This window comes from Pempheris klunzingeri, chromosome 6 (genome assembly GCF_042242105.1).
Source record: "Pempheris klunzingeri isolate RE-2024b chromosome 6, fPemKlu1.hap1, whole genome shotgun sequence".
Classification (NCBI taxonomy): Eukaryota; Metazoa; Chordata; class Actinopteri; order Acropomatiformes; family Pempheridae; genus Pempheris; species Pempheris klunzingeri.
In genome coordinates, this window is record NC_092017.1 from 10,963,717 (window position 1) to 11,091,584 (window position 127,868).

A 127,868-nucleotide genomic window follows, 5' to 3' on the forward strand; every position below is an offset into this window, starting at 1 on the left:
TTATATACTGTTGGTTAGTTTAATCTGCAGCGATGTATATGCTAATAAATCAGTCATTTTAATGAATGCTGATAAGCTCACTTGACTGCCAAGATAAGTACACTCATGGGCAGAAGCCATGGATGAATTATAAGAATTTGATACAGAATTTGAGGGCCAGGTTCATTCCTTTGTTGTAACTGAACTGTTTTTCTTGTACAAACAACAAGGCTTCAGCATCTTTGCATTGCATGAAAAGGATCAGGTACATACAGAAGACATTAAAAGGACAAATCAGAGCATACAAGAAACAATTCATAAAAATGAATACAGGAAATAAAAATAAAAAATAAAAAAAAGGCTATGGCTTTTTTGTGGATTATACTTTTTTATTGTGCCAAAATGCAAAATTTGCATTTTAAATTTCCATGACTTTTTGAAACTCATTATTAAACACACTGAACCTAGATTTCAACCTTTCCAAGAATAAGGATGTTATTAAACAGAAAGTTATCTTTGATATTGTCCATGATAAGTCCATAAACAGTGAGTAATTATTTTTTAATACATTTGTGAAATTGAGTGTCTGTAGGATATGAAGTGTTATCAAGTATATTTCTAACTGTTTCGTTTGGGAGTTTGAGTCTATTTTTATTATATCACCATTAAGCCACACAATTATCTTCACACAAAACATACTGTAGGTACAGTTTGAAAAGGAAAATGAGAAAATCAGGACAAGACAAATCAATATAGATAGGGCCATCATATAACAATCACCAAAGATATTAAAGAAAAATATTGAAAGCTTTACACGTTTTGTTCGGAGAAATAAACCCTATTATTTTTATGAGCTCTGTAACACATATTGTCGGGGGGGGGGGGGGGGTAAATGTATTAGATTTTGGTACTTCCAATATTACATCCTAGGTTTAAAAAACTGTCATCCAAAGAAAAGATGAACAATGGAACATTACTCCAGAGCTTATTTTTGGAAAAAGTCGTTAGTACTGAACACTCCTACACTGCAATTTCTTTATTAATAAGATCCCTAAGCGCTATTGTCCTTTCCATGAATGTTTAGTTTGGGATAATATAGTTATTTCATTAAAGGCAGAGCAGAAGCTGCGAGCTACGTGGTGGTGAACGTTGTATTGGTACGTGATGACGCACAGACATGACGCACGTCATATAAAGTCCACTTTTGTGTCGTCATCGGCCTCTTCCCTGCCTAAGCCCTCGAGAGGTGGGCAGTGTAATTTGCCTGTCTCGTTTCTCCACCAAGCGAATCCTTAACCATCCGCCAAAATGGTGAGCTGCTCATAATTCTCTTTATTGTTATTGGTTTATCAGGCTCACAAGGTGTCCTCGACGTTAATATTAAGCTACTCCAGTGGGCTTTTCACGGATGCTATGCCTGTTGTCAGTTCTCCGGATGGTGCTTTGATCAAAATGGCAGCCGTTCAGATATCTGTACCGTTAGGCCGAGGGAGCCTATGAGGCTCTAGACCGAAGCCACCGAGGCGTTATCAGTTTAAAACTGTTCAAAGTGGTTTGCTTCTTCACTTGAAGCATTTATGACGGAGGAAATGTGCCTGTCTTCAGGGGAGAATAAAATGGCTAACGTCAGCTGACGCCACTGATGTGTTGACGGCTAACTTTCCTCTAACGCTAGCTCGTGTTACAGGGAAGAAATTCTAGTATCGATTTAAAAAAGAAAATAAAGTAGCCGACTTTGAATATGTCTGTTAAATATGTTGTCTGTAGTAGAGTGAACATCATGGTTTAAAAGTTGTAAGAGCTGGAGGAATCTTCTGCCGGCGTTTCGCTTTGCCCGGCACAGCAGCTAGTTTAGCCATCAAGTTAAAGTTAGCATTTAGCACAGTGTCAAAGAGTGTACACGTGGCCTGTTCGTGCCGACATTATGCCGGCAGTTGCCTGGTTTGGTCTGTTTACAGGCGATTCATTAATTGGGTTCATGTGTCGATAACCTGTAATTTGTTGGGTGTGTTGTGAGACCTGTTTAAGAGAACGTAACAACTGCGACATTACGTTCTCTTAAGGGTGCGGATAAATCATCCAACGCCCTGGGGCGGTTTGTGTTGAGTCAGCACAGCAGCTATTGTCGACAGCCTGTGAGTGCTGAAAGTGTTAATCAATAAAAGTGCCCTGCCCCAGTGCAACGTGACAAGTATCCGAGTTATTCAGTAGATACGCAGCTTGTGTGTTTTCAGCAATGCCACTTTGCAGTGCGTTTTCATTCGTGTTTTTTATTTTTAATTTTTGGAGGTGACACTTCTAATCTGACCTTGCCTCTGCCCCATCACAGGTGAACTTTACTATAGACCAGATCCGTACCATCATGGACAAGAAGGCCAACATCCGTAACATGTCTGTGATTGCACACGTCGACCACGGAAAGTCAACTCTGACTGACTCGCTTGTGTCGAAGGCTGGCATCATTGCCTCCGCCCGTGCTGGAGAGACCCGCTTCACTGACACGCGTAAAGATGAACAAGAACGTTGCATCACCATCAAGTCTACGTAAGCATTTTATTTCCAACTGCACTTTTACACTGCCTAATTCTCCCTATTTGCATTAATAGTAGGTCTGCATTTGACATACAGAGGATATTTAAATTAAAGTGGCGTTCTTTCAGCAGTCACTTGTTAAATTGTCCATGGTCCAAAAATAGTTTGTTGGAATTTGCTGATAAAGTAAATTGCTCTTTTTCACTTGAATAACTTACTAGTGATGCTTTGCCAGACTTTTTCTTTATCGGGTGGTCTGTTTTTGTGTTGAGTTATGACATTTTACACCTGACTTCATCTATTAAAGTTCTCTTAACTTGTCTGATCTGCAGCGCCATCTCCCTGTTCTACGAGTTGGGTGAAAATGACCTGGCCTTCATCAAGCAGGCCAAGGATGGCCAGGGCTTCTTGATCAACCTGATCGACTCTCCTGGGCACGTTGACTTTTCCTCTGAAGTGACTGCTGCTCTCCGTGTGACTGATGGAGCCCTGGTTGTAGTGGACTGCGTGTCTGGTAAGGACAAGGATGAAAACTCTCATTGGCTGATGTGAGCTCCCCAACTGGATTCTCTTTTTCTTTTTTTCCAAGATTAAAACCAGCTGACACAGTGCAAATGAAATTTGAAAACGCTCACAGTGCAACTTCTTGCACACAGAATTAAATGAGGCCAAGTCAGATTCACAATGTTGTAAAAGCAGGTCAGTTAGTTTGAATGACATTGTTTTTTCCTTAGAAACAGACTCGGACTACTACAAAATATGTAGTCTTTAGCCACTAGATGGTGTGCTGTTAATTATTAAGAATTTCCTGTGCATTGTTTTTTTTCTCCCTGTTTTTTGCATTAAAATATACTACAGGAAAACTTGGGAGTGCTGATTTGCCAAGTTTAAAAAAAAAAAAAAAATGGTGGCATTTGTGATTGTGTTTACATTTAACTCGTGAGAAAATTTGACTTAATCTGCATATCCATGGTTTAAGTTGTCATTGTATATCCCTTTCAGGTGTTTGTGTGCAGACTGAGACAGTGCTTCGTCAGGCTATTGGTGAGCGCATCAAGCCAGTCCTGATGATGAACAAAATGGACCGTGCCTTGCTGGAGTTGCAGCTTGAACCTGAAGACCTTTACCAGACTTTCCAGCGTATTGTTGAGTCGGTCAATGTCATCATCTCCACTTATGGAGAAGATGAAAATGGACCTATGGGCAACCTCATGGTAAGTGGCAACTTCAGTTGACCTCAGTGTTAGAACACACTATACAGACAAAAATAGTCATGGTATGATGGCATGCGATTGATATTCTTGAGCATTGCTGTGCATCTTGACACATCTTTGTGTTTCCTTTTAGTAAAAGATATGACCTTTCAGGGCTCAGTGATTCACACTTGTGATTCCACTCCGGTTTCTCACTGACTTAATTGTTCCACTGAAACGACAAAATGAAGGGTTTTCGGTGAATTTAAGTGTCAGCCTTACTTATGTAACATTCATTGAAAAGTTCTCTTAAATGTACTCATTCTTGACTCGATGTCCTTAACTCTCCAAGGTTGATCCAGTCATTGGTACTGTTGGCTTTGGCTCTGGACTCCATGGATGGGCTTTCACCCTGAAGCAGTTTGCTGAGATGTACGCAGCCAAGTTTGCTGCCAAGGGAAACACCCAGTTGACACCAGCTGAACATTGCAAGAAGGTCGAGGACATGATGAAGAAGCTTTGGGGTGACAGGTGGGTCTCTAAAAACCTAGCTTGGTTAGCAAATAAGTTCATTGGGTAGCAGAGAAGGATGTTGCAAGTAAAACAAGTAGCTTTGTTTTTTCAAATTTCAAAGGGTATAGCTGTTTCTGACATGTATTTGTAAATCCTTACACATTTTTTATGAATTACTCCAGGTACTTTGATGGTGGAAAGTTCCTCAAGACTGACACGGGTGCTGATGGCACCAAGTACCCCCGTACCTTTGTTGCTCTTATCCTGGACCCCATCTTCAAGGTAACAAGACTCTATTCAATGTTATGTTGGTATAGTAAATTTGAAAAACAGGGCAGTGTTAATTTAAATTGTCATTGGATAAATGTGAGCAAAATAAATTAGTTCTGTGCCTGCAAGTGATGACGTAAACATTCTTCACTTTGACCTGAGTAACCAGTGATGATAACCTTCAGTCTGAATAAGGCACAGAAACAGTAGTTTGTTAACATCCATGGCTATGCTAAATTGCAGCCTACTAACTTAGGCGCACTTCCTTTTTAGGTGTTTGATGCCATCATGAACTTCAAGAAAGAGGAAACTGCCAAACTGGTGGAGAAGTTGGATATCAAGCTGGATACTGAGGACAAGGACAAGGAGGGCAAGCCTCTCCTGAAGGCTGTTATGCGTCGCTGGCTGCCTGCCGGAGAAGCCCTGCTGCAGATGATCACCATCCACCTGCCTTCCCCTGTCACTGCCCAGAAGTACCGCTGCGAGCTGCTCTATGAAGGACCTGGAGATGATGAGGCTGCAATGGGTATGAAGCTGATAGACTTTTGGTCATGCATACGAACAAAATGTTGAAACATAAATGGCACAAGTACAATTTCAGTAAATTGCTCATCTGAGGACTAAGCAGGTTAGAAAGCCAAGTGTGGCTTGGATCGGTTGTGGTTCTCAAACTTTTTCTTTCTTTTTTTAACCCAGGTATCAAGAACTGTGACCCTAAGGCTCCCTTGATGGTTTACATCTCAAAGATGGTCCCCACCTCTGACAAGGGTCGCTTCTATGCATTTGGTCGTGTGTTCTCTGGGTGTGTCTCCACTGGCCTGAAAGTGCGCATCATGGGACCAAACTTTGTCCCTGGAAAGAAGGAGGATCTCTACTTGAAGCCAATTCAGAGGTTTGTTTCTACATCTGGCCTGCTACGTTGCATATAAATTGGTTGGTAATCGGTTGTGTGAAGGCAGGTCATAGTCTGTCATCTAGTCTTTACCACTCACATGCTGCTCTTCACCAGGACCATTTTGATGATGGGGCGTTACGTTGAGGCCATTGAAGACGTGCCGTGTGGTAACATCGTGGGTCTGGTTGGAGTGGACCAGTATCTTGTCAAGACAGGAACCATCACCACCTATGAGCACGCACATAACATGAGAGTGATGAAATTCAGTGTCAGCCCTGTGGTGAGAGTTGCTGTGGAGGCAAAGGATCCTGCCAACCTGCCCAAGCTGGTGGAGGGTTTGAAGCGTCTGGCCAAGTCCGATCCCATGGTGCAGTGTATCATTGAGGAGTCTGGAGAACATATTGTCGCTGGAGCTGGAGAGCTTCATCTGGAGATCTGTCTGAAGGATCTGGAGGAGGATCATGCTTGCATTCCACTGAAGGTAATTTAAAGCAACATTTAAGTAAATATGAGTTCTTCAGTAAAATCCACTTGCACTGATGGGTTCAACTCTAGAAAAGTCAAAACATTGTGAAATTTCATCATTGAAAGTCAGTCTTATCCCCAGAGTGGAACAACTTGACATTGAAACCTGCTGTTTTCTTTCAGAAATCTGATCCAGTGGTGTCCTACAGAGAGACTGTCAGTGCGGCATCCACCATTGTGTGTCTGTCAAAGTCGCCCAACAAGCACAACCGTCTGTTCATGAAGGCCCGTCCCTTGGAAGATGGTCTGGCAGAGGACATTGAGAAGGGTGATGTCAGCGCCCGTCAAGAGCTCAAGGCCCGTGCCCGCTACCTTGCCGACAAGTATGAGTGGGATGTGGGTGAGGCCAGAAAGATCTGGTGCTTTGGACCTGATGGAAGCGGTCCCAACATGTTGGTGGACGTGACCAAGGGAGTGCAGTACCTTAATGAGATCAAGGATAGTGTTGTGGCTGGCTTCCAATGGGCAGTTAAGGAGGTAAGGAGCCCAAAGTATGAAAGTATTCACTGTTCATTATGCTCATTTTAAAACAGCCTTAGATTCTGATATAATCTACCAGATTATGTTTTTGTTCTTTTCTGGCCCATAATCAGTGACTGTACTAATCTGAAATTGGTGGGTTTTTTTTAGGGTGTCCTCTGTGAGGAGAACATGCGTGCCGTTCGCTTCGACATCCATGATGTGACCCTCCACACAGATGCTATTCATCGCGGTGGTGGCCAGATTATTCCCACAGCTCGCAGAGTTTTGTACGCATGTGAGCTCACAGCTGAGCCCAAAATGATGGAGCCCGTCTACCTGGTGGAGATCCAGGCAAGTGCCGCTGTAGAATTATTTTTTGAATAACCTGATTATATATCAGCCGTACAAATAACCTTTGAAAACTTGCTCAAGTTTGTCATAACTTTTTGGCAAGGCTGGTAAAGCTTGTTTGGTTACAAAGGTATTTGCTTATCACACGTTGAACTATTTACCAGAATTTTGATACCCCACAGCTGACTTGCCTGTTTTTTTCACAAATTGGAGTGTGACTGAATATCTCCTATCTACTTTGCAGTGTCCTGCAGCTGCAGTGGGTGGCATCTACGGTGTGCTAACCAGGAGGCGTGGTCATGTGTTTGAGGAAATCAGCGTCATGGGAACACCCATGCGTCTCACCAGGGCCTACCTGCCTGTCATGGAGTCATTTGGTAAGTCCCCTTTGAAAAATTGGCATGGCAACAATACTTTACCCCCTTTTAGCAGTTAGGTTTGTTTAGTTCGCTAGGTACTTGCGAAACTGTTGTTTTTATAGCCACCATGTGATCTTGAATGACCCCTTATCAGCTAGAGTGCGAAAACAAATTTCAGTCCTACATTCGTGATTACTGCACAATCACACTCGGTGACCCTTTTTTCACCCTTTTTAATGTTAACAGCCTGGCAGGATACATTCCTAACAGCTAACTCTTTGCTCTGTCCATTCCCAGGTTTCACAGCTGACCTTCGTTCCAACACTGGTGGCCAGGCCTTCCCACAGTGTGTGTTTGACCACTGGCAGATCCTCCCTGGAGACCCACTGGACCCCGTGTCCAAGCCAGGCATAGTTGTTGCAGCGACACGCAAACGTAAGGGTCTCAAAGAAGGTGTTCCAGCCTTGGATAACTACCTGGACAAATTGTAAACGCCTGAACCCAACTTGCCTCATTCCTTGTCACGCAACAAATTTCATGTCTACTTTGTGGGACCGGACTGTACAGAGCACAGTGAGCACTAATGTTTGCCAAAAGGAAAGACCATTATGAATAAACAACCACAAAAATTGTAAACGATAATAAAAGAAAATAAAAACTTACTGGTTCAGTGTTTTTAATGTGGAAGCTGTTTTACTTTATTTTTTTATATATCTCTATCTATATATATATATATATATATATATCAATCCCCCATGTGGCTGTTTGGTACTAGTTTTGGTGTCAATAAGCCAAATTTGAGGTGACATCTCAGCTGTGCTAATAAAACCATTGCAACATGCTGAAGTGTCTGCCAGGAAGAGGAAGTACATTATATAATAACTGCCTTGGTTATTATGGCACAATGTTGGAAGTTCAACTAAATTTTTGTTTCAACATTGGCACTGATGGTGCTATATACTGTCTTCAATGATGGGTCATTGAAATGTGGCTGTGTGTAAAGTGGTGTAATCCACTGTGTACCAAATGCTGAACATTACAAGAACAACATTAAATTGCACGACCCAACAAACATGTCATGGATCAAAGTCCATGACTTTGCCCCTCTTGTACTAGAAACGATGGTCTACTAGCAGGTCAGCAGCATTATTGGATTGTTTCTGGTTTTCTTCAACTGAATGCTTAACCTATGCATGTTCCAAATGGTCTTAGTTTTGGATCAATGTTGATGGAGTTTTTTTTTTTTTTTTTTTTTTTTTTTTTTACAATTTCGTGGTCGGATCAAACGTCCTATATACAGTAGACTTTAGAAATAGACGGGCTGTGTTTGTAATCACTCCCTTTGTTCTATAAAGGGCACTGCCTTTCCTATCCGCAGTGCTATTTGAGTGTCATATGAGTGTGAAGCTGTCCACTTTAGTGTCCTCAAAAGTACGCCAGGCGCCAAATATGGCTGGTTTGTTTATTTTAAGAACTTATAATACATCCATGGCGCCAAAGTACACGTAATGGTAAACTGCCACTTCCGGTGGAGATTTTCAAAATAAAGCTTATGACCACTGCCACAAGGCGCGCTGTTAGCGGTGGCCATGTGATTTTGGCGTTATCGAAGCGAGAAATATTACTTCGTGTCTTCATCCAAGTTTCATATACAAACAATTGAATGTCATTCATGTTATAAATGAATAGCATAAAACATTGACAATGGTAACAAAACTGTTTAAACAAACCATAAACCTGTGACCCTAAATATCAAAAATCTATCTAATCAGTTGAGAGCCTTTACAATTATAATTTTAGATTTTCGTGTCGGTGATTTCATAAATGTTAAACTCATTTGGGCCGGTCAGTGGTAAGTTACCACGTAACATTTACTTATACTATGCATTAGTATAATTTTGAGGTTGAGTGTTTCTACATTTTTCTACATAGGTTTCTATACGTATACATGTAAATAAATATCTCCAAGTTTCGTATACTGGTTTAAATGGTTTGAATGCGGCTCATACTGGTTTTGGGTGGAGGAGGGGTTTCCTGGGGGATATCCAGGCAACCAATCACGTCTCTCCGTACCGACCAATCAGACAACAGACTGGGGGTTCTCTTCCTGTTTGGCCGAAGGAATCAGCATTCGTTGAGGTAGAAGACGGCTATCCATAAAAAGTAGAAATATTTGGACAAAACTGCCATTATCCCGAGTGAGTAACTATCATTGTTTGCATGAATGCATATTTTCCCGTATTTCTTCGTTTTCTTTGCGATGAGAGAGCCGTTTAGATGACCTCTTTGTCTCCATATTGTCCGTTGTGTGTCAACTGCTAGCAGTCAGGTTAGCTTAAGGAGCAGGGAAATAATGCAGAACTGTACCTTTGCTAGCATCGGTTGTTTTTTTTGTTTTTTTTTACAACATATCCCGTGTTATTCTGCACAGACGTCTTCCCATGGTACAGTCTTAAAGGATTAAGACCAATTTTCACACTTTGTCACTTGCACGGACGGAGAACATGGGAGGTATCAAACAAGAGCAGAGTGATGCATCACATCAGCAAAAACCATCACACTCAGCAGACCAACCACAGGATGAGGTGGGTAACTTACTGCTACAGCTGACCACGATCAACAGGGCCTGTCAACTGCTCCTCAGTTGGAGGAATGAGACTGCCAAATTTTACAAACAAATATTGGACTGACTGACTATTTCTGTTTATAAAAACAGAAATAGTATACGTTTTTAGGATATTTTTCACATATTCAATATTGAAAGGTTCTCTAGTTTATATTTTTATATTTATGTTTTTTGATTGTGCACCTCTATACCAAATTCCATCTAATGTGAAAAGTTTTCACCATACACTCCGTTCCCTTTGTATTATGTAGCAAAAAGTAATACTAATAAACTGATACAGTAGCCATGCAATAATCCTACCCTCATAAAGGTTACAATGTTACAGGAGAGGACAAATGATTACAAATGTATTTAACTTTATATTTAGATGGGGTAGGATGGCTGAGCACATGAGCCCTTTTATGGCAGTGTCTGAATGTTTACCGTTCAGCAGAATAGTATAAACAAAATAACAAGGACACACGCTGTCAGTAAATAAAATACAAGATATGTATTACTTAACCTTAATACAGTTTAACAGCACTGCCAACTGCAAGCCTCCTAAATGAAAATAACACCCCTCCAAAACAAGTACCTGACGGAATAAGCTTAAGGCTTTTGCATTAGAGTGTATATAGTAGACCTGGAACTATTAGTCAATTGTAAAAGAATTTTTGATTAATTGTTTAAAAGATTTTTTAAACAGAAAAAAGTCAGATTCCAGCTTATAAGTCGTGAATGTTTCCTGATATTGGGTTTTAAACCTGTGTCCAAACAAAACAAGCAATTTCTCTCTTCACCTATTTGCTGCTATTTTACTGACCAAACCATTTCTAGTGAAATGATATTAATTGGAATTGAGAATAATTGTTTGTTGCAAACCTAGTATGCAGTTATGGTTGTTGTGTACTGAGCAGGTAACAGTAGCACAGATGAGCCAGCACCCCCTGCATTCATGAGAATGTTGCTCCCCCCTCTCTGCAGCCAAAGAAGAGAGGCTGGCCAAAGGGAAAGAAAAGAAAGAAGGTGCTGCCAAACGGTCCCAAGGCACCAGTAACAGGATATGTCCGCTTCCTGAATGAACGGCGAGAACACATGCGGGCCCGATACCCCGACTTACCTTTCCCAGAAATCACTAAGAGGCTTGGAGCAGAGTGGACACGATTGGCCCCGAATGACAAACAGGTTTGCATGTTACATGTATCACTAAACATGATTTATTCAGTACAACATATTACTTTGAGCACTTAATGATGTTTTATTACTGGGCTAGTTAAACTGGTATTCACAGCTGTACACAGAAACCACAGTCATGAATAGAATTGCAGGTGTCGTCGCTTTATTGCTGTATTTGAGTTTTGCTGCAAAGAGCGTCATCGTCCGTCGTGTTTACTTTCATAAAGGTGTTGCAGACCTCAAATTCTGTGCATTTGATTAGATTTTTCGTGATATTTCTCGTCTGTGGTGTGTTTTAGCTCGATGGTTATGAAATGTGCCTCCTGGCTAACTTTTTATGATTAGATGTACTACATGACCAATTTCCACAGAATAATGCTTTTGAAGATTATTCCAAATAATGAAGCGCCCGCCCATTAGCAAGACAGAATTTTACATTACATTCAAAATTATTTGGGTGCTGACAGCGCTACCTGGACGAGGCGGAGCGGGAGAAGATGCAGTATGCCCAGGAACTGAAGGAATATCAGCAGACCGAGGCCTATCAGATCACCAGTGCCAAGATACAGGACAAGAGGATCAAGAAAGGTGACAACTGAACTCTACTTTCATGCCATGGTGAAGAACCACTGTAGAAAAAACAATTTTTATTTGCTGTGATGTTTCAAGCACAAGGCTCTTCCTCATGCATCCATAGAATCGCCATCTTAACTGCCCCATATTACCTACCTCCCTACCACAATACTGTGGGTGTGCACTTAATACCTGATTCTTGCTCATCTTTAAATTTGAATTCTTGAATCGTTGAGTCTCTCTCTTACTTAAAGAGTTTGGTCTAGACCTGCTGTTTATGGAAAGGGTCTTGAGATAACATTCGTTATGAATTGGCGCTATATGAATAAAGATTGATTGATTCATTCATTCATTTCAACTACACATCACATACAAAGGGCATCATACGATGTCTGAGGAAGAGCCCTGTGCTTGAAATGTCAAGGCAAATCAAAATTTTGTTGTAGGGGAGCAGATTTTATTATCTCAATTCTGCTGAGTGTTTCTAGATCCAGCACCCATCATGTTGGACACGGGGACGTATATATTTTTTTTGTTTTTCATGTTGAATAACCACCACATCACCAGGGCAACTAAGAGGATACTGTATATTTGTAACTGCATGACCATCTGAGTTGTAATGTGCACGTACATTTTTCTCTTTCAGAAGACACTCCATCTGTCATCATCAGTACTAGTTCAGAATCCTCTTTATCAAAGGTACTTGACACATGCATGTCTTGTCACTGTCTGCAATGTCATTTTTTACACACATTTGACACCGTTAAGTTGTTCATTTGCTGATGATGTCTTCCAGGCTTCTGACCTCCCAAGCAGATTCGACATCCCCATCTTCACAGAGGAATTCCTTGATCAGAATAAAGGTAACAGAAAAACTAAGAACCAACCCAGTATGTTTAACTTGACTTGGTAGTGAGGCGAAGACAAAATTGTGAGATTACTTTGATATTAGCGAATAACAGTAAGTTACATCTAACATAAACATATCACACAAGTGTTAATCTCTTTGTGGTTTCAGCTCGAGAAGCTGAGTTACGGCGGCTTCGTAAGGCCAACATTGAGTTTGAAGAGCAGAATGCAGTACTTCAGCGGCACATTAAGGATATGTACAATGCCAAAGAGCGCCTGGAGGCTGAACTTGGGCTGGACGAGAAGCGTACCCAGGCCCTTCACCAACACTTGCTGGCCATTAAACACACACTGGTCAACAGTCTGTCATCAGTTGCCCTGCCAGGTCAGCAATCAGAGGAGAAATGCAAGGGGGAAGATGGACAGATATTAGATACATTTTTTGACGAAAATTCATTCATTACTCATAAGAAGCCCAATTCTTCAAAGAAGTCGATTGCCACGTCAGCGCTTAAATTCGATGATATTTCACCTCAAGAGAATGTGTGGATCTTATTGTTCTGTGACTTCTCTGAACAGGTACAGGGGAGACGGCGTCTCTTGGGAACCTGGACTCATACCTGAGTCGCCTCAGTGGAGTGCTGGAGGGAAACCCTCACAAGCATCGCGCCCTGCTCACCCAGCTTTGCGAAGTCCTCTCTCACCTGGACAGGTAACTTTTACATCTCAGACTCAATGTTGTAAACTTGTTTAACCAAGGTTGGGTACCGCTCACACTCAAACCAATACTGGTACCTGGAATTCGGCATTGTGTGGTACCCAGTTGTGCCTTTTTTTTTTTTTTGTGACTTTCAAGGCTTATTGCCTCTCTCTCTCTTACGTTTTATTTCTTTCAAGCATTTTGTTATTAGAACATTTTACACACCACATTAGATAAAACCCCTCCCTGCCTCCCTCTCCCCTTCGCACAACCGTCCCTACAACCTCCAACCCGCCAAAGTGTGTCTGTCACAGTCAGAGCGTATTAGACATGAACAAGCTGCAGGGGTGACGTAGTCTCTCTTTCTCTCTAACGCATACGCGAGCTCACTCTTTACCCAGATGTCCTCTCAGGCACCAAAAGTTTGCACCCAGTGATTCGACGTGAATTGGTACTCGGTAGTACAGACATAATTTGGTCCGTATCCTGAAAGGTACCAAGTTCATTACCCAAATCTATTAACTCCCTGATGAGGAACAAATTGTTTTCAAAAACATCCATAATTAGCCACATTATTATTAGACCTTAGTTCAACACGATTTTACATTTAATTTGTGCTACAATTGTCAAATTTCAACTCTCAAAGCTCTTATATAATATTCTCTGAATATTTTCTTCTTTTTTTTTTAACTGCATGCTTTAATCTGTCATCAGTGAGAAGTTATGAGGAGACTCCAGCTGGAGACCTTTTCATTCCTGTATCAGAGGGACACGTGACCGGCTCAGTGGTATTAGGTCATGTCAGTGCCATTCAACAGAGCACATGGATATCTCAAGGACAAGGATGGTAAAGGCAAGGGTACAAACACTTCACCACACACCCAGTCCACGTCCACATGCCTCTTCTCTATGAATATGTGTATTCTGTTGAATATGTATATTCATGCACACAAGTTTTTGTGAATGTACATCTGTTTCGCGTTATTCAGGGCTTTTACAGCTGAGGAATTTAATTAAATGTAATGTAATTGTATCCTCTGAACTGCCTTCATTACGTAAATTTGGATTGACCCGAACCCTATTTTGTAGTATATGTAGTTGACTACAGGCCCATGACCTGTCCAGTAAGATGAGCCAAACTGTTAGTTTACAATAAATGTCATTTGGCATTTTGTGGGTGGGGAATGTGTATATAGTATTATTTAGAATGCATAAAAAAAAAATGGAAAGGGTGAAAATGAAATGTTGGGTTGTACATGTTTGATTCTACATCGGTGATGGCAGGTTGCTGAATGGACAAGCAGTTTCACATGTCAGAATATTATATATTTGTGAAGTATATTTGTATTTTCTGAAATGTGCATTAAACAATAATGAAAATGTTTCCAACAAAAGGTGAATGTGTGCAATTTTGCTTTAAAAAGTACTAGAAGTAACTGATAAAGTGTTTCGATTGAAATTTTGTTGAACTGACCTTAATGGGGAGGCTGTTAAAGATGCAGGGGATGGTGTGATCCAGCAGGGGGAGGTGTTGGCCCACACAGGAAGCAAGTCATGAGTCTGGACCAGTGTTAAAGGGTGTGTGACCTGTGGTAAATATGAAACACAGTTTACCACGGCTGAGCCTGAATATACAAAGATTAGTTTTTATGACAAAATATTTATTTACCCTTTTCTGTGCTCTGTGAACTTGGGCACCAACAGTTCGTCTGCTTCCAGAGCCTCATACTCACAAGAAAGTCTCTGCTGAAGTCATACTCCTGAAGTCCTCTTGCGTGCTGCTCAGTAAGTAATGACAGTGATAGTGAGACAGTAAGTCACCAAGCTAAGCGGTTTAGGAGCATTTAGCTGAAACTGCCTGTCTTTACTTATATTATTTTATTCATTAGAACTAACACTAAAACTCAATATTTTTTGAGAGGTGTATTTAAAACATGGAGGGAGAGGCCATTGCCCCCACCCCCACCCCCCACTACACCCCATCCCCACCGCTCTGACGTCACTGCCAGGAGCTGTCCACGCAGCGGTGGTGCTGAAGCTGAACAAGATGGCTGTGTGTCGGGGAGCGGAGAGCTGAGAGAGAAGCGGCGGGGGGAAAAGACTCTCAAATTAAGACAGGCACGCCTAAAAGAAGACAGGGGGGACTGAGACGCTGGCGTTCACCTCTCCGGGTGTGAAGGTTTTTATTTTTGTCAAGCGAAACGAGCCCTGCCAGGTCCTCTCTCTCTCTCTCTCTCTGTCTCTCTCTCTCTGTGCTGGCGACGGCAGGCTCCTCCATCCATCCATCCATCCATCCCCAGCCCAGCTACTCATTCCCAGGCTGTGCAGCGCTCAGATTAGCTCAATTACGGAAGCTGGTGAAGAAGCTGGACCCCTGTGCAAAAGGCGCATATAAGAAATGTCATTGCTGTGTGTTGGAGGTAAGAGAAAAACTAACATCTCATGTCTTGGCACGACTTGCTGTGTTTCCTCGACCTGCTGTAGCCCGAGTAGCTTAAATAGCTCCAAGTGTTATCTTTACAGCTTTTTGGAGGGGGATTTACCTGTTTGGAATAGCCATCTTGCACGGGAATGTTGTTAAGATTTTCCACGCTGTTAAATAGCAGTTTAACGCAAACCACGTTAAAAAGGCAAATTATGAAGGCATCTCATCATCTACAGCAATTTTGCGGCTTTGTAATCTATTTTATTATTTTGACTATCATTTCCCCTGAAATGCATCATACTCCCACTGCATTTGACGACAGCCTGAGTTCATTTCTTTCATTTCTTCCTTCATTTTTCTTTTTTTTTTTTTTACAAAACCTGGCGTTGCTACAACCGGATCGATTCATGGAGTAGGTGTGTGCTCGCTGGCAGCTGCTGTCAAACATAGTAAAACAAGATGTAATCCACTCTCACTTTGTCCCTGTGTAACAGAGGCGTGCGGTGGTTTATGTCTCATGTCAAAATGCACATAGCATCTTGGTTACAAATCATCTCCAGCGCAGACATTTCATCTCAGTTTTCATGCGTAATTGCGCGGAGATAAAAAAAAAAAAAAAAAAAAAATGTTAGAATTATTTTTTTTCTCTCCGCGCAAAAAAAGGCGTGTGCAGTAGCCTACCGCGTTTCTCCACAGTTGAATATTTATTTAAGCCACGTGATTGGCTGCAGCATTCTGAAATTATATCTGTCCTATTGATTGAGCTCTGTGATGGCAACACACACAACCTGCTCTGTCTTTGAATCATTCACGATTGCCGAATGGTGTTCAAATTGGTTTCCTATTGCATAAACACGCACTGGCTCATAACAGTGAACTGTATTATGACAGCCACTGATAGTCTATATTGTATCATTTTTTTCTATGCACCTATGATGTTTCTATGTATGTATATCTATGATGTTAAGTCATTTTGGATATGATTTGGTGAACTTGGGGTTTTCCAAATGGGAGACAAACGACTGTAGACATACACTTATTAAGACTTTGTTTCTTCTTAATTAGAAGAAAATGCACTGTTCATAAATTCATAACTCTGATAACTTTGTAAGAACTCCTGAGTCTTCAATCAGGAACACATTTGCACCATGCAGTCTGAGAATTTTGGGCCAGTTTGGGCTCATTTCCTACTCAGATGCGTGATTTATTAAAGATGGAAGAGTGGTTCCCTCATGCTGCTTCTTCAGAGGTTGGAGCCGGCTTGTAGTGTGTTTGAATGGGCTGCTATATTGTTGACACTAGAGCTGGTTGCACAGATGCCAGGCTTGAGAGTCAGGCTATTTGGTGGTCCCTTTATATCCTGAAGCTTTGTTGGCATAGCAACCCCAATGGTATTTTAGGTCTCTGTTGGGATTTTCTCATTAGTTTCCCCACACAGACACAGTTATAGGCCTACAGCCAGGTTTATATTGATACTATATGTTTTTAATGGTGGCTGTGAGAGAAAAGAATGAAGAACAAAGAGGATGATGGCTGTGTACCTTGAGCTACATGGTACCCTGAGTCGGGCTGATAAACGTTGCAGCAGCAGTGATGTGGCATTGCCTGCTCACAGATGTTTGTACACTCTACCTCCATGTCTTGTGATGTTTGATGTACTCTTTTGAAATGACAGCCTGTGCCCCAGAAGCTGAATAAGCATATTCAGATCTGGCAAACATCCTCTTACTGTCACCCCCTGTAGCGAGATGCCAATTCACGCTTTATAACTTTATAACAGAGTGAGCTGTGCGAGACATCCTCATTAGAATCACTTTCTTTCATTCAGGCACTATCCAAACATCTATTTAAGACTATTTACATATGCATTCAGATCACTAGGGAAGAAGTTTTGCAAAAGAAAGTCCGACATTAGAAATGAATATAATTCAGCACCAAACCATCCTTCTAGTCCAGGCTAGTTCTGTGTCTTATTACCATTTCAAACACACTGCTGTCTCACTGTAATAATGACTGGGCTTACTGGGAGGCTGGAAATAGTTGGGAGCAAAGATCAACTGTGTTGTAATGGAAATATATACAGTAGATATAATTAGGCATTTTTATCTGGTGGTTAATGATTCCAAGGCCGCATATGCTACCATATGTAGCCTTAGAATAAATACAGTGTACACTGTACATATAGTGTAAATCTGCACTGTGTTTTTGCACCTGTGTTATCTAATGTTTCTCACTGGTTTTAATTCAGTAGTCAGTCATTCATTCCAATCACCACGATTGATATATTACCTGCCCTATATAAAGATATACTGTAGGTGTGTGACTGTTTCATCTGGCATAATACTACAGGATTTCCTTTGATAGCCTCTCGGTCTTTGTTACTATTTTTCACTCAATTGTGTAATTTATCTTTTTTGTCATAATCTTAGGATATCTTTTCACTGCATCCCCTTTCTGTGGGTTTATATTGTTGTTCCTGGTGTCGGTGTAATTGCTCTGAAGTGTGGGCTCTTTGACAGCTTTTGATTGGAAAACCTCCGGAAATAAAAGGCCCCTTTAGCTCCTCTACACCAGGACACGGGTGAATGTATTTCTCAAATTTTTCCGCAGCAAAGAAAGAGAAAATGAGATTCTGTAATTGCTGTGGCAGATACTCAACATTTTCTGTTGAGGGTTTGCAGAAAATATGTAACCCTCTTTTTTTTTTTTTTTCTCCCACTCCCCTTCCCTCCTTCCCCTGTGCTGTAACTGCAGCAATGGTGGTTTAGTCTTATGCCTGTGAGCACACATACACGCATACCCCTTTCCGGCACCCCCCACCCCTGTCACACTGAAGTGGTTATTTTTAGTGTTGGGGATGCAGCTCGCTCTGCCCGCATCCGGCTGCACAGAGAGATTAATGGAGCACGAGAGAAAGAGATAGAAAGGGAGCACACGTGCATACTCGCCACATGGCAGGGGGAACTTGTAAGAACGAGTGATTGACTGAGAGGCAGAGAGGACCGATGAGTGGCTGATGGTGACAGCAGGGTAGTGTATGAGAGAGGGAGAGTGTTGGCAAGGGTGCAGATATGGTGCATCTGCCATTCATTGTTTATTTGAAGCAAAGAAAAGAGTCATTTGAACACCTTTTTGTTTAATGTACATTAAGTGCTTCCATGCAAAAGAACCTTCTTTAGGCATGACTGCCTTGTCAGCAGCTAAAATACCAGGAAGAGGATTTTACTTTGAAGTTGGCTAAGAAGCACATGCTCCGCCAGACCACTCACTCTGGCACCTGCCTCATGAATCAGACCGATCTTTAAACGATAAGCGTTATCCCAAGGGTTTGGTGTGGTGATCCTATTTTTAGAAGCCAATTTGCCCACAATGATTATCATGCTTCCTCTGCTGTCACTGACTCAGAAAATGACTCAGAATGTGTTTCTTTGTCAGCATCACTTTTGCTACTCTAATTTTTCTCGACTGAACTACAGGGAGTGTTTATTTATTTAGTTCGCTCTATTAGCGAGAGTAGGACTCACTCTCCTTGCATCGAAGCGTACATGCTCAGGGAGTTTTTAACGCATCGTTGTTGAGGTCCAATTAGATTGATTTTAAATTATTCCCAGAATTTTTTTTTCTCTTGAAACTTAACATCAGTGAAAAGAAGCAATCAGCAGGGATTAAAAAACCAGAGCTCTGAATATTAATACCTCACTGCTGAACATGGAGATGTTGGGTGTCGGCAGGGTGCCGGATTGAATGAATAATGAATAGGTTCTTGACGTCACTGTGGTTTTAAAAGTCAGTCTGGTACCTCCATGGGTCCCTGTGTGGGGGAGCTGGCAGTGGCACCTCAGCAGAGCCTCGTCTATTGTGTTAGACGAAAAGCAGCACTGGTCTGCCTTTTATCCACCACTGTTGTCAGCCATGCAGGAAGACATGCACATGCATCATTCAGACAGGACGAGGCATGTGGCCACTCTCCTACTTGGTATCATCTTTTACTCTCACCCGCACAAACTGTCCTTCTATCCCTGTGACTCAGAGGTCCTGACATCTCCTGCTGAACGGATTCAGTCTTTCATATTAAGATTGTGGCATTCTGCCCAAAGAGGATGTATGAGTCTCAGGCTGAGAGGAGCAGGACCCCACCCCTCTGCCCCCCTCTCTAAAATGCCAGGGCACTGTCAATCACTAAAGAGGCAGAGGCCAGCATTGATGGACAGAAGAGAAGCCTTTGTGGATCTGCTGAATGGATGTTTGTAGCATAAAATGTGAAATCTTTGAAAATGTTCATGTTAGCATGTTTGGACATTCAGTGTTGTAGTTGGTCTAATTTCCTGTTTCTTTTCTCAATTTGTTTGCAGTGAAGAAAGCCAAGCTTGATGGACCCCAAGGTGAGTTGTGACCAGTGATCCGCAGATATCATCACTTTGTTGGTTATTTTTGCTGAATCAGGATGTTTCATATTAACACTCACACAGTAACATGACTAATGGTATTTTTATTTCACTTTTTACAGAGAAATTTAACACATACGTGACCCTGAAGGTGCAGAATGTTAAGAGCACAACCATCGCTGTGCGCGGCAGTCAGCCATGCTGGGAGCAGGATTTCATGTTGTGAGTGCTCCTTGTCCCCTTTTATCTCACCATGTCTTTCCCTCTTTTAGCGCTTTAAATCTGCATATCCAACGACACTTAACTGGTGGACTGTCTTTGCTGCCCTAGTTCAACTTATAATTTCTTACAACACTCCCCACTCTTCACAACTACTTGTCTACCTCCTTTCTCACTTTTTCCCCTCACAGCTTTCTCCTATAAAGAGCATATGTAGTGTAATGAGTCTACTCTCTTCATCTTCCACTGGACCCACAAAGTTATGGGTTGTCATTGGCAAAGCAGTTCTTACTTATGCATATGTCCCATTGAGGTCAGGCAGGTTTGAGAGATTGGATCAAGTGTGTCACGTGAGTCGGTGTTGGTGAAGACTACAAGTTTGAAAATAAAGAAAATCTGGGGATGTGGAGTTCAAACGAAGCTAGGTAACCAGATCTCTGTAGCCCGATGCTCATTTGAGCTCGAAGCTATCGGCTCGAGGCTACATTAGCCACGACTAGTATAACATAACCAAATCTTCTACAGAACTAGTGGTAGTCGAGTTGCATTGTGGGTAATGGAGATGCCAAATTTAGCTCTGGCTTCGCTGACACAGTGGCTTTTTAATTTGAACATATCTTTTAATTACACAGACTTTCATGCAAAAAATGTAAGTATTTAAACAAAAAGACATTTCATGAGCGTAACGTTTGTTGACGCAATTGGGGTCATAAATTTAGTTTGACATAGTTCGAAAAACTAAGAGTCTAAGAGTCATCTAGTGTCAGTATCCGAAGGCAGATTTAAGTCCATATTAACATATGCATAGCTTCACACTATAGGTGTTAAATAATGATATTGTTAATGCACGTGAATAGAGATGTCACCTCAAGGGCTCAATTCAGGACGCAGCTGTTGTGCAACACAGGGCAGCAGGGTCAGCTGTGACATTTATATTTCCTAAAAGGACTTATTTCTCTCCTCCTCCTCTTGCTTCTTCTCTCTCTATCCCCTCTCTCTTTGAATAGTGAGCGGATAACATGACACACACACACACACACACACATTGTAGTGGGTTTCCCCAGGCTTCATTACGCCTCATAAATCCAGAAAGTTGACCGAACAGAAGAAAAATGGCCAAACACAACAAAAATGACTTGTCCTGCCATCCCATTGTTTTTAAGTGTGACCTACTGCAGCCACATCTTTAAACAGAACTAAAAAGAGACAGCATAATCCGTCTTCCCCGTCTTTTTAGATCCCTCGCATTCCCCATCTCCTGTCCCTTTCCTCCTCTCCTTTTTTCCCTCTTGTGAGGCAACACACCGTTCAGCCATTAGCCACATTACTTCCTCGGTCCCAAGAAAACAGAAATATGCATTTTCATAGGGAAGCCTTTGCTATCATTAGGTTTTGATCAGACAGCCAGTGGCTTTGGGAAGATGCACTATCGGATAAACAGGGATGCTTAGTGAGCTGATAGTCTGTCAGTCAGATTTGCAATCACCTTGACCTGCATATGAGTGTTGGTTGAAAAAAAATGAGGCACGGTGTTCGCTTTTGTTTGTCTTACAGAAATATAGATAGTCTCTGGTGCTGTCCTATCTGTGCTCTCTCTTAGATTCTGCTGGCAGCTTGACAGTCACCTGCTCTTTCCATCTTCGTGCTGAATGACTCATTTCCCTCAGCAGATTGAATCACAGTGCATATCCATCACCAGATTTAAGTGCAGCTCCTGATGGCATTGACTGTATTTCTGTAGAAAACCCTCTGTGCTGTGAGGTGTCTGTATACAACCCTGTCTCCACCCAACTCTTTATAACATTCTGTATTTTTTTTCTTTACCCTGCTTTTTCCTAACTCATTTCTCTTTTTCTTAATCCGCTTCGTCCTCTTTCTGCTGAGCAGCGAAATAAACCGCCTGGATCTGGGCCTGACAGTGGAGGTGTGGAATAAAGGGCTGATCTGGGACACCATGGTGGGCACCTTATGGATCCCCCTGCGCAGCATACGGCAGGCCAATGAGGTACACACACCCTCTCTCTCTCTCTCTCTCTCCCCCTCCGGCTCTGACATCTCCCAGCATTAGGTTTTATTGGCTGCACTTACTGTACATGTACACTAGTACTCCAGAGTAAGCGATGAATGAATGCAATTATTAAAATCAGCTAATCGACATATGGGTAATGAAAGCACATGACTTCTATTATAATTAAGGCCATTATGTGAAACTTGGAGAGTGCTCAGAGCCTTTTGAATAATTTTAAACATGTGGCTGTTTACTAGCAGCTACAAATTGTATTTTGAATTTAATGCGTTTTCTGTGTATATGCCACATTTACATTTCTCAAATTCTAGCATCATCAAATATGTAGAAGTCTAATGTCGCTTGTAAGTATACTGTACTGATAGGAACATTCTATATTTAGAGTGGACAACATTTGCAACGTGCAGATCAATAGCTACCACATGTTCATATATGACAAATATACAAAAAACAAGTAAATAAAGAGTACATATTAAAACAGCAAGTGATAAATCACTGGTGTACTAATAGAGATTATAATAAAGTCACAGAAAAGTCATGTTTCCGCTGGTTTACCACTGCATAGGAAGAGTGTATTTTGTTTAGCACTGGCTACCAGTAAGTAAACTAGTGCTACAGATTTGTTTTTAATGCTTCAGTGTTCAGTATTTTAGTTCATAACATTTTACAGCTGCATACTGCTTTCATTTATAATGTAGTCCTGCTGCATTATATAACACATCCACTCATGCCTTTGTGAAATAAAATGTATTTGGCATAATCAATAATAAATTTCATATTCAGGCGCTGTTTGTTTGTACACAAGGTATTGCTCAGTACAAATCCTTCTCTTTGCAGTTCAAAAATGCCTCTACCAGCACCTCTAAAGTTTACTAATAGTGTCTCACTTCTTGAATCTACATACAAACAGAAATGTAAAAAACACAAGTTGTGGTTTTAGGGGGGGATAATGTGCTGTAACTGTTTCTTGGTGAACAGCGGCCAAGCACAGAGAGTCACAGGAGTCCAGTCATCTCTGTGAGGCAATTTGTGCCTTAGTGACTTCATTTCTTTATATTTTACTTTTTATACTGAGATGTATAGGAAAGAGACAGAGAAACAACTTCAGACTTCAAGCACACACAAAAAGACATATTTATTGTGCACTAAGTATTGTTGCAGTCACATGCAATTTCTCTGCCCCCTTCCTCCGTCTGTTGCAGGAGGGTCCAGGCCAGTGGCTGACCCTGGACTCCAATGCCATCATGGCAGAAAATGAGATCTGTGGAACCAAAGACCCGACGTTTCACCGGCTGCTGCTTGACACCCGCTTCGAACTCCCACTAGGTATGGCCTTTGACTGCAGTTTGTGCCTTAGTCTGTGTTTTCTCTGTTCTGTTTCATTTATGTAAGTTAGATTTAAAATGTATAGATATTGTTGGATATTCTTCATTAAAAGTAAAAAAAAAAAAAAAACATGAAAATACAGTCTCAGCTAGTATCAGTACAGTTATTACAACATACAACCACAGTCTTGGCCACCATCATTATTACTATTACTACCACTTCTAGTACTGCCGGTCAAACAATATAAAGCAGCGGCTCAGAGATGTTTCTCCCAGCTGGACATCTTCATCCTAAACTTTCCTGTGACAGACCAGCGTTTGTGGGTTTGTCCTCTGAGCGTCGTCCGCACTGTTCAGGGTGGAGAACTCCATCTACTACAGCCTCTGACACACATCGTGACCTCTGTCTTGTGTGTTCAACAGTTTAAACTGTTTAATCAGTATTGTCAGCTAAACGGTTAATTATTAACATCCCTAACTGCTACGACCACAGTACTAACACTGCCTTGAAGTACTGTTACTTGAGGTTGATAGTTCATTTTGACCTCGGAAACAGCAGTTAGCAAAATAATCTCACCACATATGTCCATTTAGCTGTTTTGGAGCTTTCAATCATTTCACGTAGATCTTCTTCAGCTTTTTGTTTGTCCACTTATCATAATGTTCAAATTTCATTTCTTGAGCACTTGAAGGACTTCTCATCCATGTTTACATAAAGGTTGACATTAAAAGTTCATTATCGACCTTGGAAATGGCAGTTTATTAAACAGCCTCGACACAAGTCCATTAGTGGCTGCTCTGGAGCTTTCGATTGTTAAGTAAGAAGTCCTTATTAATATTACTGGTACTACTCCTTCTTGCATTTCGTCCAATACTGACAAAATGGCATTTAAAGAAATAAATGTGATTGCTCTGTGGCAGTGCTCTGGGGCTTATAGAGAACTATACAGAGAGATGTGTGTTTATAATGCCCAGTATCTGACATGCTGAGTAGAGCTACATGTTAAGTGTTTGTGTGGTGTGCTGCAGACATTCCAGAGGAAGAAGCCAGATACTGGGCCAAGAAACTTGAACAACTAAACGCCATGAGAGATCAAGATGTAAGTCTTTTCCATATTGCTATCCCTCTCTCTGCACCATCTGTCATCTATATTCCCTCATTTATTTACTCCATCCACTTTTCTTCCTAGTATTATCTTTCATAACTAATTTTCTCCTCTGTGTTTCCTTTTCTGCCTCTTTCTTCATCTTCCTCTAATTACACTCTGACTGCCAATAACAGGAGATTTGCCAAAGTCAATATTTTTACCCATCAGTTTTCCTCAGAAGAAATGCTGGATCTTATTTTCTAAGATGTATGTTGTTGTTTTTACCTCCCTCAGTATGCCTATCAAGAAGAACAGGAGCGACCACTCCATGCACCATCCACACAGTGCTGTGAGTGTCAAAAGCCCTACCTCCGCCTACTCTGTCCCCTGCTGTGTCCTTTTTATATGCCTCTTTCTCCCTCACTCTCTGTCCTCCACCATACTAGCGCTGATGTGACGAATCGTGCATGCAGGCCTGCCTGAACACTAGAATGACTTATAGGTGCTAGATTTGTGATGAATGTGAACTGACATACGCTGGGTTGTCAGACACACACCACCCTGCCTGACTGTCTGTCTGTCTGTCTGTCTGTCTAGTGATGACGATACAGGGAGCAGGTGGATAAGTGTGTATAATATAAGTCTGCGGAGAGAGGAGTTGGCATGATGCTTGTGTGTGTGCAGGGATGATAACAGCATGTGTGGATTTTCTGTTCTTAGTTCCTTAGCAGCACCAAGGCCATTTGCATTTGAACAAAAGCTGATTCTGATCCAAGCTTCTCTGTAGAAATTGTGCTCTTCTTTACTCACACACATGTACATACACACAGATTTACCTCACTTGTGAACCATCAGCACACATGTTTTCATCTTAAAATAATTATTTAAAATAATTATTTCCGGGCTACAAATCTCCCTGTGTTTGTTTACCTGGCTGTGTGGACTTCTGATGTATTTAATTTGTGGCCCAAACCTAATTTGGTTTTCCAACCCTTTATCTCCGTGCAGGTAATTGGAGTCTGTGGGGAGATCAACAAAGTAAGTTTCTTTCGTGCACTTCTGCTAATGACTTGGAGTAATTCTGTATTTATTGTCCACGTCTCACTTAATGTAATGATCTCCTTTCCTCAGAGACCATTAGCTACCATGAAAATATATTTTTTCTGCACACATCCTCTCTGAACTCCCTTTCAACTCATATCTGTTATTCTCCCAATTTATATAAAGTCAAGCTGTTAGAATCAAATTGAGTGAAGTCACAGTAAAATTAACTCTGTGGTGTTTATTCATGAATGACATATGAGGTTTCTTCCAAGGGCATAATTCCCACTGGGGAACTTTCCAAAATCTTGTTTTTTTCGTTCCTTCACTTTTTTATTTTAAGATGGATTTTCTCACTGACGTCTTTGAACATTGTTCTTAATCTCCTGCCACCATAGTCCACATGTGGGTTGGTAAAAAGCCCTCACACAGATGTTTACATAGCATAACTTTTTTTTATTATTCGTGTTTTTTCCTTCTCTCGTCCTCCCATTTCTGTAACCAAACCTACGTTTTTTTTCCACCACAGCAAAATAGTTGAAAGTTAATTTAGCATTTACCGATTTATACCCTGACTATACAAATTATACAACTTGTCCTAAATCCAAACATTATAGGTTAAAACATGTAAAGCATGAATTATTTACCATACAAACACTGTATAATACAGTTCTGAGCCATTATCCTCTTTATGTGCTGCCCCCTCACTTTGTCCCGTCTCCCGCTGTGCTTCCACGAACAGACGAAGATCCAGACAGCGCCGTGGACGACAGGGATAGCGACTACCGTAGTGAGACCAGTAACAGCATCCCGCCTCCGTATTACACCACCTCCCAGCCCAATGCCTCCATGCACCAGTACCCCATGAGGCACCAAAACTACAGACACTCTTACAATGATGATATCCATGAGCTGGAATACGACCACCGAGCCATGAGGTAAGAAACATCCTACAGTCATTTCGTAGCCACAACTGAGACCAAGTGGTTTCCCTTTCATGATAGTACCATGGCGGGTTGTCAGAAGGTATCATCAAGACTTTGTCTTGGTGAGACAGGAAAAGAAAAACACCAAAAGAACAGAACTGTTGTAATGTTGTAAATGTAATATCACGCTTCCCATCTTAAATAAATATTCCCTAGTGAATAGCTCCATTGGAGTCTAGCCTAGTTTAGCCCAGGGACCGTTCAGCCCCTGCGGCCTTGTTTTGTTTCACTGCATTGTACATGGTAACATGTTGTCCCACTGTGCTCTCCTCCTCTAGAGAATAACCCTGGCCTCAGTGTATACAAGCATGCTGGGCCACCAGTTCTTGTATACAGGTCATGTATGAAGTGGGCCTTTGTGGTTATCTTTTCTGTGTGCGTGTGTGTGTGCATGTGTGAATGCGTGTGTGCATCTTTGCGTGCATGTTGAGTGTGTGAGCATCAGAAACCCCATGTGATCTCCTCTGCGCTCCCTTGTTGTGCAGAAAATAAATGCATTTCTGGACATGACGGTATCTCTGAAGATTTATGGACATGTTTTCAAAGGTGGCAGATGATCAAAACTCATACATTGCTGACAAAGGCTGAAACAGAAAGTTTGACCTTTTCATTTGGTTAGAATTAGATGGGTAAAATAAATCATCTTTATGCAGAAACTCACAGGATAGGTTCTCAGTTTCTCAAGTCTGTGTCTAAACAATAGTCAGATGTTTATATGAAGAGTTGAATAAGGTTTTGCCTGCTGTATTCATTCCTCCATAGTGGCCATTAAGAGACCCCTTCCTTTGCGCATCCAACTTACGTGAAAAGGGACACAATCAAGTTGATATATTCCAAAGTTACACATTTTTTAGTACAAAATGTTTCCACAGACAGTGTTTCCTTGTTGAGCTGCAGTGGAGGGAGAAAAATTATATTTCACAGTAAAAAGATAAACCCATTTGATTTGAGTAACTCAGTTTGCTGAAGCCTCGGGCTGTGGATCCTTTCCCCCGTCACTGTTAGCGTGATAGGGAGGGATCTTTTAATGGCCAGTATGATCAGAGGGAATGACTACAGCAAACAAAATTTTCATATGAACACCTGACCAGGCTTGCAAAACTGTGAGCTGTGATCCTTTAACCGGGCAGTGCATAGGCTCAGTTTGGTTGGAGCTTTCTTTGAAAGATTTGCACTGAGCTCTACTGATGCTCCTCTTCCACCTCTCCCCTCCTCCCTACCTCCCTCCTCCTTGCTCCTCTTACCAGACGCTATGATAGTTTAGACTCGGCCACCAACGGGCGCAGCGATATCGACTCAGGCTCAGGGTCGAGCCGGCGCACCAGTCATCAGTATTCTCTAGACAGTAGGCATTCACTGTCCGATAGGTGGGTCTCTGTACCTCCTCTCCAACTCTCCTCCTCTTCCTCTTCCTGCTCCGGCCTGTGACTCCGTCTCGCTGTGACGTCAGTGGTGGACTTGTCCCGTCCTCCTCGCTCGCTGTGCTTGCATGCATGCGCTCTTACCCTATCTCTGTATATGTATCTATACTTTTGGTCTATACTAAACTACTGGTCCTGCATCTATATTTACTGTGTTCCTGGTTAAGAATCACGAATCAGTATCACAACTGATGTATCATACTCATCATACCCATTGTTAAACTCTTCTAAGTTCTGCGCAGTTCTATGTTTATGTGTGTGGGTGAGTGATTGACAAGATGCGTGTATGAGTGTGTTGTTTCGCAACAGTCAGAGACGTAGAGGTTAATTGTTGGTTGGAGTTTGTGTGCGTGTGTGTGTGCGTGTGTGTGAATCTGTTGTCGTGACAGCCTGTTATTACAGCCTCATCCTGTATGTGAGACTTAAAGAAGAGCCCTGTCTTATTCTGGGTGTCCCATTCTTGGTAATTATACACATTTAATTTCCACTTGTAAGACAGCAGGAGGCTTTCAGCCCAATAATGGGGCCCTAGCAAGACAGATTAAGTTAATTTTCATCTTGATTTCACCGTGTTTTTTTAATTCTTTGCCAAGCAAAAGGGCAGACGTGTAGTCAGCCTCAAACATTGTGCAAGCATTTGTCACTGTCTGTGTCAGTCATTGTGTTGAGTGAGAGAGATTGTGAGATAGATGATGAATAGAAAAGAACAGGGGTGTCGTGATTGAGTTTTTATGTGTCCAATCACCCTTACTTCCCTCAGCCCGACGCAGTAATACAGTTCTCTCCTTTACTGCTCCTGCATCATGCATTATTGAACCAACATGACTGTAATCAATAGAAACAATAAAGTGAGAGTGTGTTTCTGTGCGTGTGTGTTTTTGCATGTGTCTCAAATCTCTCTCTGACTCATGGTCTGTCTCAGTGTCTAATAGCTTCATTCATCATCGTGAATAAATATTATTCACTTATTTACCTGCAAAAAGAGGCTGTTTTAGTTCTGCCAGGCTAATAAATTATCCTCAACCTGTCCAGGTTCACTCTCTTTCATATGAATAGGTCTATTTACTGTATATCTTTTTGTATGGTGTGTGTTTCTGTATTAGTTTGCTTGTGAACTAGTATCCATAGTAACCTTTCCCATTACTGAAAAGATGATTCGCCTTGCAGTTACATAGATGCATTGATAGCCTCAACCCCCTTTGCCCTGAGTTTTCTTACTGGTTGGCTTAAAGTCATTCCTCTTTTCCTATTGGTTAGCCGTCTCCCTTCCTGGCCCCAACACAAGTTCCTTAATTGTCAGTGTGGCAGCCAAACTCCTTATCATGCAAGTGTGGGAACTCCCCTACTTTACTTTTAACCCTGTGTGGTTGTCTTTATGTAACAGTTGTCTGTATCTCCCCCTCCTTTCAGTCCCACAGACAGTCGTTACGCCTCGTCAGGCGAGTTGAGTCGAGGCAGCTCTCAGCTCAGTGAGGAGTTTGTCCCTGAAGACGGTGAAAGTTTGCGAGGTTCTGAGTTCTACGATGAAAACGACTCCTACCACTCCTGCCACTCCTCCGTAAGCTACGGCAAAGAGGATTCCCCAGTCTGGGATGGTGAGGACCAACAGGGCGTCTACAGTGATGAGGGAGGCTACCTCAAAGATGGAGGTGAAGGGGGGGCGCTCTATGCCGAAGAGGAGGGTGACATGTACGGGGAGGAAGGAGAGTACAACTATGAAGATGAGGAGGAGATGCCTTATGAGGAAGATGAAGATCTGTATCCACTTGACGGCATGCTCAGTGAAGACCAGGAGCCTCCCTACACCCCCACACCAACCAGCACCGCCCCCAGCCTTATGCCCCCCTCTGATGGTCTGTCCTCCACCAGGCCACCGCTGGAGAAGCAGGCGTCGTTGCATCAGCAGCGGCCAGCCCTTGATCAGCTCCAGCCCCCCAGCACAGCTCCTGGTCTACCTCCAGTCACACAGGATGACAAGTTCCCTCCTTTCAGCACAGATTTCACCAAGCCTCCATTTGCGCCCACCCAGCCAGCTCTATCTACCACCACCACATCCACAGACACAACTACATCGCAGGCTCCAGCTCCAGATACCAAGCTACTGGAGCCTGAGCCCGAGCCTGATATCCCACTGGAGGAACCTCAACCCCCCGAGAAACCTCTAGCAGAAGAGAGTGTACCTCCAGCTCCGGAGGAGAAAATAGAGGAGCCACCGGTCCCAAGGTGAACACTGTTCATACACTGTCAACACTACATTTAGCTGCATTAGCTGCACAGGATCACAGGCTGTGTAGTACCCCTCTTGGCAAATAAATTATTGTCTATATTATTGACTAGTTTCCCTTTAATGTCCCTTCCCTTTACTGCTATTTGTCAATGATAGTTATCTCCATAATTACTGTACATTCACACTACATACAGCTAATAGAACACATACAGTATATGAGAATGAATGAAAATGTTCCATCTTCAATTTTTCAGCTTCCCGAAGAGGGAAATCATGGAACCTGGTCCTGCCAGAGCCAAAGCTAACTGGCTTAGACTTTTCAGCAGAGTACGACTACAGCTGCAAGAGGTACAGCCTCTGTGTGTGTGTGTGTGTGTGTGTGTGTGTGTGTGTGTGTGTGTGTGTGTGTGTGTGTGTGTGTGTGTGTGTGTGTGTGTGTGTGTGTGTGTGTGTGTGTGTGTGTGTGTGTGAGATTCATGCAACATGCATTAATGCCAGGTGATGGCCTGAGCTCATAAGAGCTAGCGTCATGTCTTCTCTGTTGTTGCTCTACTTTATTTCATAGGTGTGCTATTTGATTTCTCTGACTTGTTGCATCAGTCCCTGCATGCCCTACTGTTACTGTGTTTTTTTCTTGTTGTTGTGTTTTTTGTTGACTAGTCCATCATTTTTCCCAGTTTGCGGTTATTGCTGTTGATTGTATTGTCTTGTTTTTATTTGTTAGTTTCTGTTTACCCTGTGTACTGTTTTGCCAATTCATTATTTTCTTTTCAGTTGTTTGCCATCCTCATAGCGATTTGCATGTTGTCCGTTCTGATTAGCCATGGCTGGAGCAGACACTCAGGTGGGTGTGGCCTGCAGTGTGTTAATCAATCTAATTTATATTGTATGTTTTCTGTGTGGCTCATAGATATTTATGTGGGGCCAAGCAACAGACACAAAGCTGCTGTAAACCTGCTAAGTGTCATTTTCAAAGCGTGGCATTTATACCAATCGGGACTATTTTTGTGTGTCAGTGTGACGTGAGTATCAGTGCTGTGTGTCACTCTTTGAACAGGCAGGCAGACAAAGAACATGTCTTTCAATAATAGAGCAGATAGAATTAGAGGAATGATTACACGGATGGCCATCTGGCTTTAATCTACTTTTACTATTATTCTCAAACACAGAGAAGCCACTGCTGATGTCAATAATCACTCAGAAAGACACAACTCAGTTGTAGTCCGCAACAGCACTCTTCTCATCTTCGCCCTTTTCGTTCAATCTCCCACATGTATCGCTGTTGTATTATTCATTTGTGCAGTCTGGGAACATTTGCAGTCATTGTGGCTATAGCTGCTTGTGAAACGCACCATGAAATAGTGCTTTTTTGCTCAGGAACATCATACAATATGTCTTGATTTGGTTGTTCTCTGCATAAAGAACAATATAGAAGGAGTGTGTATGGTGCTATAATCTGCTGTGCCTCCCATTTTTACAGCCACAGCTCTAATGGCACTCTGCTTGCCCCTCTTTCTCTTCTCATCTCTCTTTCTCCTCAGGCCCGAGGAGAAAGTGTTGGCATTGCCTCTCTGCTTTTATCAGCGGGGTAAGTAACCATGACAGTTTTACCACCACGGTCATTGAAAATCTATAACTTACAAACCAAAAGGCTAACTCATGGCCTTAATGTCTGTATGCATTTGTTATCTAATTAATTTGTCACGTCCAGATTCTGGTTAAGAGCTGTTGTTGGAAAAAATAGCTGGTGTTGAATCCTGCTTTGTGCGTGTTTTCTCTCCAGGATGGGTGGTGCTCTGTATAGCATCGACAGCATGCCAGACCTCAGGAAGAGGAAAGCTATGCCTCTGGTCAGAGATCTGGTGAGTTTCTGCACTAATCTCTTTATATTCCCCTGACTAAGTGTCTCACATCTCTCCAGTCCATCTATTACTCAGCTCAGCAATCAGTGCTCTCGTCTATGAAACCTACTCCTCTTTATCTTCTGATTTTCTGCTGTCCTTTCTCATTTTACTCTCTTTACCTTGTTCTTTTCTTGTCATTCTCCTCCTCTCTGTCTTTTATCCCACTGCACTACATCCACTGTGTTACCAGACAATACATGTCCCTGCTGTTACAGCCTGACAGAGTGAGCTGCAGGGCTAAGGGGCCACTGGCAGGGCCAGAGGTTTCCACTACCTGACACTGATGCCTGCTAGATGCTGTCATATAAGAGACCTTTCATTACCCCTAACTGCCATTGTCCCCATCCTTGTCTGACACTGCCTCATTAGGGGTAAGACTGTGGGAAATATAAATCCTCTGGAGAAAGCTGCAACTCATTCTTAGAGCACCTTGCACTATTACATTATTTAGCGTTATCACTTTTCTATCTTTGTTAAAATGACAGGAGGCTCAGATTTTACAACCAAGTACAGATACATATTAAGGTCAGAATATGGATGTATACACATAGTATCATGTTTCATCTCTTCAGAAAGACAAAGGAAATAACCCGTTGTCCAGAGTTTGACATTTTGGGAAATATCTTTGGATACTTTCTCATCGGGAGTTAGAAGAGAAAATTGATTAATTGAGCAGCCGCTAGTCTGGAAGCAGAGATGTTAGGGAAACAACTTCTAATTTCTTGCAACTTGTTGTTAAGTGTTTGTGCACATTAAACAAAGAGAATACAACTTACTAGTTAGGGAGCTTTAGTTGTCCCAGTAGGTGGATTTTATCACCTCGAGACAGAGCCAGGCTATCTGTTTCCACAATTAGCTCTGATGACTGTATCAGTCACTAAGCATGACAGACAGTCACAGCTAGGTGCACCGATGTTTCTCCTCCTCTCTCTGTCTCTTTCACGAATGCACACGCTCACAATGTGTCAGAGTGTCACAGGTTATTGATCAGACAGGGTGGGGTCCCGGCTGAATGAGCAGTGATCAAAGGCCATTTCATTCAAATGGTTGCAGTGGTAACTTCCTCACCCTTACAGTCTCCACATCTGGCTGTAGATTCACTTTGTTTGATCTGCAATGATTACATAATCTCTCAATGGAAACTCCCCCTCTTTCTTGCCATTTTCTAATATTAAGTCTCTCCCTTGTTCCTCCCACCTTCTCTGCACTGCCACAGGCTATGGTGAGTAACACCAACACCATTTGCTATCAGAACACTTAGGTTATGAAAGTATACTAGTTTTCTCGTCTCTCTAGAAAATTGATCTTATGAGAGGGTGCACTTTGAATTCTGTAGCTGTTCCCTCTAGTTTGTTGTAACTATTTGGGGGAACATTTCCAGACAGACAGTAATAACACGTTACCTAATTGGCTGCTAAAATTATAGATAAAAAGAGATAAAAAAAAAAAAAGATATTGATGTGGATGCTGTGAGAAACTGACCCCTCCTCTCTCCTGCCACTCAGTCCTTGGTTCAGAACTCCAGGAAGGCAGGCATCACCTCGGCCCTGACGTCCAGCACCCTGCATAATGAAGAGCTGGTCAGTGCTCATTTACAACTTTAATTCAAAGTATCTCCAGTCATGCCAAACATCATTCTAGCACAATTCAACCCTCCGCTGAAACTGCACTTCTCTCCTCTGTACCCTTGTAGAAGAGTCATGTCTACAAGAAGACCCTGCAGGCCCTCATATATCCCATCTCCTGCACCACCCCACACAATTTTGAGGTGTGGACTGCCACCACACCCACTTACTGCTACGAATGCGAGGGACTGCTGTGGGGTATTGCTCGCCAGGGCATGCGCTGTACTGAGTGTGGAGTCAAGTGCCACGAGAAGTGCCAAGATCTACTTAATGCTGATTGTCTGCAAAGTAAGTAAAACGTTGGTAAACATTACCCCTGTTTTAGCCCTAAAGCATTGAGGCTCGATTAGATAAACGAGATACAACACGTTAATAAGTGAGCTTTTGTTACCTTTGGACAGAGCCCGACTAGCTTCATATTTACAGTACAGATACGAGAAGGCTATCATTATGATGTGATTCTACATTTACTGCTTGGCCTAAAATAGGCTTTTTTGCAAATGATATTCTGGGATAAATAAGAGCTAAAGCTTAAATGCCACATTGTATTCACATGGTGCTCAGTGACAAATTATGCTAAAATATGGAAAGAAATCTTTACAGGATCCGAACACCCATTTGCTGACTTTATGTTTTAGACTCCTTGCTGTGGCAGTGCTGCTTTTTTTTTTTTTATTAATAATAGTAAACTATCTAGTCCATCTATTTCCTCTTATCTCTATTTGTCAATGCCAAGCAGAGTCCTCCTCCTCCTTCTCACTGCGACTTTCTTATTTTCCTTGTTTTCTTGAGAGGATATTAAAAGCCATTTGTCTTTTGTTGTCAACCACCTCGCTTTTCCTCTTTCTCTCTTTTACTCAGCATTTTATAGCTCTGCAAATGTGTCCGCCTCTCATTCATGATAGCCAAGTTTTTCATCACCTACACAGTCTTCTTCTCTGTTCTCTATTTCAAATTGAAATCTCAGTTTCAAATTTCCCTATAGCTTAAAGAAATGTATCCTTTGTGAAACGTACTGCTCTGTTTTGTTTTCATTTATGACTGTATGGCCACCATAAGCTATCTAACATCTCTCACATGATACCACTTCAGTTTGCTTTTATAATCCTGTTTTTTCTTGTTTTAATTTTTACACCGACCAGGAGCAGCAGAGAAAAGCTCCAAACACGGTGCAGAGGACCGAACCCAGAACATTATCATGGTTCTTAAAGACCGCATGAAGATCCGCGAGCGGAACAAACCTGAGATCTTTGAGCTCATCCAGGAGGTGTTCGCCATCGTCAAGGCCACCCATGTCACCTACATGAAGCAGATCAAACAGAGCGTGCTCGATGGCACCTCTAAATGGTCGGCTAAGATCAGCATCACAGGTGAGAGCAGAGAGAAATCAGTACAGTGCAGTAGCTTTGAAGGGAGCTGGCCAACACAGTCAACATCAAAGTTAGGGGGGACAGCGCACGTCAGGTGTTTCAGTCTATAAAAAGAGACAAGCTGGCTTTGGTATGAGGAGAGCACAGGTGGCATTTGTGGGGCAGTAGAGTAGAGGGTCAGATGATTTAAGAGGCATCTGTTTGCCTCCAAACACACACACACAAACACACACACACAGACACACACACACACACACACACAGTGGCTGACCAGCTTGGCATTATTTTCCTTCTTCCTAGTGTTGTGCGCCCAGGGTCTGCAAGCCAAGGATAAGACGGGTTCCAGTGATCCTTATGTCACCGTCCAGGTGGGAAAGACCAAGAAGAGGACCAAGACCATCTACGGCAACCTCAACCCTGTCTGGGAGGAGACGTTTAATTTGTGAGTCAAGACCGAGAAATTTTGAGAAATTTATAGAATATGAGAAATTTGTCAGAGCCCACACATCTTTATGTTGTTTGTTTTGGCCAAACAACAGTCAACAATATTTTTTTTAGAGAACAGAGAAAACTAGAAAATTGCCCCTTTTTTGAGAAGCTGTACCCAGCAAATGTTTGGCAGTTTTGCTTGATGAATGACTTGAGAACTGATTGTCAGTGTTTTTATATAGTAGTATAAGTAGTATATAGTGGTGTGAAAAAGTATTTGCCCCCTTACAGATTTCTTCTGTTTTTGCTTTATTGTCACACTTACATGTTTCAGATCATCAAACCAATTTTAATATCAGACATAGATGACCTGAGTAAACACAAAAAGCAGTTTTTAAATGATGATTTCATTTATTAAGGGAAAAAAGCTATCCAAACCAACCTGGCCCTATGTGAAAAAGTAATTGCCCCCTCCTTGTTAAATCATGAATTAACTGTGATTAACCACATTTTTGAAAGCTGAGTTCAACTTCACTAGCCACACCCAGGCCTGATTACTGCCAGAGCTGTAGAATCAAGAAATCACTTAAATAGACAACATGAAGTAGGCTGAAAGATCTCAAAATGCAACACATCATGCCCCGATCTAAAGCAATTCAAGAGCAGACAAGAAACAAAGTTATTGACATCTATCAGTCTGGAAAGGGTTACAAAGCCATTTCTAAGGCTTTGGGACTCCAGCAAACAACAGTGAGAGCCATTATCCCTGAATGGAGACAACATGGAGCAGTGGTGAACCTTCCCAGGACTACCGGCCTACCAAAATTACTCCAAGAGTGCATCAACGTCTCATGCAGGAGGTCACAAAAGAACCCCAAACAACATCTAAAGCACCGCAGGCCTCACTTGCCTCAGTTAAGCTCAGTGTTCATGATTCAACAATAAGAAAGAGACGGGGCAAAAATGGCCTCCATGGGAGAGTTCCAAGGCGAAAACCACTGCTGACCAAAAAGAACACGAAGGCACATCTCACACTTGCTAAAAAACATCTTGATGATCCCCCACACTTTTGGGAAAATATTCTGTGGACTAACGAGACAAAAGTGGAACTTTTTGGAAGGTGTGTGTCCCGTTACATCTGGTGTAAAACTAACACAGCATTTCGGAGAAAGAACATCATACGGACAGTCAAACATGGTGGTGGTAGTGTGATGGTCTGGGGCTGCTTTGCTGCTTCAGCATTCATTCTGCTCTCTACCAGAAAATCCTGAAGGAGAATGTCCGGCCATCAGTTCATGACCTTAAGCACAAGCGCACTTGGGTTATGCAGCAGGACAATGATCCGAAGCACACCAGCAAGTCCACCTCCGAATAGCTCAAAAAAAACAAAGTGAAGGTTTTGGAGTGACCTAGTCCAAGTCCGGACTTAAATCCAATTGAGATGCTGTGGCATGACCTTAAACAGGCCGTTCATGCTCGAAAACCCTCCAATGTGGCTGAATTAAGACAATTCTGCAAAGAAGAGTGGGCCAAAATTCCCCCACAGCGATGTGAAAGACTCATCGCCAGTTATTGCAAACGCTTGGTTGCAGTTGTTGCCACCAAGGGTGGCACAATCAGTTATTAGGTTTAGGGGGCAATTACTTTTTCACATAGGGCCAGGTTGGTTTGGATAGCTTTTTTCCCTTAAATGAAATCATCATTTAAAAACAGCTTTTTGTGTTTACTCAGGTCATCTTTGTCTGATATTAAAATTGGTTTGATGATCTGAAACATGTAAGTGTGACAATAAAGCAAAAACAGAAGAAATCTGTAAGGGGGCAAATACTTTTTTACACCACTGTATATGTCAAATAAACGTGAACCTTTCAGCTCCAGTTGTCGCACTGATGCAATTAAACATCTCTATTTATGTTCTGTTGATTAAATACAATGTGGTTAGATTTGTTGAAGGTTTTTTTGTTTTGTTTACACCTCTGATGTTTAATGAGTCATGATAGTAATTCATCTGGTCTTTTTGGCCAACTGTCAATGTAACTACTATATTTAGTTGCTGTGGCTGACTCGGTGCCTCTGTGTCTGTTTAGTGAATGTCACAACTCCTCAGATCGCATCAAGGTGCGGGTGTGGGATGAGGACGATGACATCAAGTCTCGCGTAAAGCAAAAGTTCAAGCGGGAGTCAGATGACTTCCTTGGTCAGACTATCATCGAGGTCCGCACTCTGAGCGGAGAGATGGACGTCTGGTACAACCTGGGTCAGTTGAATCACATTGTGTCAGTTGAATTTTAACTATATTTGTCCACATCACTTGTACTGTATTGATGCCACAGCTTCTTGCTGACGTTCAACCTCACCTTGAAGTTTTATGACTAACTTCTCTGATTTAGACTCTCTTTCAGCAGCAAGTTTGGTAATGTGTTGCTGTATGTTTTGTGCTCTTCACAGACAAGCGTACAGACAAATCAGCTGTTTCCGGAGCTATCCGCATGCACATAAATGTAGAGATCAAAGGAGAGGAGACAGTTGCCCCCTATCACGTTCAGTACACCTGTTTGCATGAAGTAAGCTCTGTGTGTGTGTGTGTGTGTGTTTTTTATATGTTCATATTGTGAGACTTAATGCCTTTACTCCACTACTACATCTCTGATAATACTACAATCTATGCAGCTGTTTAAACTACCAAACCAACAGCATATATCCAGGTGGCCCAAAACATTAGAACACTAAAACAGGTCGATGCATTAATACCTTTCCCCTCTGAAAGGGACTATACTTTCACTTTAGATACCTAAAGTATCCATTTTATAGAGGATACTTGATCCTGTGCTTTTTCTGAAAGGCCCAATCGGCCTTCATTGTTGCTCTGCATAACAACATGCCCAACAGTGTGCAGACTTTCTAATTTCCGTAATGTATTTGGATGTGTACGCTGAACACCGATAGGTGATTGGGCATTTAAATAAAACATTTGAATACAAGAATCTATTTGGTCAGTGCATTGCTACTTTTACCTCAGGTGATTAGTACTTTTTCCATCACCGTGTGTGTCTCTGCATCTGTGTCTATCTCAGTACAAAGTCTTCCTAATGAACCATGCCAAACAGGTTAATTTACTTGACTGATGTTCACTTCCATAATGGATCCATTTCAAATTAAACCTAAGTTAATACTCTGTGAAGTTTACTTTGCTCTCATAAGATAAAGACCACTTCCAGACATCAGACCAATTTCTAGTCTGGTTGTGCTGATTGATTATAGACCAATCACAGCCTTGTATGGAATCATTACTCGGCTCATTACTCAACAGAGTATATTAGCTGAACCTTTACAGACAAATGACCATTGTTATTGCTGCGCATAAGTGGCCATAAACCACGTAGCCCACTCGGGATGTTTTACAGCAGCATATAACGCTTTATGGTCGAGTAGTCAAGACAGCACCTTGTGTTAGCCCCGAAATGTAGTTTACTGGCTATTGATGTAGCAGATACATTTAATGATAATCGGATCGTGGGTCGTAATCTGCTCTGTTGTTCTACAATTAAACACATGGAAACTTTGATTACAGTTGAAATATGTGGAAATGCTCGGCCCAGCTTTGTAACGATAGAATTAAGGAACATTCATATACCATATACATGACCGTTAACCACCTCACCATCGCTCTCTTTTGAACCTACAGTCTCTATTTTTGTTTATTGTTTCAATGCTTTTTCTGTTTTTCCACATTCTTTCTTTCTATACATTCCCTTCAAATCTCTTTGTAACTATTTTGTACTTTCTTCTCTGTAGAACCTTTTCCACTATGTGACAGATATCCAGAACAACGGTGTGGTGAAAATCCCTGATGCCAAAGGGGATGATGCCTGGAAGGTGTACTTTGAGGAGACTCCGCAGGAGATTGTAGATGAGTTTGCCATGCGTTACGGAGTGGAGTCCATCTACCAGGCCATGACGTACGTTACCGTCTGAAAATCTGACTTCAGAATATCACCATTTTATTAAAAGCTCTGTGTTTATTTTAATGCTTTGTTGGTTGTTTTTCTGCATCAATCTCTCTGTGTGCTATTTTGTGTTTGCTCACACGTCTGTCCCTCTTTTGCAGTCACTTTGCCTGCCTGTCATCTAAGTACATGTGCCCAGGTGTACCTGCAGTAATGAGCACCCTACTGGCTAACATCAATGCCTACTACGCTCACACCACCCAGGCAACAAACAACGTCTCTGCCTCTGACCGCTTTGCTGCTTCTAACTTTGGGGTGAGTCACTGCAGAGGCATTTAGCAGAATCAATGAGTGCAACAGGAGCTGAAGTTATATTTATTATATATTATATTTGTATATATATTACACTAATATGTGTAAGCCTTTATTTTATATTATATATATTATATTTATATATTCATTACATCCAACAATGTGGCTTGGTGAAAAACCACAATATCTTATAAAAGGGAAAAAATAGAAGTGTGTTTTTGTTTGCTTTGTAACCATAAAGTAGATTTTGCTTATTTTAATTCAATACCAATGTAGCATATTTGTTATCTTTTATAGCATATTAAGCAGTGTGGTCTGTCTGCTATATGTTTGGTCATATTCAAATCTGTTGTGTCTGTTGTAATGCCCACAGAAAGAGCGATTTGTCAAGCTTCTAGACCAACTTCACAACTCACTGAGGATTGACCTGTCCATGTACCGAGTAAGCATGGTCTCCATCGTACTGTTTGCACTCGTATTTTTATCTTTGAAAAGTTTAGAGGATGACTAATCTCTACAGTGCCTCTCCGTTCTTTCTGTCCTTTCCTTTCACCTGATCTTTCTCTTTGCGAGAAACAGTAAAACCAGGCAGATGTGTTAATTAGAGTGACAGGTCCACTCAAACATGCACAGACACATTCAGGAAACACTGCACACCCACACAGTAACAAGTGTTGGAAGCTGCCTTGGAAATTGTGTTGCAGTGCTGGATCGCACCCTCGGACACACAAACACACACTGGACAAGGATGGATGTGATGTCGTGTGTTGTGGCTCACTGCGTTATTTTCCATCTGACTGCAGAACAACTTCCCTGCCAGCAGTCCTGAGAGACTGCAGGACCTCAAGTCCACAGTGGACCTCCTCACCAGTATCACCTTTTTCAGAATGAAGGTACCGGTTACCTCCGTCATCTGTCAAAGACTTTTTGGTTTTATTCTGTATATTTTACACTCTACACACGTGTGACACATTTGACAATTTCAGAGGTTTAAACTCTGATATGAAAAGCAGATTTCTACATATTTGGTGTTCAAATGTTGATCTTAAAATGAACCTAGTACTGACTTTTAGGGAAGAATCCTATTTTTTCATCTTTGTAATCAAGATGAACATGACGACAATTCTGAAGTGTCGTAATTTGATGGTTTAATGGCGGCGTGTGCACAAGTTTAACTGTCTCTCTCTTTTGTGTGTGTTCAGGTCCAAGAGCTTCAGTCTCCACCCAGAGCCAGTCAAGTGGTGAAGGATTGTGTCAAAGCCTGTCTCAACTCCACCTACGAGTACATCTTTAATAACTGTCATGAGCTGTACAGCCGCGAGTATCAGACAGACCCGGTAAGAAGCAGCAATTCACTGAATTTCAATGTAGGCTTGACTGAATGTCTCTCTCTCTCTCTCTCTCTCTTTAATAAATTTCATATTTTAGTTTGCTTTTTTGGCTTGACCATAATTAAATACCGTATTGCCAAAGATCATGTGAGTATAATAGGCTGCCACTCTGCAGTGTGCTCAGTGCTGAAATCAATGTTTTTAAGTTTGTCGTCTAGTGATTGATGTACTTTTCTTTGGCTGTGATTTATTTCACACTCTCAGAGGTAACAAGCAGAATAAATCACTGCCTAACTCCGAACCTCTTGGAAGAGACGACTTACTAATTATTTAAAACTTGGCCAGCAGTTTCCTTCATGTTATTAATCATCATTACAAAGAGAAGTGTCCCTGACTAATCAGATCGTTCGTTTAGAAGTTTTCCTCACACAAAATGATTTTTGAATGTGATTAGTGCACCTTCTTTGCTTGATTTCTGTACTATCCTTGGTGTTGTGTAAAACGCATTGCAACACTTTATTGCGTGCTTGCATTTACTGTGCGTCCGTGTGTGGTGAGGCTCCATCATCCTCTCACTCTGGGAAGCCCAGGCTCTTCCATCCGTCACTCCTGCATGGGATTTCAACAGGGATTTCTAGAACTTGCTTTGAGTCCTTATTATCCTTATTAGAGTGCCAGCCCCATTCAGACTCCCTTGTGAATTTCAAATAAGCATTTTTTCCTTTGAATAAAACATTTCGTCCTGAGGGACGTTGCTATATTTTGTTGAAATATCCGCAAGATCATTCTTCACTCTTCAACCCCTGCAGTGCTTGGCTCAGTTTTTTTTTTTCCCTGTCTTCCTACACATCTTCAGCTATTTCAAAGAAGTCGTCCAGACAGTCATGCTGAGTCTGTTTAAAGCTGTTTGAGCAGCAAATGTTGAATATGTATGAGTTGCTGGATTAACAACATAGTGCGAGGATCAAAAATCTCATCATTTAAATTCATATTAAGAGAACTAACTGGTTACACAATTAAATAACTACACTACTTTTTGGCAGATTTGCCCATTGGTTATCTTATTGATATGTGAGGTGATGTTTTGTGTGTTCAGTGGCCTAGAATTTATATCACGATGGTGAGAAAAACATGGTTTGGCTTTCAAAACTCAAGGATTGAGCAGAATAAAATCACCTGCCAATCCTCCCATCATACACTAAACAAAATGACCGGCAGGTTAAACTCCCCTCAGAAAGTCTGTGTAGAGTTTGATTGCGTTGTGTTGCTGATTTTTCAGGCCAAACAGGGTGCCGTGCCTCCGGAGGAGCAGGGACCCAGCATCAAGAATCTGGATTTTTGGTCCAAGCTCATCACACTTATCGTCTCTATTATTGAGGAGGACAAGAACTCCTACACTCCCTGTCTAAACCAGTATGTCTCTCTGCTCATCCTATATGCATCTTTTATCTATATATTCTCTTCGAATTAGATCACATCTCCTTTTAATGACATTTCAGCTACTTACCCTATCACTTCTCCACACTGTCTCCCAGTATCTCTAAAAGTGCACTTTCAGACTCTTACCTGCTTGCTCAGTTTCATAGCTCTTCTCTCTCTAAGTGTGCTTACAGTAAGCCTTTCTCCTTTTCTCCTTCATCAAGATTTCCCCAGGAGCTCAACGTGGGCAAAATCAGTGCAGAAGTGATGTGGAACCTGTTTGCTCAGGATATGAAGTATGCAATGGAGGGTGAGTGCTGAACTGTCCGAGCCTTGTCAAAGCAGCGAAGACATGATTTTGGGGCTCAGGCACAACTGGCAGACAAACAAAACAGTATGAAGCAGTTTAGCTGCACCTCATAATGATATTTTAGGTTTTTTACCATTTTCCATCGGTTTTAGTTGCAACGATGGCAAGAGAACTAGGTTGATTTGATTACCGCTTGATTGTGCTTTCATCCATTCGGATGAAACTTAGTAGGAATGTTTTAAGTAGAGGATTTATAGATTAGATGCTAATATGTGTAAGCCTTTAATACTTTTATTATTAGGCATGCGTGTCAAATTTCGAAACAATTGATTAAATGGATTAAACTGTATATTGACAATAAACGCTCATTTTCAACTATTGAATAAGCACACCAACTGCAGTATTAAACTGATCATACACAGATCTAATCAATAGTTGATTTTGTTTCAGCCCAGGCACACAGTCAACAGATTAGATTCATTTAGTTCAAGAAAAGTTACCAAACAGAAAAATTCAGGCCAAGTTTGCTTAATAAAAGAAAAACTAAACAAGTGTTGTGGAAATTTTTTTTTCTAAATTATGCAAAGTCTGAAAAGTCATACTCAATTTTAGGTTTGATTAATTTTTGATTTCTTTAAGAAAACTGGTGAGACTGGTCGTCCTTCTCTTATGGCTTTGAGCTGCACTTTACAACTTTTTCATAGTCCAGCCCTAATTGGTGTTCGTCTAACCTAAGCATAGATATGGACAGCAAGTCCATGATGGTGTGTGTTTGACTCTGGGCCAATGCCTCTGTATGCACGATAGATCTGTGATAAATGCAGTAAGATGTAACACCCGGAGAGAATTTAGATTTTTCCCCAACATGCATTTGTCCACTTTATTCTTCTTCTTATCAGAACATGAAAAAAACCGCTTGTGCAAGAGTGCGGATTACATGAACCTGCACTTCAAGGTCAAGTGGCTGTACAACGAGTACTGCAAAGATCTGCCCTTCTTCAAGAGCAGAGTGCCTGAATATCCTGCGTGAGTAGCAACTTGCCCGTCGCTGTTTTGCAACATCAGAGTTATTCTGAAAACAGAAAAGCAGAGAAAATCATCATCTTGTGTAAATGTTATTAACTAGTTTATAAAGACATATAAATATTTTCTGCCCTCCGTAGGTGGTTTGAGCCATTTGTCATTCAGTGGCTGGACGAAAATGAGGAAGTGTCTCGGGACTTTCTGCACGGTGCTTTGGAGAGAGACAAAAAAGATGGGGTAAAAGTTCCCTGCTGTTCTTCTCCTTATCTCCCCTTCACTCCTCTGGAAATGCTGAGTCACTGCTGTTGTTCAGGCAGAATTACTGTAATCCATCCTTTGTACATCCTCTGTCACACTCAAAGTTATCAGCCAAAGTTTCATCCTCCCTCCTGCTCTGCCTCCCACACTTCTCGCTGCCTCTCCTGCACTCTTCAAAGGCAACAATAAAAGCATGGACAGAGCAGCACAGACGTGGACTCAAAGCAGAAAGTGTGTTTGGGCTAAGAGGATGTTTCAGTCAAAGTGCTTTGTCGCATAAAGCGTCTCTTTGGATGTTTAAAGGAGCGGGTTGAGACACCCGTGTACTTAAGAAGGGAGATTGCTCTGTGACAGCAGGATATTGTGAATTAATGGACTTATTCCAGAGTTTTGACTGCAGGAAAGCTGTCCTCACCTCATTACCCAGACTCACCAGAGGAGCCCCTCCGCACTGACCTCTAGCCAATTAGGGACCAGGCGCTAACCAGCAGCCAATTACTTGGAGCCAGACAGGAGCTCCCACCTGTTACCGGATGGCTGCCTAACTGGCTGTATGGCTGGTTGGCTCTAGGGGGTCTAAGGCTCTGTACACGTGGAGAAAGATATCAAAGGTCCAGTTTAATATAGCGTCTAATGGTCCGTCTATATGGTCTTTGGGGCTCAGATGTCATATCTTGCTAGACTCCCTTGAATCAGAGCCTCTCACCTGCTACCTCTGCTCATCCCTTATCACTTATGCATTTCCCCCATTATTTTCTTCCCAGTTTTTAATCTTGCTCTCTTTTTTCTGCCCTACAGTTCCAGGTCACATCAGAACATGCTCTGTTCTCCTGTTCGGTGGTGGACGTCTTTTCCCAGCTCAACCAAAGCTTCGAGATCATCAGGAAGCTAGAGTGTCCTGATCCGCAGATCGTTGGACACTACATGAAGCGATTTGCTAAGGTAGGCTCACTAAAATTGCAATTTGCAGTCAAATCATGTCTTATAAAAATCAATGTTTCTAAGGGCAGTTTTTATTATAAGAAACATTTTTTTAATTGTGAAAGTGATCTACAACTACCCTCTGATGATTGATGGTGTCTTGCTCTTTCATTTCTCTCTCCAGACCATCAGCAATGTGCTTCTGTCCTACGCTGACATCATCTCCAAGTTGTTTGCCAACTATGTCACCATGGAGAAAGTGGTGAGTGGTCGAAGATATGCCATAGTTTCGGTTGAACACTTGTGTTTTTCCTTGCTTGAAAACGTAATCATGTCTACACCATTGATAGAACTGTGCAGTAGATTAGCGAGTTGTTTCTTTGAATCACGTACCAAAGAGAACGTTGATGTGGATGTTTTAGTGAGTGCTGATTATTTCAGATAGATGTGCGTCATCTTTCTGTCCTCAGCCCTGCATCCTGATCAACAACATCCAACAGCTGAGAGTTCAGCTGGAGAAGATGTTTGAAGCCATGGGTGGAAAAGACGTGAGTGATTCTCTTTTCTCTGTCCCCTGTGGAGTTCCAGCTCCCAACCAGAGTCATCTTAATTCAAACATGTTTATTAGTGTTATACAATATAACTACCTGCATGTGTGTGTGTGTGTTACATGTATGCTTTAGCTATGTGTGGAGGCCAGCGATATCCTGAAAGATCTGCAGGTTAAGCTCAACAATGTCATGGACGATCTCAGCAGGGTCTTTGCTGTCAGGTAGAAACTCACTCACATTTTCATTCATTCATACCTCAGTCTGACATTAATGTGATGTAATGTGATTCAGACAGTGCAGACTTCACTGAAAGCTTCTCCTACTTTCCCTCTGTAGTTTCCAGCCTCACATAGAGGAGAATGTGAAGCAGATGGGAGACATCTTGGCTCAGGTGAAGGGAACCTCTAATGTGGGAAATGCCAGCAGCGTGGCCCAGGATGCTGACAACGTCCTCGCACCCATCATGGAGTTCCTGGACAGCAAGTGAGGCCGTCTGCCATTTCAGTGGAGTCCAAAACTGATAGCTCAGCTTTAGGGGGGGCGGGGTTATCATTTGACCCACTTACCCTGGGTTAGCCAAGCTCACGATTGTCTGTTTGTGTCCCTGAATGCTATTTGAAGGAGTGTTGAATTGTTATCATAGTTAAGATCAACGTATAGATGAGGCGTATTTAGGATGCAGCTCGGGAGGAGGTAGACCAGTAAGCCACACACAGAGGTTTGATATTTTACTTTTTTACTTTTGAAAGAAATTTCTACTTGATGCCATAGTCCTGTATGGATCATGTCAAGCTAATATTATAACAAAGACTAAGAAAGAGTTTTCCTGACTTAAGGTAAATAGAAGCAGTTGGGAAATCTGAGCTTTCATGCTTTCCTGACAAGCCTTTTTGACCATGTGGGGATTTCAAACAACCACCTCTTTTTTGTTCAATCTCATGCTCTCTCTATCATCTTTTTTTTTTACTTCAGGAAAACAGTGTCTGCCTCCTTCTGCTGTGTATTATTCACCTCTCCTTCCTTTCTTCTGTCTCCCACTCCTGCCAGCCTGACTTTGTTTGCTAAGATCTGTGAGAAGACTGTGCTGAAACGTGTGTTGAAGGAGCTTTGGAAGCTGGTGATGAATACAATGGAGAAGACCATCGTTCTACCGCCGCTCACGGACCAAACGGTGAGAGCAGTCAGACCTGCAAACACACATACGGAGGCATACAAGCGTACAAACACATACTATAATAATGCTAGGCTACACATGTTATTCTGGCAGTCATCGCTGACTGTGCCTGCTGTACATGCAAGGAGTGATACTTATTTTTAGTGTGGACAAACATGCACATGCAAACAGACACAAACACACATACACATCGCTAGGATCTGTTTTCCAGAAGGAAGAAGGAAAACAGATGGTTATTTTAAGTAAGCGTGAATTTGGTACGAAAAGATATGCACATGTGATATGTTCTGAGGATGACCAGAGCAATAATGTAGACAGCAGAAAAATGATGCACAGAGCATGTAACACACATGCACCCACACACCCACAAATACACACTGCCACACTCCTCCAACTGCCAAGGCAGCATTAAAAGAAATAGGAGGAGGAGGCGAAGAATGACGAAAGGGAATACAAAGGCAGACATTTTGTGCGTGTCGTGATTCAAGATGGCCCATTTATTAACTAAAGATCAAACCGCTTTTGCATCACATCCACATGGCATCACACCACCTCTTAACCTCTACACACATTATATTTAGCATTGCTCCCAGTACCGTCATTCACCCAAACAATCAAGAGGAAACCCTTTTTAAAAAAAAAAAGAAGTGAAGAAGGAGTGCACCATATCATTCTAACACCAGCTCATGGCTGCTCTCCAGCATGTCAGCCAACAATTATTTGGAGAGATTCCTGATTTATGAGTAACTCACAACAGAGTGGCAGAACATTTTTGCCCAAAGGATCTGGCCCACTTCCAAAAATAATCATACATTTTGGAAAGCAGCCTCTTGTTTTCTTTTGTTTTGGATATATGTGTTCTTATTTGTGTTTGGTTATTAACTAAAGAGCCTCATATCACTGTAAATAAGGTGATAATTAATCGCTGGTTACCACAGACAGTGCTAGCCAGTATCAACACTACTGGTTTAGCCTCAGTAGCCACAGTTTTTCCAATTAGACGTAAGCCCTGAATGTGTGCAATTGGCACATGATTATCTCTGAAACAGCTGTTGTGTCATTTGAAGTTGCTGTAAAAAGCTAAAACACTTATTCCTCATATTCTCGCTATATATCCGTTGGCCCCAATCACTTCTCTACCTGTTCTTAGGACTAAGACAGCTATCAATTGGTCCACGTCCCTCCAGCCCGGGGCCCAAACCTGTGTTTTTTGATTGATGTGGGGCTCTTTGCAGCTTGACTGACCCTTTTCTCTGGTTGTTGTTGTTGTTGTTGTGATTACTATTACATCCCGCTCCCACCGCTCTCCCTCCACAGATGATTGTAAGTACAGCACTCCTGCGTGTGTGTCTGTCTGTCCGTCCACGGTGGTTGGTTCTCTGCTATATGTGGCTGCGATCTTCCCCTGTTTTTATCCCACATCACGCCCTCTCCCTTCGCACAGCCTCACCTCTCAGATCTGTCCCATCTCTCTTTCATTTCTTCTTCTTCTTCCTCTCCTTCTTCTTCTACCTCTCCTTCCTCTCCTGCTCCTTCTTCTTCTCTTCCTCCTCTTCTCCAACACTGTCTCTCTTTTTGAGAAGACAGAAGCATGGTGCATTCCTGACTGGTTCTGATAGGTCCCACACCCCCTCAACAATCTCCACCAATCAGTGCCCCCCTCTTCTGCTGTGTCTTCTTCCTGATCACTCTCCTCAAACAGGAAGTGGTACTCCTCTCTTGCGCCTGGTGTTGCCTTGTTTCTTCTCATGCATTGTGTCCTTTTACTGAGACTCTGGTGGGGTGACTCTGATCTCTCGGTGGCTTGGTATCTGGTGTCCCCACCTCCAGTCCCCCTCCTTTCCCTCTTTCTGAACCTCCGCCCTCCCCCCACTGTCCCCACCTTTCCCACCTGTTTGAACTGTGTCCTGCCCCCTCTCCCCCCACCGCCCACTGTGGGTTTGTTGCTTGCATCTGATCTATTTCAACTGCAGTCTTCTCTCAGTATACCGTACAACACTGTACTGTACTGTATGTCTCTGCAGACCTGTCATGTTGGTCTGTCCTGGTTCGATTTCATGTCCTGTTGTTCCTATGATGATTGTAGTGCTGGTTTTATGTCACTGGTCCCGATGCACAGAATGGCTTTTCTTACAAAACGTTACTGGTTTGAACTGATGTTGGTCAAAATAATGTCTTAAAGTTCTACTTTATATGGTGAATTTTACATTGTGAGTGTTGTAACTCCTGCAGGATATAACGAAGCATCTACTTTAACATAAGACCTTTTAGAGTAGTCTATTCTGTGGTCTGTGTGACAGTACACAGGCAAAACATTGTAGTGCCGCACAGGAACAGAACTGATTTCTGTCCCTCGGTCCATGTGGTGTGCAGCGCTTGTTTATTGTTTAATGTCAAGCGTAACCAGTGGTGGAGGAAGTATTTGGTTCATTTTCTTAGGTAAAAGAAGCACTAATCCATTAAAAGTAAAGTTCCTCTTCTAAAATTATTACTCAATTAAAGTACATGGTACATATCGTACATATCGATAAAGTATTTCTTTGGCTGAAAAATCGCACCTATGATAGATAGATATGGTGCCTCCGTTGTGCCTGGTTATCACATTGAGCTTCAATGTATTGGATTCTATGGTATATTGATTTTTTTGTTAGTTTTATCTTGTCTAGTTTGAATAGTTTGACATTTTGGGTTTGACACTTATTTGCTGTCTTGTAGAGAGCTGGATAAGAAGATTGATACCGCTCTCATATTAGAGCGTTAAGTAGCCTGTGGAGCTGGAGCCTGGAGCTGATTAGCTTAGCTTCGTTTAGCTTAGCTTAAAGGAAGCGGGGGAAAACAACTAGCCTTGCTCAAAAACAATCCACTGTACATAGTGGACATTGTTCAAGCACATAACTTCCATTCAAATTATAATCACTCTGTTTATTCCGTACACAAACAAACAAGATGCCCGGTGACTCAGATCGTAGAGCACGTACCATTGAGGCTTTGTCTTTATTGCAGCGGCCTGTGGCCTTTCGCTGTATGTCATTCCCCCTCTTAAACTGTCTTTGCAAATAAAGCATTAAAATGCAAAAAATAATCTTAAAAAACAGACTTGATGTAATTTGTTTCTAAGTGAGCTGAGGATAAAGCCAGGCTAGCAGAAACAGACCGGATTTATCCAGGACCGTCCTGGATTCAAACTGGGTGTCCTGCATCACGACAAATTACTGTAAAACACTAAAATATCCCAGTTTTTAACATTCACTACCAAATTATCCGGCTCATCTTCAGCTAGCAGTCTTTTAATCTGTATGCTAAACTAAGCTAATCGTCTCCCCGCGCTAGTTGTGCACTTTGTGGTACCAATTTTCTCATCTAGCTCTCGAAAAGAAGTCTAACATGAATATTTCCCAAAATGTCCAAGCTATTTATTCAACATACATGAATGCAGTTTATTTTTATTTATCATCGATAGGAAAGGTTTTTATTTCCACAATCCTATTTCTATGTCATATGTTTGAAGTTATATTTGGATTTTTACTGTACAAAACTCTTTTTGTTTCCCTTGTCACTGCTGAAAATAGCATGTGAACTAATAACACGTGACCTGGCCTGAATATCACATAGTTCGGTCCTTTAATTGTAACCTCCCATAAAACAGCACAGTCATGTAAGATTGTCAGAATTGATTTTAATATTATGCAGGGGAAAGAAAATGACACCTGCATATTTCTAAGCAAATTTAGTCAGCATCTATTACCCCTGTCAGCATGTATGCTGCCCCTGTGCTGTCAGAGGCAACTTTTTATGTTATCTTTATTTTCCTGTAAGGCATAAAATCTGTTGTTGTTTTGGAGGGCAAAAAAATTTACCAGCTGGAAGGAGGGGACATTTCTGGCAGTGACAAGCATCAATTTTTTTTTTTTATTACATTTTGCAAAGCAACATAAGCACTTCTGATTGCATATTCTCAAGTAGCCAATGAGAGTGGAGTCAGACTGCAGGGACTGGCCACTGATTGAAGTATTAACCACATGCTCTCTTTCCAGGGGAGGCTGAAGAGTGCTTCTCACAGTGATGTAAGGACTAAACCCCTTAAGATCAATGTGTCTTGTCTCTCTCTCCTCTGTGTCTTCTCTCCGTGTGTCCGTCTCTCTCCCTCAGCTCGACAGTCAAACAAAGCAGTGGAAATATTGATTTTTCACATTTGTTTATAGTGCTGTTTATATGCTGTGAAATGCTGTAGCTGTAGATGCCTACACTCTCAGCCTCACCACAGGTCATACACTTTGATCTACAGTGTGGACATTTGCGGCCCAAACGCACCACAAACCACACGCGAAGGAGTTCAATCACTGTATTTCACTTAGATTTTTAAAACCACATGCTGTTTTGTTTCATAGTTGCTATCTTCAATGCTGAAATGCACCACAGAAGAGAAAAACGAGCAAGTGGTTCAGCTCAAAGCAGCAATGCAAGTCACACCGGCTGAGCTTCATGAGGCAAAGCTGCAAGCAAGTGAAAGTTGGCACTTTGACTTGCAGTTTATGGTGCATTTTAGCCGCAAAAGTCTTGTCATGGAGTCAGAATATCTGACATAAAGTAACTACTTTCATCACAGTAGTCCCTGAAAGAAAGGCACAATTTTTTATATCTTTATTTTCTGTCAATTAAACGTAGTGGAGCAGTGGAGGGTGACTGGATTAGTCTCACGTTACCCTGTCAGGTATTGATTGCCTGACTTAATGTAAAATATCTGAAACACAGTTTAAATAAATAGCCACATCACAGTTTTGTAGAGTGCACAATATCGTGATTTTTCCAATATAATGATTATGTTATGCACAGAAACCCATGTACAGTTGCACCTAAAATTATTCAACCCCCAATGCAAGTTTTGGCAAAATTGACAAACTTTCAGCTGTGTTCAATGAACAACTCAAACAAGAGCAATTGAAATAGCTCAACACAACTGGAGGAGGAGCTTTTCTGAAGCCAAGCCTTGATCGACTTTGAGGCATGTTTGGGATCATTGTCCTGATGGACGGTCCAATGACACCCAAGCTTCAGCTTCCTTACAGACAGCCTGACGTTTTCTCCTGGATTTCTTGATACTTGATTCAATCCATCTTGCCCTCCAAACACTGGAGGTTTCCAGAGCCAGAAGAAGCAAAGCAGCCCCAGAGCATCACAGAGCCACCGCCATGCTTCAGCGTAGGCAGGGTGTTCTTTTCACCGTATGCCTCCTCCAGACAAACCACTGATCCATAAACCCGAAGAGTTCCAGTTTTGTTTCATCGCTCTATAGAACAGAATCCCAAAACTTCTGTGCCTTATTTATATGGGTTCAAGCATATTGGAATCAACTTGTCGTGTACTTTTTGGTCAGTAGTGCTGAACGTCTTGGAGATCAGGCATGGAGGCCTTCAGTGTTTAGTATGCGCTTTACTGTAGAGACTGAAACCTCAGTGCCTGCTGCCACCAACTCTTGCTGCAGTCACTCAAGGGTTTTTTGCCTCCTGCCTCCTCAGAAATCTGGTGGCAACCGTTGATAGCTTCCTGTTTCTGCCACGTCCAGGTAGCGTGTTCCTTTAGCTTTGAACTTGTGAACTATGCTGTCAACAGTATCTCGAGGAACACTTTTGTATCCTTTTCCTTGTTTGTGCAAGGCAATGATCTCCTCTTTTAACTTTTTGGACAGTTGTCTTGACTTACCCATATTTCTAACATGGAACCAAATGTCACTGTGAACAAACCTCTAGCCAGTCCGTGTATTTCATTCTTGTCTGAGTTGTTCATTGAACACAGCTAAAAGTTTGTAAATTTTGCCAATGAAATAATTTGCTACAAGGGCTGAATAATTTTAGGTGCAACTGTATGTGTTTTATTTCATTTTCTGTCATTATTCTGATGATGTTTGTGAAATTATTAAAACCTCAGTAGGTTCTAGTCTCATGCATTATGTAATAAAAGCATATTTCATGGCTAAGGCTGTAACCCAAGATCAGATTTGAAGTTGCAGCCAGACAGCGCTTAGTGAAATATTCTCTTACCAGAATATTACATTAGTCTGGACTTCCAGTAAATACCTGCGTACACCACAGAGTAACTGCATAGATGCTACGTACGTGTGTGTGTGTGTGTGTCTGCAAGTGTGTGTTCATGAGTGCACGAGTATGTCTTCTAATCTGCCCTCACTACGAGCTGAGCCACTTTCCCCTCTCTTCGTACTGAAATGTCTTAGTGTGTGTGTGTGTGTGTGTGTGTGTGTGTGTGTGGCTTTGTGCAGCAGAGTTTAATGTTTTGGAATGAATAAAACAAGTGTGATAACAGCACTTGAAGGAAAAAGTACCTTGACGTCTGTAAAGCGGAGGAGTGACTGTATATGAATGTGTGTGCCAGAAACGTCGCTGTCCTCTGTGTGACACTAAGCCGTTTGCTGCTGCCCTGCATTGTCACGATAATAACAATACTCTTTTACCTTTCCTCCATCTGTCTTTCTGTCTCTTCCAGGGCACTCAGCTCATCTTTAACGCTGCCAAAGAGCTGGGACAGCTGTCCAAGTTGAAGGTACAATATGTTTTTACACCATTATCCTGTGGACCTGGAATCAGCACTTCAGATCAAGAGTCTAATTGCTTAGAAAAGATGAGACTGGACTTATGAATGACTGGTCATTTTGGTCTGTGCTTCCATTGTCGTCATCTTCAGGAGCACATGGTTCGTGAGGAGGCCAAAGCGCTCTCACCGAAGCAGTGCGCCGTCATAGAGTTGGCCCTTGACACCATCAAGGTAGATGTTACATGTGCACTGTTAGGAGTCACCTTAAATGTTTGACAAGGAACATGTATGACTAGCTGAAATGACAGTAAATCACAGTATATACTTTGTTTGAAAAGTCAAATTTGTATTCTAGATGTGGTTTATAATGGTTCAACCTTTAAGGCTTTTTCTCTGCTCTGTGATTTATTCGTTGAAGTTATAGAAATATAGAAATTATAGAATGTGGTGTACTGGGCAACGCATTTAGGTCACACAGTTATTTTAGAAATTACAAGAATCCCTGTACTGACTGCATTGGAGTTTCAGTTAGATGCGGATATCGTCGATCATGACAGCGTAAATGAGACGCTCAGGTGAGAGGAAGTTCCCTTTATGGACCTTTTTTCTGACTGAGCTGTTGTCCAGAACTTCTAGCAGCTCCTGCTATAGAAACAAAAAAACCCCATCACCTCTAGTAAAGTCAATTTGCAAGTTGAATTAAATTAAGGCTGCAACTAACAATTGTATTCCATTATTGAAGTATTCCATCTTAATTGATTAATCATTAATCGTCAAATATGAGAAAACTGTCCAGCTGAAGGTAGAGTCATAAAATGTCTTGTTTTTCCCGACCAACAGTCCAAAACTCAAGAATATTCAATTTGCTATAATCTAAGACAAGGAAAAGCAGCTTTTCCCAAGGACCAATTAACCTATGGTGTTTTTGCTTGGAAAAACAAGGATTAATCAATTATCAGTAGTTTTTGAATAGAACATCATTGTTTGCAGCTCATTTTTTTTACATTGGGAAGTAGTTTAACAGCCGTCTTCTGCTTTGTCCATCTGCCCTTGTGCACGGTAGCAATATTTCCATGCTGGTGGTGTGGGTCTGAAGAAGACTTTCCTGGAGAAGAGTCCTGACCTCCAGTCTCTCCACTACGCCCTGTCCCTCTACACACAGGCTACAGACAAGCTCATTAAGACCTTTGTCCAGTCACAGAATGCACAAGGTAAGCTTATGGTCTTTTCTCTCTGAGACACTCTCCTCTTTCTCTGTCTTTGGAAGACTTTTGATTCTTTTGATTTCCAGTATCTTCATTTGCCAAATGTGAAGTTAATTTTTAATGTTACGTAATTCTCTGCTGTGCTCTGTCAGAGTCGCTCCACTCAGTGTGTCCCACTCCTCTGTTGATGTTAGGGTTTCCCAAATGCTGAGCTATATATCCTGAAAATATCTTACATGCTTTGTAGAGCATGAAGTCGCTGCACAATATTTTCTCTCTGCTCTGAAATGCTGAGTCTCCTGGTAGCCAGCCTCCGGAAACACAGAGACTATTCTTTACATGATCTGACAGCTATTTGCAATGAAAAAAATAAATACCCACCCTCTCTTTTCTCTCACTCTTTGACTCTGTTGCTCAGCCTCCGTCCTACCGTCAGATGGCTACATAACAGCCATCATCGTTGTGGATGCGCTGATGCTGACACACTGTCCCAGAGCACCGCTGGTAGAGATGCCATTTCAGTGGATGATGGATTAGATTTTAATTAGCAAAATGCCATGTGGTTTTTTGGAGCATACCTAAGAACATTTCACAGCAGTAGATCTGTTGGAGCTACACAGCAGATCAGAGGAATCAAAAAGAAGAAAAGAGCTGTTTTGATTAGAATATCCATATATCTATCAGGAACTCTCCCATCTTTAGGGACAAGACTTGTAAATGTTGGTCTGTTTTTCTGCTCTGTACTTAATTCAATCATAATTCTACATGTTTCTCCTTTCTCTGCCTAATCCCTCCTTCTGCCCCGTCTGTGGGCCAGTGTTCGGCGGGAAGGGGGTGAGGTTCACCACTAGTGAGGATGTTTACCCAGAAAAGGGTATGTGGCACTCAGGCTCAGGGCCTGAGACATCCAGGAATACCAGAAAGCCTCCAGACCAAAGCCCAACTCCCTCCACCCTCCACCCCCACATGTGCATCCCGAATCTCTCCTGCCTGCTCAAACTCATCCCAACAGACAAATGCAATGCACAGATTGAACATACTTCCTCTCTTTTTCTCTCTTATCTCTGCGTTTTTGTGCACACGTACTGTACATGCCCACCACAACACAACGAACATTGACTTTATGCATTCATGCATGTAATGTACATACTGATGTCTGTATGTATGGAACTGCACTGAATACATACGCCATGGACGGTATGTATGAGCAGAAACTAAAGCATGATGTGCTGACATCAGACAAAAGGAACAGAAATGCATTAAAGTGTGGAGGAATCCTGATCCAGCATGATGTCACTGAGAGGCCTGAGGGCCGAGTGAGCAAGTAGGTGTGTGCGTGTGTGTGTGTGTGTACCATGTATTACTCATGTTGTGGGGATGTAAAGCTGTTAACACATTCACTTTGAGGAATTGCTTTCCTTATGGGGACAAAATGCAGGTCTCCATAGCATAAAACATTATATATTAGGACTTTAATGATAGCTGTGTGTGTGTGTGTGTGTGTGTGTGTGTGTGTGTGTGTGTGTGTGTGTGTGTGTGTGTGTGTGTGTGTGTGTGTGTGTGTGTGTGTGTGTGTGTGTGTGTGTGTGTGTGTGTGTGTGTGTGTGTGTGTGTGTGTGTGTGTGTGTGTGTGTGTGTGTGTGTGTGTGGCTGAGCAGAGCCAATGTGACTGAGTGAGACTGTCCTTAAGATTGTTGGATTCAGCAGCACAGCGTACCAGTGTATTGTCTCTCTCCAGCGGGGAAAACAGAGAGGAAATCCTTTTCCCCAGCGTTACTGCCCCCCCCACTGTGCATGACATGAAAGACGCTGATGAAGAGGACTAGGATTATTATAAAGATGATGATGGCTGTTGGCTCAGTTTGTCTGGGAGGGCTCTCTGTCCTTGCCTGCTCTATCACACACAAGCACAGACAGAGACAGACATACAAACACACACACTCGCTCCCACGTGCAGCGCGGCCCCCCCTACAGCAATGATGAGAAAGGGTGCTCAGTTTAGCCCCCATCCACAGATTGAGCCAATCACAAACAGTCCCTCGGGTCAGGCGGTCTGATTTCTGTCACTTCAGATTAGTATCAAAAGATGTGACTCTTGCTCACAAACACTCACACAGGATGATGCAGCTGGATGTATCCTGCTAATTCAGTCTTTGTGTGTTGACTGAGCTTCTCTGTCTCACTTCATTTGATGCTCCAGCACGCTGACAACCTCTCAGATGGACAACAGTGGTATGTAAAATGGTCAAGGCTCCAGAGAGAGAAAATTAGATTAAATAGTAAGTTCTGTTGTTTTCCTATGGACAAAAGCATGAAAGCAAAGGAAGATCATAATAACTGGACTTTTGGAAGCAATTGAATACCTAGTAATGAAATACTACTGAAAAACTACATGTTGAAATTTAAAAACCACTGAATGGATAATATTGAAATATTTCACAAATCTTCCATCTGAATTACTCTTTTTCCAATTTTTTTTGTTTTGTTTTGTTTTTTTATCAGGATTTTTTATATCTGAGCTCAAAATAAACGACTGGATTTTTAAAAATTTTTACTCGCCTTGAATTTTTATACCAGAAAACAAGCAACTTGAATGTAGTTTTTTGACACTTGAGTTTGTGACCCTTCAAATAATCTTCAATCAAGTTTTTAAAACTTTAAGTTACCTTCTGGAGGTAGAGACATGTTCAGACAGCACAAATTCGGACAGAAGGTTTTCAAAGTAAAATATTTAACCACTCAGTTGTTTTCAAATTCCAGCATGACGTTTTGAGTAGTGGATTTCACAATTAGGTACTCAAATCCTCACAAAATTCAAATGATTATGGTTTTTCTTTGTTTCCACAGCAGAGGTATATGTAGGAAATAAAGTAGTGTGTCTTTAGCTACTGGATGTCCTTGACTGTAACAGGGATGCAAATTAGCTTCCTGACAAGCAGAATTCGCTGTCGAGTTTTTCCAATCACATTAGAGTAGATGATTAGAGCAGGATGACTGAGCAAAGCTCGGCGGAATTTACTCTTATGAAGTCGACTGCTGCAGATCAGTGATGACCGACATTCTTTCATACTGCAGGCTATGAGCTGCATCATTTGTAATTGAAATAATCAAGGGTCATTTGTGAATATGCAGCGAGCTTGGGTGATGCTTTGGCACAATCACAGCACAAGTTTGAGATTCAATGTGTTTTCTGTTGAAGATCTGCAATATGGTACAAAATCTGCACCTCTGATTGCTGTATTTATTGAAGAAGAAAAGCCTGCGTTTTCTTGGCAAAAACTTCTTGCCTCCCAGCCAGCAAAGTTTCTTTCTCATCTTTTATGGACGTCCTCCACAGAGCAGACAAGGCCAGATGGATGACTGCTGCTCTCTTTGGTCCTGTTGGCAGCGAGACCAACAATCCCATAATGCTCCCTGGAGAGATGCACAGAGCTGCATGCCAGGAACACTCTGCCGTCTAACTCCCACACACACCTTGTTTAGTGGGCGGTTGGTTGGAAACACACACACACACAGGCTGCTGGTCGGCGTCACAAACATACCCGTCGACGGAGTGAAGACACTAATTAAAACATTGAAAATGAATGTCCATCTGTCACCGTATCCTTCTGGAGTTGTCTGTGGATCTCAACCACTTATTCACACGCAGCACAGAATAACATAGAAACACTGAGGAGAGATTTGTCCGCCGTCTCCCTCCCAGACAAAAGAGTTGGAGCCTGCGTGGAGCCATCAGTGTCTTATTTACCCTAAAACAGTCTCTCAGCTCCTACTATGGAGTACATGACCCAAAGATCTGAACTTGCAAGACAAGACCACAAATCACTAATTTATGTGAAAGGGTTTTAAAGTCTGTACACCACATAACACTGTCTATCCTTAGACTGTCATTTTCTATAGAGAAAAACTCTCCTATTCTCTTAAAGGGAAGAAACGTCAAGAAGAGCAACAGTGGGGAAATATGCACGTTTACACATGCAATAATGAACTACACTATGGAGAAATCTAATGACAATTTTAGGCAAATAGAGTGAAAACATATTTGGAAACTATGGATCTGGACTTGACTTTGAGTCACGTGCCTCGTCACACAGTGCAGCTTTATTTAGAAAGCTGGGTATCGACCGTGCCATCCCTCACCGACAGATCTGAGAGGCTGAGCCGCCTCTCTCTCCATAAGCTCCTTCCACTCTCTCGCCCCCCTTCTTGCCATGCTTGAGTAAAAGTCTTTACCAAGGAATGGGTGTGTCCACCTGTCTCGATCCATCTGAGCATGTCCTGACCTGATCTACTGTATGTTGGGGGGATCCACACTGTCGATTGACCTGCTCCAGCTTCTCTCCTGTCTTCTTCTCTGCCTCTTACTAACCACCCTGCATCCTAACGGACACCTTGCATCTATGAGTGGGCACAAATTACTGTCTTTGCTGGATCCAAATTGTTATCTCTCAATTGCTGATTCTGTACAGAGGCGATTCAGTCAGTGTCTAATGATTATGCAGAGCCTCTTACTGAAGGAATTAATATAGTTGTTTCAAATCAATAGTATTATCAAATCAAATATCCACTGGACTGTAGTTGTAGAGTCCAAGAGACTTCACCACTGGATGTACTATAGTTATACTGTGTTTCAGAGAATGGCAGTACGACCTTTATTAAAACACTTATGCCCACTCATAGCAGCTTTGTCTGACTGTCCACTTCCAGACCACAACATATGCACAAGCAGACCACTATGCCTTCATTTAAGCCCTCCTGTTACACAGTGATTAGTTCAGTATATAGAGATGTCTGCCCTGTTAATGCTTCAAAAAGGATATAGCCAAATCCATTTCAATGTTCAATGTATATAATTGAAATGGAGTTGGTCTGTAACCTTTTCAAAATGAGGAGGAGAGTTTGGGACAGAGGGCATAGTGGTTTGTGTCGGTGTTTGGTCTGTGGTAGGAGCACAAGGAATCCATGTCTCCAGATTCAAAGGTAATAACATGCTGCTCACGCTCTGTCTGCCCTGTCAGGCTCTGGGGTGGATGATGCTGTGGGAGAGGTGTCCATCCACGTGGAGATTTTCACTCACCCCAACACAGGAGAGCACAAGGTCACAGTGAAAGGTAGAGATTTTTTTTTTTCCATTCAATCACATCATTCGTGGCCTTCATCTGCTTACAGTTTGCTCAGTTGTCATGGAGATGGTCTGAAATGTCCTATAGATGAAATCTTACGAGCTACTGAGCCCACGTGTCAAAATCACCATCATCTCCATAACACCTGATCAGTCTCGATCCACTGATGTGATGTGGTCGAAGCGTCCAGCGTCAAATCAGTCAGTTTACATCTAATTCCAATAAAGCAAAGACAATTCTGTAATGGTCCAAGAGTTGTCAATAGCAGCTGAAGTCACAAATATCCCAACTTTGAATACTTTAATAAATAATAGAGGAAAAAGTAGTTATTATTTATTCTTTTCCAACTCTTAAGGAAAGTTAAGGATAACAAATATAGTAAATCCTGTGGCTTTGATTAATTACATTTTTAATGATTTTGCCAGTCACACCATGCCTACAAAGAGCACCAAAGCTCCTTGGAAAATCTGCACTGAACACTGAATCAAAGTAGATTTAAAATGTTTTTTTTTTGTACACTTAACAACAAAACAAGAGTTTTCTACAAAGTGATCTGTATTCATTACAAATGGAAAATACAAAATTCATGCACTTCTCCAACACTGAGGCAGATGTGACACGGTATGATACATAACCACAGTGATTTAAGATGATTCACCCCTATTGTAGTGCAATTAGACACAATCTGAGTCAACATAATGAATTTCAACGCAATACGATGCGATGCTACGCAATGCAAAAGAAAAGATGCTTCACAATTAAGTATGATACAGAGGATTTTATTTCTTTGGTTCGAATCATTAATCAACTAAAAATGTGACATTTTACTTCACATAATTGTTTCTCCAGTAAACATCTCATTTGTGCTGTTTCTTATTCATCTCTAAAAAAAAGTGTCCTTTTATATTCACAGGCGTCTGTGATACAAAAAATGTAAGAAGGAAGCACATTCAAATGTAAAAACAAAAAAAAAAGGTAATCTAGTATTAACAGTTATCTGATGGGGCACAAATGTTCAACATAACCTTTAATCACAAATCACCTAATTTTAGAAAACATTTGTGTCGCCTGCAGTAAAACATATTTGTATGTAGCTGAGAACTTAACCTTTAATTTGCTGTTGGTTAGAATATTCTAACATAAATTATACCGAAGAAATACGGCAGAGAGGGAAAAATGTTCCAACCATTAAACATGGCGGTGAAGATAACAGAAACATCTCTCATATTGTGCCTAATGTTAGTGGATCATTACATACTAGGCATAGAATTGACCTGCAGATGCTCAGGTTCAAAACGAGACCAAACTTTTCTATGGACGTCAGTTTTTCAGCTGCAGACGGACAGAAACATGAAGGCGCACACGCATGATTCCCTCCTGGCTTACGCCTGGCACAGATTATAAATCAGATTTTATGGATGCAAAGATGTGAAATGATGCATTGCGAGTTCCTCCCAAATTATATCGGGTGCAAACTTCTCCAATCGGTGCAATCACTTCTTGAACTGAAATGCAGACGAACCAATACAAATGGGTGAATCTTACCATCTCTAGTGCACAGTATGAGGGTTAAAATGATCAACAAGGACACAGCGAGGCACAAGCGTCACCATATGGAAAGTCATGTGGATTTATACCCGTAATATTCCCACAATATGGCAGAGGCATAAAAGCCAGTACGTTAGTGCTTTTCAGCTGCCAAAGAAAAATATGACTGTAATGAAATAAAATCCCAATTCTTCCCCTTCATCATCTTATCAAGGAGCAGAATATGAGGTGCGAGGAAGAGCCAGTATTGTCTTGTTCTCAATTTTCTGTTCACTCACACTTTTTGTCATCTTCACACATTTTCTCTCTCTCTCTCTCTCTCTCTCACCCACACCTTCCCACTCTCTGCATCTCTCTCTGTCTCAGTGGTGGCTGCCAATGACCTGAGGTGGCAGACGCAGGGAATATTCCGGCCATTTGTGGAGGTCTATATCATCGGCCCTCACCTCAGCGACAAGAAGAGGAAGTACGCCACCAAGTCAAAGAACAACAGCTGGGCTCCCAAATACAATGAAACCTTCACTTTGTGAGTAACAATCCTGATCGTAATTGGTTGTTTTTCTACAGTGTTTGAGCAGATTGTTGTTGACCCGTCTCCCCTCCCCACTCCAGCACCCTGAGTAACGAGGTGGGCCCCGAGTGCTACGAGCTGCAGGTGTGTGTGAAGGACTACTGCTTCGCCCGAGAGGACCGCACCGTGGGTATGGCCGTCCTGCAGCTGAAGGACGTGGCCTCCAAAGGCAGCGTCGCCTGCTGGCTGCCGCTGGGTAAACGCATCCACATGGATGAGACGGGCCTCACCGTCCTGCGCATCCTCTCCCAGCGCAACAACGACGACGTGGCCAAGGAGTTTGTCAAACTCAAGTCTGACCAGCGGTCTGCGGAGGAGGGCCGCAGCTAAGAGACACGACAGATTTAAAGCGACCCGTCTGAGGCTCAATCAGACGTCCAACACCTACTGCCCTGGGGCTCTCCTGAGCCACTGCTAGCCACTGCCCTGATGATCCCGTGTTGTAAAAGCACAGATAAGACAACAGTCACCACACATCCAGTGCTGTAAATACATTCATTCCAGCGGAAAGAACACAGTGCTAAATCATCACTAATTTTCCTCAAAAAGCACCCGTGTCTTTGTTGTTGCAGATATTATCAGCCATCCTTTTGATAACAATACATAGAGTTTAATCATAGAGCATATATCTGCTTTCCTCTAGCCTTAGAGGTGAGCCATGCCATACACACACACACACACACACACCTCGTCTGACTGGTTAGGGTGAGAAATATCTCGTAGCCTTGAATATTTTGGCTTTCTTTCTCACTTTTCTCTGCCTTTTTTACTTTACCCCTTCTACTTCTACTTTCCAGCTCCTCTCATCCCTTCCCTGGCCGGCTCCCGCTCAGAGAAGGGACCGCAAGTGCCAACAGTTAATTGCTGAAATATGCCAAGACCAGCCCTAAGCACAACAGGACCAACTGTCCAACTGACCCATTAACATCAACAAAATGGCTGCAAGGCCTCAAACATTCCAGATATTGCGTGGGGATATGATATATAATTATTTAATTATATATAAGTTATGATAATGTTAATATTCTAATATTTATTTACTGCTTTCTTCCAAATTATATTTCTATTCAAATAATTCTATATATCCTTATATATAATATATGGAGGACATACTGTATGTAAAGTTATATACAGGATTATTCGATGGGCGTGTGGTATTGATTGATTGATTGTCCTTGTCCGTCTTTATGTCCGTCTACCCTGTAACACGCACACTGCCTGACACCCTCAATGCCTTCTGTCTCAGTGATACTCGTACAGTATGTCTGCCTCCTATAGAGCGACTGTATAGTGAGAATAATCTGATGAAAACGCGCCTTCAAGCACTGTGATTCATCAGACTATATGTGTGTGGGAATGACCGTGTCCTAGTGTGAATGTATAATCCGCATTCGAGCTCGTGTGGACCTCACGTGTGTTTGTAGGATGTTGACCTCATGTTGACCTCATTTAGCCGCCCGTGTTGCCTGTTACCTGCAAGTGTAATCACAGGAAGCCATCACACAGAGGGGGGTGTTCATACTCAAGTTAGGCTGTGGAGGATTGAACTGTCGTTCACTTTGGCGAGGATGCATCTTGTATCTTTTTACATTTTTTTTCCATGTGTTACTGTAAACATTCCACACAACTATCCCGCCCTATACTGGGTGTGTGAGAGGTGCATGATAGAGGAAGAAAAAGCTTGACTGCCATTGTCTTTTCTAAAGAAAGAAAAAAAAAACAATACTTACTACAAATCAAAACCGGCATGCTAGGAGACGATAAAAAAATGTGCCCCTGAGATGATATTTTGCAACAGTAACATCCCTTGAGGTAAAATATCCACACACCCTGCAGCACAGGGAGAGCACAGATCACTAACGGTCCATCACCTACGATCCTTAATGATCCGGCTGCAGATGCTGCAACCCTGATCCCTGGTACAGAGAAGTCAGACCTCTGCTAAAGGGCTGCGGATCCAGACCAAACCAGGTCTGGCTCTGACATTTAAAAGAGGGCCTACAGTTTAGTAGAGATGTAGGGTGAAGTTTTAGAAGCACAGGGTCTTTAATGCACCCACAATAACACATTTATACTCTGATCTTTTTCTGTTTTTCAGTAATTGTTTATGGAATCACAGCAATTACACGTCGAGGCTTCGAATCAACCGTGCAGTTAAATTAGTTTATCTAGAGTCAGTTTCATGTGAAATGAAATGTTTTGGTTTGACTATTGACTGTCCAGCATGTCTCTCTCAACTTCTATTTTCATGAATGCCTTTTTTTAAAAATGTGTAAGAGGTGTGTATGAACAAAAACAAAGCATCCATGTGAGGAAATGACATTGAAGATCATGGTCTTCAGGACTCCAGGTTTAAAAACAACAGGGTGTTTTCTTTGTGTTTTCTTTTCCTGCCTCCGAGAGTTGCCACTGACAAGGGCCTCCACCCCCAAATTCAACAGGCCGCCCCCTTTCGAACAAGGTGTAAGAACTGAACTCTATGCATCTAATCTATCTAAAAGAATCTATGTAGACGAGTCATTTTGAATTAGTCTTATGATGTTTACATTGTGGATTACTATTCTTATTATATCAGCACAAGTGTTTGTCTGATATGTTGTAAATGCTGTCTCTATTGTAATGGGCCAAATATCACAGCTGTAGTAGAGCTGGTTAGAGACTGAGATTTGTTTGTGCAGCTTTTCAGCGCAGAGGGAAATAAGGTGGAACAGAGAGAGCGATTGTTGTCATTGGGCATTGTAAATAGCTCGGATGTAACAAACACATGTGAGACTATGTGAAGTGAAGTTTGCTGCTCTTTTGTAGACTTGAATTTATGAATTTAGCTCTGGGCGACTGGGCAGTTGGGAATTATGTGTGTGTGTGTGTGTGTGTGTGTGTGTGTGTGTGTGTGTGTGTGTGTGTGTGTGTGTGTGTGTGTGTGTGTGTGTGTGTGTGTGTGTGTGTGTGTGTGTGTGTGTGTGTGTGTGTGTGTGTGTGTGTGTGTGTGTGTGTGTGTGTGTGTGTTTGCGCCCAATCTGGATATGTAGCTATTATTGAAAGATACAGGAAGGCCGTGTACACACTGGAGATGAAAAACAAGCAATTTGCACAAATCTGATCATTTAATGGGCTTGATTAAGACCCAAATAAATACACCGTTAGCTTTTGACTTTTACACTATGATTATATATGGCGATATAGACGTATGGCCATATATAATATATAGATAGTAAGGAAAATTACCCATCTCACTAAACTAAATCTAAACATGTTGTGTCACTCTCTGGTGTGTACAAGGTCTTTTATTCAAAGGGACATCTGCACATCTGTCTTTTGAGAACTTCAACAGGTACACAACTGTCACATAGCTGGAAATGCCACGAACAAAATCTTTATTTATTGCTGTTGACAATGATACGTTAGTCGAGGAGACTCCTCCTCCCTCAGAGGCTGCATTTGCGTGTTGGGGTATCAGACTGGCATGTTGGACAGGAATGCACAGAGAAGCTAAGGGGCGGGGATAAACGTAGAAGCACAATGAAAAGCACACAGACACAAAGTGGACAGACATGCATGACCTGCTCTGTCTAGCTGACCAGGCCACACAGACAGACACCTGCACAGCGACGCCGGTCCTGTACTTCCAGAGGTGGTGCATGATAGGAACAATAAAACAAAAAGAAAAAAATGTATTGTGCCAGCACGCATAATTATTTGATGTTAATTGCCAATTGTTGTCTCCTTTATTTTGATATTTCATTATTGTTTTCTATTTTTCAAATGTTTGTGAATATATAAATATGTATTACTGATGATGTGTAGTGGTACAAAGTACTCGCATGAGAATTTTTTTATACACAAGATGTTTCTAATTTTTGGGTTTTTTTTTATTCTGGTCGTTCTTATTGGGGGTTGAGGTTACTGGGACTGCAGTCTCATTGTGTTTCTGCTTCCAATAAAATATGAAAAAAAGCTACATTTCATTCCTTGTTTGTCCAACTATACTGAGATATAGCAGCGTTTTTGCTATTTCTGACATCAGAACTGCCTAATGTTGATTTTATCCAAATCTTCACTACCGTTTTATTAAATAAATTCCTTAAATTTCTGCTCTCCATTAGCATTCATACAATCTAAACTTACACCTAAGACCTTCTGCAGTATACAGGCTATTCCACTAAAACGGATTAATTAAACAAGTTAATGCCACTAAAATATATCTGAGAGGAATTAAGTTAACAATACCTCCTGGAAGTTTTAAAAGGACTAAATTCAATAGTTCAAATGAGCTAAAGCATTAATATATTTTCTGCAAAGGGGCCCCACTGAAGAGGCTGGACATCCTGTTTTTTTTATACTCTGCGTAGAAAGGAGATCTTGAGGGAGTCTGGGATGACTAACTGCTCAGCATGGAGGACGGGCGGAGGCAAGTAGGGAAATGTGACAGGAAACACTCGCCTCACATCCATTAGGAGCTGTGGAGGCTGACCGTCAGAGTGGCTTTTCAGCAGGCCCTAGAGGAGCGAAGACATGAGAGCAGTCACATGAGGAGGCACACTACTTTAAAGCGAAGGCGTGACACCTTGCAGCTGTAGGTACCTGCACAGTTCGAATGAAATTCAGTGTGACTCTTTCATCAATGTCACTGTGGGGAGTGTAGAGGGTCAGAATCTTCACGATCTGTTAAACAAAGCAGATACCATCAGGAGGTTATTTATTGTTCATTTACACTTTACACTGCACAAACATTTTCCCCTTCCTCCTCAGGCCAGATGGAGATAGACAGAGACCCACCTGCTGGCTGGACAGGGCAGTGCAGGTCTGAACAAGGGCCTGTGCCTCCATCTCTGTCTTCTTCCCAGCCTGCAGCAGCTGAACCGCCTGGATGAGGGGCTCTAGTGAGGCCACGGCGCCCCCTGCCTGCAGGCCTCTGCTCCGCAGCCACTCTTCCAGCAGGCTCACATTATAGCTTGGTGACAAGAGAAAGAGTAGCTGATTACAAATATATTCACACACAAAAGGAGGACACAATAATAGAAACACAGGAACACTTTCATGAAGCGGTGCCCAAAACAGAACACACCTCTTTATATTTTTTAACACCTTAATGCATATGTTGAATTACATGTGTTAGCTTTGCAACAAAATGTCACTTGTCACTGATTGTGAGGCTGTCTTGCATTAAACAGACAAGATGTGCATCTTATATTTTCTCTTCCTAATGTAAAGTGAGCTGTTCATCAGGAGTAGAGATGAAACTCTTGAAAAAAACTCCTGAAAATTCATTGGCAGCTGCCTTTAAACTACATCAAATTAAAAATCTAGTTCAATACATTAAATTAGATTAGATTCAACTAAATCGAATTTGAATTTTAAAAACAGTTCAATTGATTCAGTTTAAGTAACACAAATAAATTAATTTACAATAATTTAATTAAATTGAATCTAAATATATTTGATTTAAATACATTCAGTTATATTAAATTAAATCAATAACAAAATTCAAGGTACATGATACGAAAAATTGTTAACACATCTATCTGTGAACGTTTCTACCGTATTTGCAAGCCACGACTCCAGCAGCACATGTCTTTCCTCAGCAGCAGGCTATTGAGAGCGGAGGCAGCGATGAGGTAGGTGAGTTGGTGGAAGGCCTGCTCCATCTGCGTCAGGGGCAAAGCCTGATGGGACAAAGCAGTGTGAAGGGCTCCCAGCTCCCTCAGCACCGACGCCATAGTGGGAGCATCGCCTCCTACGGTCCTGGGGTCTGAGCCTGCTCGCTTCCTGGACGCTACCAACTTCACAGCAGAGCCAGACAGACCTGGGATGGTCTCGCTCTCCAGCAGAGCAGGGACTGAAGGACAGAGGGAGCAGGAGGTAAGGGAAGAAGAGCGGTGGAGGGGAGAGAGTTAACGGCATCATAGTCTTCACTGCAGTGGTACCTATGATGGTTTGTAGGCGTTTCTCAGTGATGGAGAGGAGCTGCTGGTAGGCCTGGATACGGAGGTCACTCAGCGTGCGGATCAAGTCACTCAGATCTGTGGTCAGTGGAACCAGTTCAGCTGAGTCAAGGGTCTGAAAAGTAATTAATCCAGTCAAACATTCATACAGCAAAATGTAGTGAGATTTCTGTAGTCAGAAACCAATAAATTCCCAACTAGTACAACAAGTCTCTTCTATTAATCCTATTCATCGGAGAACAGGCTGTGTGCATGATGAGAATAAATCACAGCACTGTGGTTTTTCACTGTTTTTTAGCGACAAAGATGCTCCCAGTCAATAAAATGTAAGTAACAATAAATACATGTTCATCCTACCTGTTTTGGGCAGTGCTGGGCCAACAGGTCGTGAAACAGACAGGCGTTTTTCAGCAACAGAGCTGTCATATCTACATCGTTGCTATGTTTCTGCAGGTACAGATAAAGTGAGAGCAGGTCACACAGTCACTTGGAGATCAACACTAATGTGATATAATAAAAAAAATTATTAATGTCTTCTTAAGTGTGTGTGTTGTATATGTGTGTGTGTGAGACTGACCTACTTTAGTCAATGCATTGTTACTGTTTATTTACATTGTTTATTTTATTTATATTTATTATGATTGTATAGATTGTGTTACCATGCTGTGACATCGTTGTATTGTACGCAGTCATTCCAGTGAAGCCAAATGAATTGAGGCATTTGAGGTTGATTGTGGTTTAGTTTCTCATTAGGGGAGGGATTGTTGGACTTGGACACACACAGGGCAAAACAATCACATGAAAGTGATTCAAAGTCAGTTGTTGATGCCTCTCTGGAAGAGACAGCCTGCCTGACATGAGGTGATCTGCCCTTATTCATCATATGCCTCAACCATATGGTACACAAAGCAGATTCAGGACACAGGTTACCTTCAGAGCTGCCTTCATAGCAGTGACAGCAGCGCTACAGAGTGACCGAGTGTGAGTCTGGTCTCCGCTGCAGTCGGCCTGACGAACACACAGGAAGAGCACGCTGGCAGGCAGACCAGGAGGCAGAGACAGGGCGCTGTCAACACGAATATCTGGACCACAGACAGAGAGAGAGCAGCAAATGGCAGAGCGAACACGGCCAGGTCACATTTGTCAGTTATAGGAGAGTTAGTTACAGTAAAAGTTTGTTCTTGCAGTCACACAGTACTTGGATGCACTCGCTATCCCATGCACAGGTTTGCAGCTGTCGTAGGAGACCAAGGATCGGTTGATTAATCAATTGACAGAAAATTAACCAGCAACTTTTTTGCTGAACTTTTTTTTTGCTGAAAAATTTTTATAATGCCCTTGTTCCAATTGTGAAAATTTGCTTCATTTCTTTGTCTTATGTGACAATAAAAAGAAGATTTTTGGGGGGGGTTGGATGGTTGATCAGACAAAACACACTATTTGAAGACATCAGGAACATAATGGGATTTATTTCACTGTTTTCTGACAAAATATTGGTTGGAGAGCTAAACGTTTCCTCTTAAATATACAGTATTTACCAGCTTAATGTCAACATGAAATGATTTGCGGTTCAGAGAACAGCGTGTTGGTTTTTTAAATGTTGCTCTAAAGGGGAAAGCTTTGTGGTTTCATCTGATCTGTGCCTGTCAAATCAGTTTGCCATCAAGAAAAAGATCTGAAAACCAAACACACAGAACAACTGAACATTAAAAAGTGCATTCTGTATCGTGATCTTTCCACTCATGAAACTCCTCAACACTTTGGTTGATTCCAGCAGCTCTGTGGATAAAGAAAAGATGACGCTGATGAAGATGAGTGAGGTGGGCAGGTCTCTAATCTCACCTGTGATGAGGTTCTTGATTAGCTTGGCTTCATCTTTTTTCCTACATTCCAGCAGACCAGTGACCGTCGCTGGCTTCGGTCGGGATGGACAGGACGAGGTCTCTGGGGTGAAAGCTGACGGGAGAACTGGAAAGAGATTACAGAGATTTAATAACTGGAGGGTTAATACTTTATGTGTTGCATTTAAGTTTATACATTAACTTTAACATGAACTTTTGATATTTGATATTTCTCTAATGATAAGAGTACATTGTAATGGAATTATTTCTACGAGCAATATGAGTTAATGATCCAAACACACTGTGATATCAAGGGGAAACTATTCATATTTTCTTCTCAGTTCTGAAGAAAAACAGCGAGATCATCAAACACTTTATTCTAAAAGTGTGAGGCAAACCAAAAGCTCTGAATTTAAGGTTCTTGTATAAACTACGACAAAATGACTGAAATAATAATGTAATTAGTGATAATGTCATAATGTAATGTATAATATATATAATTTATATGTATAAATAGAGGATATATAAGATGATATGCTGTATACAGTGCATACATAATAAACTAATCAATTTTAATGCTGTACTAATGTTCGTATCATTGTATACTGTTCAAATTACTGTATTTAGCTTTTTATTTGTATTTTTTATGCTTTGGCACTGTTTGTAAAGCTGTTTTATCCTAATAAATCCCACTGAACTGAAAAAAAAAAACGGATTATATTTAATGAGTCAGAAGACTTTCATATCACAACAACTTCGTAGGCGACCTGATGAAGTCTTACCTTGTGTCAGGAGACGTCTGAGTGAGACTGTGTTTCTAATCTCCTTCAGCTCTCTCCTCAGTCTCACACACTCTTGCTCTCTGGCCTCTAGTAGTTCCTGCAGTTCATTTACACACAAACACACCTACATTTTGGATTTCTGGCTCTCTAGACAAACATCTCTACCAACTGAGGATTCTTCATGCACCACAGACGCCTGCTTTAATAAGTCCATACCTGTTGCTGTGCGGTTGAGGACGACGCAGAGATCGCTTGATTAAGCTGGGACCTCAGAGCCTCCAGCTCCTCCTCCCACTGACTGCGCTGGCCACGCAACTGGCTCTCCAGAAACCTGACACAGACCAGGACCGCAGAGTTATTCAGCCAAATATAAATCATAGGATAAAACTGAAGGGGGGCGAGGTGATACATTAATAGGGATGAGTGAGTGATAGACTGACTTGTTGGCCACTCGCACAGCATCGTAAGCATGGGCAAGGTCCTCTCCTTTCATCTTCACTGCCGGGTCTTTGGACACGTCCATCCTCTCCATCAGCTGCTCCTGTCAGTGCAAACATGAGCACAATGTGATATTCTATTACCTGACATGATGAGATCAATGTGTGTCAATCAAGTGTTGTCAAATGTCTCTTTGAGTTTTGTTTTGCTTTCTTCAATCTCACCATTGGCATTTCAGAGCTCCACACTGAGACTCTCCTCTCCGAGGAGGGAGACGTCACGCTGACCCTGCGGACCTCCTCCGGGGAAGGGAAGGCAGATGGGAAGGGTGACAGGGAGAGTGGGGTGAGGGACTGGGGTGATAGAGGAGTGGGGGAGGAAGGCTCGAAGCTCAGACTCTGGGTGGAATCTGTCCTTCTGTGGCCCTTGGCGCGCTGTTGAGAGGAAAGGTTTTTTGGGTGAGTTTTAGACCAAAATGGTATTTTTGTCGAACCATTTGAGTGTGGTGTAATTATGAACCTCAGTGAGCAGACTCATCTCCCTGAGGTTGTCGTATCTCTGCTCCAGTCTGGTGAACTCTCTCAGGAGACCCTGATACTTTCTCCTCTCCTCATCCAGCTCTGCCCTCAGAGCTGCACTCATCTGAGACACAGCCTGCTGCACACACTCTGCACACACACACACAGAAAAGCACAGAGAGAAAGAAGACTAAGGGTTTACTTCTGAGGTAATGCAGACTGTGTGATGCTGCTAAGTTAGAAACTACCTTCTTGGGCTTTTTCTTGTTCAAGCAGGCGAGCAGAGAGATCCTCTCTCTCTTTGCATGAACTCTCCTTTTCTCTCTGCACAGTTTGCAGCTCCTTACAATGAGAATTAGAGCAAACAATTAAAATCCTGAAAATCATAATACACCAAGCTTGCAATAGCTGGTCAAGGAAAAGGGAATGTTTATTTCATGACAACTGGTATTCTTCTCTCCTAATAATATCACAATCAGCAGCACAGTTTGAAATGTGTCAGGTTATTCTTGGGTTGGTAGACCTACGTGTGTGAGTTGGAGGATCTCCTGGGCAGCCTTCTCCTCCGCTCTCCTTCTTTCCTCCACCTCCTTCTCACTGATGACGGGGCAGGGCTGAGGCTTCTCCTGTTTCTCTAGGTTCTGTATCGTCGCCCTCAAAGCCTGCAGCTCAGCACTGGAGACCTCTCGCTCTGCCTGCAGGGTTTCTCTCAAAGCTGCGCTCTCCCTCGCCTGTACACAAATAAACACAACTATATTGTGAGAATATAAAATAGAATGACCTCATGTCAGGAGTTTTACAGCTTACAAGGATCACACAACAGGATCAAACTCCCTTCACCCACCTCCTGGTCTGCTCTCAGCTGCAGCTGCATCAGTTTGACTTCCATGCCCTTGTTGAGCTCCCTGTACCTCTCCACTGAGCGGGCCTCGGTCTTTAGTTTCAGCAGCTCTCTCCTGGCAGCCCTGCGGCGCACGCAGCACTGCATGAACACCACTGCCGCACGTACTCGCCTGTACGCCTGCCTCGCCAACCACCCACGCACCCTCACCTGAAGCAACACGGCAGCTCGCTCTGCCACCAACTGAGGAGGGAGAATAGGGTTTAAATTTTTCATCAATCCAGGCTATGTCTGTCTATCACAATTAACTCATCTCTGACAATCTTATCTCTGTCATGTGGTGGTTAAAGTTGCGATACAGACCAGTCTGTATCTGCGGCGTGCCAGTGTGCCCCTGCTGAAGGCCTGGATGGTGACGGTGGCCTGTCGGATCATGAGGAACAACTGTCTGACCGCCACCATGCGGTACGTCTTCTGGATTACTAAAGCAGCTTTGGAGTAGCGCAGGGTCAGGGCCAGTCTGCAGCCAAAGCCGAAAGAAGAAATTTAAGTGCAGAACATTTAAGTTTTGGGCTATGTCTGACAATGTGTTCTTGAGGACCGATAAACGAAAATCCTGGCAGTATGTTTCTAGTTTTCACAAGTTATTGTGAAGTGTAAAATACACTGTAGGCTCTCCTGAAATAGTGCCAAACATAAACCTGGCTTCATTCTACATAAAAGATGAATATCTTCAACAATATATATATAATATTTTACCACTGAACTCATTTTCTTTCTAGAAATAAAGTGTGTGTGAAGTTGTGTTGTAATATAAAGGAATACCAGCATTAAAAATGTTCACATCTTTCTCACAGACACACAATTATCTTTTTCCATCCTCACCGTCTGGCCAGAGTCCCTCTGCAGTATCTCTGTATGGTGACAGTTGCCCAGCAGACCCTGGTGTATCTAATCCGTGCCAGCCATCCTCTGATTCGGCTCTGGATGATCACAGCAGCGACACGCAGCCTCTCAGCTCTCAGCCTCTCTAAAAGAGCCACCTGACCGGCTCGGAAAAATACTTTGGTCTTTCCAAAGCAGTACTGGTCTGGGTCTGGGATGAGCTGAGGCAGAGCCTGTCTGCACAGAGCCTGGGCCTGTTCTTGCCTCTGAGGGCCTCGAAGCAGAAGACGGTATCTGCTGAAGAATTCCTCGTACGTCCATCTGGAAGCAAAGATTTTGAACAGACGTCTTAGAGAAAACCGTTCTGTCCTTTTCTTTTGGTCTCTTCTTCTATTTCTATTCAATTGACATAATTTGACTCTGCATAAAAATGTCCATTGGATATTGGAAATGTTGAACAAAAAGACAATTAAAGTGTCATTGTCAAGGATTATCTATCTCAAGTACGTCTCTGTTAATGTATCTGTATAACATATTGTCACAAACTGAAGCAAATGCAGCCTAAAGGTAGGAAATATATCTAAGATATATATTTATATAATATCAACCTTTATTACTTATATTTATACATTATTGATATGTATCACTTATATTTGTAACTAATGTAAAGCCTATTAACCACAGCTGCAGTTATAAAAAAAAAAAACTGGTGTATCCCTTTAAGATTTAAGATTAAGGTGCTTTTGGAATCAGAGTCTGGTCCATGTGTCTCTTTCTTCCAAGACATAGAAGAGAAGAAGAAAAGTCTTTTGTAGAACTTTCTTTACACAACAAGCTCTCATACTCTTGAGCTCAGTACCTGGACGGATAACCTGCAGCACTGATGCGAATTGTCTCCAGCACCCCACAGGCTCTCAGCTGCTGGACTGTCCTCCGGGGATCAAACCTAGCAAAGCAAAGCTGTTAGATTGCTTGATGCATGTTTGTGAGTGAGGGAAAACACAAAATCAAATGCATAAGCCTTTAATTTTGTGAAGACAAGCCAAGCAAAGACATACATAAAAGGTTCTTTGAGGTCGTTGGGTTTAATGCAGCGTACATAGTGAGGAGTGGTGTTGTTGAGCGTGTCCATTAGCATCTGTAAGGACTGACGGAACTGAAACGCACCAAAACGAAGCACAATGAACAAAAGCATAGTGTTAAAAGACAAATTCACTATTCAATCCACAAAGCACAAGGATGCAGCTGTAGCAGCTCACCTGGAAGCCCACTGTGAGTTTATGCTCTCTGGTGGCTCTTTTCCCTGAGCGAACACTTCCATTAGCCACTGAGGACACATTTCCCTGCTGCTGGAACAACTCGGCCACCAGCTCAGACTGACACACACATGAACGCACACACACAGACACAAGTCGCAAGTCATCACCAAGCCACACAGAAATGAAATAAACTTGTGAAACGTGCAAATATGCGACACATGTCTACCTGACTTGCTCTGAGAATGTTAATGAGCTCCTCAAAGACTGTATCTCGGTTCTTGTCTAAAAAGCCATCACATTCATATTGCACCTGGTGGGAGAAGAAGTTACTTCAAATTGTCAGTGAGTGTTACTAATGTTTACAGTTTCTGTCCAGTTTTCGCCGAAAAATGGCATTGACCTTCACCACTCACCATGTCAGCAAAGTGCAGAACGATGAAGGCACTGCTGGACATTCGAGGTTTCCGAAAGTGAGGGTGGGGCTTGCTGGTCAGGTGTTGGTCATACAGCTTCTGCACCCACCTCTCATCTGAACCTTTGGGCATCTGATCAAAAATAAATAGACATCCAGTGCTTAAAATAAAAGCTGACATCTTTAACTTAGTGTATGTGTGTGTGTGAGTGTCTGTGGGAGAATAGAAAGTAAAGAGTAAGAAAAGATAAAAAAATAAGATTCAGACAGACAGGGGGAGAGTGAGACACAGCATGACTGACCCTGCACTCCTCATCCAAAAGATCAAACAGGCCCAGTTGTCCCTCTATGAGATTGATGCACTGCTGATTGTCACTGAACTCGATCCTGCTCCAGGCCAGCTCTTCACGGATGTACTCCTCCTGCTCCAAGTGGAACACATGCTGCCGCCAAACACAAAACAAAAATATAAAACGGAAAGATTGAGACAAAATGAAAACAACTGCAGTGACAGATAGTTCAAGGAGGCCGACGATGTGAGCGTCCTGAGGATAAAAACTGCCTGGAAGGATCAACACTGTCAGGCCACCTCGGCTATGAGGAGCAGATGATCACACTGAGGACACAGTCTGCGTTGGTTCTCTCTAAACAGACAGGCCGAGACGGAACATTTTTAACTATGAGGAAAACAAACCTTAAATCTCCTTAAAATCAGAAAAATATAATGAGATTTTTGAAACTTTTCACTCCTAGAAAAGTGCACAACACTGCAGGAGAGCATGAGCACATGCATTAAAATGTGCATTAACTTCAATCAATCAATCTTTATTTATATGGCGCCAATTCATAACAGCGTTATTTCAAGAAGCTTTCCATAAAGAGCAGGTCTAGACCAAACTCTTTAATTAAGAGAGAGACCCAACGATTCAGGAATTCAAAATTAAGGATTCAAGAATCCCCACATGATCAACAATCAGGTATTACATATTAGGCAACGGTGGCAGGAAAAAGTCCCCTTTAATGGGAAGAAACCTCGAACAGAACCAGGCTCAGAGCTCAACTTACAAAATTGAAAGCAAGATGGACCTGAAACTGAAGCTAACAATGAAAGAAAGTTATGGGAAGAATAATCTGTTGCTGCAATATTTGTAGTATTACTACTCAATTAATCTCAACTCAAATCAGTTTGTGATGACAGACATTTCTGCTTGTCACATGACTTACCCTGTTGAATTGCTGTTGCAGTTTTTCATTCGCATAATTTATACAGAACTGTTCAAAACTGTTCCTTTCAAACGTCTCAAACCTGCTCCGAGAGAGAAAACGAGTCAGTCCATCTTTGTGACAACACACTGAAGACGTGACAAACACACTTCAGAACCCTGCATAATATTTCTGGTGCAATAAAACAAACTTTAGAGTGGAATAAGGTCACAAAAACAATTTGCATCCAGTGTCACAAAGCTCACCCATAGATGTCTAGCACCCCTATAAAGGATTTGGTTTGTCCCCTTAGGGTGCGCAGAGCAGAGTTGAGCCTCTGGACAGTCCATATAAACAGCTGGCCGTATATATGTTTGGCCAGTGCATCTCTGGCTTCCAGAGCCTGCTGACCAGACATGGGTTTGACCAGCATCTCTCCCCCTACAGCCAGTCTGCGATGACACAACCAGTGAGCCATCTGAGGTCCATCCACTCCTAACAGCTTGGAGAAGACAGCCAGAGAGCGGTCGTCCGCCTGAGGAAAAACAAAGGACTCAGGTATACCTCCTGCAGTGTTGCAGGATGATAGCTGAGAGAAACTAGAGCCCTCCAGGAGAGAGGAGACACAGAGTACACATTCTTACATCAATATAACCCCTCTCAGAACTTCTCCCAATGACTTGGATGTTGACATTTCCCAGGTGCAGAACAGATGCCAGGATCCTGAAGAGCTCCATCTGTTGGTCAGGCTGCACACCTGCAATTTGAGCAAATAACAATTTTGTTTTATCTTCACAACTAAGGACATGATTCAACTATATAAACATCTAGCAGCAGCATCCTCACACATCTGAGAGTTGACATTGTCTGTGTGTGTGTCTTGAGGGGCCATTTGGATGGACCCCACTGAGAGAACAACATTTTCTGATCTTTTGTTGTTGTTATTGACAAAACTAAAGCGTCAAAATATCAGTTTGGTGATGGTTAAAGTTAGGGTCAGGGACAGGTTAGTGTTTTTTTAGTTACCACATACATTGTGCCTACGGGAAGTCCGCATAAAGATAGCGAAACATACCGTGTGTGTGTGTGTGTGTGTGTGAGTGTGAGTGACAGAGAGAGAGAAAGAGAGAGAGAGAGAATGTAAATACTCTACCCAGTACAGTGAAAGCATTGCGAGTCCGCTCCAGGTCGGACAAATCATCAGTACCAGGAATGTGCGTCTCTCCTCCCTGGTTGGTGTATCTGAAATGCTCAGGTGCCTCTGAGGGGAAAACACAACACACAGTCAGACTGGATGCAACACGGGCATTATAATAACGCATTATGGACACAGTAAATGGGAAAAAATGTAGACTTGGCAATATTTCGAGGACAAGCTGAGGGGGTCGGCTATGATTCAGTCTCACCCAACTTGAAGGATCTCATTTCAGGCAACTCTCTAGAGGCACACAGCTGGTAGAAGATGTGGTAGTTCCTCTCTGCTGAGGTCTTACACACACATTGACGTATAGACAAAGTTCATGAACATTTGTAGGTGTGACATTTCATCTTTTAACTGATATAATGTGCAAAAAATATTTTTTTAGCATCACTCTGGCTAAAGAGAGCTTACTTGGAAGACGACCCTTGACTTCTCCAGGAGATACGTCCTCATGTTTGCTGCAATGATGTCCCCTTTTCTGCCAAAGCCAATCTCAATGTACTTCCCAAAACGACTACTGTTGTCATTTCGAGTGGTTTTAGCATTCCCAATAGACTGTAGACAAAAGTGTGGGTTGTTTGTATCATAAAAAAAAAACCAAACATAATTGACAGGAAAATCTTTACTCCAAAGTTACAAATCTGTTCAACCACCAGTCACCTCCATTATTGGGTTGGAGGCCAGAACCCTCTCCTCCACGCTGGTCTGCTGTGCTGCTCCTCCAACCACAGCAAAGTATCGCATGGTGAATTTGGCCGAGACCGTTTTCCCCGAGCCAGACTCCCCGCTGATGATGATAGACTGGTTTTTCTCCTCCCTGCACACACAGATAGTGTGACTATAAAATCCCGTGTAGTGGAGTTCTGCTGAGAGCATCAGGGCTGCAGAATAAATAAGAGAGTACGGGATATTTTCGACCTCTGACCTGGTCATGGTGCGGTATGCTTCCTCGGCCACAGAAAAGATGTGAGGCTCCATGTCGGCCATGTCCTGACCACTATAAGCATCAATCACCTCCTCTCCGTATATGGGAAGCTGGTCATAAGGATTGATGGCCACTAACACGATACCTGCAGGGACAGGAAAAGAAACGAGCATCAGCACAATAGTGTGGGTATTGACATAAAGGTTGTAAAAATAAATAGTTTTAGTTTTATATGTATATATATATATATATATAGAAAATGCACTTCAAAATATAGCAAAAGACAACCTTTCCCATTTTATAGGGATATAAGACTAAAACACATACATTTTTATGGCAAAACTACACAAATTTAAAGTAAATGTGATTTTGAGTGACTTTGAGAAAACCCTTCTTTAACAATATTACATCATCTAAATAACAGGAAATATGTAATTATATCTAAAACAAGTAGTAGTGAGGGAGTTGCCTCCCTGGCTCAGCCTTTGACCCACTGTAATAAAGTCGACATTACAAGCTACAATCCTCCAGACAGAAGCACACAGGAGCTTCCTGTTTCTGGCTCTTTGCCATCACATATCTCAAAGACCTTAGGTTGGACAATCACGCCAAGATTTACTTAAATCTCCCCCTTGATTATCTGACTTTTAACCATTCACAGCTCACCACAGTAGGTGTAGATGCTGCTGTAGTCCAGGAATCGAACCCGGAGGTTGTGCAAGACTGCAGGTTCATGGAGGAAGCTGAGAGCTGTGAGATCATTTTCACCCTCCAGGATGTCGGGGTTCCCCAGTGGAGGGAGATCAGAGGGGGACACCACTGGGTAACGGGCCTCCTAGTATAGGAGAGAGAAGTTATGGGAACTTTTCATTGTTTTGTAAAAATAGAGAGACAACACTGGAGTTTAGCATGATGTTGTTTATGGGGTCCATGATACCTGAGCATTAACACTGATTTTTGGATAGTATCACGGCGCTGCGCGTCTCACCTTTCCATTAGAGAGCTGCAGCAGGAGATGCTTCTCTCCAGGACTGTAGTCCTGGAGGAGAAGGGCTGACACCCACACTGCATCTGGGTCAGGAATCCACACGCTCGCTCCCTAGCAAAGGCACAGATATGTTCAGATTCAGAGTGAATTATTATAAAGAGGGAGAGAGGCACTGCGGGTTGAACACACTCTGCATGTTCTAGACCTATTTTCTCTCCCGACACTGTTCAGGTACATGTAACACTTCCTGGCCCCACCCAGACAAGATATTTGTCCCCCATCAGCATAAAGGGCTCCTAAACAGTGTTAAAAATTAACACTGGTCATCCTACTTTAAATGGCCTGCATGGATTAGCCATTATCTACTTTTAACATATCTAATTCACGTATTAATGTGTCCATTTTACAAATTTAAGCTTTTCAGCAATGCTTTGAATACCAGTTTTCTACATTACTGAGCAAGTTTACAGAAACAGAGAAAATAAGGTGCTTTGGCTAAAGAACACACACACAACAATCAGGAAAGGTAATCATTTGTGTACTTGGACAGATTTTATGAAAATTAACACAACTGGGAAAGGCTGGTTAACACACACTAGTAATCCATAAAAATACAATAACACTCACGTCATTATCAGCGTTGTAGTCGTTACTCCTCTTTTAAGAACCCATAAATGTGCACCCCTCAGCAGTGAATTAACAAGGGCACATCACTTTAAAAACAAACAACTAAAGTCTCACCTTGGTGTAGAGCTCCAGTGAAGTCATCTTAACTTAAAGCATCATCATTTTAGAAAAATCAAATGGGCTAAAACATCAACACTTCCTCTGAAGAGACACTCTGTATCCTCCGCTCTTGTGCAGAGGAGTCCCTTTGTGTCCTGGTGACAGTATTTTGCACTTTGTCCAGGCTCACATAGACGCATGAGGACTGTCAAGTTAACTGTTAATCTGCGGCAGGATGCAGTGATTGGATGGACTGGAGAGGTTTCTCCAAATGAAGTTTTTATCATTCCTGCCTGGACCTAAGAACACCTCGTTTTGGGGGATGAGATTCATCTGCAGACAGGTTCACCCACAATTACAAATGTGAATATAAAAAGTATTTTCAGTATTTTTAACAGAAAAAAAACAGACACACTTGCAGCAGACTTAATGACATACCGACTCTTTAATAAGTAATACAATCAAATTCATTTCAGCAATCAGCCTGCTGATATTGAGAAGAGAATTTCATTATTTGGGCTGGATACATTATTCACCATCAAACCTTGACAAACAGATAAAAAAACAAAACAAAAACAAAATTATTCTCCAAGTAATGAAACAACTCTAAAACTCTACCCTAACTGTAATTTGCCGTCACCAATTTTGTACGTGGGTTTATGAGGAGGCAGCACGTGTGTGGTAACACTGACACATTAAAAAAGTGGACTGACGCTGTGACAGAGAACTTGGCACTAAACAGCAATGTTTTACAACATCAGTAAGCACCTATGACGATGATGAAAGTTTAAAAACAGTAATAATTTTATAATAGAAAGAGGTTTCAAGTCATTTCGTTCCCATTGTGCTCAGCCCCATCATGTGTACCTTAGAGCCAATAAAATCGCTTAGACTTTAGTTACACGCATGTCAGACAGCTTACACCCTCTTCAAAATGACACCCTCTTTGGTCAGTACTGAACATGACTCATAATGTAACACAGCTGACGTGAAAGACAATATTTCCTTGAAGCTAAGCAAGAGAATCTCGACTCCTTATATAATTGCAACTGAGCTGGATCCACTAATAAAAACAGTCTGTGTGTTTTGTGTCTACTACTCATGGAGTGCATCATAAAATTCAAGAGAGAGACATGTCATAATTACAAAACATTCATATCCAATCTGCCCAAAAGAAAAACAACAAAAAAAAAAAAAGCGTCCGGATCAACTTTTTGCTGACAAAAAATGTTTGGATTTGACATGATTGTCACAAAAATACAAACCCATTCAAAGCCTTTTAGTAAAAAATACGCTTATCATTGAACACTGACTTTGACACTGTAGATAAGTTATTTTTAATATTTGCAAGTTCATTTAACATCATTTCTTGTCAAGGGATATTTTTTTAAAACGTCCTCGTGAAAAATCAACTGAGCTCAGCAATACGCGGGGTGATTTAATTGATGATGAAGTCAACAAGTCCCATTCAGTGGAATTAATGATGAATACACTGATTTGAGACCCCCAGCGCTCCCAAGGGGAAAACAGTTTGTTCGTTTGTACGGGGAGGGTGTTTAGTCAGTTTAAGGTTTAAGTTGGACGTAGATACAAGGGGAAAGCTTCAGGGCTGGACTGCTGTGGGGCTCCTACTGTTCATGGTCGTGTGTGTGCAGGCGCTGAACAAACCCATACGGACTTCACAAAAACCCTGCAAGAGGAAAGGATCACCAATTAGAAGAAATATATTCTCTAGTGTTTTGGATTGCTGGCTTTCATCTTATACTGTGTAATAATTATTGCGCTATGTTAAAAGAGTCATGACATGCATTTCAGCTCCGACAAGACAGCAAGTAACATTAAATTCACTTAGTTTTCTGTGGAATAGAGCAACAGGTGGAATAAATGTACAGAATTTTGTAGATGTTTTTGTCTACGCAGCAATTACATCCTCTTAAATGTGTCCCGTCACCTACCTGTGCTATACGCTCTCCATATCTTCACTGCCGTTGCCCTCCTCCTTCAGAGCCTCTCCTTCGCTGGCGGCCTCCTCGACGTGGGCCAACATATCAGCCATCAGTGCCTCCTCCAGCCTTTTCCTCACACTGTACACCAGCTCCTCCTGTTTCCTACACGTGTACACAACAGGACGCGGTTACAGTTGGCAGTTACAGCTGTCCATTTCAGCCGCTGAATCAGCACAGAACAGATGGTGTGTTTCTACAGTGGAATTTCTGAACAGACTCGACTCGGTTAACTTTGAATGAATCCAAATGACAAAAAAAAAATTGTCGCAGTTGAAGATTTCTCCACTGTTGTTTTTGTGACTCTGCCCTTGCACAGTTGTTACTCTGGTTTAGATTAACAAAGGAGGCCAGGATCTCGTGAACTGGTATAGCGGGTTGTTGTAACTTCTGTTTCACGTGTATTTTGCTCAAAGCCAAAAGAGCACAAGTTCAAACAAAGAACAGGAACTGCATTTTGGATATGACACTGTTAAAAAAAAACAAAACATGTGGAGGTGTTCTGTGATCGCCCACCTGATGTCTTCATCTGTGACTATGAAGGCCTTGCACAGCGGCTGTGCCGTGTTGAGCCACACTCCTGGGTTCTTCTCCACAGCCGCAGAAAGCTGGCCGGTGATGGGAGCAGCGCTGGTGTGCAGAGCGCTCGCAATAGCCGACAGCAGAGTCTTGTCTGTGCATCCTGGGCCAACACCTGAGGTGCCAACCGGGCGGGTATAAGAAATGTTTGGAAGACACATCAAAAGCTGCAACTGCGCTCAAGATTAGTTAAATCCGAAGCAAACAACATAGAATTGTTGCTGAGCAATACTACAACACTACAGAGTATTAACAGTTGATTTTGTCTGAAGAATTGATGTTTAACTTGTGTATTTTACCTTGCAGACCTTTAGGCAGTTCCATTGTTTTCACCAGCTCCTCTGCAATGTCGTAAGCATTAAGACCACTGAGTTTCTTCTCCCAAAATAGCTGCAGACAAAAAAAGTAATATTAACAGAGAGAAACCCAACTGCTTCAATGGAAATATGCTACTGATTCCAATACAGCAAAATAAATCAACATATTCAAACTGAAGTCGAGTTCATCCAGTTTCAAAGAATCACGTAACGTGTTTCAGGTTTACATGGGGTGATTTACACAGTAACAGGCAGAGGGTTTTTCACCTGTCTGGGCTGGTCAACGGCCTTCTGAGGATCCGTCTTCACTTTGTTGTTTGGGTGGTTGGTAACCTTGGTAACAGGCTGCTTAAAGATGGAGGCCGTCTGTCTGACGGGGAGCGATGTGTTCAAGTCAGGTTTGCCCTTAAAAACATCAAACACATGTTGTGGGAGGATGAGGCCAGGAGGAACTTAAAGGAGTAAAGACAGAATATGACATAATAACATAACACATAACTAAAGTGTTGATTACAGTCGCGCCAAGAGGATTAAGTCTGTGCGCTGAAGTCTGAACTGAAGTTCACAGACTGTGAATGTCCGATCATTACGTAGAAGTAGTACATCTGATTATAATCACATTTGTGTATTGCAGTAAGTTAATGTGCTACTTAGATATGTTCTCATGGCGTGTATGACAATTTTAGCCTCATTCTCTGAGCTGCAACAGATTTGGGAGCAAATAAAAAAGACATGTAAACACATAATTAAAAGTGGTAAGTACAACAAGTACAAAGCTTTAGTTCTTCAGTCGGTCTCTGTTGTAAGATGATCGACATACAAAAGCACAATGAGACGGCTTTGACAGCAGCCAACAGGAAAAACCTGAAGTGATAATCGTCAGGGAACGTGAATCAAAGTGTCTCCCCATTAAGAGAGACACTGTGTGCAATTACGTACGATTGATTATTCAAATGTCCACACACACGTCGACAGATCTGTCAGCGTCTAATGTCACGATTGATTGGTCAGTTGGTGGTGTTTTAAAAGCGCTGGTCTCGTATCATGAATATAAACTCCTCCAGAGCAGGTTAGATGTGCAGTGTAAGTCACCATGGTGACATGCCCTGGTAGGAAGTGAACCACCGTCGTAGCCCCCAAAACTCAGGGTTAAACCTCGCCAACACCAAATCCTGCTTCGTAGAACAGGCGTCTGTTGTGCTGATGAAATGTGTCTGTTTAAGTTCAACATAATCAGCTGGAACACAGTTATTCATTAAAAAAAACTTTATATACAAGACACATCTGAGACTATAGGTCAAAAAGAAAGACGACATTTAAAAAAAAAAGAAAGAGTAAACCTGCTCCTAGATCAGTCTGTCTAAAGCTCTGTGTCATCTAGTTACGCAGATATTCATATTCATGCTTTTACGCATAAACAGTTAGTCGTCTACATTTATGAAAGTTTGACAACCAATATATAAAAAGCTGCCTTGTGCCAAGACTTCAAGACGCTATAGGACTAAAAACACTTTTAAGATTAAAGATACAACCCAGTTAGTGTTGGCGTGCAGAGCTCAGCGACCGGCCCGCCGTCACCTGTGTTTGGCGGCCAGTGGCTGGTCATCGTGAGCCCGTTTGTCTCACCTTGTTCTGGTTGTTGTTATCATAGCGCATTCTCTGACGGTTTTTGTTCAGCTTGCTCATCAGCATCTTCCCCGTGCGGAAATCGAAGGAGCTGAGGTCCATCTGGTTGCCAAGGTAACGGGCCAGTTGAGGCTTGCTCCGAAACTTCTTCCCAGATGGACTGGCGGGGAGGCAGAGACATGAGAAACCACTATACTAACATCACCTCCCACAGACACAATGAGACATCAAGACGGGGGGGGGGGGGGACAACAACCCAAAAACAAACGGAGATGAAGGCAGGGGAACAAAACAGAGAGGGTGACGCTTCAAAAACACAGACACAGGGGACAGAAAGTTACAAATGAGGACCACGACATGCAACAAGTCAAAAGCAAGTAGAGGCAGAGCACATTCAAGCGGGCAATGATGCTGAAGTCACATTACTTTGTGAAATGGATGCAATCTTTGATGAACACTCCACCTAAGCCCTGTTGTCTATTACAGGTGGCACACATTTTAGTATAATGACTATATATATATACATACATATATAGAGACAAGAACAGTATAGACACAGCCTTAACATTAACCTCTAAGAACCGGTGATCACAATGTAAACATGGCAGTACTAACATTTGACCAAATGTTTCAGAATGGAAACATTGCAACTCCACATGTGGGAGCAACAATATCTTTAGCCTGAGCGATGGCCAACAAAAGAACAACTGTGGGTGGATACGTGCTAGTAACTCATGCAAATGTATCTTACATCACACACCACAGTTAACACCAGGAGGATTGTACAGTTAGCCTACCACAGACTATACAACCGACCCGCCTCCCCCCTCTCTTGCCTCTGATCCTCATCTTGCTCTTCTCCTCTGCTAAATGAAAGCAAATCTGGCGTTGTTGATTCACTTCAATGGGAAATAAACAGTATTAGCTGAGAGCACACTGAGTTTTATTCATCAAAAGGCCTCGCCAGGCGGGAGCTGCTAACATTAGTGCTGCTGCTGGCCTGCACGGTGGGACAGACTCCTTCTCACCCCATCCCATCATGAGGGGAGCTGGCCTGGCTGGCCTGCTGCGCGCGGGCGCGCACACACACACACACACACACACACACCCTCCCCTCCTCTTCCCAAACTTTACACCGTCCCCCCCAACCTCCTCCACCACCATCACACTACTACAGTCGGTTTCCTTGCGCAAACTCGGTGTCCTATTAGTTTTGCAAGCCCTCGTTCGTTTAGTACCTAAAATAATAGACATCGCTTTTTCCGGCTGACAAACCCGACTTTCTGGTCACTTCTTCCATTTTCCAGCCCTTGGGGAGAGCAGTGCAATCCCACCTTTTCTTCTCCATTTCCCACGCGAGTAGCCTATAAATCCACTAAAAGTTACAGCGAATAACCGGATTGGATTTTAGGAGATGAGTCTATATTTAGGGCGGCAGGACTATCGCCTCTTACGCTTTTGTTTCGACCATATTACAACATGCCTCCTCCGTAATGGGATCTCCCTGCTAACAACATCTCCTCTCTTTGTCGTGGCGCAGATCGCTCCGCCGCGGACCTCGGCCACATCACTACCTGACTGTCTCGCCGGGGCACGAGGGCTACATCCGCAAGGAAAACATAGGACAGCATGGCTGCGTAGGGACAGGAAGCTGGGGGGGATCACGCTTCAGAATAAAAGCGCACATTTTCTCAGCATAAACTCCTCAAACGCGCCATTTGTTTGTTCTCTAATTTTTTAGAAATGTACCCTAAAACAGTCACGATCTTATTCTCTTATTATTCACAAGTCTTGTGACTTGATTATGAATATGTGATATCTTGCTGTTCTTCGGTCTGTCCTGTAATCCTTCCTGTAATTCAGGTCCCCTTTGAAAATGTAATCTCAGTCTCTATTAATAAATTGTGGTACACATAACAGAAATTTCACTTAAATATTCAATTACAAATCAAAATTACAATGAAACGACGTCTATAAAATATTTAATGAATCAATTACATGTTTACTACGTAGGATTTTAAACAGGATGTCGTTATATTGGTTGTAATTGTTTATTCTTAAAAATCACGTGGTTCTTCAACTTTTTAAATGTAATTTATGTGAATATGAAAGTTAATTCTTGCCCATGAGAAAAGTACAACCAATAATATTAACTCAAGGTCTACTTACTGACTCAACGTAGCTTTCAACTACAACTGAAATTCATATTCTTAGTCTTTGGATATTGTTAAACTATTTATTACCTGAATTCTTTGGTTGTCCCAAAACGTTGGGTTATTCACCTTAATTCTTGAATAAAAGAGAGCGACCGTGTGGAGGTGAATCCCTTTAAGAAACACAAACATTTTCAAGGAGAGCCCCTCAAAACGCCTCAGCCGCTGCTTTTATTTTGAAAGGCTCTACCGGAAGTGCCGCCGTGCTTTCACGCTAGCTTGACGCTGCTAGCTAGCACAACACCAACGTTAACCTATGGGAAACATAAATTAGGCTACTGCCACAAATAGACCGTAAACAGCAGCCAAGCAGGCGCACTGACAACAATAATGGACGCCGCTGAATAATTAAATGAACTAGATTCAGTAAATTAGCGCCCCTCACTTGTAGCTCGCTCGGCAATACAACATGTGAAAGTTTCATGTAGTTAACATTAAGCTAGCTACGTGAAACCGGAGAGCCGTTTCTACACGACAATGCCCACCGTTGTCATTCAGACTTGGAGCCGGCTTCTCTGAATGAACAAAGTAGATCTGATCGCTTATACACAGACACCATTTTAAAAAAACAAAGGCATGTCATGCATTTATGGAGGCTTTGTGTGTGTATGTGTGTGTGTGTGTGTGTGTGTGTGTGTCACAGCGCTGCAGGAAAAATAAGATCTGCTTTGAACGATTAAAATCTGTGTCGAAATAGCTCACTGTCGACGCAGAGCACCGACTCCGCGCTAAATTCAGCATTAGCTGCAAATATCAGGATAATTTAGCCTCGATACAATGATGCAAAAACGCCGACATCCTAGCTGAAGTCCACAGCTTTGCTATTTGCAAATGCGAGACCGCCGAGTGCATTTGCCTCATCGATGACAAACACTTTCCAGATAGATTATGAAAACGACACATCGCGCATCAAACGCTACATTTACCATAAGTACCCGCGTCGGTAGTTTCATCGCCCTTCAGATGATATACTTACTCGTTTTTATCCATCTTGGAGACACTATCTCGTTTTCTCCCTCTCGCTATGTTAAATCCCTTCTCCCCTCTCCTCTTTCAGTCCCCTCCCCCTTCGATGGGAGAAATGAAAGACATTATCCACGCAAATTTCGCAGCCTGGCTGATAAAATGAGCAAAATGCCTGTCCTAACCTGGTGCATTCACGGCCTGCAACCAAGTCCGCAATACCTCGGTGGATATGCATGATTCAGCATGAAGTGGGAATTATATTATCAGCATCTTTACATACGCAGTGTCTCCAATTAAAGGATATTTCACACTACTTTTACAGCGCAAATAGTCATGGTCAGCTGGAAGAGAACAGGTCTACTAAGCCCCATGCAAATGAAAATTTAAGTAAATACAAAAATGCGAAATTGCATATGGAGCATTTCACACAAAATCAATAAAATAAAATAAAAAACAGTTCAAATTAGATATTTTATTAGCAGGAGTTTTGCAGAATGACTGGACACATTGGGGTACATTAAAGATTTATTTACATGAAATAATAGTGGGCGAAGAACAGCATTTATACTGAGTGCATCCTGTGGTCCAAACTCCTAACAAGCCCTCAGTGACTGAATGTTGAGCCACAGCATCCCATTTCTGCCTGTGTTGAGTATGCAATCCACCCATTCCCATTGCTCTGGTCCTGTAGGCAGACACACAGCGCACATACATGTTTGAATGTATGAAAAGCATATCCTTCCTCCTTTGTTTAATACAAGGTGTACAAACTTTAACAGGGCTTGGAAATATCAATATATTAATATAAATAATAATATATAACGTATTGTACTGATATTCTACATGATCACGGTAGGAAAGTGCACATGGTCAGTACAAAAAAACCAAAAAAAAAAACATTGCCACATTATTGATATTTGATTAATTATTGAAATATTTAAACTGACCATTTAAAAATAGACTAGCCTTATAAACTACACTACAAAAACACACTTGAACAATTGAAATTAATACATTTCAAACCTGTTGGGCCAGTTACGCTGAATGCACAGTTTTTCTGAACCTTTATTTTGTCATAAACTGACCCAGTTTCTATTTTAAAACTGGTTTGACCCCTTTGCAAAGCTTTAGATTAGACAGAAGCATAATGCCTCCATGCCTGCACTATCACCTAACAAGCTTACAAGAGCAGCTCAATGTCTGTGGCTGACATTTTTTTCGAGTTTTTTTTTTTTTTAGAGTAACAGGCATTTCTGTCCTCAGCATGGGGTTGCCTGTGCAGTCCGCCAACTTGCCCAGTGTAAACACAAAGAGAGCTCCTTTAAAAATACTCAGTGTTTATTTGAACGTTCAGCTCGGACACCTTGCGTGGCCTACACCTGTCTGAGTCTTATCAGGACTACATGGGTGGGGTTGAAGATAATGAGCGATCCAACTGAACATTACAAACAAAGTGTGTGAATGACAGCAAGTGTTGGTTATAACAATACACTCACAATTACGTTGTGTGGGACTTTACTCATCCTTCTTGAACTTCCCTCTAATGTAGGGCACATAGTCTAGAAATAATCGCCAGTCTGTGAAGTGAACAAGTGCCACTCCGCCAACTGTTCCCCAGGCAACCATATTTGGTACCCTGGATGGAAGAAACCGATAGGATTCATTAATGAGACAGAAACACAATTGATCACAGTATACTAATCACAAGAAAAATGGATAGTTATACTCAATTAGTTAATTCAAGTGGAATGATGATCTTCCGAGTGATGCATTTGTTAGGATCAAGTTTTTAAGTTTAAGCATGCACACCACCCGAAGTCTACGCACAAACAGGCACAGTGACGATGGTTGTGACTCACTTGTGCTTGTTCTTTTAAAAAAAATACCAAATTCATCTTTTAAAGATCTGTTCAGACTGCAGCAGTTTGAACTTAAAAAAAAAAAAAAAAATCCAGATTTTTCTCAATTTATTAGCAGCTGCAATTTTCACAAGTGCATTTTATTTGTGATTACTGATGACCAGAATCAAAAGAATTATCCTGAGCACTGGTGTAAATTCAAGGCAAGTGCATGAGAGAGAGTGAATTACTGATACAGCAAAGGGCCTGTTAGTTGAGTGACAGAAAAATGGGGTTGATAATGAATAAGTTGGCACTCACTGTCATTTATTAGCTCATCAACAATTCGTTGATCTCAGTAATATACAAGAATAATAATGAACATTGTAATCTACTCCTCGGCAGTGGCCCTCTGACTCTTCTTGAGTGCACTTTGCAAGGTCACTGATAGCGCTGTGCACTCAAAGTTAATACAAGAACAAACAGCTGTGAAGGATGATTAAAATCTAAGCAGGCTGAAGTACAACCAATCAAATCAGATTTGAGGGAGAAAATCAGTACATTAAAGCGCGATAAAGCCATTGACGAACACATTATTTTCTAATAATACTACATATGGGTCAGCCTTTAATATATATCGTGATTCTGCAGACATAAACTGGTCAAATATTTGATAAACTGTGATATTAGCACCATTACATGTTTGCATGGGAGTGCGTAGTTAATCACTTGTGGCACTGAAGGGTCGAGGTTTAAGAATAACTTTGATAGGATTAACAAATAATTACATTTCCGATACATTACAGATAACACAACACTCACAAATAAAGTTATTTACCGTCTCGTCCTCACTAACCCTGCTGCTCTGTTATCTAGTTAATAAGATTGTGCTAGTTAGCCAAGTCAGTAGGGAATTAACAGGCAGGCTGAGCTAAAGTTAGCTAGCAAACCAAACGAGTCACACACAAGGACACAGACGCTCTCATAGCATAATTGTAACATGACAAAAGCCCTCAAAATGAATTCCCGGCGCTGTTCTCGGCCTCTGCTATTGGTTTAACTTACCACGTCCTGAGAATACCCAAGTATTTGGGACCGACGAACTTATTTAGGATTTTCTGGACCATCCTGACCTTCTCTGGGTTGCGTCGCTTGACTCCATGCAATGTTTTCTGGCTGATGGCTGTGAAGGACCCTGGGCTGCCTCTTCTTATGCCTGTTCAAAATAACAAGCGGGCTGCGTGTACCAGCTCAGGGTCGTTTCAGGCCACCATTTCAGAGGGTTTCTGTCTTAAAGAATCCGTGTGCTCGGCCACTCAGCTGTGACTTGTACTCCAGATCTGTGCATGTTGGCTTTATGAAATAAATTGCACAAATTGGGAACATGTATTTAATTCATATGTGGTGTCTTGTTTTCATAATGATTGAACTTTCACAAACGCACTTGTTTCCTAAACGGCTATTGGCGATGGAAAATATGAACAAATTCATTTTCCGAACTACAATAAACCCTTTATTACAATGTTTTCCTTTATTTTCCTTTTATGTATACAATATTCAAATGCCAGACATTGGAAAAGGTATAATCTGTTATTAAAAATGGCACATTTATTGCTACATTACTGTTATATACAAGACAGTTCTCAACTATATATATTTATATATATAAAAAAAATTAAAAAAAAAACAAACAAAAAAAAAACAGAGAGAGAGAGAGAGAGAGAGCAAGAGAGATATTGAGTGAGGCACTCCAAGGACCCTGCAGGAGTCAACAGTGTCCTCACTCCAAAGATGTCAGGCTCTGTACCTGTGAATGTATTTACCACTCAATAGTCTCCCTCCTTTTTATTTCGACAGAGATGTGACAAAATAGCTGAAAGCAAGTGTTTCATTACCGCTTTCTTATACCAAAAGAAGTTCAAGCCCATCAACTAAACATTTTCCATCATAATATTGTAACTGTCTGTTAACATTATGTGCTCCTGCAGTGGTCGGGTTGCTTTTCTGCCGATTTCAAACTGTTTCTGTGTCAAGACTCGTATTATGAAATAAGATTCCCCCAAACAAATAATTTGAGAATGGAGCTGGCAGGATAATGGGATGTTCACAGAATACTAAATGACGTCAAGTCAGAGTTTCCCTTGGGACCAAACGGCAATATTGAGCACACTTACTGATCTTGTCATAATAAAAAGTAAAACTTCAGATACAACTATTTGAGAGAGGCAATCAGAACTTCTCACAACAAGTCTCCGTCAACGCCATCAAAGAGCTGGAAGAGTAAAAGGTCAGATGTGAAAATCGTCACTGGAGACTAAATATACTGAGAGTCACTGCAGCAAAGGGCTTGCACTCTGATATACAGAAATTTAAAATGCTCCAAGTCATTAGAGGCTCCAGCTACCACGGAAAAATAACTCACTCCCTAAATTGAAATTGAAGCAACACATACACTGAAACATGTTAATGTGCATCAAAAGCAGACAATCAGAGCCAAAAGCAGCATCTCTTGAACCCCGTAATGTCAAGTGATTTAGCAATATAGGGCAGATAGAAAGAAAACTCATGACCTGGACCCATGACCTTAACTAAAACAGCAGTTTGGACAATATAATCCAGTTGAATAATTAGAAAAAAAAGGAATAAAAACTAAACAAGATCTACGTAACATTTATTTATTTAACTAGATACACTGAAAGAAAATCTCTTTATACCATTTGAACTTCTTCCTGAAAACTGAAAAAAGCATTAGGAGAAGGGAGGGTGGGGGAATGAACAAGTACCTCTTTAATCTCCATGATAAATGAAATGATATGGTTCACAAAATAAAACTGTCTTAAATGAAAATACAAGTTCAGGCACTGATAAGGTATCACTCTCCCATCATGTCATCTTAAGTCTTGAGAATGAAAAGGCCACACTATTGATTTGTATAGGTCTTTTTCTTCATCTCTTTTTGTAGAAATTAAAACACACAAAATGCTCTACCTCCCATTTGTGATTACATGTTGGTAAAAAACTATTCACAACATGACATGACATGGGAATAACATCACAATAACACTGTTTTGTTCTCCATATAATCCATTACCTTACACCCAAATACCGACGTCTGCCTACAAAATAAACGTGCAGGCTACTGACAAGTCAGCTGCACACTGAGAGCCACTTTAGTGAAGGCAGACATTAGGGGAAAAAAAAAAAAAGGTGAAATGAAAACTACTATACTGTACTGAAAAAAGTAACCCAGGAACACAACTCTGAAAATGAAGGTGATCCACATTTGTATGGTAGCTACATTCAAAAACCAGTTGCATAATTACTGTTCGAGACAAAACTCTCTTCCCACATTTTTCCTCAGTGCCTCGCTGCTCAAGCAACACTTCAACAGGACTGTGGCACAACGCTGTCCACATACCCCCCAAATGGAAAGAAAAAAAAATTCATCTGGGTAGCTGATGATAAGTCTTACAACTAAAACTGGAATAAAGGATACACCAAACGCTGTCAACATCTTTCATCAGTCGACCCTTGTCCTCTGCCTTCCCGATTCAATTTTGAATTAATTTTTGAACAATTTTATTTAAATGTCAGATATCCCCTTATCAGCTCATCTACAATACACTCTAAACTTCAAACTAATATTGCCATTTATGTAAAAAATCTACAATGTATAGACTAACAAAAAATATATATTTTTATATATATTTAATTTTGAAAAATGAAACATATCAGAGTAATGTATGAAGTGAATTCACACTTTACACTTCTCTCAGTAAGAAACGTGAGAACAAACTTACTCAGGAGGAAGGTGAGGGGCTGTAATTCAGTGGGAATGCTCATTTAGGGAAACAAAATCCGCAGTTGTTTGTCTGTCTGTTGTTTGTTTGTCTGTTTCAAACAACTGCGAACGAGAGAGATCCCTCCATCAGGAGGAACCCAGATTTTTTTTCATCTTCTACAGAACATCAATTAAGGGGGGAAAAACTTGAGCTGTTTAGTCTGCTGCCATTGCCGGTAAACCATTTCAAGTAAGAGCACTAAGTGGTGCTGATCACTTAGCAAACGTCTCAAATGGCTTTTATGCGAGACTTTCAGGGACTGAAATGTACAACAGGTCAACATTTAACTTCCAGCCTAAACCTATACAACTGTGCTTTGTCTTGTCCACGTATGCTTTAAGTACATAAAGCAGTACAAAAACCCGAACGTATGACAAGGGATTACTGGAGTATCTCTAGACCTCGTGGTCAACAAATAGGAAGAACAGTTTTGTAGTTGACAGAATCTACAGCTTGGATAATTCATAACCTTCAAGAAAGGGGTCTTCTATTCCTCGTCTCCAGATGCCTTGTGGGATGAGACCAGGCTTCAGTCAGAGGCCGCCTCTAGGCAAGAGTTCCCATCTTTCATAAGCTGCTTTTGGACTGTCAAAACTTTAACCTTTCCCTTGTGGCCTTCCCCAAACATTTGCTGATGAGATCAAGGAGAGGTCACCGAATTTAGACAATTCAACTTCAACTATGGGCTTGGTTACATAACATATGTAAGACTGTACCATCACGCTGGGAATGACATACATTAAAAATAATTGCTCATACACATAAGCAATCCCTCACAATAAATGTTCCTCACATGTAAAGCAATTTGCTTAAATGTCAAATAGAAAACATGTAACAATTAGGCACAAATCCTTGATTCAATGTGTTTGTTTAGGTCTCCTTTCTTTCACAAGAGCACCTCTCGGCAGTGTGTGAAGTCCCAATTTGTGGCAGGACAAAAAGTACTCCGGTATTCCATCATCTTGTGGAAACCAAGAAGAAAAAAAAAAAAAAAAAAAAAAACTCTTACATGTATAAAACAAAGGAAAACTACAAAAAAAAAAAAAAAAAAGTTCTTCACATTTGAGCTTGTAGTCATGGTTGGGAGTGCGACAAACAGGCTGTGTCAGTTTTGGCAGTATGCATGTGTGTACGAGTGTGTGAATGTGCATCTTGAAACTTGAACGGACAATACACAGACATGTCCACATATACACACACACACTGAGAATAATGGGTGGAAGAAATCGGTTAAGGCCACATCCTCTGACAGCCAAGGAAACACCACCAGATCTGTAAAAAGGAAGGAGCACAAACAATACGCTTTAATATTTTTATATAACAAAGAAATCAAATAAATATTGAGGATAACACTGAACCCACCGACTCTTACAATCTAGTGCATTCCTTTATTGAAGTTATAAAACTTTTCATGAAAACGTTTGGCAGCATCTATGGTTTGCATTTTTTCCAGGAACAGCCAATCAATGTATTTACAGTTAGTAGCTACGTTTTTAATATAGTATATAGAGTCCCATGCTGGATTCAATTTGCCTTCACATGCATGAGGGATTCACAGGAAATTACTGCTCTTGCAAACCAAACATGCTCTAGCATTAAAAGCATTCAACTGGTGAGACATGGACTGGCTTTTATTTTGAAGCAATCGCAAGAAATGAAATGAAATGTCACACCGCCTGGGATTGAAAATAAAATAAAAATCATGTATTATGTAGTGATAAACTGCACTTGATGTTACCACCAGGAGCCATATCAACCAGTTCTGAAATCGTAAGGATCATAACTTGGAATATACCTGTGGGTGACAAATAGCTGTATCATACGTGGGGTTAATTACATAAGAAGCCGATCTTTTAAGGCCTACCTGGTGTTACATGTGGCCAACTGGGTTGTGGCCATCTCCTCCCATACTAGGATGGCCTCCTGAGAGCTGCATGGGTGCTTCACCCACCACCCCAGACACCTTCTCCTCCTCACGGCGTTTTAAACATGCTGCCTTGGGGTTAAGATTACGCTCTGACAGAGAAAGGAAAATAGAGACAGGCCTTCTCAATACAAAATAACAACACATTGTATAGAAGAGGTAAACATAGCTGCCTCTCATCCATGTTGAGCTGCTTGCAGACTGACCTCTGACTTGTTGTTCTAAATTGAGGATGACATTGACGGCTTGGTGCAGGATGAGAAGTTTGGTCTGAGGTTTGTCATGGCTGAGGTGCAGCTGGCACATCCTTCCAAGTTCCTTAAAAGCCTCGTTGATGTCCCGTACTCTGAGACGCTCGCGGGCGTTGTTGGCCACTCGCCGCTCCTTTTCACGCTCCAACTTCACCTCAGGGGGAAGGTCCTCATCATCTTCATCTTCTTGACTAGTTTACAAATGGTGATGAAAAGATGAAGCCACAGCCAAGACAATTCAAAACATACCATCAGACACGTTAGTGCTCATGCATGCAGCATTTAGCTGCTTTAAGTTTAGCATCAATAGCAGGGACTGTAAACCCACAGTGGAGCTTGTAGCAAATGGCTGCACTAAAAACAAAATGTGTGAAAAGTTAAATGGATACTATATAGAAGTGAAGCTGCATTTCCCACTACAGTTATCTCGCAGAAGTTGGACATGTTCACTTCTAACAGTATACTGCGCAATGTGTGCATCTTTTGCCGCAAATCATCGTTAAGAAACGAAGCTATACTGAGCTGCACCGTTTTGGTCTTGTGATTTGAGGTGTTGTATGATTTACTTTTGAAATGGAAAAACAAAACATTAGAAACTCCTAATAAATCCATACAAGTGGAAAACTCCTCTGCAGCATCTGAGTATATTGAAAGCCAGTGATGAATAATACAGTGCAGGTCATAAGTTTACTACTGTGATCCTGCCGATTAAAAGTCAGATTTTAGACATCAACTTCATGAACATGTGCTTCGAGTGAGCTCACAAAGCAAATTGATCCTCTTTTGGTGAAACTTACTCATCTTTCTGGTCTGAAAGGGCAGAGAGCATCTGGAGGGTCAACGCCTCCTTTCTGAAAACGCGACATGAAGGGAAGGGGGATTTCAACATTGTTTAATACCTAACATAGTCTGGGCAACCAGTGGGACACACAGGACAGCTGTGAGAAGAAGCTTTCAGCAAATTCTTCCAATATTAAACAGGTTCCTTTAGATTCTCATACTTGTAAATTGTGTCAAGAAATCCACCACCTTCATAAAGATAAAATCATTTGTACTATGGATTTGTGATTTAACCAAAATCAATGCCAGAGATTTTTTCATGCTGTTAAATTCATGTGTAAAGACTAGAAAACAGGGTTAAGTCCACTGTGGGCTACCTTGTTCGACTGCGTGGTAGCTTGGATTCCTTCTTTTCATCCTCAGACTTGTCTGCAACAGATGAGTTTTCGTCGTCCTCTTTGTCTTCTCTTTTGATGTCTGAGCTGCTGGAGGAGTGTGTGGAGCGGGCCATACCACCAGGGAGACCTAAGCAGAAACATGTGCAGAGGTTTAGTGTTTTTGAATATTATCCTTACATCTACAGACGAGATGAAGTACACTTGATCAATGTAGAAAGCTGATAAATTTAAGCAGACAGCAATGAAGAATACAACACTAGTGTTGCCACAAAACTGAATGTTTGATTTCAATACTCAGGTACTACCATGAGTCTACTAAGTACAAGACAAGCTATTGCGCAGCATCATTGAACAACAATTGACATGCTTTGTTGAAAGGACCACGGCATTTAGTCAAACTTACTGGTGAAGCCTTCCGGTTGGCCAACTGACGGTGTGGGTCCGGACGCGTGATGACCGTGCAGTAGAGTGCTGCTGGGAGGAAGGCCTGTGGGCTCCTCATGTTTCCCTCCCTGCTGATGAAGGTGGAGAGCCATGATGTGAATCTCAAGGACAGACATAACACAACTACACCCCAACAGACAGACTGCAAAAGGTTCCCCAGACCAAATTCTTAGGTCAAAGTAAGACAGAGCAACTACAGAGAAAAAAAAAAAAAAGTCCTCTACTTAATCATTCATGTTGCCAGTTGAAAACATGTTGTATACAGTTGCGCTCAAAATCATTCAACCCCAATTGCAAATTAAGTGTACTGGAAAAACTTTCAGCTGTGTTCATTGAACAACTCAAACAAGAACGATTGATATGGTGGGATATTGTGTTGAATTGGGAGAAACCACCTGTAATATTAGTTGTGTAGACTCATTTTAATTGTTCTTGTTTGAGCTGTTCATTGAACACAGCTGAAAGTTTGTACATTTTACTCATACATCAAATTTGCAAAGGGGGCTGAATAATCTTAAGTGCAACTGTACATGCAAAAACAGTTTATTCTAACTTGCACTTTTACTTTTGGCCAGCAGATGGCACAGATGATGTGTTTGCTTGAGAAAAAAAGAAATCAAAGTAATTTATCTTTTAAATCGTTTTTCTTGTTAAAAAAAAAAAAAAACAACAGAAAACCAATTTCTTCAAAAAGGCAATTTGGCAAACACATAAAAACAATATAAAATCAAGGTAACCAAATAAAGTTATCACACACACACACAAAGTGTAATATACATGTAACGGCTCTTGTATTACAACCTCAATACTGACAATTTCTTCGGCTATGGCGGATGAAATGAGCATGTACTTCCCCAAACACATCTCAGTCTCCACTACAACTGCATGAAAACAAACTCCTTGCAGAGAGGTTTCAGCAATCCTCCATGATATTATGTGCATGTGACAAAAATAACGAAAATCACAAGTGAGCATTTTTGCATCATGTTGTTGTCGTACGCTATCAAAAGGTCTTACACACACAAATGAAACCCAATTTGAGCAGAGTAGGTGACTCACCACAGCAGGATGTCTGTTGCTGAGGGCAAGGCTGGCATTGGGGAAGGCTGGGGAGAGGCCCCCGAGGCCCCCGTTGTGTACTGCGGACAGCAGACTGTGCATGTCGGAGTGGGCGCCCTCTAAGCCCTGGCCTACAGCATGGCTACGCAGTACATGGATGGCTTCCTCCAAACGGTCCTCCATTTTACTCTGCTATAGGAATACAAGATGCAAGCACTTAGGAGTCAATATGACAAACAAAAAGCTGCTTATGAATGCATCAAAACTATTTAATGATTACATCAGTGCATTTGTACTCAACTGTGCACCCAACTACAATAAGCCCATCATGGCTAGAAGAATATTATGGAAAGCTCCTGCCTCAAATTAACTTTAATGTAGCAGAGAAATGTTTTAACATACCAGTGCATGTGGTTGCCCTTCATAGTTGGGTGTGGTTGGTCTCTGCCACTGAGACTGAGCTCCTGCAGAGAGAAATATTGGGACAGTGTAAAGTGGTAGTTCTTAGCTTCACAGCAGATGGAGCTGCAGACACGTTTCTGTGCTCGAGAACATTACACATGCGGAGGATCATTTTTGCTCCAACAAGTTCAACTGATTCGTTTTTGTGTGCCAAAAACAAGGTTGCAATCAAACTAAACAAGTTTAATAAATTGCACTGATGTAGGTATTCTGTGGCTGTAATTGAAATATTATCCAAATTTGTGGTTGAGTGAGAGGAAAAAAAGCACAGGATAAAACCACATGAACGCAGTTTGCCAACCTTCTGATTGGCAAATTTTACTGAGCGGTCAGGTTGTTATCAAAGCAACGCAGCACATAACTGATTACAGTAAAATAAAGACGTTGTCTTTTAAAGACTAAATAATTAACAATTGATGAAATTGCAGATTTTTTTCATATTTATGTTTAGGACAACACAATTGGGTGTCTGGAGATTAACGCCTTTTACTGCCTTCAACTGCCTTCAACTGCCTCTGCATAACAGATTTAAACCTCAACATTTTGACTTTTCAGAAACAAGTAATAAAAATTAGACGCTTACATTATCTGTATGTGGACTGTACCTGCAATAGCCTGAGGAGATCCAGGAGTAGACGGAGCTGAGGAGAAGTTATTACTGTTGTGGTCCGATGGGTAAATCTGAAAGAATTGACCAAAACAGCCGTCATTATTTTCAGTGCAATTTAGTATGGTTCAAACTAGAGGCCAGAAAGGAAATTCACCACAGTATTTTTTTCCTAGGATACAATATTAGAGTTGCAGCAAATTAAATAAGAAATAATGCAGGAAGTTATTACTAATAATAATTATTTCAATACTACAATTAAACCTTGTTTTCTGAATGTAAATGCTTACTGTCAACCTGAATAAGTAGCACCACATATGAAACACAATGCATGATGTTTCAGAATACAAACATTATTACGCCTTTAAATTGCATTGTTTTGCCCTTATTGGGATGTGCCCTGTGGACAATCATCTGTTTTGGATCAGACCATGAACAACCAAACTATGCTAAACCACTGATGGAACGTTTTTGTCAGTGTCACCATCCTCAGTTGAATTTGCACTAATTTGTTCCTTCTTCACACAGACATTCAACATCACAGATTTTCATTTTGACGGCGAATAAAACTCCTGGGAAAATTACTGTAATTGTTTTAGTGCCCGGCACTAATTTAAAAAACCAACAACAAACAGAAAAGGAACTCACTGAGGCAAGAGCCTTTCCAATTTCATCTCCTGAACTGCCAGCTGTGGTGCCTCGGTTGGCTGCAGAGACAAAATAAATAATGTGAGTCGGATGACCCGTTAATTTGTTTTTGAGAGAAAAAAAAAAAAAAAAATCATCAAGTGACCATGGGAGTTGAATCAGACAGATGCTTCCAAGACTTCAAGTTCATTTTAAAAGTTCCCTACCCATGATTCCTTCTCCGTTGATGGCGGATGTGTGGTTGTAGGAGGTGGGGGCTGAGTGGAAGCCATTGACTTCGCTGCCGTGCAGAGGATAGTTCTGTGGGGACAGAGGCAGGGGTTGACGCTTCTGGAGAAGGGATACAAGTAGCTCCATAAGGCACAAACATCCCTCACAGAAATATATACTAATGTGATGAATGCATTTAGCTTCATGTAGGAAGTTTAAGGTTTATTTATTCAACCTCACATAGTAACTACAAATGTTAAATCATTTTATTATGTATCTCTGATATGTGGTTTTAAAAGTTGTTCCTTCAAGTTAACCACATTATTTCCTAACAAGCAGCATTAGAAGATATGAACCATTATAAAGAAAGCAAACAATGGACTGAAATGAAATTTAAAAAATAATGACCAGAGAGGCTAGAATGGGATACCCACCATCCTGTCTTGTGGGTTAATTGCAGAGAAGGAGCCTGGCTGTCCAATGTGAGGAGAGTTACCCAGCATGGCAGAGTAGCCAGAAGACGACCAGGGGTCTTCTGAGAGAAGCAGAGAGACATTTGTAAAAATGAAAAACACCTCCGCAAAATAGGATTGCAGAGAAAATTCACTCTTGTGATATTATGATTACAGGTTACCTTGCATATAGAAAGAGCCAGGGTAGACCGCTCCAGGCTTAGCACCAGGATATCCTCCATTGTCTCTGGCATACTCGTCACCAGATGTGGAAGCATACACCTAAACAAACACGCAGACAGTGAGCAACCGGACTGTGATTTCTACATTAACCACCATACACTTACAAAGATGGATGTTTTGTGTTTCTGAATTAAAATGTAAAAAAAAAAAAAAAGGATAACGTTGTCAAATGTAGCCCTTAGCATCATGAGAGACTAGTGCGGTATCAATCCACCCGATTCCTTGCTTTTGAAAGCCATGTAATTATACTAGCTTCAAGTGGCCACAAGATGGCAAGAGGGAGTCTGCCGGCTGAGGAGGCAGGCCGGCTCCTCGCCTGTGGAGGAGAACACAGCGGCCATGCCATGCTGGGCACAGCGACGGCTTGAATCCCAGTGCACAGTGAGCACTTCCTCTAGCTCCCAGGACCCCAGTGACATCGCACTGCCTGGCCTGCAGCCCCTCCCTGTAACACACTCAGTATCCACTCGCACACATACCAAGCATTCAGTGAGCCAACACACACACACACACACACTCCACTAGCAATACCCTAACACTAGCGCCATCACATTCTATATGGCAACAGAGGACAAAATACAGAAACTGTCAGCTCTGATGAAATTTTACATTTTACATTAGCAACTTAAAGAGTCCAATCACACATCCTTTCAACAAATTGCTAACAAAAATGAATGCTAGGCAGTCAATGACACACATCTCTGTGCTCCAAAGCCACAGACTAAAGACATGAGAAGCCCTCAGTTTCCCCGACACCATCGACCACCACTCACTCAGTGTTTTCCTCTCCTCCTCTGTAGTACATGGCAGATAGAGGAAGAGAGAAAGAGAATGAAGGCTATGCTGCAAAGAATGCTAATCCAGAGAAGGGATTTTTTCTGTAATTTGATTTAACAGGGAGAAGTGGAAAGGGAATGGAGAGATGCACTTCTAATTACAGAGCCATCTGCCTGTTCCTGGACCACATCCAACTCCACAGGCAGCTGGGCTGTGGAGAGGGAGCGAAGAGAGGGAGAGAGATGGGGGCTGGGATCCAGTCAGCAAGAGAGAGAGAGAGAGAGAGGGAGAGAGAGAGATTGCAGTGGGTAGGGGGTGGTAAAGGGGCAAGGGGGAGGATTGAGGGGAAAAAATGAAGGCCCTGATGATTTATGAAATGGGTAGAGAGATAAGGGGTGTTGAGGGGGGACAGGAGAAGGTAATCTAAATGACTTAAACAAAGCTTGATATGGCCAGGGGAGTGTGAAGGAAACAGGGGATTTAAAATGATCACGGTTAATTCAGGGGAAAACATGACGGAGATGGCTTCATTTAACAATAGGCTTTGAGTTGTTCTTTCACAGGGAACAATGTCGAGCGAATCCTGCTGCTCTACATGGGAACAGAGAACTACACAATGACTGGTGCTACTGGATAATTGTATTCTCAGGAAGAAAGGGGATTTCTAGAGTAAAATCCTCAACTAATAGGGGTTTAATGTAATTCAGGTTATGACCGTGTAAAGGTTGTTGCAAGGGGCGGGGAGTAGATGAAGATTAACATCAAACTAACCTCAAACTGCTTTATTCAACCGCAAGGGTTTTGAGATTAGACCAGTGGACAACTAGGGGGCAGAAGAGAAGTTCCTCCATGTTGTTTGATTGTTGCAGGTGAGAGGAGGTGAAGGTTCACAGGGTTAGGGCAGGGGTCTGGTGTACAAGTTTTGGTGGGTTAGAGAGGTCAGGGAGCTGGAGGGAAAATGAGAAATGGCTTTTCCAGTGCAGCAATTATTTGTCCATTTACTGATTTACAGCAACATGATTTAAGATACAAATGTAGATAGAGAAAAAAAACAACAGTACGTTGAAGGGGTGGTGAAGACAAGCAGGAAGGGAGGTAGTGTGGGAGGGAGGAAAGACCGCAGGATCATCATCGGCAGTCATTAATCTGGGCTCAGACACGGGGCTAAGAGGCCTCGCAAGCACCGTGCCTCACAACTGGGTCACTCACAGGGGGAGGCCCACCCAGGCCATCATGTGGTGAGGCGTAGGCAGAGGGCTGGGTGAAGTGGGGGAGGGGGGTTCACACACACACACACACAGACATCTCATCATTCGCACTAAAACCATGCGGCCATCGTTCACACTGTGGGGAATGACTGAGGTTCAGACAGTGAAAAAGAGGGGGCCTCAGCCAGACAGAGTGTTCCCACTCAATCTCTGTGATGTAGTCACCACAGCGAAGTGTGTTTACACACAGAGGTTTCAGCAGCCACTTAAACATGACAGCACCCACAGGTGGAGGGCAGCACCGGTGTCATTTTAAGGGACCAAAAAATGAGCCGAGCAGCAAGATTACCAACTCTGACCAGTCTCCATGCCGACTATTAACTGATCTAATATGAACCCATCTAATCAGTTCAGCTGACTACAGTAGTATCTGTATCTGTTGCATCTGTTGCAACTTTATTTCAAACCAAGATAAGTCAGAACACAACGCTTGACTTCATTTTCTGTCAGATTACGCATCCATGGCTCCGTGATTTGGACCTAGTCAGCCATAAAAATCTTGTGAATTTACTTCATCCATTCGTTCTAAAAAATATCAGCATAGTCATGCGGCAGTTTGGGGCAAACACATGGCTAATGTGCAGACATTTCACTCAAGAAACCTTACACCTTCTTAAAGTTTCAGAACATTAATAATATATGCATGTCTGTTCTTAGTAATATGCTCGCCAAGAGTGAAGTCAATGGGATGAACAGTTGTTTTGAGGACCAAAGGAGGCACAGTGATGAGTTCATGAGATCTATGGGACGTATTTATCGGTAGCGCATTAATACTGCCAAAAACACACAATGTCTATTAACTGTTACACCACAAACAGCATCCTGGATAGATTGTAGCAAACATTTCAAGCACCAGCAATGCAACTCTCAGAAACAACGCTTTTGTTCCCAGAAATAGCCTGGTCCCTAATAGCTAGCGGTCAGCCATTACTGGGCATTTTAAAAAGGGCTAGGTATAAAAGGTTAAGAAAAGGTGTATTTGGATGAGTAGTTCTCAAGAATATTGCAAGCAGTATTATCAGAGGCCAAACAAATTGAACACCCGCACTAGTATATTTAGATAAACTGTTAAATAACTTCTCTTAATCTTTCTATCCTCTGCCTGGTGGCTTGGGTACTTCGTCAAGGCTCGGTACTAAAACACAAGTGAGAAGATGCACAAGGTTCCATACAGAGTTTGTCTTTTAGGTCACTCCTGTCATCTGAGAGCTACAGTAGCATGAGGACTGGGTTCCAGAAATGTTTATGTAATGGCAGTATTTCATATTGATGATCCAGTGGCAGCTCAAGCAGCAAGACTGGGCTCTGATAGCAACAGCAAAGCAGAGTCAACTACCCAGCAGGGCCCTTCTGACTTGAAATACTGTATCATGTTTGCCATCTTACAAAGTCACGCATCTGTCAGTTCAGGACCATGAAGAAGTTGGTATTCAAATTGAGCAAAGGGCCTCTGACTCATCTTTGATCTACAGTAGCTGAGACTGTATGGAAGAACTGGCTGCTAACCAGCACGCATGACTCAAATTTAGCCAATGGAAATAAAATATAAATGGGAATATTGTGGGCAACTGCACTCTGATTCAATTATTTGCCAAGTAACTTTAAACTAATAGTGAGTGTCATTCAGTATATAGATATATATTTTATAATGTAATAGTGACTTGCGTTTCCAGTTATGTGCGGTTACCATAATGTGCGTCCACACACACACACACACACCAGCTGCATCAGCTGCAAGTAATTCTGGGCCCACTGACAAAATGTGACACTTGGTACAGTAAATCAAAGCATTATATGATACGTCGTACTGCTTGGAACTAGGATTGGGGTTTGATGGCACTCAGTTGACTCCAGATTCAAATCCCCTTGACAAATTGAAATCTGACCTATCCTTTAACAGTTTTAAAGGAATAATAGTAACAAATAACTAATAATCAGAAACTGAAAACCCAAGATTGATATTCAAATAAGTGAAAATTTGGCTACACAGCAAATTTGTAATCTGACTAGCCAAACAATTTCCAGGATGGTTCACACACTGTCCTTTGGTGGCGAGAAAAGATTTAACAGGAGATTGGTAAAACTCTGCTTTGAACCCTGAATAATTGAAACATCCAACCTATTTGGAAGCCTTGTTGCATTTGCTGCCTGAAACATGCATACCTTCATTACCTATATCCAGCATTTCCTTACAAATATATAATTCCTAATCTGGCCACTGAAGAAGGTAAATTACCAGACTTGACATAGTATTTCGAAATCCTATGAAATTGCTCGTCTACATGAGAACCAGACCATGAACACCACTTGAAACAACGTGAGTGTAGTGTAGAGACAACCCCAGTGATGTTTATTGGGGCCTGAGTTGCCTGACTGTCAAGCTAACTGAGAGTCTGACTGAGCAGAGGGTTTTCACCCCTGTCTGTCACAGAACTGCTCAAGCAGAGTAGAGAAAGCAGTGTGTACATGTGTCTGTGTATACTTAGTGTGTGTAGTGAGAAGGAGAGAGAGAGAGAGAGAGAGAGAGGAGTGGCTCTGAGCTGTGAAGGCGAGCAGAAATAAGCTCTCACCGAGGACGGCAGGCCAGGGGGTTTCCGAATCTTCTTTGGCTGGGTGTCTACATACAGGCAGGTGGAGACACAGAGAAAAGGTGAGAAGCAAAAACACAAATGAGGACTTAGCAAGGACACATTTACCAGCGTTATGTCCATTCAGGTGCAGCTTCTTTGTGTGCTCCAATTCCAACTGCAGGAAACAAAACACTGAACACACTGCAGCATGTGTGTGCTTGTGAATGTCCGTGTCTGTCAATGTGAATGAATGCTGCTGTGCATTCATCTGTATGTGGCTTTGTATAGATGTGATTTGTTCGATGTTGACAAATTACAACCCAAAAAAACAAAACAAAACCAAAATAAAACACATAATCAAACCTTGGTAAAAAACAAAAAAAAGTTAGATACATTAGAGTATTAGTTTTAGCTCTTCAACTAATTGCTACTCCGATCATTCAGTTCCTTGTTTAAAAAAAAAATCATTGACAACTATTTTGATAATCTTTTAAGACAATTCTTAAGCAAAAAAGGCCAAAAATTTACTCCTTCTGATGTCTCAAAAATCTATATTTTCTAGTTCTCTGAGCCATCAAAAACAATATCATTGGATTTTGGACTGTTTAAGACATCACATCACTGGGCTCTGGGAAACTGTGGTAAGACATTTTCCGCCCTTCTATAGACCAAACAATTAATTAAGGAATCTAGAAATTAATCAGCAGATTAATCTCAAATGAAAATCATTAGTTGCAGTTGTAGTTAATGGAATAAAAATTTAATTAAAAAAAAGAGGGGAAATGGTGGAACACGAAAGGTCCCACAACACAGAACCATGTCTCAAATCAAATCAAATTAAATCAACTTTATTGGCCAAGTTTGAATAGGCAAACAAGGAATTTGACTCGGTGAAGCTTGACTCTCTGTACAGTGAGGAAGTAAAGTCTCATCTAGTTATCTTACCTATGCCTCCATCGGGCGGCCTTCTCCTGGGGTTGTTGGGGTATGACGGGTAAAACTGGGAGCCAGATTTCAGGCCAGAGGGGGACATGGCATCTGGGCTAGGCATCGCTATGTCGCTAGGTAGAAAACCAGGCTAGGAGAAAAGAGACAACAGAAACAATGTTTTATTTTTAATACTTAGAGAAGTGTTTAACATTAAGAGACAAGTGAGAAAACAGGGCTTCCTTTAAACGGATACATTACATTAATTTAGCTTACACACACACACAACCTTACGGAGATTAAAGAAAGAAGCTAAGTGACAACATACCTGGCTTCCAAATGGAGGGTACGGTGGCCTCTCATTTTTACCTGCAAGATAAAAGTGAGGATTGTTTAAATGTTAATGCAAGTGCAACCTTTGGTATAAAAACATTACTGGGCAATGGTGTGTGTTAAAACAAATGAAAAGTAGGTTTTCTAAAGTACAAAAAGTCCAGAGATGCCCTCCCCTTTTTCAGTACGCTCAGCTGCATAAAGCCGCCTGCCAGACAAAACCCTAGGGAAGGCTTCTGCTTCAGTGCCCTAACATCCCCAACACTCAACGAATGAACGCAGGCGCGCGCACACACACGCACATGCATGGATGCAGACACATACACATTTTGCCACACAGAAAACAATTGGTCATAAAGTAAGCAAGACAGTTGATTATCAACTTGATTATCTTAAAATTGGAAAATGACGAGGCAACATTTCGTCTTGCACTGAGAAGTAAATGTATAGTCATTACGCTGAAGTGCTAAAAATGCTTGTCTAGTGATTTTCATGACATAAGTCACTTGTTAAAAACTATTTAAAGAAAACAAAAAAATAAAAATTACCTGTGATCCCTGAACTGATGAATGGAGAAGACAAGCCTTCGTGCTCACTGTAGTGGGATCCTTCAGCATAGCCCTGTGGGAACAGTGGTACACAAAACAACATGAGCAACCTTAAAAAAAGAATGGAAAATGTAAACAAAAATGTACAGGCTGTAACACTGGACATACAAAGTCACAGACCCACAGATTGAAACGATAACCACTCATCAAGTCCATCCCCATCTTGTTAGCGCACCTATATGGTTTAGTGGTTACCCTCCCTCTGCTTCTCTGTCTAACTAACAGGACCAATGCCAAACAAATCTGCATCAGCTCGAGGGATTCAAACCGACTTTCTTAATTATCAACTTGTGGTAATCAAAGCCTGCTGCATCCATTTCACCCCCTGTTCCTTGTATTTACACAGAGTTGTGCCAAGACAGTTACAGCGGATGTGAAGCTGCAATTACCAGTGGGCTTCCTCAGAGGTTCTGGGCTACCAGAGAGCTTGCCAATGCAGGATCCTGAGCCAAGGTTATTAGGTAGAAAGTAAAACTACCACTTCAAATCAAACATGGCACACGGCATGAAAAAGTACTAAGCTGTTATGGTGGTAGGGGGAGTGTGTGTGTGTGTGTGTGTGTGCGCTCATTTATGGAAGAGTGATTAATTTAACGTGTGAGTGTGTGACAATATCATGGCATCTGGTGTTAATGGTTGGGTCTCCAAACTTAAAATCATGTGCAACTCAAGAGTGTGCATGTGTATTTAGATCTTACCCGTCCTTGGCTGAAAGAGGGGCTGTTCTGTTCTGCCGATCCCCAAGAACCAGAGCCGCTGCGCTCATCTATTGCTGTAAAAACACATATTGTTAATACTGACAGGTAGTGAAACTAGCAAATTAGACCAAAGTAGACATGAAAGAATCAAAAAGCAGGATGGATTAATGTTGTGAACGATGTTAGTAATCTCAAAATTAGAGTATATAATCATCGTCAATGTGTTATTCCAGGTATGTAGAAATGCCCTGACGTTGGGAGTCATTTCAAGATAACCCGTGATGATGTTCTACTCTAAACCTTCAAGGTCCTAACATATTCATTGTAAGTGGTCACAATGGACTTGCACAAGCCAGGAGAGAGCATCGCTATTGATCAAGATGCAATGCAATGTTACACCATTTCTGGGGGAAAAAGAAAAACATACACAAAATGTTGCTCAGTGTGCCCATTAGTGTTTATTACGGTCACTGAATAGCAGAAAATTAACAACTCCCATCCCTAATGTAATCCAAGAGGATGAAATGTCATCTGAACCACATTTAAATTCCACTCAGACAATTTGACACATACAAGCACATAAAATAACACAAAACAAACATGAAACAATGTTTTAGGTAAAGAAAGGACCGATGTGTGGCACAAAGGAAAAATACAGCCAAAAGACTGGTGGAGCAGAAAACTCCAAAATACCCCCATCATCCCCTTCTCCCTGTCTTATGCACTAATGCTATCCAGGCTCTCTGGAGACACAAGCCTTAATTGCATGCTGATTTGCATAATTGTGCATATTAATGTGGTTTCCTTATGAATATTCATATTTCGTCTTTGATTTTTGCCTAATTAAAAAAATGTGTGAGAAAGCAAAAGAGAGCGAGCGGGTGGAAGGAGAAAGCAAGGGGACGCTAGAGAGAGAGAGACACGCACAAGAGGGAAGGCAGAGAGAGAGAGAGAGAGAGAGAGAGAGAGAGAGAGAGAGAGACAGAGAGAGAGAGAGAGGTCTGGGTGAGATCAGCAGCCTGGCTGACGAGCGAGAATGAGTGATGAGACTAACAGAGCGGTGCAAGCACCTACACACGCTGCGACAGCCGTGATCTATGGAGCTGATGCCAGTGGCATGGAGAATCAGGCAAGCAGGCAGGAGAGGGGACCTCAAAAGATCAGCCTCGCTCACTGTCACATCGGCCCTGCTGAAAGGCCACAGCACTAATAAAGCGCTGCACCACCGTCAACCATGTCCAATGGCACAGGATGCTGGTGATGGGCTTGCTGCTAAATAAAGATGACAGACTTTGTATGAAGATACTTCAGCCAAAGCTTGGTGCCAAGAAAAGTAATATGAAATTAGCAAGATAAAAACCCACTTTAGAAACATAGACAATAAGCTGTGCTTTAACTCAAACACCTCTTTTCCACTTCAAGACACTCTAGCCTCATCCAAATTGCTGGTAAACCACAAAGTATTTTTACATGTACTACACACTCAAAAACTGTAACAGGTAACCCACAAAATTACACATTATCGCCTTCCACAACAACCTGCACCGAGTAGGTCTACCAAGCCAACAAGTAGAGGTAAGAGAGTAACTTCATAATCTTCACAGCTATTTTCAATACACCACTCATCCGCCTATGAAGCCTCCATTTGGCCAGCGGGGGTGCAGAGGATAGAGTGAAAGCACGGCTGTGCAGGAGAAGTCTGACAACATTGTTTCACACTTACTGGAGTAATTAACTCGGAGGCAATTAAAACAAGGTGGAGAGCTGCTGAGGTGACACTGACGCTCAGCCAGCCAAGGAGAGCCCAGCTATGCCAGGAGAGAGATCTTTCTATTGTTGTTAATCTCTTGTCATGTGTAATCAACACAAACTGACCATCACCCCAGACAACCAAAATGACAGAATAATGCATATAAAGTTGAACTGAGCATCAAACTTTAAAAAAAAAAAAAAGGAAAAACACACAATTGGGGTCACATGGCTACTACATTTGAGAGGATAGTTTTTAGATCCTGGGTTTGTGGCTATTGTACAAGCAAGTAAGCGAGTTTTAAAGCCTAATTGTAAAAACAAGATATGTACCATTTAAGTTGGTCAGCGATGTACTCCTACATCAATTATTTTAGCCAGTTAAAATATTTTTAGCACTTCGTTTTAAACCAACCCTTCGCCTGTGACCTAAAAAAAATGTTTTCAGAACAATTTAAGAGTCTGCATTCCCAATGAAATTTCAGGACAAACACAGATCTGCCCAATCTGGGCTTTATTTCATCCTCATTTCATCACATACTTCACTCTTGAGCTTTTCATTTCTCTGGTTGCCTTGGAGTGCTGCTGTCCAACACATACCAAAACAAACAAAAAAAAACCCAAAGCTCTCTCAACACAGTTCTTAGCTACTGTGGATGCCTTTTAATTAGCTGCACTAGTTATCATGACATACAATAGTCAATGTGATAGTTACAAAGCATTGCTCACACACCTTATGTACTATGACATCTCAGTTCTCTGCATTTTGATTAGAAGCAGAAAATAAGCTTTAATCATGGATAACAACAAAAACAGGGTTTTGTATCACATTGTTAATACAATATGATGAAACCATTCCAATATATTAGATTACAAATATTGGCGGATTTGTTAAAATGTTTCCAGTCTGTACGGACGTTTGCACATTTTTTTTTGATGCCAACTGTGAGAAAAAGCGGATGCTGCGCTAAATTTAAAAGGCAATTACCATTAAATGCTTAATGTCAGTGTGCCCTCTCTATGCAGTTTATACTCACAGGACAATGAAGATTATCTGAAGATAGCATTAGAGTACTTGAGCCCAGTAGCTCAAGTTAACTAACGAATCTAATAGCAAAATCTATGCCCCCGTCATACAATGGAAAGGGGCTACAGAGAGCTCAAAGTGAAGTAAGTGATGAATAGTTGAACAGTCACAATTGGCATGATGAGAAAACAAGATAAAGATTGAAAACACACTGAACTATCAACTAATTGGGACATCACATAAGAAATGTAAAAGACAGGGGTTTGGAATGAAAACAGGTTGTCTGGACATATATCACATCCATCCAGATTTTGGCATGGCTAGTGCAAATGTACTTCCAGTGAAAGTCACATGGCAAGACAAATACTGATTCACAACCAGAACCCAGAAAAATATTTATTTTCTGAGCCACAAAGCCTTCTCACGGCTGCAGGCTCTGAAAACATCTAATTTATTTGAAGAAGGAAGCCACTCTCCTTCGAGATTTCCTCTTTCTGAGGGCTAAGATTTTCCAACTACAACCCATCAATGCACAGTGAAAATACACAACACAATACTGCAGGCACATGCAGGTAGAAAACAGAGTGCAAAAGTCAAACACATAGCTAGTGAGCTAGCTACTGAGCAGCACCACATGTGTAAATTCACAATGCCGTTTGTTGTGATCTAAGGGAAGCGAGCCTGTCGCGTCCCATGTATTTGTGTGTGTGTGTATGTATGTGTGTGTGTGTTTGACGGGGGTTGGAGACGTTGCCAGCAGCTGCAGAGGTGACAGAGGGGACGCCTGCCTGAAGGCTTGTGGGCTTGGCCAGCTCCCACCACACACCGTCACACTTGGCCTCCCCTACTTCTCAAACATCCCACACTTCTTTCCAATCCTCTTCTCTTCCCACTCCACTCCACACGACACACCCTTCCCCACACACACACACACACACACACTCTGGCCACTGAGGAAGGGAGAAGGACGCCTAATGCAATTAGCACCCCTCTGAGCACTTTTGTGTTGATGAATAGAGGTGGTCTGGTGGGCCACTAGGCTGCTCGCTGCTGTTCCCGCGCTGCTGGGTCTCTGAATATACAAGCCGCCTAGGTGACGTCATAGATGGACATTTCTCTTAAATGGCCATCATTTCTATAATAAATAGGCTTCCTGGCCCACAGCCATGTTGTATTTTGAGATAATAAGCAATCTTTTGGAGTGTGTTTCAAATGAATGTCTTTTTGATAAATGCAGCCATTATCAACTTTTTTTTTTTTTTTTTTTTTTTAAAAGGGAAAAAGAATGGAAATCATGCACACCTAATCTTCCAGTTTTCTTCCTCACACATAAAATCCGTAAACACGAGTTTCAATCCTCATATTGACAGACTGTGTACTATGTACTACTTTGTGTTATACCATGACACAGATCTACGAGAACCTCCTGGGCTGGAATTCACCGATGTTAGCATTTTGACTCCCAAGTGCTATTAGAGGGTACCTGTAGATCTCCCAAAGTTAAATGGGACAGCTTGAAGTATCGCATTAAAATGGGTGTCAATGACGGAGGGCCACACTTTAGGACATGAGGAGGGGGGGAAGGAATTAACTCCTCACTGCTTAGTAATTGCCTGCTGTAATAGAAACAAACAGAATCCTGCCTTCCACAGGCTGATCCCTCTATTCAACACGCTCTCTCTTCCACTCTGGCCACTCACTGCATGCTGGGCCAGTTTAAGAGGCTGTGAGCTGGGGGTGAGGCACATTGTCTCGGACTCAAGCCATTTCCTGCAGATCAGTGGGGGTAAGAGCCCTGTGCTGTGTTGGGGGAGGAGTGTTTTACACTTCAGGGTGGGGGAGTCGTTTCAAGTCCATAAGCCCCTTTTTTTGCCTTTGTTCCTCAGTGGCCAAGTTCTCACTCTGGGGAACACTGGGGAGTGTGACGCGATTTCACACGCCAGATTGGCAGGGTGACAGAGGAACGAAAGTAACACGACTTACTAATAACATTCAGGAAGAGAGAAAATCTCACTCAAAGACTTCAGGTGCTTGAGGGGGTTGCCTACTGCTACTTTGCACTTAAAAAAACAGTTGAAAAAAGACATAAGAAGCTCGAAAAGGTGATCATGTAGATGTTAAAACTCATGTAGGGATATTAATAAATCTGCACAGTTTCAATTCTTTGTACAAAAAGATGAAATATCCTGAGCCAGTTGTGATTTAACCTACAGCAATTCTGTTTCTCAAAGAGGTGTCAATGCTACACTTAAAATACTTTATGATTTTGAAGTTTTATGCAACCTTTGAAGTTCTTGCTCCTCTCTTCCAGAAAATGTAAAATGAAGGCATGTTGATTTGGACTCCATTTTTGAATTTAATGAGACTGTTTAAGATTATAGATGCAATGTTAAAGTAATGTTTTGTCGCTTTGCTACAGCTTTGTCAGTTAAAAATAAAATGGAGTATGTTGCATCAACAAAATGATACAAAAATGAAAACAAACATTCACAAACACATAAAGTACAGATAAAGCAGCAACACTGCTTTGAGATTTAGTGTGGGTTTCCTTATCAGGCTTAAAAGCTTACCTGATCCACCAAACTGACTGCTGGCGAGTGTCATTGTCCTGTTCTTCCCATTGGCTACTGGAGGAGCAAACATCTACAAGACAAAAGAGGACAGATACTGTAACTAACAAAGCAAAGGGTGGCACACTTCTCACATCCTATTACCATTAATAAATAACATCACCAACACATGTTGTTCAGTTATTGTCCGTAACCCCCACCCCCACCCCCACGCAGGCATTTTCCCCTTACTGGATCAGTCTAAAGTGAGTGTAAACTATTTAAAAACATGTGAATTCACCAGTGACTTGCTGGTAAAAACCATCTAACTACAAATGTTGTTGAGGTCTACATTTGGAAAACACCACTTTTCACAAATAAGTAATCCCTCCATTTTATTCTAAAAAAGCACAGAGATAAAGCTTCCCTGAAACAAATACACCACATCTTGAAATTAAACCCCTCACACACACACACACACATTTTCATGTTCTTTCATTTTCTGCAGCACCAACTTTTGAAACACTGATGAGACCATTGGTTTTGTCACCGCGCCACTGTGGGCTTTACCATGAGGCTCTAGTGTGGTCTAAATGTCTGCAATGTGGCATCTCAGTCACGTAGCTAAACTCTACAGTACAAGTCAAACCTTTTAGTAACTAGGACACCATAACACAATCTGCCACAACTGCATAGGCTCCCTCTCCCTCTTTTCTTATTTAAACAGGATAGATCTATTGGTCCAACAACTGATTTGGACACCATCTTTGTTTCAGTTACATTTGGTCGCTGATATTTCAAACATTTTTTGTTTTTCTTTATTCCATGTCCAATCTGACATGCATTTCCTCTGACTAGCCAGAAAATAAACAAAGAGGGGTAAATTTGTTTGTATATTGTTCGACAGTTTCTCACCCAATTATCAATGTCATATTTAGACTGAACATCTGCTGATACAAATTGGCAGCTGATCAATCTGAGCTTTTCTAACACGAACCCAACTGCCTAATGAGAACCTCCCACAAACCCCCTTCACAACACAGTGTTTTTCTTTCATGGGGTACTGTTTCCTTTAAATACCAATGGTGTGGCAGCAAATAGGACTACATTAACAAAACAGCTGACTGAATCCCACGTCATTATAAAGGAGCTCCACCGACAATACTCGTACACAGCAACAATTTTAAAAAGATATTTTTTTAAAAATCACTAAAAAAAAAAAATAAATAAAGCTAGTACTGATGTTCCCCAGAGTTACACATCACAAGATGTCAATGACTCCTGCAATGACATACACTTCAGTATTAATCAACTGAACTCTGTCAAAAGGAACCTCACGGGACATTAAGTCTGCTGACAAATATTCATTGGGAGTCACCGTTTGGAATTACCTGTTGTGCCCCATATATAACAATTATCCAGAGCTGGCAATTTAGCCAAACCAGTTTTTCCAATTTATTTAGGAGAAAAAAAACTATCACAGCACCATTGGGCTTATGAGATGTTTATGTCAGCATAAAGCTCAACAAAAGCTTCACAACAAAATGAAGCACAGGTAAATAAAAGCGGAACAGAGTACCTCTATCCACTTTGTAGATAATGTCTGGAGGATACCTCTGAAAGCATCTCTGAAAATGTCTTCCTAAATACTAACAATATGGCAAAAAGCAGCACAGAAGCTGTTTGCTTGAACCATCTCATACATACATACATACATATTTTCCCCTCAGATTCTGTTTACAAGATGAACTGGGGTGAAAGTGTTTCCACAGTCTCCTGCAGTTGTTTCTGATTCACCATTTACATTTTACAGAGGACACCAGTTCATTGTGGTAAGGATCCACTTCCTTGTTGCTGTACCTCTGCATCCCCTACATAATTAAATAGCCTATATTTAAAACCTGAATTCATTTTCACCAGTCACCCTGAGGTATATCAGTGTTTTACTTTGATGTAATCAGCACTACATCTGCCTGCCACAAATAAAGGATGACAATATCTAGAGCTGGCACAACCTATTGTTTTAAAAAGAGAAAAACATAGCCAAACTTATGTTGCAGATTTAGACAAATTAGGCTTCCATCTGATTTCCCTCTTCACCCCTTTCCCCCCCTTCTCTCATTCAGACATACCCACACCTGTATCACACTCTCTTTAGCTCTTCCTCCCAATGCCACCCACCCACCTCTGCCACCCAGAACCACCCAGACTGCTCTCCAACTCTCTTACCGCGCTGAAATCCAGGAGGTCGTTGAGTTCCTTGTCAGTTCCCACTGCAGCCATTCTTTGCTGCTGTTCGTTCATACCCTTCAGTCTCTAATAAACCCTATGAGAGAAATTTGCAGATACAGGATTTTAATGGCACTATTAAGCACAAAGAGAGGTTACATGTAGCTCTTGAAAAAACAGAGGATGATGGTAATGAATGATTCAAACTAATCTACCTTTGCTATATCACAACCCTAAGAGATTATTCATATTGGCAAGTTGTTTGTCTCCCATAACATGCCAGCAAAAAAAAAAAAAAAAAAGCCCAACAACTCTCTTATTACCACAGCATCAAATGTGTGTGCGCAATTCAAAAATGTCCATCACTATATCAAAATATATATCAAGGTGAAATATAAAAACCAATCATCATGTATGAAGTCTCAGCTGGCCAAATCATCCAGCTGAAATAACCACCTCTCTGAAATACACACCAACGAGGGAAAACAGACAACATCAGGCTACTTAACACTACACGCTTTAGCCAGGTTTACTTAAAAATGCTAATTTCAGCCCGACACTGCCGTCTCACCCAAATGAGAGAGACACTGGCATGGAAAGATGAATACTCTGCCCTTAGTCAAATCACAACCAAGTAATGACTTAAAAATTGTCTTTCATTTTACGCAACCCTGGCAAATAACACAACCATATGTCGATCACTGCTACATAAAAGAGAATGTAATACATTTACAATTACAGACATAATTAGGACTATTGCTAGCCCAAGGAAATAGGGGTGAAAGGCAGAGCTAATGACTGTATGCAAACACGTCATTACCAAATTACCATATGTCAACTCAGAAAGAACCTTGTCAAATGACACAGGGAGCATGAATACTGGATTTACCCTGTGTTTTGCATTCCAACGCAAGCCCAAGGCCGCTCTCTGATGCCGAGCGGTGGTTCTGCAAGCCTTACAGGGAACTAGTGGTAACGGGAGCGAATGGAGGAATAGAGGCACTTGGACACCAACAGGTGGTGTGCTTTTACAGCCTCTTTTGTAAGGGTATAAATTGATGCAATCAAAAAACAAAAACAACAAAATAGGTGGACGTTTTAGAGGAAATACAAGTTGTAAAATGTAAACAAGTGGAACAAAGGGAATACTCAAGTTTAGGTCAGGAAATGAAAATATAAATAAGGAATGACGTGAAAGCAAAACCAAAGTATCAAATGTAATAAATCATTTTCTACGTGTATGAAAATAACACAAGTCACTTCAGGGGAGACAAACAGTGCAGTCCAAGTCTAATGAACTCAGGCGAGCAGAACTAATGTAACCTTGAGACAAGGAAAGAAAGTGCACACACACACACACACACACACACACACCCCACATCGCCCTAAGTGTAAACAGGCTGGGAACATGGCTGTCATTGCTTTTCCAAACTTTTGGATAAGATGGCCAATCAGGGACAAAATAGGTCACACACACACACACACACGCACACACCACTAACATAAACGTAACATTTGCAAATAATATTTAACCACCGAGTTAAATGGAGTGGAGCACATGGGGGGGCCTTAATGTAACAAAATGGCATCTTCAGCCACTGCTGGATCAATATTTGAGGCAAGCAGATTAGGGGTCTTTGTCACCCCACACAAGGCAGAGGAGGCAGGTCACTCTCCACAAAGAGCCTGCACTTCCACTGTGAAACAAACCACGGAGCTAAACAGATGCTCTACACTAGAGACTCTGTGCTTAATATAAATGAATAACAGCAGCTTTTTTTCCAGCCATGGTTTTCAAACACAATAAAAAGGGTCAAACTATGTTTCAAACAAACATGTAATTACTTGAGGAGAACTGTTGTTGACGTGAAAAGAGAATGTAATTTTTTTTCACCATAATTTCCTCTAGCATTGGTTGTACATGTTTTTTCTTATTGTTAATAGTCCTGTCAGATGTTAAAATAAAAGCCAAGTAAGTAACCATAACATGTGTTTGTGTCAGTGCTATTACTAAGGGAGAAACAGGGGACGCCGTGCAGAGCAGAAAAGCACATTCAACTGTTGATTCAAATACTGTCCAAAAGAAACGCATCCAAATGTCCTGTTCATGACACACATCATCATAGCTAATAACCAGGATGGGCCAAATAGTTCACAACAATGACAGTAAACATCTAGGGCCCCACAGGATGCAGGCTGTACATTATTTGATCATCTCCGCTAGGCCACATCCAGGGCCAAGCCACTGCTGACAACTAACCCATTCACCATTTATTTTGAACTATGTTGACACCATCACCAAGGCGAACAAAACCAGAGGCTCCTGCTGGGTCCATTAAACAAAACGTGCGTGGAAACAAGCGCAGAAAGCAGGAGGACTGGAGCAATGCTGCAAACTTCACGGCTACAAACACGGAGCTCTCTTTCTTTCACATATTAGGGTTCAAGTCGTGCATTATGAGGGAGTTCAGCGGAGGAGACGGTGGGGGTGGGAGCAGGAGGAATTTCCTGCCAAATGTGCAATAAAATAAAGTCTAGCTGGTGGCCAGACACTTCCATAAAGGAGTGCTTTTAAAAGGGCTGCCAAACGGGTTTTATGGAAAGTTTGTTTCTGGCTTGCACGGAAAATACATGTAGGCCCGCGACACAAAGTTTAGCTAAAATGCTCGGCGACGCTACACAAGGTGAAGATTTCACATTTCCACACACACTAGCTTAAGGGCTAGCGGCGGACACACACACACACACACACACACACGTATACACACACACACACACACACACACACACACACACACAGGGCGAAAAACAAAATGAGGCTTGAGAGGCAGCACCAACATTTAATTTAAGTCGCAGAACAAAGGAGTAATTTCCTCTCCTGTCCGTGGTCGATGCGGAGACCATCACACACACACTCGGCTCGCCGCCTCAAACCAGACAAAAACTTACATCCCCGCTTTAACCACACATTCCCGAAAACTTTTCGAAAAATTGCAGGCGTCAAAATAGGTGTCAGTGAAACCCGTCGAAATCATGCAACTTCCCCCGAAAGATGAAGCCAAAGAAGGTGTTTTTACCTCTGCTCTCCAAGCGTCTGATATCCAGCGGTAAAAAGAAAAGCGGAGACTCGCAAGGAGAAAAACATAAAACTTCAAGAGAATTTCGACCTCAGTGCATGAAACGCATTGGAGCACCGTGGATGTCTTTTCCTTTTGTCCCGGTGAGCCTGTTTCTCACACAGAGCCCACGTGTTTGCTTCAATGTAACAAGTCTGTGTGCAAACAAATCTATTATAGTAACTAATCTCGCGTCCTCCTTTTTTTGTTGTTACAACTGAGATGATTTCATTCTTCTCGTAGACATCTTCACCACCTCCGTCCACATTGTCAGACGCAACACCGTATCCCTCCGCACAAAAGTGAGGGCCTCAATGCCAGCGGTGTCCGATTTCAAACGCCTTTCACAGACGCCGTGTTTACGCCGAGAAAATATACTGCTTTCACGTCTACTGGTGCTCAAAGCCGAGGAAATATCTAACCTCGAAGCCCGGGTTTGCGTGCCGCGTTTGCAATCCTCAAAATGCGGGAGCGCTGCGAGCACTAGGTTGTCCAGCGGAAGGCTATAGTAAGAAAGTTACCTGCGATTACACAGCAGCAGCTCGACGAGATGGCACGATAAATGCGAAAGAGCTCAGCCAATGGGAACGCGTCTGGGCTTGATTGGCAGCACCGAAGGCCAATGAGCGGCTGGAAATCCAGCTTTGTGCCCGCCTCGGCCCTGACGCTCACTTTCCCTGTGTGCAGAGGGAGGCTGGCTGAGGGGGCTCCAACATGCCCGCTGACATCATTTTATTACTCTGGTTAGAGTGTCCGCCTCACCCCTTTCCCCTCAAAAACAATATCTTCACCACGCAGCTTTGATGTGTTTTGTTCTTATTACAACAACAACAACAACAGCAGCACCTGTAGTTTATTACTCAGTTGTTACTACACATTTTTTCTCATCATTTAAGCGATGCTATACGTAAAGCTAGTTTTATTGCTATTATTAGTTTACCCACAGGCCTATCAATACAACTGCATAACACTAGCTGAATGCTTCCTGCTAAATATATTATAGGCTTTAGATTTCCTGATAATGTGGTTTGTTATGAAGAGCAACCTTTTTTTTTTGCATGCTTGCATTTTTTGTAGTTTTTTTTTTTGTTTATTTGTTTTGCATTTTAACCTAGCTTTTTTGTCCAAAACAATATTTTGTCCAGCTGACTGTAGCCTACTTAAAAGTGATCTACCGCTGTAATCAGGAAACATAATTTCCACAAGGGCTGAAACTGACTGAATAAATTTCATTATCGATTAATCTGCTGCTTATTTTATCTATGCTCAGGTACATTGTTTTGGGTACAAAAAAAAGCTCATTATCGTTTACCTTAGCTCAAAGGATGTAGGCCTCTTCAAATCACTAGTTTTATTCGACCAGCAGTCCAAACTGAACCCCACTCAGTTACCTATCATATATTTATGACAAAGAAAAGTGTTACATCGTCACCATAAAGAATCTGAAAATCAAATGTTTGCCACTTTGGCTTGAAAGCTGACTGACACAATTACTAGATAATAAAAATATGTGCTGGTCGTTCTTCTGTCAGTTGACTAATAGGTTAATTGATGTTTCTGGTCTGGTTGTATGTGGCCAGTCTTTTTGGGCAATGAGCTGATAAACATGAGACCAACGCACCCCTAGTAACTGCCTGCTCCAGAGCAGAGTGGAGAGGAGGGAGAGCAGAGAGAGTAGGATCACAGAGCGAAGGGGGGAGAAATAGTTCAGAGAAAACAGTTCAAACAGGGAGGGCACGCCGGATGATCAACGCAAATGTGTCTGCGGTGTTTAAAACGCTGCTTTTACAAGATAACAAGACTATGGATTGATATTTGAAATTAATTTCAGTTCAGTCACTACGATGGTGATGAACTACTTACAACGGAATAAGATTAGATGACACTGGTTACTGATATGTAACCAATGTGTTTACTGCCTTTATTCAATAGGCACACAACGTGCCTCACATGAAAACAGACAATAACCACTATTTTGAGAAGTGTGTGTCTGTGTTAGACAGCTGTTGTTTTTAACCTGAGGCCAAACTTTGTCAAAGAGGAGGGAAGTTAAGATAACCCTTCTTTGTTTCCGGTCCTCAACCTTCCACACTACCATGTTACACAGGCATAACATGTAGACATGGGATATTTTAAACCACAGAAACATTTGCATACGGAAGGATTAGGTCAGCATCACTATCGGCCACCACACAGGTCACTGTGATTCAAGTGTCTTTAGAGTCGGGATGTGGGCAGGATGCCACGCGTCTTAGGTGTGAGCTGTATAACAAAATGAAGACATGGCAAATGCAAATTCTACCGGCTGTCTAATGTTGTTGTACACCCTAATGCCTCAAACTGTGTATTTGCACAGAGGTTACCAATGGGAAGGGGGATCTGCTGTCAATAGGACATATAGATAAATAATCCATTGGGTGTCTCCTGGGTAAAAGAAAAGCCTCTGCACAGAACATTAATTAGTCTCATGGACCGTCTTAGGAATGTAATGGGGTTACTGCTCTGAACAAACGCACATATGGGCCATAAATACCTTCACAAACATACCATGCACACATTCACATTTGGTCACACACGCACATACGCAGACATACACGCCGCACACGTACTGGCACGCATAAACAAAACAAAAAAATAGAAAAGACAGCCGTAGCATCAGAAAGTAATCGCAGCTATCAAAGAAAGGGCATCTTGAGTTATTTATCTAACACCTTTTTGGAATCCTTTCATTGAGGAATGTATTAATCAAAAGATTAGATTTGAACAGATGGAAACATCTGTTTGAGGAAATGAATTTCTAGTGGAGGCAGAGAAAATCTCTCATATTCTCGCTTTTTCCAGTAGACACTAGGCCTTGAGTAAGAATAGTGCTGTTGTCAGTATTAGCAATGAGGCTTGTAAGCCCTCCAAGTAGTTTGTAGTAACAGCTGGGTCTGACATGGAGAGCATGTACAAGGGCAGCCAGGCTGAAGAGAGGGAGGGGGTGGTAGAAAAAGAATTAAAAAAAAAAAAACATATATAGTGAGGATCTTCACCTTAATGAACACAGAGAGCATCTAACGGTGACATGTGGTTAAACATGAATTGGTTTCATAATAAATACAGAAGAAATGTGTTTTAAAAAATGATCCTCTCTTGGACAATTTTGCCGTCGTACCTTTAATTTTTTTTTTTAACATGTGAATTACGGCGGCACCGCTTTCTCATCAGGGCCAAAGACAATAGCTGGTTTAATATTTCATCCCTGATACTGAGCGAAGCAATTTTACATTCAGCTGTTACAAAATAATTAGTGCAGCCTGCAATATGTGAACATTATACCGTCCACTACCTTGTTTGTTCCACAATTCACACGGATGTAAAATAACACATAGTGACCTCTAAAAGCTCGATTTTCATGCTAAATTTCTGTTTCATTATCCACGGTAACTATGGGTAATCTACCGCATTGTAACCTAAAAGCTTTCAGCATCATTATACAGGAGGGGCCAAACCAAAACACACACACATGTCATCAATAATCTCAAAATACATTCACAGCACAATGGACAGTTAAAGGCAGAATGGGAAGGGATGCTGTCACAAATGCCCTCGATGATTCCTTCAAGCCATTCCCAGCTTCATATCTGTAATTAACAACAGATGCACATGGAAATTAGCATATGTTTGGCACATTGGTGCTAATCGGTCATATATTTGTGCATATTATTGCCATATCTGTCTATAAACACATATTTTGAATCACATTAATTCACACGAGATACAACAGCGTGTGATAATGTGGACTAGTTTCTTAATCCTCTTTGGATTTTTTAATCAATAGTGCTTTGTAGGGAGCAAATAAAGAGGGCAATCCAGAATCATTGTATAGATGCCTTACATATGTCACCTTTGATTCTGGCTGCTTTAACCTCCAATCAAAAGCAATGTTTTGTCACCACAGTCTCATAGCTGGCCTTATTGCTAGCTACCTGCCTCAGTGCTCTCACGTTATACACCTCCAGCCCTCTCTGCCGTCCTGCTCTGCTCATAGGAAGGCAGTCATGCAAGCCAAACCACATCGCCAGGTTATATCACACACAATGATAAGCCCGTAAACATACAGTATAGGCAGCACACATAACGCACACAGAGCTCGCTGGCGAGGCAAGCTGCTCACCTCGTTCCATACTGAGCCCCTCACAGCCTGTAATAGTAGAGGCTTAGGTTTGGGTGGGGGAAGGGCAGAGGTGCACAGGTTTCTGATCAGACAAGAAAACTAGGCCAAGACCAACAATCCCTCTCACTGAACAGCCTCAGCCCCTCCTAAATGCAACAACTTTGTTACAGGGCTGTGACAATCACTCGCAGGACTGTCATTAATGGCGCGGCAACGGTGTGATTTTGAGCCACAACATGTGTATTTAGAGGCATAACAGCTTCTCATAGCCGGGCTATGATTCATGCTTCCTTGCCCCTTTGGAAGCTGTCCTCCAATAAGAGTTAGAGGCTGGGGGTAGGAGTGGATAGATTGATAGTGTTGGCTGAGTGCCCATGCTCTGAGTCTATCTGTGCTGAAGGGGAGGAGACAGGGGGAATCTATCTGTTGTGCTCCCTGTGCTCATGATAAACTGACTCCCGTCAAGCTTCTTCCCCCTATTACAGCTTGCCTGGCAGAAAACACCCAAACTTGCACCGACTTCCAGCATGTTAAACAACAATAAAATGCGTGGAGAGTGGAGGGGAATGATTTAAGCGGGGCAATAATCCACAAGGTTATGCTATCACCTTTCAGTGATAGTTGGAAAACATAAGCAATTGTTTTGGAACAAGAGAGGACAGCGTTTCGTCTTAAAAATCAAACAGCCAAACTCAAAGGGACACAATGAACCCAGATTTCACTTCATCACGAATGGGACCGTCGCCAGCAGAAAATACAATGTCTCTCTCCCTTATCCTGAAACTATAATTCCCACAGAGCTCCACAGTGAGAAAGAAAATGAGTTTGAGGGATTGTCCATGACATTAATCCTCCCAAACACTGCAGTTCCAGATCCAATACACACAGACAAACACAAAGCAAATCAACAATCTATTTACTAAAGGAAAAACTAAATCAACAATCCTTTTGACTTCTGTCTGCTCTCATTTGATGATGACTTTCCTCAATGCTGCCTTCCTCTTCCCTAGCTGCTGATTTTATGGGACCCCTCCCTGCCATCTTGGATTCCCATTATTGTGCAGTCGTATGGGTGCCCCTATTCTGCCACCCACGCTCCAGGTACAGCGAACAGAACACCAGCTTCCTGTTTACAAAGCTGGGCATTTGGAAGCTCCACCACCAGCCAGTGCAGCTGAGGAAAAGAACACATAGGAGACTGGATGGGTTTAACTTTGGTTTTGTTTTGGGTTTTTTTTTGAGAGATGGAGAATGGGAAGGTGAGAGATATAGAACAGACAGCCAGAGAGTGGAGCAGGCAGACAGAGACAGTGCAGAGGAAGTCGAGAGGAGTACTCCTACCTGAGCCAAAGAAAAAAAAAACATCACAGCTCAAATCTGAAAATAATACAGTAGTCATGTATGGAGGGGGAGGTGTGCGAAAAGTCACATGATAACAATCAGATCAGAAGCTGAATTGACTCTAAATCAATTGAAGTAGGCATGTCAGGGCTGCCCAGGACAGGAGGGGGAAGAGAGGGAGTGAAAGGGAGATAGATGTGAGCCCGTGTGGGGGAGGGAAGCAGAGATTGTTGGTGTCGTGGGAGCACTGCAACAACAATAACAGCAGTGTGTGTGTATGTGTGTGTGTGTGTGAGTGACATAGTGAATGAGCTAGAGTGGAAGTGGGGATGTGTTATGGCTCACAAAAGTGATGAAATGACATCTCCTTTACTTCAGCACACAGCTGCTATTGCAGCAAAGAGCACACTGTTGAGATATCTGACCTTCTATTTTCTTTGCTAGCCGCTGGTCAGAAGTGTCTGCTCGCCTGTCATGTTCTCCTCTAATTAGCCATATCTACACAATGACTGCACTGTGTCCATTACAAACGGATTTCTGCCCATTGATACTCATTTCTTTGGTAGAATCTGCAATGGAAAACGCAACTTCTTACTTTCATGGGTCTGCTGAGAGAAAAAAATAAAACAAATCCATCTCGTAATTTGATTTAAATGTGTTTTGAAGGCTGTTCATTATACAGTTATATTCCACCAAATACCCCCAGCCTGTATACATATCAAGTAATTGTCTAAAATAACCAAGCTAATGATTCAGACTATGGCTTCCAGGTGAAAACAAAGCCGATATTAAAACTTATGAATGTTATAAATTTCGGGTTGAGGCTTCTCTCTTTCGTCGTTTTCTCTATTTCTTTCATCTCTTTTTCTCCTCCCCTCCCCCCCTTTCTTTGCAGATTAGAATTCATTAGCAATCAAAGAGCCTCCAGAGAGCTCCAGCTCTTAATTACCTACTCATTTGCATTTTTGCATATTAATGACTGCAGGGTTTTGGTAGGGTTTTTGCCGCAGTGGTTTAAAGGCACCTCAGTCCTCTGTTCTCTGGGGAGGAGGAGAGATGGCCAGAGGCAAAGCTCCAAGCCTGTCCAATCCCCCCCTCTATCCTTCCTGATGGAAGCTGGACAGAGCAAGAAGTTGGCGGAGGGGGGGGGGGTGGTTGTTGGCTGGGGGCATATGGGACGGGTGGGCTGTGGTGGTGGGAGGACTACAGGGGTGCACAGGTTAAAGGTCAATGTCCCTTATCAACATAAGAAAGAACACATGTCTTCAGCGCTGCCTAATTATTGTCATATTGAGCAGTTTAAACACCTGATCTGAACAAAATATAGCCTGAGAGAAACTGGAAATCTATACTGCAGAGATTGCTCACGTGGGTTTTATTGAGGACGGCAGCTAGTTTGGATGAAACTCATGTCCCACAGTGTGCAGAGGCAGGGGCATTTTACATCCCTGGAGAAAGGTGTGTACTGGTGGAAATGAGGCTAGTGTGTGTGTGTGTGTGTGTGTTGCTGTTTCCCTTTACGTTACAGCCTGTCTCCAAGTGTTCATTGTGAGGGCAGTAAGAGGCTCGTTTACTGTGAGCCTTAATGACGGCGGTGTGCACGCACATGTTCACAAGCAAGAAAGATTATAAAACCACACCTTAGCGCATAAGCATATAGACAAACATATGAACAGACACAGTTGCAGGCACGCGCACACACACACAAACGCGTGCCCATTCACGTGCACGGAGTAAGGGAATAATATAACAAGAGACGCCAGACAACAGCTCCCAGGCATCTCCCAGCCCCTGAAGTGCTGCTGTTCCTCTTATCCAATATGTTTTGACTGCAACAATGATGTCTGAACATGGAAAATAACACCATATCCCACTGTGTTTTTAGATACCTTACAAACATAACAATTAATGACTTGAAGCCCCGAGACATCTGGCCAACAGGTTCAGTATGACTGAATAAAACATCTCATTACTCATTAGTCTGGATTTGTATCATATTAATATGTTAAAAATGGGTTTTATTTGAACAAGAATGCAAACTCTCCAATTTGTCAAATAAATAAGGGAATAAGGATATTAAGGGAAATGAGAGTATGCCACACTAAAGGGGACCGACAGAAACATATTTAGATGCAGCGATGCTACATACAACATGGAAGACACATACATGTGTCATGGTGCATCCCTGAAAACATGCTGCTTACGGAGTGGGCTTAAGTCGACTTAACTGCTATTAGTGGAGCATTATAAATTGTGTGTGTGTGTGTAGCCAGGGCCTGAGGACTGCAGCAATGTGTGGGCTGTTGGGGTGGGGTTAATGAGCTGTTCTGTGACCTCTGTCACCCCACAGGATCGCCTCAGGGAGACAGACCGAGACAAACAGGAAGACAGGGTGACAACAAGCCCATGGTTGCAGTCTGTCGCTGGACTTCTGGGACGAATCAGATTTAACACTATAGGTGGCCTAACCTCGATAGGTATATCCTCAAACAAGCCCTCAACCTCCATCAGTAAATATCCCCTGCACCCACACTAATTAACTACAGTCCTCTCGTTGTATGTCAGACCAAAACACAGTGTCTGCACTCTTCTGTATGATTGTGTAATGTCTGATTTGAAAGTAAGCATTGCTGTATGTGTGTCTGTGTTTATGCATCGGATAAAATGTAGATAATAACTTGATCTGTGCTGCCATGGTCAGCAAAGAGCAAGCAAAAGAATCAATGCAAGAGAGAGAGAGATGGTGTGGCATATACAGCAGTGAAGTGTGGCTGCACTGTGAGGATCACTGCATCCTCCAACGATGATAACAGTGATATCACTGCCACCTTGTGGTTGTTGTAGAGAACTGACTTGTCCTGAGTGGTTGCATTTTGTTTAGTGCATCAAGAGAACAATACAACATAAACACGTGAATGTGATGTAACCTTTGTACAGCAAATCATGTTTGGTGTTACTTTAAGTGTAATGTTAAGTGTTTCTGTTATTTTGACCACAATTAAACTCTACAAATTAAAAAGATATTTAACAGGATAACGTAACAGGGTAAATTATTGAGTAATTACCAAACATTCCTTTTCGCAGATAACACTGCTTACAGAAACCAAACGCTATTTTCAGCTTTTTACTATTGTACCAAACTAATTTATCATGTTTGATAAGTCAGATAAGAATGGGGCACAAAATTATCCACGCAAACCTTTGCAACCATTGTTTTTAATAGAAAGATTTTATATTCTTTAAACCATACAACCAGATGCCAGACATTTTTGGATATATTAAAAAAAGAAAAAAAGAACAAAAAAATGACACAAAATGGAATTCTATGGTTTAGACTGTGTGGATTTAGTGGTCTCATATACAATACAATTTCTTTTCATCGCCAAAAAGTGCAAATTCTCCAAAAATCACTTATATTCCCCCCCTGCAGCTTCCAACAGATATGGACTGACAAACTGCTACGCTAAGAAAAAAAACAACCTTTGTGAAGAGACGGGTTATTTCAAAATGTAAATCCACACACTGAGTCGCGCCAGAGAAGAAAACAACTGCTGCACTCTGCTGGTTAAAACGCTCGATGACTGTTGCCTCTTTCTGGCCACACTCTATTCAATTAGTGAAATCGCAGCAGGTATTCTGCCTTCGAGATACACTTGTTGCGACGAACAGAGTGGGGTGTGGTCAGACGAGCAGCAAGGAGGAAAGTTTTAATGCGCAGAGAGACGTGGGGCAACCGTTTTCTGCCTCATGTGACTCAGTGTGCGTTTACAATGAATGTCCAGGTTTGAGAATTGGGACATTTTAAACGTACATCAGAAAATCATAATCACAGTTACAAATCAATCTATTATAAATAGTAGCCTATTTCTTTCTCTCCCATGTTAAACCACTTACTGAACTACGGATTTATTGAATGTTTATCATGATCAATATTATTCTTTCCACTCTATTGCAATAATCTTGATTTGACATAGATGTTAAGGCCAACAAATTTTCTGTACT

At 41.8% G+C, this 127,868-nt stretch overlaps 7 protein-coding genes and 1 non-coding gene across 16 annotated transcripts; 4 read left to right on the forward strand and 4 right to left on the reverse strand.

Moving 5' to 3' along the window:
- The first annotated feature begins 1,197 nt into the window (after positions 1 to 1,197).
- LOC139203276 (elongation factor 2b-like) lies at positions 1,198 to 7,741 on the forward strand. The gene is made up of 13 exons (XM_070832972.1): positions 1,198 to 1,290; positions 2,309 to 2,523; positions 2,844 to 3,025; positions 3,514 to 3,725; positions 4,057 to 4,235; positions 4,400 to 4,499; positions 4,761 to 5,013; positions 5,184 to 5,379; positions 5,497 to 5,863; positions 6,031 to 6,384; positions 6,538 to 6,720; positions 6,965 to 7,097; positions 7,377 to 7,741. Exons 1-13 carry the CDS (start codon positions 1,288 to 1,290, stop codon positions 7,568 to 7,570), a joined length of 2,571 nt encoding a protein of 856 aa, XP_070689073.1. The 5' UTR covers positions 1,198 to 1,287; the 3' UTR covers positions 7,571 to 7,741.
- On the forward strand, positions 4,612 to 4,679 carry LOC139203304 (small nucleolar RNA SNORD37). Its single transcript, XR_011584391.1, has one exon. It is a non-coding gene; the product is annotated as a small nucleolar RNA SNORD37 (small nucleolar RNA).
- Positions 7,742 to 9,198: 1,457 nt separating the features above from the next.
- Positions 9,199 to 14,371, forward strand: hmg20b (high mobility group 20B). 4 transcript variants are annotated; one of them, XM_070832117.1, is made up of 9 exons: positions 9,199 to 9,277; positions 9,511 to 9,664; positions 10,669 to 10,869; positions 11,328 to 11,448; positions 12,080 to 12,132; positions 12,230 to 12,296; positions 12,452 to 12,667; positions 12,862 to 12,994; positions 13,697 to 14,371. In XM_070832117.1, the coding sequence occupies exons 2-9, from the start codon at positions 9,584 to 9,586 to the stop codon at positions 13,707 to 13,709; spliced, it is 885 nt and encodes a 294-aa protein (XP_070688218.1). In that variant the 5' UTR covers positions 9,199 to 9,277; positions 9,511 to 9,583; the 3' UTR covers positions 13,710 to 14,371. The 4 variants fall into 4 exon arrangements, with proteins under 4 accessions (XP_070688218.1, XP_070688217.1, XP_070688220.1 ...); XM_070832116.1 differs by having other exon boundaries at positions 9,530 to 9,664; XM_070832119.1 differs by having other exon boundaries at positions 9,530 to 9,664; positions 12,083 to 12,132.
- Positions 14,372 to 15,380: 1,009 nt separating this feature from the next.
- On the forward strand, positions 15,381 to 62,124 carry unc13a (unc-13 homolog A (C. elegans)). Its single transcript, XM_070831816.1, has 45 exons — positions 15,381 to 15,402; positions 19,760 to 19,789; positions 19,915 to 20,014; positions 21,899 to 22,016; positions 23,240 to 23,363; positions 24,392 to 24,462; positions 24,745 to 24,799; positions 25,459 to 25,488; positions 26,234 to 26,429; positions 27,725 to 27,844; positions 29,309 to 30,121; positions 30,380 to 30,473; positions 31,667 to 31,713; positions 31,909 to 31,987; positions 33,246 to 33,251; positions 33,535 to 33,609; positions 33,723 to 33,942; positions 34,797 to 35,024; positions 35,325 to 35,466; positions 37,541 to 37,710; positions 37,902 to 38,017; positions 39,249 to 39,412; positions 39,562 to 39,715; positions 40,086 to 40,154; positions 40,516 to 40,605; positions 40,915 to 41,049; positions 42,323 to 42,456; positions 42,687 to 42,772; positions 43,672 to 43,798; positions 43,936 to 44,032; positions 44,852 to 44,995; positions 45,159 to 45,236; positions 45,445 to 45,522; positions 45,658 to 45,746; positions 45,862 to 46,008; positions 46,573 to 46,696; positions 48,017 to 48,022; positions 50,734 to 50,763; positions 53,198 to 53,254; positions 53,396 to 53,476; positions 54,309 to 54,456; positions 55,268 to 55,324; positions 59,469 to 59,561; positions 61,488 to 61,647; positions 61,734 to 62,124. The coding sequence occupies exons 1-45, from the start codon at positions 15,381 to 15,383 to the stop codon at positions 62,020 to 62,022; spliced, it is 5,493 nt and encodes a 1,830-aa protein (XP_070687917.1). The 3' UTR covers positions 62,023 to 62,124.
- Positions 62,125 to 64,781: 2,657 nt separating this feature from the next.
- Positions 64,782 to 79,764, reverse strand: LOC139203198 (unconventional myosin-Va). The gene is made up of 35 exons (XM_070832876.1): positions 79,669 to 79,764; positions 78,928 to 79,038; positions 78,606 to 78,774; positions 77,940 to 78,084; positions 77,675 to 77,831; positions 77,426 to 77,569; positions 77,220 to 77,301; positions 76,967 to 77,074; positions 76,458 to 76,570; positions 76,080 to 76,348; positions 75,835 to 75,916; positions 74,913 to 75,053; positions 74,612 to 74,743; positions 74,425 to 74,508; positions 74,199 to 74,315; positions 73,998 to 74,095; positions 73,799 to 73,885; positions 72,940 to 73,260; positions 72,418 to 72,574; positions 72,058 to 72,297; positions 71,741 to 71,944; positions 71,462 to 71,555; positions 71,215 to 71,363; positions 70,920 to 71,129; positions 70,698 to 70,798; positions 70,474 to 70,588; positions 70,258 to 70,354; positions 69,477 to 69,602; positions 68,565 to 68,716; positions 67,992 to 68,081; positions 67,617 to 67,749; positions 67,231 to 67,528; positions 66,469 to 66,643; positions 66,274 to 66,354; positions 64,782 to 66,188 (listed from the first exon to the last, which is right to left on the reverse strand). Exons 1-35 carry the CDS (start codon positions 79,693 to 79,695, stop codon positions 66,027 to 66,029), a joined length of 4,971 nt encoding a protein of 1,656 aa, XP_070688977.1. The 5' UTR covers positions 79,696 to 79,764; the 3' UTR covers positions 64,782 to 66,026.
- A 315-nt stretch (positions 79,765 to 80,079) lies between these two features.
- Positions 80,080 to 87,428, reverse strand: mbd3b (methyl-CpG binding domain protein 3b). Of its 4 annotated transcripts, none has more exons than XM_070832878.1 (7): positions 87,368 to 87,428; positions 84,179 to 84,338; positions 82,820 to 82,957; positions 82,535 to 82,625; positions 82,173 to 82,350; positions 81,609 to 81,761; positions 80,080 to 81,343 (listed from the first exon to the last, which is right to left on the reverse strand). In XM_070832878.1, exons 1-6 carry the CDS (start codon positions 87,379 to 87,381, stop codon positions 81,614 to 81,616), a joined length of 729 nt encoding a protein of 242 aa, XP_070688979.1. In that variant the 5' UTR covers positions 87,382 to 87,428; the 3' UTR covers positions 80,080 to 81,343; positions 81,609 to 81,613. The 4 variants fall into 4 exon arrangements, with proteins under 4 accessions (XP_070688979.1, XP_070688980.1, XP_070688978.1 ...); XM_070832879.1 differs by lacking the exon at positions 87,368 to 87,428 and adding an exon at positions 85,513 to 85,730; XM_070832877.1 differs by lacking the exon at positions 87,368 to 87,428 and adding an exon at positions 85,417 to 85,730.
- Positions 87,429 to 87,814: 386 nt separating this feature from the next.
- Positions 87,815 to 90,375, reverse strand: LOC139202775 (cytochrome b-c1 complex subunit 10-like). Its single transcript, XM_070832349.1, has 3 exons — positions 90,261 to 90,375; positions 88,854 to 88,993; positions 87,815 to 88,042 (listed from the first exon to the last, which is right to left on the reverse strand). The coding sequence occupies exons 1-2, from the start codon at positions 90,320 to 90,322 to the stop codon at positions 88,873 to 88,875; spliced, it is 183 nt and encodes a 60-aa protein (XP_070688450.1). The 5' UTR covers positions 90,323 to 90,375; the 3' UTR covers positions 87,815 to 88,042; positions 88,854 to 88,872.
- A 3,683-nt stretch (positions 90,376 to 94,058) lies between these two features.
- Positions 94,059 to 118,658, reverse strand: tcf3b (transcription factor 3b). 3 transcript variants are annotated; one of them, XM_070831803.1, is made up of 21 exons: positions 118,328 to 118,658; positions 115,251 to 115,347; positions 113,043 to 113,115; positions 107,697 to 107,770; positions 106,939 to 107,011; positions 106,386 to 106,426; positions 106,076 to 106,208; positions 105,131 to 105,177; positions 100,455 to 100,554; positions 100,255 to 100,355; positions 99,817 to 99,910; positions 99,611 to 99,669; positions 98,961 to 99,036; positions 98,296 to 98,357; positions 97,894 to 98,085; positions 96,794 to 96,902; positions 96,370 to 96,517; positions 96,010 to 96,063; positions 95,168 to 95,403; positions 94,902 to 95,053; positions 94,059 to 94,309 (listed from the first exon to the last, which is right to left on the reverse strand). In XM_070831803.1, the coding sequence occupies exons 2-20, from the start codon at positions 115,323 to 115,325 to the stop codon at positions 94,908 to 94,910; spliced, it is 1,893 nt and encodes a 630-aa protein (XP_070687904.1). In that variant the 5' UTR covers positions 115,326 to 115,347; positions 118,328 to 118,658; the 3' UTR covers positions 94,059 to 94,309; positions 94,902 to 94,907. The 3 variants fall into 3 exon arrangements, with proteins under 3 accessions (XP_070687904.1, XP_070687903.1, XP_070687902.1); XM_070831802.1 differs by having other exon boundaries at positions 96,794 to 96,905; XM_070831801.1 differs by having other exon boundaries at positions 96,794 to 96,905; positions 99,817 to 99,940.
- Between the last annotated feature and the right edge of the window lie 9,210 nt (positions 118,659 to 127,868).

Bases quoted from the DNA above. Each gene is read 5' to 3' on its own strand.
- tcf3b (XM_070831801.1), bottom strand. From the start codon at position 115,325: ATGAACGAACAGCAGCAAAGAATGGCTGCAGTGGGAACTGACAAGGAA. The intron at 113,116-115,250 runs GTAAGAGAGTTG...TTTGTCTTGTAG, and splicing joins ACCTCCTGGATTTCAGCGCG to ATGTTTGCTCCTCCAGTAGC. The intron at 100,555-105,130 runs GTGAGAGCTTAT...GTGTTTGTTTAG, and splicing joins CCCCTGGCCTGCCGTCCTCG to GTGTATGCTTCCACATCTGG.
- LOC139203276 (XM_070832972.1), top strand. The intron at 3,726-4,056 runs GTAAGTGGCAAC...TAACTCTCCAAG, and splicing joins GACCTATGGGCAACCTCATG to GTTGATCCAGTCATTGGTAC. The intron at 6,385-6,537 runs GTAAGGAGCCCA...GGTTTTTTTTAG, and splicing joins TCCAATGGGCAGTTAAGGAG to GGTGTCCTCTGTGAGGAGAA.
- hmg20b (XM_070832117.1), top strand. From the start codon at position 9,584: ATGGGAGGTATCAAACAAGAGCAGAGTGATGCATCACATCAGCAAAAA. The intron at 10,870-11,327 runs GTTTGCATGTTA...GGGTGCTGACAG, and splicing joins TGGCCCCGAATGACAAACAG to CGCTACCTGGACGAGGCGGA. The intron at 11,449-12,079 runs GTGACAACTGAA...TTTCTCTTTCAG, and splicing joins GGACAAGAGGATCAAGAAAG to AAGACACTCCATCTGTCATC.
- mbd3b (XM_070832877.1), bottom strand. From the start codon at position 85,526: ATGGAGAAGAAAAGGTGGGATTGCACTGCTCTCCCCAAGGGCTGGAAA. The intron at 82,626-82,819 runs GTGAAAAACCCT...TTTTGTCTGCAG, and splicing joins CCGTTGACCAGCCCAGACAG to CTATTTTGGGAGAAGAAACT. The intron at 81,762-82,172 runs GTGGGCGATCAC...GTACACGTGTAG, and splicing joins GTCACAGATGAAGACATCAG to GAAACAGGAGGAGCTGGTGT.
- LOC139202775 (XM_070832349.1), bottom strand. From the start codon at position 90,322: ATGGTCCAGAAAATCCTAAATAAGTTCGTCGGTCCCAAATACTTGGGT. The intron at 88,994-90,260 runs GTAAGTTAAACC...TCTTCCATCCAG, and splicing joins TTGGGTATTCTCAGGACGTG to GGTACCAAATATGGTTGCCT.
- LOC139203198 (XM_070832876.1), bottom strand. From the start codon at position 79,695: ATGACTTCACTGGAGCTCTACACCAAG. The intron at 78,775-78,927 runs GTGAGACGCGCA...CTCCTATACTAG, and splicing joins TGCAGCTCTCTAATGGAAAG to GAGGCCCGTTACCCAGTGGT. The intron at 76,571-76,966 runs GTAGAGTATTTA...CTCAAATTGCAG, and splicing joins CAATGCTTTCACTGTACTGG to GTGTGCAGCCTGACCAACAG.
- unc13a (XM_070831816.1), top strand. From the start codon at position 15,381: ATGTCATTGCTGTGTGTTGGAG. The intron at 43,799-43,935 runs GTGAGTAGCAAC...TGCCCTCCGTAG, and splicing joins AGAGTGCCTGAATATCCTGC to GTGGTTTGAGCCATTTGTCA. The intron at 54,457-55,267 runs GTAAGCTTATGG...TCTGTGGGCCAG, and splicing joins CCAGTCACAGAATGCACAAG to TGTTCGGCGGGAAGGGGGTG.